The 117,471-nt window shown below is 39.2% G+C and overlaps 2 protein-coding genes across 3 annotated transcripts; one reads left to right on the plus strand and one right to left on the minus strand.

Annotated features, from left to right (window-relative positions):
• The first annotated feature begins 26,703 nt into the window (after positions 1–26,703).
• Positions 26,704–45,569, plus strand: KMO (kynurenine 3-monooxygenase). Its single transcript, XM_053458739.1, has 15 exons — positions 26,704–26,840; positions 27,720–27,789; positions 28,625–28,722; positions 29,414–29,503; positions 31,983–32,031; positions 33,472–33,559; positions 35,391–35,556; positions 36,585–36,656; positions 38,829–38,950; positions 40,743–40,890; positions 41,996–42,053; positions 43,033–43,115; positions 43,196–43,297; positions 43,938–43,997; positions 45,184–45,569. Exons 1-15 carry the CDS (start codon positions 26,793–26,795, stop codon positions 45,379–45,381), a joined length of 1,452 nt encoding a protein of 483 aa, XP_053314714.1. The 5' UTR covers positions 26,704–26,792; the 3' UTR covers positions 45,382–45,569.
• Positions 45,570–47,810: 2,241 nt separating this feature from the next.
• Positions 47,811–81,158, minus strand: FMN2 (formin 2). Of its 2 annotated transcripts, none has more exons than XM_053458738.1 (18): positions 79,434–81,158; positions 74,288–74,451; positions 72,709–72,838; positions 70,175–70,251; positions 67,882–69,209; positions 67,300–67,444; positions 64,239–64,326; positions 59,075–59,136; positions 58,380–58,471; positions 55,168–55,297; positions 54,491–54,637; positions 53,231–53,290; positions 52,497–52,617; positions 51,809–51,901; positions 50,642–50,693; positions 49,694–49,843; positions 49,310–49,391; positions 47,811–48,267 (listed from the first exon to the last, which is right to left on the minus strand). In XM_053458738.1, the coding sequence occupies exons 1-18, from the start codon at positions 81,136–81,138 to the stop codon at positions 48,241–48,243; spliced, it is 4,653 nt and encodes a 1,550-aa protein (XP_053314713.1). In that variant the 5' UTR covers positions 81,139–81,158; the 3' UTR covers positions 47,811–48,240. The 2 variants fall into 2 exon arrangements, with proteins under 2 accessions (XP_053314713.1, XP_053314712.1); XM_053458737.1 differs by lacking the exon at positions 47,811–48,267 and adding an exon at positions 48,670–48,738 and having other exon boundaries at positions 49,249–49,391.
• Between the last annotated feature and the right edge of the window lie 36,313 nt (positions 81,159–117,471).

Below are 117,471 nucleotides of genomic sequence, written 5' to 3' on the forward strand. Positions count from 1 at the left end.
CCAAGCACACAGACACCAGGACAGACTCTGCCACACCGATATCCAAACACACACACACCAGGACAGGCTCTGCGACACTGACACCCACATCCAAAATGCTTTCCACACTGGTTTGTTGTTTGTTTGTTTTTCCCCCTTGTGTATTGATGCCAGCCACCCCCCCCTTTGGTTTTAATGTATTTCCCCCCACACCCTTGTGTATTGCCCCATGTGGATTTGTGCCCACAGCCAGCCCCCTTTGTACATTATGCCCCAACACCCTTGTGCATTGATTTATGTGATGTCCCCAGCCAGCCCCCTCCCTTGTGTATTGATGCCCCCCTTTGCATTGTTAATGACTGACCCATGTAATTTGAACCCAGCCCCCCACCCCCACCTTTGTGTATTGATTTCTGTGGTGCCTCAACCACCCTTTTGTGTACTTATACCCCTAGCCACCCCATTTTGCATTTGATTGTTGTCCCAATGCAGCCCCCCTCCTTTGAATATGGCTCCCCTTCCCATTTTTAATTGGCAGAAATGATATGGTTAGTACCCAAGTTAAGTATCCTTACTTTTTTCATTAGCTGCAGCAGCAAAAGTGTATTTTTGTTTAATTTTTTTAACTTACATATTAACGGCCTGCCTCCTCCATGGTCTGATGATTCTCACGACTGATCGGCTGCCTACATGGAAAATAGCTGGGGTATGGGCAAGGTGTCAAATGTGTACTGGGGCCATTCTGCAGAGTTCCCCCCCCGTACAGCTTCATGGGGTACACTATGTACCATAGAAAAACAAACTACCACGTACAAAGTATCACATCCACTACATTAATCTGTTTAAAATCTAATAATGCCATGTGTTCATAGTATGTGGCAGGTGTGAGCCTGGGCATTGTGTTTGCCATGCAGTTTATAAATCGCTCCCTTTGTGTTTTAAGAGTGATTCATATATAGAATAGAGTAAAAGTGGTTTATTTTTAACAGTAATTTATATCCTTTGTTATTTTTTTAACTTACGTTTTTGCCGCATCCTTCACTGCTGCTGTGCTCCAATGTGCTCTTCTAGCTGTCACGAGGAGCTGTTCCGTGTGACTCCGCCCCCTTGAGCGGCCCATCACATTGAGGATGGGACGTGCCGCTCAAGGGGGTGGAGTCACACAGGACACTGGGCGGCACTGTGCAGGCACGCTGGCCGCTTAATGATTTTAAAGTGGCCAGCGTGTCTTACGGCCGCTTAATGATTAACCATTGCAGCCGATGTGGCTGTGACTCTTAAAGCGGCCGTAAGACACGCTGGCCGCTTTAAGAGTCACAGCCACATCGGCTGCAATGGCATTTCGGTGCTGCGGATGCTGCGGGCGTCAAAGACGGCCCTGGTGTGGCCGAATCAGCCGCTTAAATGGGCGGCCGCGCGGCCGTTTAATGTAGATTCAGGGCGGCCTGGGGGGCAATTGCCCCCCTGCCCAGCCCGCCCCTGCTCCCAGATATCCAGATATGCCACATACCCCCAGATATGCCACATGCCTCCCAGATATGACACTCTGCTCTCCCCAGATATGCCTTATATACCCTATATGCCTTATACCCCCGATATCGGTCCTCCCCAAATATGATTTATATTCCCCCCCAGGTATGCCTTATACCCCCCAGATATGCCATAGTGCCCTCATAGATTCACAGACTCGTTCACAGCACACTGACAAATACCGCATTAATCTTCACCGCCCCCAGGATTTAGACTCCCCTTAGTTTGCCCCCCTTTACCTCTAACTGCACCTTACGTTAACCTAATTAAATTAACTTAATTAACTCTGTCCTCAGCATTAAATTAACTCCAAAGACCCCATTAACCATAACTGTCCCTAAATTAACCCTAAAGACCCCATTAACCATAAATACCCCTAAATTAACCCAAAAGACCCCATCAACCATAACTGCCCCTAAATTAACCCTATAAAACCCATAAACCTTAAATTAACCCTAATGACCCCAATAACCATAACTGCCCCTAAATTAACCCTAAATACCCCATCAACCATAACTGCCCCTAAGATAACCCTAAACACCTCATTAACCATAACTGTACCTACATTAACCCTAAAGACCCCATTAACCATAAATACCCCTAAATTAACCCAAAAGATCCCATCAACCATAACTGTCCCTAAATTAACCCTAAGGACCCCATCAACCATAACTGCCCCTAAATTAACCCTATCAAACCCATAAACCTTAAATTAACCCTAACGACCCCATTAACCATAACTGCCCCTAACTTAACCCTAAATACCTCATTAACCATAACTGTCCTTAAATTAACCCTTAACACCCCATCAACCATAACTGCCCCTAAATTAACCCTAAACATCCCATAAACCATAACTGCCCCTAAATTAACCCTAAACATCCCATTAACCATAACTGCCCCTAAATTAACCAAAAATACCCCATTAACCATAACTGTCCCTAAATTCACCCTAAACACCCCATTAACCATAACTGCCCCTAAATTAACCCTAAAGACCCCATTAACCATAACTGCCCCTAAATTAATCCTAAACACCCCATCAACCATAGCTACCCCTAAATAAACCCTAAACATCCCATAAACCATAACTGCCCCTGAATTAACCCTAAACATCCCATTAACCATAACTGCCCCTAAATTAACCCAAAATACCCCATTAACCATAACTGTCCCTAAATTAACCCTAAACACCCCATTAACCATAACTGCCCCTAAATTAACCCTAAAGACCCCATTAACCATAACTGCCCCTAAATTAATCCTAAACACCCCATCAACCATAGCTGCCCCTAAATAAACCTTTAAGACCCCATCAACCATAACTGCACCTAAATTAACCCTAAAGACCACATTAACCATAGCTGGAGGGTGCGGTCATCCTGCATCAGGCCCTGACCACTCTGCTACTGTGCATTTTTCCTGCTTCTAACACATCAACTTTGAGAACAAAATGTTCACTTCCGCCTAATATACCTCACCCACTGACAGGTGCCACGATAACAAGATTATCAGTGTTATTCACTTCACATGTCAGTGGTCATAATGTTATGGCTGATTAGTTTATATATATATATATATATATATATATATATATATATATATATATATATATATATATAGATTTGACATCTTGGCATCTTGCAAATAAAAATGAAGCTTTATTGAAGACCGTGAGTGCTGGCTTCACTACTTTTAGATTATATATATATTATATATTATATTTATTGTTTTATACAGTGCCATATAGTGCCATCATATTCTTTAGCGCTGTATATATTTATATATATATATATATATATATATATATATATATATATATATATATAATATTATTTTGTGAACCCTTTGTTTAACATAATTAACATATGGCTACAAGGCAGTTACAAAGGAATCAATGACCATAACAATTCCATAAACAATTAGAAACAAATTAGGTAAAGATGATATCCTTATTGGCTAACTGACCTTTACTGCATTGCATTGTTATTAGTAGTATCAGATTAAATATAAATATATATATATATATATATATATATATACTTTTAAAATAATTTTCTGTTGAGATTTTCAGAAAACAAAAGGTATCATCTGACACTGATACTACTCATTTTGGGCTACAAACAGTAGAGAGATTTTATAAATGCAAAATGTTTCATAAAAATGGGCTGCTAAAATAATAAAATGTATTGCCAGTGTAACCTGTTTCATGCCGTTATTTAATTTAATAGCTTCTTATTTTGTCCTACTGGAAGTGCAGATGAAAAAAAACATTGCTATTCATTATGAAAATATTTCTTATAATTGACATAAAACCAAGCCAATTGCCAAGCCAGCTGACTGGCGGTAAGTATTTCACGTTAAGGGAATGGGTTCTGATAAACATATCCTCCACACGCAATATAGATGGGGACAGGCAAAGGGGCAAATCAATATGTGGGCATTCTGCACAATTCCTCCATGCAAAAGGGCCAAAATGAAAAGGGACTTCTCAGCTATCATATGCAGTAAAGGGCACATGATGGCTGGAGTGTCCTTCTAAGGTTTGGGATTTACTTAATATACCTTTTTGAAATGTTACATAAAAGGTTGTGTCCAATGTATCAGATTTTACATATATGAAAGATCAGTGTTATAAGAAGCAAGGAGAAGGTAACGAATGGTTAGCGAACCATTCTGATCGCTTCCTAAGCTGTTTTAGCCATTTTTCTTCCGGGGAGGGCTTTCCTCCCCGGATCCACGGTCAGCCTACATGTACGGGCATTGTCGTTATCACGTTGCACGGCAACCCCCGTAGATGTATGGGCATTGTCGTTAAGGGGTTAAAGCCTGTAGAAATGGGTGTGGTTAACTTGAGTTGTTTACTTTCTTAATTGTGACATCATCAAGTGATTGTTAAGTCATAGCAGTGTGGTCCTTACATAGAACAAGCCTTGACATTCTAACTTCAGTATTGTGTTATACTCGGAGCTGACAATGTCGTTTACCGCGATGTTTGAACTCTTCATAGATTTGCTGCTAACTCCATTCACTTATGTGATTGTGTTGCATGCTGTGCTTTTAATACTGCTATTAAAGGTTTTGGGCTTTGGGTCGAGAACATCAAGATCCACTTCTTGTGTCCATGATCATGCAGAATATGGTGGAGGGCTACCACCTTACAATGTGTAAGTATCACTTTCATTTATTCTTCTAAAACAGTTATTCATTATAAAGAGAATAATAGTACTTTGAAGAACATTACAACATAGTAATGAGCAGTTTAAAATTGTATAGTTAATGCGTTTAAATATATTAGTATTAATAAAGTGGATGACTTATAATGGTTCACCTCATAGACAAGAGGTGAACAGATATGTAGTTGTGGGGTGGTGTGACTCAAGGCAATCTAAAACAAAATCACGCTTGAGAGTATCCTCCATGTTCTTAAACCTATTTACTCCAAAGTTTCAGCTGTCCTTTAGGAGGGGCCATTAAGAGGCTGCTCTGCTTACTAGACTCACCCCAACGGCAGAATTTTAAATGATCCCCACATTAAAACTGCCTTCTTCTTTTTCAGAAATCGTCGGTGCGGGATATCAGGCTGTTTCCTCAATGAACTGTGTTCTCCACGTTCAGTTTATGTGAGGAATTTCCAGGAGAAGAAGGATGAGCTGGTAACCCGGCTGTACGAGCTGTTTAACCGGACCGTTTTTAGCAATAGGGTATGACTCTTTTTAAAAATGTTTAGCGTTATGCATGGCTGGTTATTTGGTTGCTGGTGACAGTTGGTTATTAGTGTGTGATCTGCAGAATATAAGTCTATTTACTGTCTATGAGGTGTATAGAGAAACCTTTATGGATGGGCATGTATACAGACTGCCCAGTGATCTGTATGTCTAATATGTCAAACACTGTCCAATGTCTTTAATCTAAAAACACTTGTTGGAAGCTGCATGGAGTTCTCCGGTCTAATAAAAAAATTTTTGTTTCAGCTCCCTCCAACCATGGATATAAAATGGAATAAACGGTTCCGGAAAACTGCTGGTAGGTGCGAATATGGGGGGAATAGCAATCCTCCGAGCCAGCGGTACGCCACTATTGAGCTGTCTGACAAAGTCTGTGATTCTGCAGGTATGTTGCTATTTCTGCCATGGAAACACAATCCAAACAGTAACAAAATGGAATACGATCAAAATATTACAGAGTTGTAACAATAGGTAGAGATAGTGATATCAAGATATATATATAGATATGAATATAGATCAATGTGTTTGTCCAACTATATGAAATAGTTCTGGGGCTAGCCTGAAATACATAGAGTAACGGTTACTGTTTGTGCTCAGGGGCATTTGAGATGTGGACCCTTGTGTGTTATGACCCCATCTCATTTGTTTCAGAAATAAGAAAATGCAAAGGATGTCATTCTGTTACCCCATATGTATGTACTTAGTGATCACACGACTCTTATTATCTTCCTCAGATCGTGTTAGTACCATTCTTATTCACGAAATGTGCCATGCGGCTGCATGGTTGATACATGGCATTGCTGACAACCATGGGAGATTTTGGAGAGCTTATGGAAGATTAGCCAGGAATATTCACCGAGAAATGCCGCCGGTCACTGTATATCACTCATTTGTGATCAATTATAGGTACGCATACGTGTGCAACCGCTGCGGGAACAGGTGAGTTATATTCAATTTTTTATTCTACTCAGAAAAACCATTCAGAAGCATTCAAAGCTGTTTTTAATTGAGGTTTTGACATTTTTCCGAGAAAATCTATGATATAGTACAAAATATTCACCTTTAGTTTTGTTGATTAAATGAAATGTTTTAAAGTAGGAAATCGTTTCTGTACAATTCAAGAAAACATTAGTGACGACCCATTTGATTTTAAAATATATTTAAAAAAAGACACAAATCATTTGTTGAGAAGGGAAGCCATTGCAGTGACGTTGCCCAGAATTATCTTGAGAAGCACCAAAGTCACTCTTTTATTTACTTAATAAATAACTTATTAACCTTATTCTTTTCAGGCTTGACCGTCATTCAAAGTCTCTAGACACAGTAAGATTCGTCTGTGGCTTATGTGGGGGTGACTTCATATTGGTGGAATCAACTTGAAAAGAAGGCTCTCGGTCCAACAAGGAAGTCGCCAAGTTTGCCAACGAGAATTCTGGACGCGCGAGGAAGTCATGGTCGCAATCCGTCACACCGATGTAATGCGAGAACTCAGCGCAAGCAGGAATTGCTAACGTGATGTTAGGTCTCTCCAAATGTGACCTGGAGCGAATCTTTCACTGTTGAGCTATGACATCAGCTATTAAATAAGGCCGGTTCCCAAAACAAATGTCCTGTTCTTCGAACTTTATTAGTTTCACATAATTTCTCAGTTTCATCATCATTTGTATTATTGTCATAAATGCAAGTTAAAATTTGTACGCTGCCAATTGTATTGTCCCTATGGAACAAATTCAGCAGCAGTCATAGTCAAAAATACTTTTTGGACTCGACAAAAACATAAACTGACCAAGTTCAGTTCTTCTCAAACAAAGAAATGTTACCCTATCAAGGAGCTCTTAATGTAATCTATCTTCCCACATGCCCACAATACGCGGGAAGAACCACGCGCGAACTTAAAGTGAGAATAGGTGAACATATTGGCAACATTAGGAGAGGCTGCATGAAACGCACATATTTTTTTTTAGAAAAACATCAATAAGATCCAAAATATATTTACTTCCTTCAAATTTATGAGGGCCAAAGGAACTGGAGGGGTGGCGACCACATGAAAGAGCTTTGGAAAAAGGAGATGTTGTGGATTTATGAACTTAAAATATTGGCCCCTTTAAGACTGAACAAAGATTTTGAAAGGCATCTCTTCACCTAACTGAATATCATTTAATATAACAATATTTATCGTCGTCTTTCTGCTCACTAATCTCGGATAATTTTTTTCATGTAATTTGTATTATTATTTGTATATTGTACTCTTGTACCTACTACTAAAGGTTTTTCTATGGATATGTTTTTAATGCAATATTTACATTTTTTTGACTGTATCTAAAATGTTTCTAAACCTTTTAATTCTGAAAAAAGGTCATTTTTTAAAGTCCTAGTTTTAAAACTATATTCTGCAATATAATAGTAAGGATTATAAGTATATACATCCTTTATTTATCAAATCAGCTCTATTTCATCATTTCTAAATATGAAAAAAAGAACACATGAAACAATTAGGGCTGCAACTAACGATCATTTCATAATTGATTAGTTGGCCGATTATTTTTCCGATTAATCGGATAAAAAAAATGTGAATTTTTCCTTTATTTAAAATAATTTAATAAACAAACACGATGTTAAAAACAAACAGCAGAATAAAAAAAAACTTTGATAAAAATGCATTTGTTGTTTTTACCACCGAATCAGCCCACTATACATGCCCATCTTTTCCTGATTTTCTAACGCATATTAAAAAACAGCTAATCTTTGTAACAAAATAAAATTTAAATATGGAAAAATTGGACCCTAGGCATTTCCTTGGGCCCCTGCCTGTAATTATCCCCAGAGTCCCTTTGTCCCTCATTCACTAAGCCACACCTCTGTTTTACTTACTCCCGGTAGTTCAGGTATAGATCAAATAAACAACACATGTAAACAGCACGTGCATGTATAGATCAACTGAATAAGAAATACAAACTCTGTCTTTGCAGGTATACATAAATAATGTATGCAAACATAGCATAGCAGAATAACACACAAACCCAGCTTTGCAGGTACAGATCAACTGGAAATCACATAACAACTAAGCATTAAAGGTATAGATAAAAACCCCTAAATTACAGGCATAGATCACAGGATGCACACCCCCAAAGCCAGCCCTAGTGTCCACACTGCCCACATAGAACCCGACCAGCACCAAGATAACATTAACAAATTACAGTCCAGAGTGAGCCAACTTTATCCCCAAACAGCCCAGGGTGAGCCAATTTTGTCCCCAAACAGCCTGCCCTGACACCAGTACAAGCTCTGCAGCACCGACACCCAAACACACACACCAGTACAAGCTCTGCAACACCGACACCCAAACACACACACCAGGACAGGCTCTGCCACACCAACACCCAGACACACACACAACAGGACAGGCTCTGCCACATCGACACCCAGACACACACACCAGGACAGGCTCTGCCACACTGACATCCAAACACACACACACACCATGACAGGCCCTGCCACACAGACAGCCAAACACACAGACACCAGGACAGGCTCTGCCACATCAACATCCAAACACACACCAGGACAGGCTCTGCCACACCGACACCCAAACACACACACACACACACACACACACACACACCAGGACAGGCTCTGCCACACAGACAGCCAAGCACACAGACACCAGGACAGACTCTGCCACACCGATATCCAAACACACACACACCAGGACAGGCTCTGCGACACTGACACCCACATCCAAAATGCTTTCCACACTGGTTTGTTGTTTGTTTGTTTTTCCCCCTTGTGTATTGATGCCCAGCCACCCCCCCCTTTGGTTTTAATGTATTTCCCCCCACACCCTTGTGTATTGCCCCATGTGGATTTGTGCCCACAGCCAGCCCCCTTTGTACATTATGCCCCAACACCCTTGTGCATTGATTTATGTGATGTCCCCAGCCAGCCCCCTCCCTTGTGTATTGATGCCCCCCTTTGCATTGTTAATGACTGACCCATGTAATTTGAACCCAGCCCCCCACCCCCACCTTTGTGTATTGATTTCTGTGGTGCCTCAACCACCCTTTTGTGTACTTATACCCCTAGCCACCCCATTTTGCATTTGATTGTTGTCCCAATGCAGCCCCCCTCCTTTGAATATGGCTCCCCTTCCCATTTTTAATTGGCAGAAATGATATGGTTAGTACCCAAGTTAAGTATCCTTACTTTTTTCATTAGCTGCAGCAGCAAAAGTGTATTTTTGTTTAATTTTTTTAACTTACATATTAACGGCCTGCCTCCTCCATGGTCTGATGATTCTCACGACTGATCGGCTGCCTACATGGAAAATAGCTGGGGTATGGGCAAGGTGTCAAATGTGTACTGGGGCCATTCTGCAGAGTTCCCCCCCGTACAGCTTCATGGGGTACACTATGTACCATAGAAAAACAAACTACCACGTACAAAGTATCACATCCACTACATTAATCTGTTTAAAATCTAATAATGCCATGTGTTCATAGTATGTGGCAGGTGTGAGCCTGGGCATTGTGTTTGCCATGCAGTTTATAAATCGCTCCCTTTGTGTTTTAAGAGTGATTCATATATAGAATAGAGTAAAAGTGGTTTATTTTTAACAGTAATTTATATCCTTTGTTATTTTTTTAACTTACGTTTTTGCCGCATCCTTCACTGCTGCTGTGCTCCAATGTGCTCTTCTAGCTGTCACGAGGAGCTGTTCCGTGTGACTCCGCCCCCTTGAGCGGCCCATCACATTGAGGATGGGACGTGCCGCTCAAGGGGGTGGAGTCACACAGGACACTGGGCGGCACTGTGCAGGCACGCTGGCCGCTTAATGATTTTAAAGTGGCCAGCGTGTCTTACGGCCGCTTAATGATTAACCATTGCAGCCGATGTGGCTGTGACTCTTAAAGCGGCCGTAAGACACGCTGGCCGCTTTAAGAGTCACAGCCACATCGGCTGCAATGGCATTTCGGTGCTGCGGATGCTGCGGGCGTCAAAGACGGCCCTGGTGTGGCCGAATCAGCCGCTTAAATGGGCGGCCGCGCGGCCGTTTAATGTAGATTCAGGGCGGCCTGGGGGGCAATTGCCCCCCTGCCCAGCCCGCCCCTGCTCCCAGATATCCAGATATGCCACATACCCCCAGATATGCCACATGCCTCCCAGATATGACACTCTGCTCTCCCCAGATATGCCTTATATACCCTATATGCCTTATACCCCCGATATCGGTCCTCCCCAAATATGATTTATATTCCCCCCCAGGTATGCCTTATACCCCCCAGATATGCCATAGTGCCCTCATAGATTCACAGACTCGTTCACAGCACACTGACAAATACCGCATTAATCTTCACCGCCCCCAGGATTTAGACTCCCCTTAGTTTGCCCCCCTTTACCTCTAACTGCACCTTACGTTAACCTAATTAAATTAACTTAATTAACTCTGTCCTCAGCATTAAATTAACTCCAAAGACCCCATTAACCATAACTGTCCCTAAATTAACCCTAAAGACCCCATTAACCATAAATACCCCTAAATTAACCCAAAAGACCCCATCAACCATAACTGCCCCTAAATTAACCCTATAAAACCCATAAACCTTAAATTAACCCTAATGACCCCAATAACCATAACTGCCCCTAAATTAACCCTAAATACCCCATCAACCATAACTGCCCCTAAGATAACCCTAAACACCTCATTAACCATAACTGTACCTACATTAACCCTAAAGACCCCATTAACCATAAATACCCCTAAATTAACCCAAAAGATCCCATCAACCATAACTGTCCCTAAATTAACCCTAAGGACCCCATCAACCATAACTGCCCCTAAATTAACCCTATCAAACCCATAAACCTTAAATTAACCCTAACGACCCCATTAACCATAACTGCCCCTAACTTAACCCTAAATACCTCATTAACCATAACTGTCCTTAAATTAACCCTTAACACCCCATCAACCATAACTGCCCCTAAATTAACCCTAAACATCCCATAAACCATAACTGCCCCTAAATTAACCCTAAACATCCCATTAACCATAACTGCCCCTAAATTAACCAAAAATACCCCATTAACCATAACTGTCCCTAAATTCACCCTAAACACCCCATTAACCATAACTGCCCCTAAATTAACCCTAAAGACCCCATTAACCATAACTGCCCCTAAATTAATCCTAAACACCCCATCAACCATAGCTACCCCTAAATAAACCCTAAACATCCCATAAACCATAACTGCCCCTGAATTAACCCTAAACATCCCATTAACCATAACTGCCCCTAAATTAACCCAAAATACCCCATTAACCATAACTGTCCCTAAATTAACCCTAAACACCCCATTAACCATAACTGCCCCTAAATTAACCCTAAAGACCCCATTAACCATAACTGCCCCTAAATTAATCCTAAACACCCCATCAACCATAGCTGCCCCTAAATAAACCTTTAAGACCCCATCAACCATAACTGCACCTAAATTAACCCTAAAGACCACATTAACCATAGCTGGAGGGTGCGGTCATCCTGCATCAGGCCCTGACCACTCTGCTACTGTGCATTTTTCCTGCTTCTAACACATCAACTTTGAGAACAAAATGTTCACTTCCGCCTAATATACCTCACCCACTGACAGGTGCCACGATAACAAGATTATCAGTGTTATTCACTTCACATGTCAGTGGTCATAATGTTATGGCTGATTAGTTTATATATATATATATATATATATATATATATATATATGTATATAGATTTGACATCTTGGCATCTTGCAAATAAAAATGAAGCTTCATTGAAGACCGTGAGTGCTGGCTTCACTACTTTTAGATTATATATATATTATATATTATATTTATTGTTTTATACAGTGCCATATAGTGCCATCATATTCTTTAGCGATGTATATATTTATATATATATATATATATATATATATATATATATATAATATTATTTTGTGAACCCTTTGTTTAACATAATTAACATATGGCTACAAGGCAGTTACAAAGGAATCAATGACCATAACAATTCCATAAACAATTAGAAACAAATTAGGTAAAGATGATATCCTTATTGGCTAACTGACCTTTACTGCATTGCATTGTTATTAGTAGTATCAGATTAAATATAAATATATATATATATATATATATATATATATATATACTTTTAAAATAATTTTCTGTTGAGATTTTCAGAAAACAAAAGGTATCATCTGACACTGATACTACTCATTTTGGGCTACAAACAGTAGAGAGATTTTATAAATGCAAAATGTTTCATAAAAATGGGCTGCTAAAATAATAAAATGTATTGCCAGTGTAACCTGTTTCATGCCGTTATTTAATTTAATAGCTTCTTATTTTGTCCTACTGGAAGTGCAGATGAAAAAAAACATTGCTATTCATTATGAAAATATTTCTTATAATTGACATAAAACCAAGCCAATTGCCAAGCCAGCTGACTGGCGGTAAGTATTTCACGTTAAGGGAATGGGTTCTGATAAACATATCCTCCACACGCAATATAGATGGGGACAGGCAAAGGGGCAAATCAATATGTGGGCATTCTGCACAATTCCTCCATGCAAAAGGGCCAAAATGAAAAGGGACTTCTCAGCTATCATATGCAGTAAAGGGCACATGATGGCTGGAGTGTCCTTCTAAGGTTTGGGATTTACTTAATATACCTTTTTGAAATGTTACATAAAAGGTTGTGTCCAATGTATCAGATTTTACATATATGAAAGATCAGTGTTATAAGAAGCAAGGAGAAGGTAACGAATGGTTAGCGAACCATTCTGATCGCTTCCTAAGCTGTTTTAGCCATTTTTCTTCCGGGGAGGGCTTTCCTCCCCGGATCCACGGTCAGCCTACATGTACGGGCATTGTCGTTATCACGTTGCACGGCAACCCCCGTAGATGTATGGGCATTGTCGTTAAGGGGTTAAAGCCTGTAGAAATGGGTGTGGTTAACTTGAGTTGTTTACTTTCTTAATTGTGACATCATCAAGTGATTGTTAAGTCATAGCAGTGTGGTCCTTACATAGAACAAGCCTTGACATTCTAACTTCAGTATTGTGTTATACTCGGAGCTGACAATGTCGTTTACCGCGATGTTTGAACTCTTCATAGATTTGCTGCTAACTCCATTCACTTATGTGATTGTGTTGCATGCTGTGCTTTTAATACTGCTATTAAAGGTTTTGGGCTTTGGGTCGAGAACATCAAGATCCACTTCTTGTGTCCATGATCATGCAGAATATGGTGGAGGGCTACCACCTTACAATGTGTAAGTATCACTTTCATTTATTCTTCTAAAACAGTTATTCATTATAAAGAGAATAATAGTACTTTGAAGAACATTACAACATAGTAATGAGCAGTTTAAAATTGTATAGTTAATGTGTTTAAATATATTAGTATTAATAAAGTGGATGACTTATAATGGTTCACCTCATAGACAAGAGGTGAACAGATATGTAGTTGTGGGGTGGTGTGACTCAAGGCAATCTAAAACAAAATCACGCTTGAGAGTATCCTCCATGTTCTTAAACCTATTTACTCCAAAGTTTCAGCTGTCCTTTAGGAGGGGCCATTAAGAGGCTGCTCTGCTTACTAGACTCACCCCAACGGCAGAATTTTAAATGATCCCCACATTAAAACTGCCTTCTTCTTTTTCAGAAATCGTCGGTGCGGGATATCAGGCTGTTTCCTCAATGAACTGTGTTCTCCACGTTCAGTTTATGTGAGGAATTTCCAGGAGAAGAAGGATGAGCTGGTAACCCGGCTGTACGAGCTGTTTAACCGGACCGTTTTTAGCAATAGGGTATGACTCTTTTTAAAAATGTTTAGCGTTATGCATGGCTGGTTATTTGGTTGCTGGTGACAGTTGGTTATTAGTGTGTGATCTGCAGAATATAAGTCTATTTACTGTCTATGAGGTGTATAGAGAAACCTTTATGGATGGGCATGTATACAGACTGCCCAGTGATCTGTATGTCTAATATGTCAAACACTGTCCAATGTCTTTAATCTAAAAACACTTGTTGGAAGCTGCATGGAGTTCTCCGGTCTAATAAAAAAATTTTTGTTTCAGCTCCCTCCAACCATGGATATAAAATGGAATAAACGGTTCCGGAAAACTGCTGGTAGGTGCGAATATGGGGGGAATAGCAATCCTCCGAGCCAGCGGTACGCCACTATTGAGCTGTCTGACAAAGTCTGTGATTCTGCAGGTATGTTGCTATTTCTGCCATGGAAACACAATCCAAACAGTAACAAAATGGAATACGATCAAAATATTACAGAGTTGTAACAATAGGTAGAGATAGTGATATCAAGATATATATATAGATATGAATATAGATCAATGTGTTTGTCCAACTATATGAAATAGTTCTGGGGCTAGCCTGAAATACATAGAGTAACGGTTACTGTTTGTGCTCAGGGGCATTTGAGATGTGGACCCTTGTGTGTTATGACCCCATCTCATTTGTTTCAGAAATAAGAAAATGCAAAGGATGTCATTCTGTTACCCCATATGTATGTACTTAGTGATCACACGACTCTTATTATCTTCCTCAGATCGTGTTAGTACCATTCTTATTCACGAAATGTGCCATGCGGCTGCATGGTTGATACATGGCATTGCTGACAACCATGGGAGATTTTGGAGAGCTTATGGAAGATTAGCCAGGAATATTCACCGAGAAATGCCGCCGGTCACTGTATATCACTCATTTGTGATCAATTATAGGTACGCATACGTGTGCAACCGCTGCGGGAACAGGTGAGTTATATTCAATTTTTTATTCTACTCAGAAAAACCATTCAGAAGCATTCAAAGCTGTTTTTAATTGAGGTTTTGACATTTTTCCGAGAAAATCTATGATATAGTACAAAATATTCACCTTTAGTTTTGTTGATTAAATGAAATGTTTTAAAGTAGGAAATCGTTTCTGTACAATTCAAGAAAACATTAGTGACGACCCATTTGATTTTAAAATATATTTAAAAAAAGACACAAATCATTTGTTGAGAAGGGAAGCCATTGCAGTGACGTTGCCCAGAATTATCTTGAGAAGCACCAAAGTCACTCTTTTATTTACTTAATAAATAACTTATTAACCTTATTCTTTTCAGGCTTGACCGTCATTCAAAGTCTCTAGACACAGTAAGATTCGTCTGTGGCTTATGTGGGGGTGACTTCATATTGGTGGAATCAACTTGAAAAGAAGGCTCTCGGTCCAACAAGGAAGTCGCCAAGTTTGCCAACGAGAATTCTGGACGCGCGAGGAAGTCATGGTCGCAATCCGTCACACCGATGTAATGCGAGAACTCAGCGCAAGCAGGAATTGCTAACGTGATGTTAGGTCTCTCCAAATGTGACCTGGAGCGAATCTTTCACTGTTGAGCTATGACATCAGCTATTAAATAAGGCCGGTTCCCAAAACAAATGTCCTGTTCTTCGAACTTTATTAGTTTCACATAATTTCTCAGTTTCATCATCATTTGTATTATTGTCATAAATGCAAGTTAAAATTTGTACGCTGCCAATTGTATTGTCCCTATGGAACAAATTCAGCAGCAGTCATAGTCAAAAATACTTTTTGGACTCGACAAAAACATAAACTGACCAAGTTCAGTTCTTCTCAAACAAAGAAATGTTACCCTATCAAGGAGCTCTTAATGTAATCTATCTTCCCACATGCCCACAATACGCGGGAAGAACCACGCGCGAACTTAAAGTGAGAATAGGTGAACATATTGGCAACATTAGGAGAGGCTGCATGAAACGCACATATTTTTTTTTAGAAAAACATCAATAAGATCCAAAATATATTTACTTCCTTCAAATTTATGAGGGCCAAAGGAACTGGAGGGGTGGCGACCACATGAAAGAGCTTTGGAAAAAGGAGATGTTGTGGATTTATGAACTTAAAATATTGGCCCCTTTAAGACTGAACAAAGATTTTGAAAGGCATCTCTTCACCTAACTGAATATCATTTAATATAACAATATTTATCGTCGTCTTTCTGCTCACTAATCTCGGAGAATTTTTTTCATGTAATTTGTATTATTATTTGTATATTGTACTCTTGTACCTACTACTAAAGGTTTTTCTATGGATATGTTTTTAACGCAATATTTACATTTTTTTGACTGTATCTAAAATGTTTCTAAACCTTTTAATTCTGAAAAAAGGTCATTTTTTAAAGTCCTAGTTTTAAAACTATATTCTGCAATATAATAGTAAGGATTATAAGTATATACATCCTTTATTTATCAAATCAGCTCTATTTCATCATTTCTAAATATGAAAAAAAGAACACATGAAACAATTAGGGCTGCAACTAACGATCATTTCATAATTGATTAGTTGGCCGATTATTTTTCCGATTAATCGGATAAAAATTTTTTTAATTTTTCCTTTATTTAAAATAATTTAATAAACAAACACGATGTTAAAAACAAACAGCAGAATAAAAAAAAACTTTGATAAAAATGCATTTGTTGTTTTTACCACCGAATCAGCCCACTATACATGCCCATCTTTTCCTGATTTTCTAACGCATATTAAAAAACAGCTAATCTTTGTAACAAAATAAAATTTAAATATGGAAAAATTGGACCCTAGGCATTTCCTTGGGCCCCTGCCTGTAATTATCCCCAGAGTCCCTTTGTCCCTCATTCACTAAGCCACACCTCTGTTTTACTTACTCCCGGTAGTTCAGGTATAGATCAAATAAACAACACATGTAAACAGCACGTGCATGTATAGATCAACTGAATAAGAAATACAAACTCTGTCTTTGCAGGTATACATAAATAATGTATGCAAACATAGCATAGCAGAATAACACACAAACCCAGCTTTGCAGGTACAGATCAACTGGAAATCACATAACAACTAAGCATTAAAGGTATAGATAAAAACCCCTAAATTACAGGCATAGATCACAGGATGCACACCCCCAAAGCCAGCCCTAGTGTCCACACTGCCCACATAGAACCCGACCAGCACCAAGATAACATTAACAAATTACAGTCCAGAGTGAGCCAACTTTATCCCCAAACAGCCCAGGGTGAGCCAATTTTGTCCCCAAACAGCCTGCCCTGACACCAGTACAAGCTCTGCAGCACCGACACCCAAACACACACACCAGTACAAGCTCTGCAACACCGACACCCAAACACACACACCAGGACAGGCTCTGCCACACCAACACCCAGACACACACACAACAGGACAGGCTCTGCCACATCGACACCCAGACACACACACCAGGACAGGCTCTGCCACACTGACATCCAAACACACACACACACCATGACAGGCCCTGCCACACAGACAGCCAAACACACAGACACCAGGACAGGCTCTGCCACATCAACATCCAAACACACACCAGGACAGGCTCTGCCACACCGACACCCAAACACACACACACACACACACACACACACACACCAGGACAGGCTCTGCCACACAGACAGCCAAGCACACAGACACCAGGACAGACTCTGCCACACCGATATCCAAACACACACACACCAGGACAGGCTCTGCGACACTGACACCCACATCCAAAATGCTTTCCACACTGGTTTGTTGTTTGTTTGTTTTTCCCCCTTGTGTATTGATGCCCAGCCACCCCCCCCTTTGGTTTTAATGTATTTCCCCCCACACCCTTGTGTATTGCCCCATGTGGATTTGTGCCCACAGCCAGCCCCCTTTGTACATTATGCCCCAACACCCTTGTGCATTGATTTATGTGATGTCCCCAGCCAGCCCCCTCCCTTGTGTATTGATGCCCCCCTTTGCATTGTTAATGACTGACCCATGTAATTTGAACCCAGCCCCCCACCCCCACCTTTGTGTATTGATTTCTGTGGTGCCTCAACCACCCTTTTGTGTACTTATACCCCTAGCCACCCCATTTTGCATTTGATTGTTGTCCCAATGCAGCCCCCCTCCTTTGAATATGGCTCCCCTTCCCATTTTTAATTGGCAGAAATGATATGGTTAGTACCCAAGTTAAGTATCCTTACTTTTTTCATTAGCTGCAGCAGCAAAAGTGTATTTTTGTTTAATTTTTTTAACTTACATATTAACGGCCTGCCTCCTCCATGGTCTGATGATTCTCACGACTGATCGGCTGCCTACATGGAAAATAGCTGGGGTATGGGCAAGGTGTCAAATGTGTACTGGGGCCATTCTGCAGAGTTCCCCCCCGTACAGCTTCATGGGGTACACTATGTACCATAGAAAAACAAACTACCACGTACAAAGTATCACATCCACTACATTAATCTGTTTAAAATCTAATAATGCCATGTGTTCATAGTATGTGGCAGGTGTGAGCCTGGGCATTGTGTTTGCCATGCAGTTTATAAATCGCTCCCTTTGTGTTTTAAGAGTGATTCATATATAGAATAGAGTAAAAGTGGTTTATTTTTAACAGTAATTTATATCCTTTGTTATTTTTTTAACTTACGTTTTTGCCGCATCCTTCACTGCTGCTGTGCTCCAATGTGCTCTTCTAGCTGTCACGAGGAGCTGTTCCGTGTGACTCCGCCCCCTTGAGCGGCCCATCACATTGAGGATGGGACGTGCCGCTCAAGGGGGTGGAGTCACACAGGACACTGGGCGGCACTGTGCAGGCACGCTGGCCGCTTAATGATTTTAAAGTGGCCAGCGTGTCTTACGGCCGCTTAATGATTAACCATTGCAGCCGATGTGGCTGTGACTCTTAAAGCGGCCGTAAGACACGCTGGCCGCTTTAAGAGTCACAGCCACATCGGCTGCAATGGCATTTCGGTGCTGCGGATGCTGCGGGCGTCAAAGACGGCCCTGGTGTGGCCGAATCAGCCGCTTAAATGGGCGGCCGCGCGGCCGTTTAATGTAGATTCAGGGCGGCCTGGGGGGCAATTGCCCCCCTGCCCAGCCCGCCCCTGCTCCCAGATATCCAGATATGCCACATACCCCCAGATATGCCACATGCCTCCCAGATATGACACTCTGCTCTCCCCAGATATGCCTTATATACCCTATATGCCTTATACCCCCGATATCGGTCCTCCCCAAATATGATTTATATTCCCCCCCAGGTATGCCTTATACCCCCCAGATATGCCATAGTGCCCTCATAGATTCACAGACTCGTTCACAGCACACTGACAAATACCGCATTAATCTTCACCGCCCCCAGGATTTAGACTCCCCTTAGTTTGCCCCCCTTTACCTCTAACTGCACCTTACGTTAACCTAATTAAATTAACTTAATTAACTCTGTCCTCAGCATTAAATTAACTCCAAAGACCCCATTAACCATAACTGTCCCTAAATTAACCCTAAAGACCCCATTAACCATAAATACCCCTAAATTAACCCAAAAGACCCCATCAACCATAACTGCCCCTAAATTAACCCTATAAAACCCATAAACCTTAAATTAACCCTAATGACCCCAATAACCATAACTGCCCCTAAATTAACCCTAAATACCCCATCAACCATAACTGCCCCTAAGATAACCCTAAACACCTCATTAACCATAACTGTACCTACATTAACCCTAAAGACCCCATTAACCATAAATACCCCTAAATTAACCCAAAAGATCCCATCAACCATAACTGTCCCTAAATTAACCCTAAGGACCCCATCAACCATAACTGCCCCTAAATTAACCCTATCAAACCCATAAACCTTAAATTAACCCTAACGACCCCATTAACCATAACTGCCCCTAAATTAACCCTAAATACCTCATTAACCATAACTGTCCTTAAATTAACCCTTAATACCCCATCAAGCATAACTGCCCCTAAATAACCCTAAACACCTCATTAACCATAACTGCCCTTAAATTAACCCTTAACACCCCATCAACCATAACTGCCCCTAAATTAACCCTAAACATCCCATAAACCATAACTGCCCCTAAATTAACCCTAAACATCCCATTAACCATAACTGCCCCTAAATGAACCAAAAATACCCCATTAACCATAACTGTCCCTAAATTCACCCTAAACACCCCATTAACCATAACTGCCCCTAAATTAACCCTAAAGACCCCATTAACCATAACTGCCCCTAAATTAATCCTAAACACCCCATCAACCATAGCTACCCCTAAATAAACCCTAAACATCCCATAAACCATAACTGCCCCTGAATTAACCCTAAACATCCCATTAACCATAACTGCCCCTAAATTAACCCAAAATACCCCATTAACCATAACTGTCCCTAAATTAACCCTAAACACCCCATTAACCATAACTGCCCCTAAATTAACCCTAAAGACCCCATTAACCATAACTGCCCCTAAATTAATCCTAAACACCCCATCAACCATAGCTGCCCCTAAATAAACCTTTAAGACCCCATCAACCATAACTGCACCTAAATTAACCCTAAAGACCACATTAACCATAGCTGGAGGGTGCGGTCATCCTGCATCAGGCCCTGACCACTCTGCTACTGTGCATTTTTCCTGCTTCTAACACATCAACTTTGAGAACAAAATGTTCACTTCCGCCTAATATACCTCACCCACTGACAGGTGCCACGATAACAAGATTATCAGTGTTATTCACTTCACATGTCAGTGGTCATAATGTTATGGCTGATTAGTTTATATATATATATATATATATATATATATATATATATATGTATATAGATTTGACATCTTGGCATCTTGCAAATAAAAATGAAGCTTTATTGAAGACCGTGAGTGCTGGCTTCACTACTTTTAGATTATATATATATTATATATTATATTTATTGTTTTATACAGTGCCATATAGTGCCATCATATTCTTTAGCGCTGTATATATTTATATATATATATATATATATATATATATATATAATATTATTTTGTGAACCCTTTGTTTAACATAATTAACATATGGCTACAAGGCAGTTACAAAGGAATCAATGACCATAACAATTCCATAAACAATTAGAAACAAATTAGGTAAAGATGATATCCTTATTGGCTAACTGACCTTTACTGCATTGCATTGTTATTAGTAGTATCAGATTAAATATAAATATATATATATATATATATATATATACTTTTAAAATAATTTTCTGTTGAGATTTTCAGAAAACAAAAGGTATCATCTGACACTGATACTACTCATTTTGGGCTACAAACAGTAGAGAGATTTTATAAATGCAAAATGTTTCATAAAAATGGGCTGCTAAAATAATAAAATGTATTGCCAGTGTAACCTGTTTCATGCCGTTATTTAATTTAATAGCTTCTTATTTTGTCCTACTGGAAGTGCAGATGAAAAAAAACATTGCTATTCATTATGAAAATATTTCTTATAATTGACATAAAACCAAGCCAATTGCCAAGCCAGCTGACTGGCGGTAAGTATTTCACGTTAAGGGAATGGGTTCTGATAAACATATCCTCCACACGCAATATAGATGGGGACAGGCAAAGGGGCAAATCAATATGTGGGCATTCTGCACAATTCCTCCATGCAAAAGGGCCAAAATGAAAAGGGACTTCTCAGCTATCATATGCAGTAAAGGGCACATGATGGCTGGAGTGTCCTTCTAAGGTTTGGGATTTACTTAATATACCTTTTTGAAATGTTACATAAAAGGTTGTGTCCAATGTATCAGATTTTACATATATGAAAGATCAGTGTTATAAGAAGCAAGGAGAAGGTAACGAATGGTTAGCGAACCATTCTGATCGCTTCCTAAGCTGTTTTAGCCATTTTTCTTCCGGGGAGGGCTTTCCTCCCCGGATCCACGGTCAGCCTACATGTACGGGCATTGTCGTTATCACGTTGCACGGCAACCCCCGTAGATGTATGGGCATTGTCGTTAAGGGGTTAAAGCCTGTAGAAATGGGTGTGGTTAACTTGAGTTGTTTACTTTCTTAATTGTGACATCATCAAGTGATTGTTAAGTCATAGCAGTGTGGTCCTTACATAGAACAAGCCTTGACATTCTAACTTCAGTATTGTGTTATACTCGGAGCTGACAATGTCGTTTACCGCGATGTTTGAACTCTTCATAGATTTGCTGCTAACTCCATTCACTTATGTGATTGTGTTGCATGCTGTGCTTTTAATACTGCTATTAAAGGTTTTGGGCTTTGGGTCGAGAACATCAAGATCCACTTCTTGTGTCCATGATCATGCAGAATATGGTGGAGGGCTACCACCTTACAATGTGTAAGTATCACTTTCATTTATTCTTCTAAAACAGTTATTCATTATAAAGAGAATAATAGTACTTTGAAGAACATTACAACATAGTAATGAGCAGTTTAAAATTGTATAGTTAATGTGTTTAAATATATTAGTATTAATAAAGTGGATGACTTATAATGGTTCACCTCATAGACAAGAGGTGAACAGATATGTAGTTGTGGGGTGGTGTGACTCAAGGCAATCTAAAACAAAATCACGCTTGAGAGTATCCTCCATGTTCTTAAACCTATTTACTCCAAAGTTTCAGCTGTCCTTTAGGAGGGGCCATTAAGAGGCTGCTCTGCTTACTAGACTCACCCCAACGGCAGAATTTTAAATGATCCCCACATTAAAACTGCCTTCTTCTTTTTCAGAAATCGTCGGTGCGGGATATCAGGCTGTTTCCTCAATGAACTGTGTTCTCCACGTTCAGTTTATGTGAGGAATTTCCAGGAGAAGAAGGATGAGCTGGTAACCCGGCTGTACGAGCTGTTTAACCGGACCGTTTTTAGCAATAGGGTATGACTCTTTTTAAAAATGTTTAGCGTTATGCATGGCTGGTTATTTGGTTGCTGGTGACAGTTGGTTATTAGTGTGTGATCTGCAGAATATAAGTCTATTTACTGTCTATGAGGTGTATAGAGAAACCTTTATGGATGGGCATGTATACAGACTGCCCAGTGATCTGTATGTCTAATATGTCAAACACTGTCCAATGTCTTTAATCTAAAAACACTTGTTGGAAGCTGCATGGAGTTCTCCGGTCTAATAAAAAAATTTTTGTTTCAGCTCCCTCCAACCATGGATATAAAATGGAATAAACGGTTCCGGAAAACTGCTGGTAGGTGCGAATATGGGGGGAATAGCAATCCTCCGAGCCAGCGGTACGCCACTATTGAGCTGTCTGACAAAGTCTGTGATTCTGCAGGTATGTTGCTATTTCTGCCATGGAAACACAATCCAAACAGTAACAAAATGGAATACGATCAAAATATTACAGAGTTGTAACAATAGGTAGAGATAGTGATATCAAGATATATATATAGATATGAATATAGATCAATGTGTTTGTCCAACTATATGAAATAGTTCTGGGGCTAGCCTGAAATACATAGAGTAACGGTTACTGTTTGTGCTCAGGGGCATTTGAGATGTGGACCCTTGTGTGTTATGACCCCATCTCATTTGTTTCAGAAATAAGAAAATGCAAAGGATGTCATTCTGTTACCCCATATGTATGTACTTAGTGATCACACGACTCTTATTATCTTCCTCAGATCGTGTTAGTACCATTCTTATTCACGAAATGTGCCATGCGGCTGCATGGTTGATACATGGCATTGCTGACAACCATGGGAGATTTTGGAGAGCTTATGGAAGATTAGCCAGGAATATTCACCGAGAAATGCCGCCGGTCACTGTATATCACTCATTTGTGATCAATTATAGGTACGCATACGTGTGCAACCGCTGCGGGAACAGGTGAGTTATATTCAATTTTTTATTCTACTCAGAAAAACCATTCAGAAGCATTCAAAGCTGTTTTTAATTGAGGTTTTGACATTTTTCCGAGAAAATCTATGATATAGTACAAAATATTCACCTTTAGTTTTGTTGATTAAATGAAATGTTTTAAAGTAGGAAATCGTTTCTGTACAATTCAAGAAAACATTAGTGACGACCCATTTTATTTTAAAATATATTTAAAAAAAGACACAAATCATTTGTTGAGAAGGGAAGCCATTGCAGTGACGTTGCCCAGAATTATCTTGAGAAGCACCAAAGTCACTCTTTTATTTACTTAATAAATAACTTATTAACCTTATTCTTTTCAGGCTTGACCGTCATTCAAAGTCTCTAGACACAGTAAGATTCGTCTGTGGCTTATGTGGGGGTGACTTCATATTGGTGGAATCAACTTGAAAAGAAGGCTCTCGGTCCAACAAGGAAGTCGCCAAGTTTGCCAACGAGAATTCTGGACGCGCGAGGAAGTCATGGTCGCAACCCGTCACACCGATGTAATGCGAGAACTTAGTGCAGATTCCTCAGCGCAAGCAAGAATTGCTAACGTGATGTTAGGTCTCTCCAAATGTGACCTGGAGCGAATCTTTCACTGTTGAGCTATGACATCAGCTATTAAATAAGGCCGGTTCCCAAAACAAATGTCCTGTTCTTCGAACTTTATTAGTTTCACATAATTTCTCAGTTTCATCATCATTTGTATTATTGTCATAAATGCAAGTTAAAATTTGTACGCTGCCAATTGTATTGTCCCTATGGAACAAATTCAGCAGCAATCATAGTCAAAAATACTTTTTGGACTCGACAAAAACATAAACTGACCAAGTTCAGTTCTTCTCAAACAAAGAAATGCTACCCTATCAAGGAGCTCTTAATGTAATCTATCTTCCCACATGCCCACAATACGCGGGAAGAACCACGCGCGAACTTAAAGTGAGAATAGGTGAACATATTGGCAACATTAGGAGAGGCTGCATGAAACGCACATATTTTTTTTTAGAAAAACATCAATAAGATCCAAAATATATTTACTTCCTTCAAATTTATGAGGGCCAAAGGAACTGGAGGGGTGGCGACCACATGAAAGAGCTTTGGAAAAAGGAGATGTTGTGGATTTATGAACTTAAAATATTGGCCCCTTTAAGACTGAACAAAGATTTTGAAAGGCATCTCTTCACCTAACTGAATATCATTTAATATAACAATATTTATCGTCGTCTTTCTGCTCACTAATCTCGGAGAATTTTTTTCATGTAATTTGTATTATTTGTATATTGTACTCTTGTACCTACTACTAAAGGTTTTTCTATGGATATGTTTTTAACGCAATATTTACATTTTTTTGACTGTATCTAAAATGTTTCTAAACCTTTTAATTCTGAAAAAAGGTCATTTTTTAAAGTCCTAGTTTTAAAACTATATTCTGCAATATAATAGTAAGGATTATAAGTATATACATCCTTTATTTATCAAATCAGCTCTATTTCATCATTTCTAAATATGAAAAAAAGAACACATGAAACAATTAGGGCTGCAACTAACGATCATTTCATAATTGATTAGTTGGCCGATTATTTTTCCGATTAATCGGATAAAAAAAATGTGAATTTTTCCTTTATTTAAAATAATTTAATAAACAAACACGATGTTAAAAACAAACAGCAGAATAAAAAAAAACTTTGATAAAAATGCATTTGTTGTTTTTATTACCCAACCTGCCCCCCCCAGGTATGCACATTTGAGCCCAGGCTTGCCACACTGCCTCCCACAGGGCGCCCGATGAGCAGGGCTGGCTGGGGACAGCACAATCGTGCAGCTACCTCTACACTCCCCTGAAGACCGCCACAGGGGAGGTGGTCTCTCTGATCGCCCCTCCCTATATAGACGCTGCAATCTTTTAGGGGCTTCATGGTGAATCACATTGCTGGCAGCAATGTAATTCACCACGGGGCCCCTAGAACGCTGGGCCCCTGGGTAACTGCCCAGAGTGGCCATGCGTTTACATGGTTTCCTAAATGTTGGGCTGGTTAGGGAGATCCGTGATCTCCCCCAACCAGTCCTGGAGGCTGCAGCTGCTGATCGGGTGGCTGTGCGCCCCCTCGCAGCTGCCTCACCCTAGCTACGGCCCCGCCTAAAAACCCCAAACCGCTGAGGCTATTGTTGACTAGTGGATGGCTGGGCTCTATGGTGAACACTTTCAAGACTGTGGTGAGCTGGACAGGACAATGTTGATACTTTAAGCATAATTAATTCCATAAAGGATCAGATTATTTGACTAGAAAGTATTTCTAGAAAGATAAGAAAGTACCACGCTGTTACCTACTGAGCTATAATAACTTATGCTGTACAATGTGTACGTGTATACCTGACTCTTCACCTTGCGGGCATTGATTTTTCTTTAAAAAGGTGACTGTCCTTGGGAATCTTATCACCATCTCATCTTTCAAATCAGCAACCTGTCATCAGAGATAAGAAAATAATCCAAAAGAAAGTGATCTAAAGTCGAGTAAATGTTTTAACGCACAATACTATCTTCCCAATGCTTTATTTTGTGTGTGAGTAGAATACAATGTGGAGTTGTACACAAGTCCACCAAACACACAATTCACCACTAGAAATCAGATGCTTTTACGCTCCTCCCTGTTTGTGTTCAAAAGCACACATAGACTTTACTCCATGCTGTGTCAGTAAGTTTGTGATTCTTATAACCCTTTAGGCACAGCTCTTGATTTGTTAGTTTGTTAGTTTGGTGAGAGAAGTTTGTATTCTTCAAAGCATGGATAAAGCGGGCAAGCAAAATCTAACCATTGTTGGAGGGGGTTTGGTAAGTGAACTATAGACTACAAATATGAAATATTTGAAAGATTTAATACTACACTTTTGCTTTTGTTTCTCAAAAATAAGCATTTGTATATAAGGGCTGCTGTTAGTGTAGTTTCTCTTATTCATCACAATCCCGAATTAAATTGTAATATAAAAGGTAGAGAAAACACATTGTATACAGTAGTGTTTTAATGATCTAGTACCTCTCTGCAGTTGTATATGAAAAGGGATTGTACTTTTAGGTACAATGCATTTTATTTGGTGCAGATCAGTGCATCTTCTTTTATGAGAGAATAGTAGAATTCCATTTCCACTGAAAGCAGGCCACATACAAAATGCTTCATGGATAAGTCTTTGGATAAGCCACGTTATGGACACTGCATACCTCTGCATGGCTGGGCATTTAACCCCTTAATGACAAAGCCCGTTCATGTACGGGCTCAAAATGCATTGTTTTCAATGGGTTTAGGGACCGCCCATTGTCCTTAAGGGGTTAACTTTCTGATTGTTGTAATGATTCTGAGGGTTTAGCTCTGAAACTCAGGATTTTCACTTTATTCTCAGGGTCTCAAAATTAACGGATACATTCTGAGAGTCACATAGTTTGATGATAAATCCTTCATATTCTACTGTGAAGTGTTAATATTGGAAAGAGTCTCAGGGTCAGTTATTTAGAATGCTCTCAGGTATGTTTATGTCACCGTGGTTTGCTTGAATATTGTTTCCACATGGAGTCGCACAATATGATTTCATCTCCTACATACAAACAAGCATTTACATGTTTGACCTATGATTTATGGTTTTATGTTGATTTCATGATTAATCAATGAATGCTATACATGAAAAAAAAAAATATTAATATTGTGGTTTTTGTTTTCAGGTTGGTAGTTTAAATGCATGTTTATTTGCTAAGAAAGGCTTTCATGTTGACCTCTATGAAGCAAGAGAAGGTAAAGACCTACCACTTTGTGACATTTTAGTGTTGCATCATGGGCCAATTAAATGCAATGGATATTTTATCATGTACACAACCTCTACAACGACTATTTCAAAGATGGCATTATATCAATCATTTTGATTTCTTCATTTTTTCTTTACTGGTGTTCATAATATTATCTACTTGGCATTTAATTGTATTTGTAGCTTTGCTATATATGGACCTCTAACACCACTGAGCTAATATACAAGTACAAATCCATGCTCATTTTTTCATGTTAGGAGCCCCATTGCTTTGTAATTGATTTACAAGTTTTAGCTATGTGCGATACTGTTTTTTAGAATAAGCATAATTACAGGGATTTGTAACAAACCACTCTTAGTTGAGGGTGCTGTTCTTGAAGTAATATTAACTAAATGTTAAATCCTGGCATTCAGACAACAACCCAAAATGTATTATTATTACTATAATACGCCTTAATTTTTTAAGTTTGGTGAAAGTGGAATAATCCCTAGCCTCACACAAAAAGAATTTTGGTAAAAGTGGCATAGTCCCTAGCCTCACACAAAAAAACCATTTTCTTACATTTCTTAATTTTTTTTTACTATATTAAATAATGAATACATAAATAATTTATAGACTGGTTAATTGACAACATTACTTTACAATAACAAGGAAGTACATTTTTGAATTTATATGACCACATAGTAGTTTGGCCTTTGCTTTTTTTCTTTAAATTTGCTGCTTATTTAAAAAAAAAACCTGTATTGTCAATGTTTTAAAATAGGCATGCTTTGATTGCTAGCTTTACAGTTGTGATATTTTTTGTGTTTTATTTTTCAAATTAGATATTCGAACTGCTAAAATTGTTAGTGGGCGAAGCATCAATTTAGCACTGTCTTACCGAGGACTACAAGCTCTTAAGGCCGTGGATCTTGAAGACAGGGTACATTGAAATTTTCTGTTTATTATAATTTTTTAACCATGTTTCAAATGTGGGATTTAGAGTGGTTGTGGCCTTAGTGGGGCCCTATCATACAGATGTGCATGCGTTATAATAACTTCCGAGCTCCACCTCTCCATCGAAGAGATGACACCAGCCACTTGTGTCTTAGGCAATCCATAAAACAAAAGGTATGTCCAGAGGGTGTTTAGGCAGATAAATGGACAGACAGCCTTTGAAATCCATAGCTCAACAAATAGTCAGTACGAGTATCTGTGTGCATTACATAATAATTATTCTGGGGCTCCTTCTTGTCCCATAATAATGTCATCAAGGATATGGGACAGTTGGCATGTTAACCTCATTAGAATTGAGGTTTCTCCTGTGTGCATTCATGGTACTGAAGTATGACATCATATTTTGTCAATGGTGTGTCTAGGATATGCAGGACGAGGTGAAAAAAGTAGGCTGTATAATATGTGGTTATACACTGATCCTCTATAACTTAACTACCCTTTCAGGCACAAAGCCTCCCTCTTCAATCCTCCCCTTTGACCTTTTTTATTGACTTAGAGACGGGTGAAGGAAATTATCTCAAAGCAAATATAGATCTATTCTTGATATACTACCAGTCCGTAGTGATATTATTGTATACATTGACAAAGACTGCTGTATATTTATATATTGTTTCCAGGTTAAAGCTAAGGGCATTCCTATGGTTGCACGGATGATCCATTCATTATCTGGAAAAAAATCTTCAATTCCATATGGAAAGCACAATCAGGTATTTCCCTTTTTTAACCTTGATAATGGAGAATAGCCTAACAGTCTTGGATTCGGTGATTTTGCATCACACTTTGCACACATTGAATTGCAATATTATGATGCCAAAATGATGTGCCCAAGTAGATGTTATTGTATAAACAGACTGTCAGGACATCTGCCCGTTGTTGGGACTGTCCCAATTAAGCCAGGACGGGTAGCAACTGTATAGATGCTTTAAGGTAATTTTATAAGTAGGTCATTATAGAAACACATTCTTTATGTAGATCTATGAATTTATTTCACATAAATCTGAAATGATACATTGATTGATTGTTGGTATCACTACCATTTAAAAATGTAAACATTTATTTGTTTTGCTGCTGGGATCTTCTTTTGCTGCTCTTTAGCAACTTGATTGCTTCCAATGGGTCGCTTTGGAAGTAGTTTATGGTATTTTTTAATACTTTGCTTATGATAGTTGTCTTATGTTTGTTCATCGAGAATGATGAATCCATCAATATGTCTTAGTATTATAAGTATTAGTATCGAAGTTGAAGAAAATTAAGCAAGGAAATATGTTGATAGCAGGAGATTTTAACTGTGTTGTGGATATTACCAATGATAAAAAAAAAACCTTCAAATAGGCGACCCTTGAAAAAAGGACCAAGTACCAGGCCAACCAATTGGTTAGATTGGTGAATAAGGCAGGTTTAATAGATATATGGTATGCTTTCCACTCACTAGACAAAGATTATACATATTTCTCTAATTATTTGAGAATATATCTACATTTAGGAAATGGGTTAATCATAAGTAAAATTAGAAAAGTGTTAATGTGGAGAAAGCCTGTCACAGGGTAACATGGGACTTTATGGGTAATACTTTGGAGGCATTTTCTGAATAAGTTTATAATGCTATCATGGCCCTTTATTCAGTTCCAACCACCAGAACGATAGAACTGGGGATCCAATCAGACTGGTTTAAAGTCTCTAATGGAACAAGACAAGGCCACCCCTTATTGACCCTTTTATATCTATTTTCTATTGAATCTTTAGTTAATGAGATCAGGGGCAGCCGTTGAAATCCTGCTGGTGAGACAAAAGTAATATAAGCCTCTATATAGTTGACATAATCATTACATTGGTTGACCCCCTTACTAAGTCCTTACTAATTGAATTCCTGCGAGTAATTGAGAAATATAGTATGTTAAAAAATCAGAAATCTCCTGGCTAGGAAGAATAAACATGATAAAATCCTATATTTTTTTAGATAGGGTTACCTATTCAAGACGATACCCTTGAAAGTCCCAAATAGCTGGTTAACAATGTAAAAATATTCATAGGATAATATTAAGATTCATTCAAAGTTCTGATTCCTCTTCTATGGTCAGTTAGCAATAGGTTTAACAAACAGAGGAATGAACGATCACTTATAATGGAGAGTCTCATGGGGTTTTTGGTACAATTTAAAGAAAGGAAATAATATTCTAGGTAAGATCTTTGATTTCCTTTTCTGTAGATATATAAGACTATATCATTGATGACCTATGCCTTAAAGCATGGGACTACAATGGGATTATTCCTCTGGGGTGCATTCGGTTTCAATACTTCGGTCAACTCCAACAGGAATTCTTATCTTTTAATAAACAGTACTATAGCTACGTAAGGGTAAAACCCCTTCTCGATAAACACTTAGTGTTTATCCAGACCAAGGAAATGCATTTATTTTCAGTTATTTAAATTATTTAAATTTTCAGTCATAAATGCGAATTGTCTACAATTCATTAGTAGCTACGAGAACATCCTTAACTTCACTGCTTCTAGGGGATGGGAAATGGATAACTTTCCAATATCTAATTTAGATTGGATTAGGCCCATTCAACGAGTTAATAAGTTCACACACCGTCTAAACCCAGTACAAAGTTGCAAATATATGGTACCTAGTCTCAACAAGAATGGCAAAGATGTACAATGCTGTGGACTAGTAGATAAGGAGTATTTACATATATGGTGGTCCTGTCACAAAACTGGCATAAGGCTAATTAAATCACCTAGCTTGGTTATAAAGACACCATCACCTTTTATTGACTCACTAAAATAACCATTGCCAAGTATTGGAAATCCTCAGAAATTACATTTCTGCTGGTCATAAATAATCAAGTTTTATACCAAAGAAAAATTTAGAGTGGGATACTGCTGCAGGAAAACTATTGTAATAGGGACAGCAAACTGGATTTAAAAAACTGGACCAAAAAATGGAAGGTCTAAGCCTTAAAACTGAATATAAGACTATCTAAAGTTCCAACCAGAGGGGTTTAATGCCTGCATAAGATGATGACGGATGACTTCTTCTTGAACTAGAACAGCAATGCATTCGAACAATTTGTGAACAATATTACCTGTATGTTTTAAATAAAAACATTAAAAAAAAAAAATTTAGTTAAGATCATATAAATGATCACCCAATGAAACATATCATATGTTTATTTTCCATTTTAGTACATTCTATCAGTCGACAGAGCTAATTTAAACAAGGAACTACTAAATGGTAAGTTTTATCTATGTTGTACCTATGTTTTCTTTATTTTTTTTCCTGATATCCTTTAATACTTTTTTCACTGTTGAATTATTTCTTTTAATAAAGAATACGTTTAAAAAAAATGCATGGTCGCAGCAGCTGTTGTCTGTTCGGTAAGTGGGAATATGGGGAGCAGTACTGTGATATTAGCAAAGAAGGCACTTCCTCCTCACAACACATTCAGCCCTCACAAGAGAAAAAGGTGAGAGGCATTTACAAAAATTGTTACCCCAGAAGGCAGGGGGGTGGCAGCCCATGCACAGGTAGCATCACAGCCTTCTGGAGGGCTAAGAAGGCCAAGTAGCTGAGGCACAGAAACTAGAGGCTGTGGAGCTGTGACTCAGGAGAGTGTGACTTGTATGGAAACCTTAGCCCCACAGAGATACCCCAGCGATTACACAATCCTTTGGATACCTGCCCCAGGATTTTTGACAGGCTGGGCCTACAGACATTCTGAAACTACGGCCAGGACTGCTACCCATTCAAGAAGAGCCTGGTAGTCATGTAGACTGCTTGGCAAACCAGCCCCAGATGAAGGCAGACTCCGGCTGATCCCTGTGCACAGACACTATGGCCTTAGCTTCGTGTCCCTGTCTTGCTGGACCGATTCCTTTCTTGCATGCCCATGTTACCAGTTAGTCTGCATCACCACCCTGTTTATTGCGTGAAAAGAGTGTGGGGTGGTGCCGTCTCCCTTGAACATCTGTTCACTACCGCCTTGAAGCCCCCATCTCAACTTCTTTTTGCAGCACTTCACACTTCAACAGACCTTACCAATCGATTGAAAACTCTGACTGTAGTTAAAGGCATTGCTGTACTGAGCCTAGCTGTTTATACTTAATTCTTATTCTCCCTCCTGATTGCCATTTGCTGCTTGGCTTTTGCAGATCGCCTATTATGCCATGATATGTAAGGAGACACTTACCACTTACCACTAAAAGTGTGCATGGACAAGATTGACTTACTTGTTACTTTAAACCTAAATTCCATACACCAAAAAATAAATAAGTGGTAAATTTTAACATAACTGTGAAGTCATTTACGAATACTGCATATAAAAAAATAACTCAGACACATTAGAAATTAGTATGCGATTTGTGATAACGTGATAGGTACATGACATTTTTACATAGTAAATATTTGTATTCCAATATTAATATTACCTTATGTTAAAGTCTGTGTATTGTAACTTTAGGTACACAGACAACCTATTTTTAGTACACCAATGTATTTATAGCATGCAAATGCATAAGTAACGTTCTAATGGTCTTACATGTTTTTCTTGTCACATTCTGGTCAATTGTGCTGAGCTTTTGCAAGCGTTTACCAGATTCCCACTATATAATTTTGTTCGTAACTTTTATCTGCATTTCAGATCTATAAATATAATTTTACAATATTTATTCCTAGCTGCAGAAAAATATTCTAATGTCACGTTGCACTTTGAACAGAAGTTAACCAACTGCAATGTTGATTCTGGAACAATGACGTTTGTTGGGTAAGCAAACTTTTTTTACTTACTTAGGAATTTATTTCCTAATTTATGTTCAATTTAATGACTAACATTTTCAAATATTGAAAGAGCAATGCTATCTGTGCCCTGGTTTATCATTTACAATTGCACTAACTTGAGAGGAGATAACTTGAGATCATAGTGACCAGATACACCAGTCCTCAAAAATATTTTTTTATTTTTAAAAAACTCCACATAAGTGATTATTTATTACAAAAAAAAATATTTGTACAGTCATCCTATAAGCACACCATCCAATGTAGTGTAAGCAGATGCCCACTAATTGACATTTCTGTTTGTATTTGTCGCTGCAAATAACCATGAAAGCCTATTAGGTCTAAAGGTCAATTATCTTTCAAAAGCAAGTTTTTTTGTGCTTTAGATAAAATAAGAAAGGCATTTATTAGGACATTAAATAAATGCAATGGCATTTATTCCCCCTTGGCCCAGCCTGCCCCTGGATAGAAGCCCCGGTGGAAGTGCCAAAATCGGTTCCAGGGATGGCCGGGATAAATGTCTGTAGTGGAGGAACATCAGGGGGGGGGGGGGGGTCGGTTGGTGACTGACTTATACAGCACATTAATGCACCTGGGGGGGGTCTGATATTAAACTGAAACAATGGTGGTCACTCCCTGGTGGCAGATCCTGGCTGTCTCCCGGAGATAATCCCCTCAGCAAGTGATGAGATGATACTGCTGGGGGTAGCCACAGAATTCTTTACAGAGTCAGGGCCCATAGTCAATAGGGGGGAGGGTGGCTGTCAGGCCTTTCCAGTGGCCCCAGTGATGGAGGTTTCCGTCACAGTATGCTATCAATATTCCTCCACAAAATAGATGCCATTGCTGAAAAGAAGATGCATAGTTCGTTTTTATATTTTGGAAGGGAATAAAGAGCCAAACATACCCTCACCCACTACACAATAAACTCACCCACTACACAATAACATTTCCTTAATACTTTGCATTGGTGGACAGCAATTTTCTAAAATTTTACTTTTTATTCTTTTAACTATTTAAAATATATTGTATCTGCCCCATTCCCATTTGCCAGCCTTTCCCTAACCATGCATTGCTTATTGGGTTTATCCACATGAAAGAAACAAAGGGGTTGGAGACCATTACATGGTCCAGCTCCTCCATAACTGTGCTTTTTCCTCTCCCGGCCTAATATCTAGTAGCCAAATATCTGTGTCTATCTTGTTCAAATGAATGCCATCTTTCCAGAAATATCTCACATTATCACACTCCAGGTCTGTATGCGCCACCACAGTCCTACCAAAACTTGCGCTAGTGTTCCACGTGAAACAGCCTCCCATCTAAGACCCCTGAAACCTAAATCTAGTGCACTCCCAACGGCTGATCTTCTTTATTATGGAGCCCTCCATCCACCATCTGGCTGCTTTTGTAGCAGCCCCTATGCGGAAGGACTGTGAAGCAAACCGCTTACCCTGCTGATCTGCCACCCGATGACGTGTCTCGCCTTCTTCCTTTTGCAGGAGAGTGACATCCTCAGTGCAGCTCAATCATGCCGCCCCTCCACTTATTGTTTCTTAAGAGTGATATAGGTTTATGTAAAAAAGGCAAATATTTTATATGGGGGTCTGGGCATTTAGAAATGCTAAATAAGCTACATATTTTAAATTCTTGTTTTTACAAAAAGCTAAACATGTCTGTAAAGAAATAAAGAAATAACGTAATGTGTTGTGGGCCATATTTATAGGAATTTGACTTGATAGCATAATAAAACTGTATTGTTTTATAAACACAAGGCCTTTCATTGCATTCACACTTAAATTTGTGTACATATTTTTCTTCAGGAAAACAGGAGAAGAGATCCATATAAAATCAAAATTAATTGTGGGGTGCGATGGAGCCTTTTCTGTTGTCCGAAAGCAATTCATGAGGCGGCCACGGTTCAATTATAGCCATGTGTATATTCCTCATGGTTATAAGGAATTGACAATTCCACCAAAGAATGGTGAGGTAAGATGCAAATAAAAATTTCCCTCAATTTTTTTTAGACTTTAAAATATAAGAATATTATGGAAATTATTGTAGAATTGCAAAAGTATTAATTCAAAATGCCACAGATAGGAAAAAGTAAAGATGTAGAGGGGAAGTTTATCTATTACTCGACTTTTGAAATTTACATTGGCGTGTACACTGCTGTAATTTCTTCTTCATAAGTGGAAGCATTCAGCACTTATATATATATGATCATTGTTGACCTTATTTGCCAGAAATCCTTGTGGTTGTGGCAGCACCATGGGATTTCTGGGCGTGGCCTACTACATATATATATATATATATATATATATATATATATACCGTATTGGCTCGAATATAGGCCGCACTTTTTCCCCCCACTTTAAGTCTTTAAAGTGGGGGTGCGGCCTATATTCGGGGTCTAGCGCCCGACTGCATGTCCCAGGCGCCGGGCAGGCAGCGGGGTTAGGATACAGATCCCCCGCAGCGGTGCAGCGGTGCAGGGGACCTGTATCCTACTCTCCGATACGCTCAGACAGCCTCCCCTGCCAGCACTTTCCACGGGGGGGGGGGTGCCGGCACGGGAGGTTGTCTAAGCGCATCGTCCGGACGGTCACCGGACGGTGACTGTCCGCACGATGCGTTTTACCTCTGCCCCCAAGACTTACCGGAGCAGACTCCCGAGTGTCTTGCGGGGCCGGCGGGGGACATCTACGCAATACGCGTATACAACTTCTGGGGGGGGGGAGGAGGAGGACAGTGGCAGCATATCTCGGGGGGGGACAGTGGCAGCATATTTCGGGGGGGGGGGAGACAGAGTGGCAGCATGTGTTTTTTTTTTTTGGGTGCTTTTTTAAAGAACAAAAACTTTTTCTTTAAAAAAGCACCAAACTTTTAGGGTGCGGCCTAAATACGGAGGCGGCCTATATCCGAGCCAATACGGTATATATATATATATACACACATATATTACATAACATTACATATTTATATATATAAGTCATATTCTTCTTATTTTCTTTAAGTTTGCAATGGAAAAAAACTATCTGCATATCTGGCCAAGGAACACATTTATGATGATCGCCCTTCCCAATTTGGTATGCAAATTTATTCTTGATTTAAGTTTCTGAAAATATAATTGTTGCTGTGAAAATGTCTATATGTTGTGCAATGCTGGCCAACTTTTTTTTATTAGTCATTATCTTTGTGAAATTATTATCACATGCTTATGCTTCTGTTAATCCAAAAGAATATGTTCAATCCATTTGTGGAACAATAAAGAAAAGGTACTCATTTAATGCTAAACCCGTTGTAGTCAACAGGTTCCTTTGTTAAGAACACAAGAACCAAACAAATGAAACAGAGCGAGAGCAATTGACCTAGTTTGTAGCTAGTGGGCTGTTGTCAGACTTTATGGGGGTCTTTGAAATCCCACATACAGCCACTAGATTGATGCATATTTAAGCAGGATTTACATCCTAACTGACATACCTGGGTAGTTGGATATAGAGCACAAAGTGGGCTAAGTGATACCAGCCTTCCCCTGGAAATAAACCCTATTGTATATACAGTCTAGACAACAGTTGGACAGGGTGGCTATAGGATTTTGGGACCCTAATTGATCTTCGATGCAGCTAATGGTATATCTTAAGTGAAATATGTGTCACACTTGTTCGGATATCTACCCCTTATGGTGTAAGAGGCCTCTTAGAGGCCATAGGTATCTGCTTGATCTGCCTGCTAATTCCCTTTGCTGTTTGGGATGTTCTACTTCATAAATACTTCATAATACTTTAGCCATTCTTTGTTTTTTTCCCCTTTGGCTTATCTTGCTATAACATATACATTAACGAAGTTCCTGTTAAGGGGCTGTCCACCCCGTTTTTTTTCTTTTTATATATAATCATAATAACTTTTTCTGTTTCACCAACATGTTTATAAAAATAAAATGTTTTGTTGCAGCTATACAATGTTTTTTTGTATGTGTTGAGGTGTGTTGCCTTGGCTCAATCATCTAGACAAACACACACACAGCACTGCCCTGTAGTTAGCAATAGAATATCCCAGTCTTAATAACCCAGAAGGACCATTTAACTAATTAAAGTCTGTGGAGAAAGGAACTTCATTAGCACAAGCAGGACTTTGTTAGCATTCCCAGAAAGAATCAACTTATGGTGTTTTAACAAAACATCACATTATTGCAACCGTGAACCCAAAATGTGCATCATCAAAATGCATTGAAAACAAACCCAGTTCTAATTAATCTATAGTACTGTCTGCAACATTTTATTTTAAAAACAAATATTTTCCTAAGACTTTCCTTTTAATCATTTGAAACATACATAATATATGCACCGTGTAAATAGTTCTCATAATTTTCATGTATTTAGGATTCATTGCTTTATGTATTATGGTTGTTTATTTTGATGCATTTTGTCGTGTTGTCTTGCCGTCTATTGTGATATGAGTGATATGAAAATTACCAACTTCACACAAAATCGACGTCAAACGATACCGTTTAATGTATAAATGAGGCTGGTGTAATCATTTGAAAGCAAAAACTCAGTTTATTTAGGTCTTTAGTCCTTCATTAAAACATCAACAAATAAATAATCAGCAGTGATAGAAGGATGGTACACAAATATAAATACAATAGCCAAATGCTTAACGCATTTCGCACACAAAAGCCTCCCAGAAAATGGTGACCAAACACAAATGCATTATATGCAGAAACACCCAATTATAAAAACCTAAAAAAACAAAACAAAATAAAACAATGAAAAAAATAATGTAGAACTTTTTTATTCCCACTAGTGTGTGGATGTCCTCATCAGCAGCCCTAATCATATAGTAATATGCAGTTGTGAAGCATAATGTGTTAAATGGTTATACAATATATGTAAATAATGTATAGGGAATATACATGATGCAAACAGAGATAAAAACAAAGGAATAAAAGTACACTATTTTGTTACGGTATTTATGGTTATAACTTTGGTTGCATAATAAAGGTCATGGTTTCAATTATATTGTCTTTCAAGAGATGCGATTTAAACACCATATACAGTAACTAGGCCAAATACTGAATATAATCAGATTACTGTGTATGAATTCTTGGATGTAAATTTCATTAAACAAAGTATTTTTGTTTTGTTTTCTTTTTATATTTACCTCATATTTAACATGAAATGTTGCATTTTGTCTTTAGTCATGAAAAACCTATTTTACAAATCTCTGTTTGACTACTTCAATTATGATTATTCCAATAGGATAAATCATTCACATGCACACTCTTCATGCCATTTGAAGAGTTTGAAAAGATAACCACGGCAGAACAAGTATTGGATTTCTTCAAGACCTACTTTCCAGATTCAATTGAATTAATTGGAGCGTATGTATATTATCGAACATATTACATTACATTTTATTTATAGAGTCGCAGCAGATTCTGAGGCGCTATTAAAATAGGGATAGAGTGGAAATTGTCAATAATGCTAACACTTGTTAAGACATACTGGTACACAGGGAGAAGAGGGCCCTGATCTTGTGAGATTACACACTATTATCAAATTATGGAGGAATGTGTTAGAAGATTAGGTTTGGGTGATTTTATAGTAGCAAGGGTGATGTGGAGAAGTCATAACGTAGATATCTCAAAGATGTGGAGATCATATGGTTTTCTTTTAGGATGCAGAATGTGGGTATTGAGAGGATAGATTTCATGTATCTTTGAATAGATGAGTCCTTAGTGAGTAAGGCCATTAAAGGGTCCTGTTCCTCCTACTGCTTAATTTATCACTGTTTTCCAACAGGGCAACATTAGAAAATTATTAAGCCTAGTCAAATATTGTTTCTCGCATTTTCTGCTGGCACACTTAATTTTCACATGACACAAAAACAGGTACTATAGGTTGTTGCCATGGAAACTGAAGACACTTCTTAAAAGTCTCTGACACTTCTTAAAAGTCTCTGAGTCTTCTCCTATAATGCCTGAGGAGGTTGGAGAATGCATGTCAAGGAATCAGAGACCATTCCTCCATACAGAATCTCTCCAGATCCTTCAAATATTGAGGTCTGTGCTGGTGGACTCTCCTCTTTAGTTCACGTGACAGGCTTTCTATGGGGTTCAAGTGAGAGGACTGGTAGAACCTTGATTTTATAGTCAGTAAACCATTTTTGTGTTAATTTTGATGGATGTTTTGGATCATTGTCCTGTTGGAAGATCCAACCATGACCCATTTTAAACTTTATGGCAGAGGCAGTCAGGTGTTCACTTAATATATGTTAACATTTGATAGAGTCCATGATCCCATGTATTCTAACAAAATGTCCATGCTCCTAAGACATCAGTTAGTAAGGGAGGAATGTAAGCCAGAATGAAGTGACTTGTGTCTTTGTATTTGGGGCTGTCATTATATACACATTACTCTGAACAGTTCTGGTTTTGGCATGGCCTGATTTTTGCAGCAACTGTCCAGCATTTTTTTTGTGGGCAGCAGGGTGCACTGAACTGCCCAGGGAGGTGAAAAATCAATGAGGTTTGCGCAGCAACAGGTCACAGTTTGCCTCCTTGCAATGCTAGCACCCACTTCTAGGGTTGCCATACTTGCCTCTAGCCACCAAAGGTAAGGGTGGGCCCAGGGTAGAGGACTGCATTGGGGGCGGGTCCCGCCAAAAAACTTGCGGGCGCGGATGGTCTTGCTGGGGTTGCGGGCAGGAGCAGGCAGTCAGGCACTGTACCTGCGGGTCCCGGTAGTCCCGCACAGTCCCGTAAGGCTGCCTTCTTGCTGTTCCCTTACAGTGTCTGCTCTCTTGCTCCGCCCACGAACAAAACAGAGTCACGTGATGTGAAGTCACTTCCCGTGACTCCGCCTTGTTCCTGGGCGGAGCAAGAGAAGAGACGCTGTGAGGGAGCAACTCGAGGGCAGCCTTGTGGGACTGCACAGGAAATCTGCAGTTAAGGTAAGGAGGTGGGCTTGATTGGCCACAAATGTGGCGGGAGCGGGTGGGAGTGGAACACCCACATTGTGGGAGCGGGCGGGATTGGGCAAAAAATCAGCGGGAGCGGGATTAAAAAAGCAGGGCCACTGTCTTTTTACCCAATGTTAAGGACAGTCCAGTTATCATCTGTGAAATAAATGTAATTACAATGCATGCTGTATTTTTGCTATGTTTTTTTAAAGGGATAAATTAAAGGAAGACTTCTTTTTGCTGCCACCACAAGCCTTGATTTCAGTAAAGTGCTCTTCATTTTGTGTAGAAAACAAGTGTGTTCTAATGGGAGATGCAGCCCATGCAGTTGTGCCCTTCTACGGACAAGGAATGAATGCTGTGAGTTGACCTCTTGATATATTTCAATAGAATGTACTGTAGCATCAAACTAATATACATACTATCATGTGTATAGATGTGAACAGATATTTACAAAATACATCAATGTGTATATTTATTTTGTCATAATTCAGAGCTATGTCAAATTATGAGAAACTTGCAGCTCATGAACAACCTCTGGGACTAAAAATAGACCCAGTTAGGCCTATGCTTGACATGTGTCCCATATGGCAAATTTTGACCTGGGCCAAAGAATGTTTGTCCACAAAATTTTTTTCCAGGGTTAGGGCAGAAGACCTCCATGGGTGAGGCATAGCCAGGTTGAGGTGGAGCCTGGGTGAGACTAATATTGGTGGTAGCACCAAAATAATATGGAGCGTTGGCACTTTAATTACTAGACTGTTTAATGATTCTGAATATTTCTTAGAGTGAGGCAAGGGCCTTCTCTTGCCCCCCTGCAGACACCAATGGCACAAAGTCGCATTTGCAGCACAATGTATAGGTAATTGTTTTAAGTGTAATGCAACAATACTTACAATACTTAGATTTCCAGTAAACTGCATTGTGTTTAACCCATGAGGATCAGCGTTGTATCATGACTGTTACAAATGCTTCATCTCCTGACATATGAACAGTTTCCAGCAGAAGTACCATATCTGTACTGGTTCAGAAGCAACATTTTTTTGAAATATATTATTATATATAGGATACATTATTTGTATTCCCAAACAAGATATTAATGAAGTTGGAACTGTAAGCTATATGGTGCATGACTTGACATGTGCATGACTTCACTACCAAACATCAGTTCACCACTGTATATAATAAATAGTAACAAAAACCCCTATATAATTTGTAGAGCTATATTAACTATGAAAAGGCAGGTAATATAAGTAGTAAATAGAAATAAATGGAAATAGAAAATTATTTACTATTATTGTATATTTTAACTATATATAGACCAAAAATAACTAATAACAAGTCTTTGGGAAATATTACCAGTAATGTAGTACACATTCTTTTCAATTAAATTTCATTTTTTTCTCATTGGCTTCATATAACTTCAGGCTAGTTTAAGACCCTGAATTGCATCTGTATTTTGCAGGGATTTGAAGACTGTCTCCTGTTTTCTGAATTAATGGAGCAATACAACAACAACTTTGGTAAGTATTTTTAATATGTTATTTGTGAAAAACATAATTTTTACCCATTATATGATGTATAGTTAATATTACTACATTGACTTTTATTTACATCTGTAAATTTGTGCTTCTTGGTTTACCTTGGATAAGTAAGAAAGTCAGACTTTCTATTTCTATATTGTTTGGGGATATAGATATACTCTATATAAAGCATAGTATGCATACAAATGGTGCAGCTAACATTCAGTATACAATACATCCTTTCTACAATAAGAGCCCATCTTATAACCTTAATCACAACCAATCATAACAAACAAAAAAAAGGTTCCTACGCACATATTGTAAAAGGTGCATTACAAGTCATAAGAGGGTTTATATATTATTTTATGTTTTTGTAAGGTTTTGTAATGTAACCGCCTCCCTCTTTTTGGTTAACATGTTAAAATCAATAGCGGTATCAAGTCCTGTTTCTACGAAAAAGACATAAGGGAGTAAGTGGGCAGAATTAGCAAATGACAAAAACATAAAAAAACAAGCCCAAAAGTACTTGTCACACTTCCCACCTTCTGACCTTAGTGTGACTTCACGTGCACTCGGCAGGGCAGGAGCAAAATACTCTGCCGATCTCATAGTAAATGAATGGTGCGGGTCTGGTGAGTGACCCGAAATGGACATGTGAGTCATGATCAGGCCCCCATAGTGCATCAAGTGTACTAAAATGTTTTTAATGTGGGAACCCCATGATATAGGTTTATTAACTTTTAAGAACTTTAGCATGTGGGTTTTGGGAAAGTTACAGTACAGCTTAAAGCCAGTGTCCCTATGACTTGTCTGTTCAATAATACCATTTCATAGTTCATAGAACTATGTACGGTTGTAAGAAGTTGCCTTTTGCATCTGTCATTTAATAACCTTTAAGTGGTGCCGTAGGGGAGATGGGTGTAGAATCTAGGAAAACATATATGAAGTAAATTTAATATATAAAATATTTTTTTTGTAGATATTTGCCTTCCTGAGTTTTCTAGACTAAGAGTGCCGGATGCTCATGCCATTTCAGACTTGGCCATGTACAATTACAAGGAGGTAGGCAAGGGAATGTGTTTTAGTCAGTGTTGTTTTAATTAATTACTTTGAGTATATTAACACGTTGCATATCTAAACAGATGCGAGCCCATGTTAATTCGAAGTGGTTCATATTCCGAAAATATGTTGATAATATTCTCAACACCATAATGCCTTCAACTTTTATTCCGTTGTACTCAATGGTAAGTAGATTAAAATGTGTATACTTCTTTTTTGTAAAGGCTGTCACAGGGGAAGGTGGCTAAGTATAAAGTTGCTTATTCTTGTCCGGTTACAAGGGAGATCTCTGCTTTCCCTAACTGGACATTTACACAGCCTCTATAGCGTGCAGTACCTAGCGCATACTACTGAGAGCTACGCTGGGATATGATGTCATAGCCAACGCTATGTTGGATGTACAGCAGCTGAGGGAAGCCGTCCTAGGTCAGGCATAGGGCAGCATTAAAAAAAAATCTCAGAGTGGGGACTATCTATATCGATGAGGACACAGTTTCTCAGAAATAATATCCTCAACAACCTGCATGACTGTTGGACAGCTACCATGCCTCTCAGAAAGCACTGGTTTCAGAGTAACATAGTACAAAGTAAGTACAACAGTATACTATCTTCTTAGTTGTATGCCTTAGATAGCGCCTTATGGACTGAGCTAGCTCCCTAATAAGATAACAAGTCTTATTTTGTTGCTTATGTAAGGTTATTTTAATGCAGAAATTCAAGAGCCTCTGTTTTTTGGCTGCTATCATTAGTAGACTGTAACCTAATCACTGTGCACTTAAAACTAGATGCTTGTTAGATGCACTTTTTTTCTTATTATTTTAATAGGTAACATTCAGTAGAATAAGATATCATGAAGTTATAAAGCGTTGGAAGTGGCAAAGTAAGGTAAGAAGTAATGAAACATTATAGGAATATGAAAAAAAAAATAAAAAAATGGAGATGACAATTCATAGTTTGTTCTGCTGCTTTCTGTTTTCATTTGAATACTATAGATGTCCAATTCTTTGAGACCGCTGCACAGGGGCATAACTAGAAATTAAAGTTCCCCAGTGCAAAAATTGCCCCAGGGCCCACCAAACATCATCAAGCCACATGTCCCACAGTGCCACCTTTTCCCACAAACAGCTTGTGAGTGCCACCTTTGCCCCAAGCAGCTTACGAGTGCCATCCTAACCCTCACTCTGTCTGTGCTTTCTTTGCCCCTTGCAACATACACTGTGGCACACATACGTAGACACACTTACACAAATGTACACATCAAATGCTTACACATACACTGAATCATACTCACTAACACACAGTGCACACTCATTCTAACACACATGCTGCCTCTCACACTATATATACACATTTATGCTCACACACAAAACACATACACATCCATGCTAACACAAACACTTACACACCCATGTTAACACTTACATACTCATGCTGACACATACTCCATCTCACATCATTTGCACATACATGCTCATACACAAACTTACACATTCATGCTCTTCATAGAGATTCATGTTAACACACACTTATACATAGACATTCATGCTCATATACACTTTTACATAAACATTCATGCTCACATGCACATTAATGCTCATATACAAACATAAATACTCCCTCGCTCCCACACCCCCTTACTTCCCCTGCAGCTTTCGGTGTTAGCATGGGGTCACGTGAAGTTGGAAGAGCCATTTCTGAACAACAGCGGTCACCCCCTAGAGAGATGGGCTCCATTGCCACTGCAACTGAATAGTAATCTCTATTAAATACAAAAACCCTTCTGCATTTATAAGTGTGAATATGCATTTGCTTACGTACTGTTAGAAATAAGAATATAAACTCTCTTTCAAATGTATGCAATAGCTTTAAAAAGGACGTGGTAAATTCATAGGGAGCCTGATTTCTGTATGATTCAGTGCCTGTGCTGGGCAAATCCCTGTGAGCCATTTTTTCCCCTGCCATTTTATATTTACTGCTGATATGTCCTTTCTCAGTTCCTGATATAAACCGATGAATTTTGTGCTGTTTTAAAATGCGTTCTATGTTCATGCTTTTTATTTTCCCTATTCAGGTCATAAACATAGGACTCATCATTGTTGGCACAACCATATCAGTAAGCAGTGCATACATGGTTATAAAGTACCTACCTGCAAGAATAAACAAAGAAACCTTAAGTCAACTGACAGGTCATCTCAAAGGAATCAATTTGCCATCATTGCTCAAACTGAATTTCATGGCCCCTACAGCCACCGTTACAAGTGCCTCCTGAACCATGGACAATTAAGTAGCCTATTTCAGGACTTTTCATGTAACAAAAACTCAGTGGATCATATAAATATCACGTCTTGTATAAACTTCAAATTATACTCTTTTTAGTCAATTTTTGTGAAAGATGTCACAAACCACTGTTTATGCTTCTTGTGTAACGCCACAAATAAATCTCTGCAATGACTGAAATGACATGTTTAAGTATGTATTTATTTGTAATGCACATCAAGCAAAGTAATATAATCTGAAAAAAATAGCAGAGTTTAGACACTCTAGCCATCATATGAACGTTAATACAAACAATAGCTGAATGGTTCCTTTAATGATTAATTCCCTCTTGCAAATGCATACAGGGATTTTTCCAACCCGAGCTAAACACATCTGCTGGTTACCTTTTGAGGCCACCCTAGGCCCGACCTAAGGCAGCACCCCCAGTTCCCGCTTCCACCATGGTCCATGTCCAAGATACAACAAAAGTTAGAGAGAGATGATGTCTTATCCCAGGGTGCTTCATCTTGTACCACAGACCATACATGCAAGATGTTTAACAATGGTTTTAATGACAAATCCCACATTTTCTCCCGGGTAAGCCACCAAACACGAGTAGAGAAACAGCTACCACGCTATCCTATATTATAGGAGCAGTCTGGTTGAATGTTGTGCAGTTTTACTAATTCCAGGGACTGCTGAAACTGTGGAGATCTTGAAGCTTAGCTCTTCCAGTATGTGTTTTGCATCCTACATTGCAAATCGTGACAGGGTCAGTGGCTATTAAGCTGACCCTACAGTTTAAAAGCATACTGTAAAAGCTTACATTAGCATCATAACTAATAATGAAATACAACATCAAATACAAAAAACCCACAAAGCTTAGACGAGGGATTCCTGAAGGAAAGAAAAATGAATGTGCCAGATTCCCATGTTTTTGGAGCCAAGTACCACCTTCAGTTTTGACTATTCTGTTAAATATCCCCTAGAATTTTTCAATTTAAATGGATTAAAAAAACAAAACAAAAACTACCAACAATTTTTGGAAAAAATGGTTTTACTACAATAACGTTTGTTTTGTAAACCAGTCATAAGTATAGCCGTTCCTTGTTGAGTCAGGTCACATTTTACATCAGATATATTTAGGTCTAACCGACTAGTGAAGAAATCAGACACATGATCAAGTGTTTTCAATTTTATTTTAAGAAACATTTTTGTACTGAAAGTATGTAAAATCATTACATTATTTTAGTTGCCTAACTATATACAAGGAGCAGTTAAAGCAGCCGTAAAAACATAAATTAAAATGCTTAAAATCCTACAGGAAGTAGCATCAGCTCTCTGAAAACCCACCTTTCCCAAGAAGCGTACAATCTTTTTTCCCAATACTCAGCCAGCATCTTAATCAAGCCATCATCAAACAACCTCTACAGATCATCCTGACTCGATCAACTCTTTCCTATCCAAGCAGTCCTCTCCTTTTGTTTCACTTCCCCCTCAACCACTGACTAGATTGTAAGCTTGAAGAAACAAATGGAGAGGCTACCATTCCATATAATTTCAAATAATAAATGTAAGCGAAGCTGGGTGCTGCAGCACCAAAAGGACCTGGTCCAGGTTCCAAATTGTGACGTGAAAACAAATAGTTGCACCAGCAAATCACACAATGATATCCATGAACGTATTAAGTTAATTTATTACACGTCCGTGGACAATAAAATCAAGGAGGGCAACAGAACAAAAACACGAACAAAAAGGCTAACCCCCTTGATGCATTTTGCACAAACTGTGCTTAGTCAAACAGCCAGTAGATTGTAAGCTTACATGATCACTGCTCACTTTTTTAAAGACTCTAATTGTAACAGTGATATGGAATCTCCCGGCTCTTAATGACTAAATGTAATGTAAAATGTCAATTAAGCAAGATCCGTAAAATGTAAACAGTGCATAAAGTGTGCTTGGATGTCCAATGGTCAAAGTTATCAAGTCAGTTGCAAGTATGCACCCATACCATCACACTTAATGCCATCATATCATGTGAATCAGCAGGGTTGCAATACCACCTTCCCGCCACAAAATATTAAGAGGTGTTTCTACAATTAAATGGGGTGATGTAATTTTTGTTATTTTAAAAAGTCCGATAATTTTACATATTGCTAATAAGCAAGTTTTTTTTAATCATTATCGGTGTTATGACACGGCATATCACAACTAGTATATAAGTAAATTTTGTTAATAAGGGAAAAAACTGGACTGAAAAAAAATCATACGCAGGCTAAATTCAGTTTTTTTTTTATTAATCTGTAAATTAACATTCTAGAAAAAAATAGAAAAACCAAAGTATTGCATATTAGCCTTTATGTTTTAGTTATCTATTTGATAACAGTTTATGCAGAAGGTTGGCACACAAACAAAAAAAAAAAAAAAAAAACACATGAAAGGTTTGGTAAACAAAAAAAATCATATTTTACTACATATACAAATCCTTTAAAAAAATGTTACATTTATATTTCACAATAGTTTATTAAATACAAACATTTCCATTAATTAGTCCTGCTAAAATTATATTATGTGCATTAATAAGCCTGAAGCATGTGGCCCATTATTTGCTTCAACATAGGGACAACTGTTGCATTTGCTTTTTTTTTCTTTTTAATTTACCCATTTACAATTAAAAAAATTATATTCCTCTCTGTACAAGCATTAAATTTGTGTAATTAAAGTTAGACTATTCTAAACTTCTACCAGTAAACACAAGTCAGTTGACCTGCCACAATACATTTACACAATCTGTACCTGAAAATGGTACAAAAATATATATATTTTTTTTTTATTACATCCTGGAACAGAATACATCTCATCAGTTCATTTTTCAGCTTCTTAAGCTCAACTTTGCTTTCTGGAAAAAAAAACAAAACAATTTAAATACATTAATACTAAATAAGGATTTTTTCTTTATGTAAATAGGGGATTAGCTATATAATGGATGTGTCACCATTAAAAATCTTGTCAATGTTGGGCATTACACTATAATTTTTCCTTAACTTTATGTCCTGCTCAGTGAGAGCGAGGGAGAGTTAGAGTTTTTTTTTTTTAATTTATTTTATTATTGGGGAGGGGAACTGTAAGGGCTCTTTTTCCAAAATGCATGGTAGCTGATCTCAGAATACATCAGCTAGCTGCATGCTCACACCGAATATTAGGCATTATGGTGTTCCCCTAGATATAGACCTCTTTCCGTCCCAAATTGTGAATTTCTAGTGGGAAAAAAGATGCATTCTTGTATGGCTGGTCCAAAAACAAGGCACTATATACCTTTCTTCCATTCATGATGATTCCTCCGGTTCTTAAATTTTAGTCTCAAAGGCGACTTTGCTTATTGTACGCTTTTTACGCGTTTACGCTCTTTACGCTTCTAGAGTTAGGAAGAATTTATCCTTCCTTTCTATTGCTACTGGCAGATATAAGAATGAATCAACATGTTTTGGTCAAGTCTGGGAAATTTGACTTTAATAGTGGGGTTTATTAAAATCTCTGTTCTAGGAACTTTTGTAATCAGCTCAATTAAATCTTAATCAGTTTACAGAGTGGTGCTGACTGATATGGCTTCAAATATGCACTTTAATACATTTTATGTTCTAGCCCCCTTGCAAGAGCAATATTGTTTTAGATTGAAGTTACACATTATAGCCAGGCAAAAATCTTTTTTTTTTTTTTTTTCTTTAAAAAATAAATAAATCAGTACAAAAGGGAGTAGTAAGAGAAAAAACATTCTCTTCAGAATTTGATGGCTGATAAGAACCATTTGGCCCATCTAGTCTGCCCATTTTTCCTGATGTAATCACTCCTTGATCTCCGCTTAGGTTCAGGAATCCCATACGCCTATCATGCATGTTGAAGTTCCCTCACTGTATAAAATATATATGAACACGAATACTTACAATTCCAGACTCATGTTTTGGTTTAACAATAATGGATTGCTTTTCCTTCTTTTGTTTGTATACTTCTTCAACTTCTTTTAACCTGTAAAATAAAATTTGCATATTAGGGTATTTATAAGATCTTTGCCTGCATTGGATGTTTTAAGTCTAATTCAAAAGGCAGAGCTTTGTGGAGCAATAAAACAGCTAAGACATAACTTTTACATAAGGAAAGTATACTCGGGCATTACATATCCAAGTCTTTATCTATAAATCTGTACCTATAGATATTTTAATATCTTGATAAAATGGGTCTAGTAGATCCATAATTTTTGCACCCCCCCGTCAGCAGAAGTCAATGTGAAATATATAAAAAAAAAAAAAAAAGGTACACAAGCTGCCTACCTTTCTTGCAAAATTGCCTTATTTTCTTTCTTCCAGCAATCTTTAAAATCAGTGCTAAACTCATGCCAAATACTAAAGAAAGAGTGTGGAGACACTTCTTTTTCTCCCAGTTTTGGCTTCACACAGAAGTAGGCTGCAGTCTCAATAAACCTGCAAATCAACCACAAAGATTTCAGTGTCTTATTAAATGACATGCGCAAACAAGAATACGTTGAGAAGGACACAACTGGTCTGAATCACAAAAACAAAGGTTTTAAATTTCCCACTGACATGTTAATGTAAATTGTATAATACAAGTGTTGACATACTGCATTTGCTTGATTATAAGGCGACTCCCCAAAATTTAAATAATTTAGGAAAAAAGAAAAAGCCTGAATATAAGACTACCTATAGGAAAAAAGTTTTACTAGTAAATATGAATTCACATGTAAACCATTTTGTCATATTTAATACAAACTGATTAAGAAAAATGCATTTCTTGTTTTATTTCCTTTTATTTCCCAACCTGCCCCCCACTTATGCACATCTGCCTCGGGCTTGCTACTCTTCCCACAGATATGCCTTATACCCCCCTATAGTCCACTCTGTCCCCCAGACTTGTCCCCTGTCCTTTAGCGTAGACAATGAACGTAGACAACCTCCTGAAAGGTCATGTCACTCCAGCGCTCCGTCACAGAAGCCCGGGCACAGAAGTGTCCGTCACAGAAGTGTCGGGCAGCAGCAGATGTTGTCTGTGTGCACTGCACAGACATTCATTGGCTGCCAGAGAGGAGGATCCGGCATAGAAGTCCCAGCGGGACTTCATGCCTTCATTTTACATATATTCGGTCATATATCCCTTCTAAGGAGATGCTTTATATAAGGAGGACTCACAATGATTTGGACAGGACGACAAAACATCAGGCATGGATCCTTATACGGCTACAACGGTATTGCCTTTTTACATACCTAGAACGGACCTCTTCCAAAAATTTAGCTGTATCTTCATGTTCAACTTTGGCTGTTTACATATAAAAAAAGAAAATATTATTTTGCAAATATAAAACGGCAATATTTACATGTGCCTACGTGTATATACTCATTTCAGAAAGTGGGCCTGTTTTAATGATGAACGATTCAAAGTCAGAACATTGGAAAGAATTCTGCGTAATAAGTACACATAAATTGTGATCAACTGTGTATATATGTTTTGCACACATATGATGATTGCTAGTACATATTAAAATCTAAGCCTTTATTCTCTATGCCTTCACTTGAAGGAAAAAGGAGACTTGTTTTGTGAGGTGTAGTTAAGTTCATTCAAATTTGAAAATTTAGTTCAAATCAACTCCCCAATCAGAGAAACACCATACCAACCCACATTTTAAACTTGACTTCAACTTGATAGCAGCTCAGATGTTATTGAGTATTAAACACCAAGAGTTCATTATTTAACTCCACACAACTTTACTAAGAATGCTGAGGTTTGCTTAGACCATGTCAACTGTAATCTGGGGTCAGCGTTATTGACCAACTCAAGCAAGTTTCCAAATCATTGTCAATAACATTTAAAAAAAACGGCCAGAAGTTGAATGTATTTAATAAATAAGTTGTAGACAAATATTAAATATTTCATCATTGCTGCTTGAGTTTGGTCATGTAACCTGGGCAGAGCATGATGTAATATCTTCCTGTCCGCAATGCACGAGGCCATCACCACCATATCCTTTCAGAATGGCCCAGAAAAAAATTTACACACACTTGAGTGGAGTTGAAAAAGGAGAATGGGTTGTCTAAAATGATACAGAAGAGAAAGGACAGGCGGGTGAACCAGCCAGTAACAGCACATGGGGAAAATCAAGCTTTGATCCTTCTCTGCATTACTCAACACCAGTTTGTCCACCTCTAGATGGGGCATATAAAATAGACCAAGGTGTTGGTGCCTGCGCATCCCTGTGCACATAACAGTTCTTCTTAAGACTGAGTTTAATGTTAAACATAAAAATGTGCTTCCTCTTAGGCCACAGAGTTTATGATGAAGCACTAGATGGACCTGTGGTCCCATGGACCCCGACAGGGACCACAACTGGTTAAAAGGAAACTAGGTTTAACAGGAACAGACCCTTAATATAGTACCTCTGCTTAAAAACTCTTCCATGTTATTTTTGAACGGCTGCAAATGTTCTTCTAAGGATTTCTGGTAAACCTTCGCTGCTTCTGTCTCACTTGCTAAAATAAGCAAAGAAAAAATATACATAAAAATTAAAGAATGAGAAAAAGAGAAACATATACAATTACATTTGCAACCAAATACTGGACATTTCAAAATTGTCATACTGCACTCATGTGTGTATGAAAAACAATAAACAAGGAAATATAGGATTATCAACCAGTGGTATTTTGCACTTAGGCAGGTATAAAAATTAAAGCAGGGACAGCAGGAAAACATCTTAAAAGGGAAAACATTTTTATTTTGCTAGTATCAAATAAAAAAAGACTGCCTACAATAGTAGCCTACAGGTCAGCAGATAAAAGGAAGGCAATTGGAACAAAAAAACACTCTAATGGAAAATACAAACATTTCCCAATAATTCCCAAAACCAGTCAACAAGTAAAACCAAAATGAAAAACACAAAACATAAAATCAGCCCCGGAATTTGTAGGCAGTGCATTGAATGGCCATTAAGTCCAACAGAAATATGTGGAATATAAATATGTCAATATTCCAATTATACACAATAAGCTTTAGTCCTCATGTCATTTAGACATATATATTGTAGCATTTTATTCACAACATGATAAAGATAAAAAGAAAAAAACATACCAAGAAGATCTTTTTTTATTTTGCGTACATCTTTGACAAAATCATCAAACTTCATCTGTGAGGCTTGGAAGAGATCTTGGGGTTCAGGCAGTGTATATACACAGTCTTCTTTTCCAGCATTCTAAAATGCAAGGCACAATATAGACATATTTTACGGAACAAAAGATAAGGTATGGATTGGATCACAAAAAGTTTGTAAATATATGCAGTAGTTTATTTGTAATATTTTTTTCAGATAATAACATGTTATATATAATTACGTTAAAGCACATGGCTAACTGGCACTTATTTATACCAACTGCAGAGAACAGCGTTAGACACAAATAACAATGTTAGGTAGCTTTGTCAAATTGTGAGAGTTACCAACTACATGTAATATAGAGAGGAGAAAAAAATGGGGGAAAAAGTAAATGGTTTCAGATCCCAGCCTGGCTAGAAGAGTCTGCTTATAACTCAAGCCCAAAATACCCTCTCGCATGATGTGGATCTGAGCATTCAGCGATGATCCACTGACAGGAGGTGAGTAAATGATAAAGCCTGCAGGCTCTGGCTTTAACCCCTACCCCTGCCAAGAAGAGCCAGGCACTCTCAAGTAACCCATTACAATGACTCAGACAAGTCTAAGATGAATGCAGCTCTACGCAGTTTTAAAAGTACAATAAAAAATGCCACACAGTTAAAAAGCATGCATGGCAAAATGGGAAATAAACTTCTATTCTAGACTGTACGTTTACCTCATCAAAATGTCGCAAATAGTATGAGACGATGTAAGAAAGTAGATTCCTTTTGTTGTCCTACAAGAAAAAGAAATTCTATATTAGATCACATACTGGCTTTCATATAAAGTCTTATTGCTGGTCTTGTATTTTAATTATGTGGAACGCACTAGCAGAATTATCTAATGTAAACACAATGTTAAAAGCTGGAATTTTATTATTGAGACAACCTGCTTGAACATCCAAAGTATACAAGGACTTTCAGACCAAATATTTATAATGTGTTTTTTTTTAATTTTAAGGTCCATCTAGAAGCGCTGGAGTTTCGGGTCAGTATACTTTCTACTGCTGTGTAATGGATGCAGGCCCAGAGTCGAAGAAAGAAAAACCTGTATAAATCATGTAGTAAGAAAATAAATATACCATTTTGAACGCCTAACACATTCACAAATTTCTTTCAAACATGTGCCCTGAAATGTCCTTAATGTTGTGATTATTCCAAAAGATATGTTACCATACTTTTTAGGACTAACAAATTGATAGCTGTTGCATATGAAAAACACACACTATAGTAAGAAATCTAAAACTAACAAGTGTTAAAGTACAAAGGGAAAACATGGGTACCGAGGAATAAAGAGGTCTCCCAAATCAGAAATTGACTTTGAAAAGCCAGGCTTTGCTAAAATTCTTTGCTGAGCTGGTTAGGTCAAGTTTTATGGGTAGGACATCCGATTCAATACACAAAATAAAAAGTTACCTCAAAGCCTTCCATCTGACATGGAACACAAAGCCAATACAGAAGAGGTAAAAGCAAACAACCCCAACTGACAATCTCTAAGAGTGTTGGTTGAATCTAGTTGTAAGCTTTTAACAATTGACTAGAAAATATTGTAAACCGAAACCAATATGGTTTCTACACGAAATGCAGTGAAAAATAGAAAGCTATAGATTTTATTCAGAGGACAGTGGCGTCCTTTCAGAGATATAAAGAACATATGAAAATCTCAGCTAAAGGGGAGAATGCGACACATTCTCAAATATATAAATGACAAAGAAATACAGAAAACATTGGACCCCTGAAAACAGATTTTATTTGTAACCAAATTAACTGCCTGATTGCTTTGGAGGTAATTTATATCATGTTGGGAAAATAACGGATAAAAGATGAATGTTTTGCCTTCTGCTACTGTATGACAGATTTGGGCAATTGGGAAGGATTGACCCCAAGGAACCCAAAATGGATACTTTGAACCCAAGGAACGCTAAATGGATACTTACATTGCTCTTAACATCTTTCAGCTTTGGCAGAATATCAAGTGCAAATCCATCTGCTTGTCCTCTGGTTCTGTTTCCTCCATTCATGTAATTTCCAAAAGCAAGTACTAGACCCAAGACACGCAGAACTGCAGGGTCCTCTCTTAATGTCTAAACATAGAGATAGATTGAGAGTTACACACAGGTCATCTGGTACAGTAAGTCAGTCTCAGGGAAAAAATCCAGAGTTGCTAAATGTATTTTATGCAAGTATATATATATAAAAAAAATCAGAAAAGAAAACAAACATAAAAATCCCTCTGGTCCTTTAGTGTAAAATAGCCTGGTTCGTAAGGTGCTAAACAAAATATCAGTCCAACCACCTACTTAGGAAATGTTTAATTAGTACTCCAAGCTAAACGGTTTTGCTTTGTGTTAATTTACAACCTCTGTCAAGATGCCAGGCCCCAAAGTCTGAAAAGGGGCCATCTGGGCCCAAACAAGAGAAGTAGGCTGTATAGGACAATGAGGGTGTCTTTGGCACATCACGGAGACCTGACCCTATACATACGTATCTGTTGTACAGTATACCCATGATGATAGCACTGTACACGCATACACTTTATACACTATAATCAGTGCAAACAATACAATGCTATTGTAATTGTACCCTGATTAAACATAAAGAAACAATAACTAACCCGACACACTTTCTGTAGTAATTCAAGCTTGCGGTGAATGGAGCCAATGCTTTCCGAAATAGTTGAATGTAGCAAGATGCAAAAAACTCGCTCTGAAAAATTTGGTATTGTTGTCAGTTCATAAAGGAACCTGGACAAAGAAAAAAACAAAAAACCAAGATATTTATAATAAAATAAGCAAGACACTTTCATGAGTCAACGTTACAAAAGCAATTATGCAAAATGTACTTTTACAAGACTATAAATGGATGAAGTGGTGACCATGGAGGATAAGATTCTATAAGACCCCGTTCTTGGGTAGAGATCATTGATCATAAACAAAAAAAAAGGTAACACGTATATAAAAAAACAAGGCAATTGATCTTTAGCTTGTCCTAGATCGGCAGTTCCCAATTACTTATTCCTGTCCTTTTAGGAAACCCTGCCCTAAACATAACTAGGACAATATTTTCAGAATGTTAAATGTTGATTTGGGAGAGTATAATCTAACATGTAACAACAGGCATATTAAAACTATTCCATAATGAAAAACTTATTTTGTCTAAATTTAGTTTGGCGGACTTCTTTATAATCATATGAAGTGGAGCTCGCGCTGCAAAATGGATAATTAACACAGTGACAGAACCTTTTACAAGTAGATAGCATTCAAGGGTAACTCAACTCTTCCTAATAGAGAAACTACCACATGGTTAATATTTTATGGTAAATGCATAGCTAGTTGAAGAGATGAAGCAAGGAAACATCTCAAATCTGCAATTTGTTTACAATTACTATCACATATACAATGTCTGGCGATTAAAGGGGTTGTAATTATCCCCACATTAGTCTTTGGATAAGCAAAACTAGCCATAATTTGTTCTTTTGGAGGCTTGGCACCTAAATCAAGTTGGAGATGGTAAGTCTCTCGAACCGCGACAAACATTTGCCCACAAAGCAGGTAAGTGAATGCGTGGGGCTCATGCCCCACTATTCATTGATAGGGTCTCCTTTGAGTCACCTGATGTGCTCCCCTGAGTCGTGACTTGTGCACCACTCAAACAGTCAATGGCAAATGTCCTCAGCCCATGTTAAATGAAAATCCAAGAATGCTTTGCATTTATATTCCTCTGAAGACATTGGGAAAAAGAAGTCAGAGGCAGATGGCCAGAGTTAACCTGTTTGGCATTAGGCCACAGAAAGGCTCCACTTGGCGAGATGGCTGCTGGACCCTATTTTGGAGGTTTAGAACTTTCTTTTTGACCCAGAAGGTTACCCTACGGATGACTTAGTACTGAGGTCCATGAGTGTCCATATGGACTGGAGGCACTTTCTAGTCCAAAGATAGACAAAGGGTGTATATTGGTCAATCATGACCTCTGATATTTCGGACCACTCAGTCTGCAATATGCATTCCAAACAAGCATTTTCAGTGGGCCCATACGCCTTTATGTTAGACAAGGCAGAGAAAAAAAAATCAGTTTAATAGTTTACCACAAACCTCTTTAATCAAACCATCTTAATAAATTGTTCATTTTGGTTCGTCCAGTGCCAAAATGCGAAGTCAACTTTTTCCTTCATCCAAAATTATTTCAGGTGGAGGGCCTACAGGATCTCCCAAATATTCAATCAGAGGGCTCTTGGATGGCCAAGACTGACCTCAGGGACATTTTCCACTCTGTTTCAATGTATCCTCCTTACTGGAGGTTAGTAATGGTTTTCTGGAAAGGCTGCGCCTTCCAGCAGAAGGTAATTGTATTTGGTCTTTCCAAAGAGTTCATCCAAAAAAACGGTCCTCGATCCAATTGGAGATCTCAAGAGCTCAACAAATCCATCCATGGGACCAGCTGGTTTTCCTGGATCATTGGGCTGTCAAGGATCTCAAAGTCTGGTCCCATAGGACTGTTCCTCATCCTTGGCTAATTCTGAAGCCCCTCATGTCTATTATGACAGATGTATCCCTTTAAGGGAAGCAAGGCGGTAAAAGATATCTGTTCAAAGATGGTGTGTCCTTGAGTGTGATAGACATGAACTTCCTCTCCATTGGTCGCTTTCAGGATCATCAAAAGGACTCCAGTTTTTTGTCCATATTGTATTGGGAAACAAGGTCCAAGCTACTTTGTCAAGTGCGGTTTAGCATTGAGGCCTCTGTTGGAATATAATTCGCTCAGAGTATATTCCAGGAGAACAAAACTAACAGACGGGCTTTCTCAGACAGACAATCTCACTCTCCATGATATCTCTCAAACAGGACAAGTTTATGTTAGTTACTTCCTGCATAAGTTTGAGAGCAGTGGACCTCTTCGCTTCACCAACAAAGCTTCCTCTTCACCTCTACAGAACTTTGGTTCTGGGGAGCTTGGAAGATGGACCACTTCTCCTTCCCATGCACCCATATCCAACACTTTCAGGCATTTCCTTCCGGTCTCCACTTCCTAAGATAATTCAGAAAGTACAGGATGACAGGTCACAGGATACCCTAGAGATACCCTAGACTCCTGTGTTTCATCATATGAGCATCTCCACTTTTACTAGGCTGATAAAACAGTATTAAGGGGTTGGATAATATTTACAACGTATTCAGCCGGTATCGATACTTCTTTCTTTAAAAGGACATTCTTCCTCGGCGCACTTAAAGGCCTTTGTTCTAGGGAAATAGGATTGCCAGCTAAGCGCCCACAGCACCCACCACTCACCCTGGGGATGCTTATAGGCTGTTGCCTGCTGCTTGGGACCTATAGGATTGTGGTTTTCTTCACTAAACTCTGTCTTTCCCGGGACGGATGCCTAGGAAAAAGGCTCAGTGTTTTCAGAAATCCAACACTGCTTGAGGTTCTTTAATTCTGGGTCAATATTTCCCTATATCGCCTTCTTGGTTCAGATTGCCAATTCTCTCTCTCTATTAACAGATGTTTTCCCCTTGTTAATTGGAGTTTGGCAGCTTATTTCTCTTCTAGAACAGTCCAGCATTCTCCTTATTTCCTTTTATCGAGTTGGCCAAATGATGCACACATCCACTGCACGCTGTTTGGACAAATGTTTTTCTGCTGTTGTCTTTTGGAGGTTTGCCATCTCCCACTAGCTGTTGCTAGGTGGCCATCCTTATCCATAGAACAAATGAGGTTTGTAAATCATGGATTCATGCAAACTCTGTGTGAAATATATTTTACAAATGCACATGTAAGACTACATTAATTAATCCGGACATGCAGTTAATTGTTTAAGAAATTCCTTACTGCTCAGGTTTATCCAGTGGTTTGGAATTATCCTTATTTTTTGAAGACTTTACATGTTTTTCAATCTTCTCTTGTTCTTCTGACACAGCTCTCTAAACAAAACAGTTAAAAAAGAAAACCCAAAAACATTTAAAATATTGTAATTGTTTCACATATACAACCATTACATGATATAAACAAGTGTGCGTATCTGGGAAGAGGCACATAAAATACTTTTAGAAATGTTGAAAAAAAAATGTATGATGTGATTTGTCACAGTACACAAATGGCATACATTTAATCTTGGGTTATTCAGTAGTAAGTTTAATAGACAAATTTGGTTATTGGCTGAGACAGGTTCAGCTCACTATGCATGATGAAAGGCCAACCTTGGCCAGCTTCTTCCTCTGGAAACACTGAGCTGACCCAACATAAAAGACAGTTTAACTGGCGAGACGTCTTTTACGAGTTATACTGATTTTCATGATGCATTCTGCAGGGCCAGGTCGTCCGTTCTTACCGAAGTTCACAAGGATTAGGCCTTCATACAGAAGGTGCAATGGATGGAAATTGTTTAATATATGGCCATGGCAATAATCACATTACATAGTCTTGTTGTTACGTTATGAAAACAGGGTTAGGGAATGTATCCATATTGTTAAATGTGTTAAATTTAAAAAAGAAAAAAAAAAAATTATATATATTTTGTTACTTACATTCTCATACAAAGCCTGAAGAGTTTCTAGGTCAACTACAGAATAGTCCATCTTCAGCACAGCTGTGAGAAAGAAATGTTGAAAAGCTGTAATTTTTAACCTAAACAAACAAATTTACTTATAGGAAACCAGAAAGTTTTTTTTTTTTTTTTTTACCCAAAAGCCAGTATGCTTTAAGACAAGATTAAGCCATCTTAAAAAGGATAGTAACAATATCTAGAGGGGAAAAAAAGCCCTTAATCTGCAATAGTGAATCAAATAAACCCCTTACGCTACACAACAGCCAACGACAATCTCCAAGTAAAATCCATAATAAGCAACTGGGTAAGCCCAATACATCTCTGGCATCTCTGACATAAACATCATTGGGTTCATATTACATGTTCACCCCAGCAACTACACCACATGGCCTTGCAGGAATTATATATCGATTTTTTTTCAGGACAAGCAAGCCTTTCTTTTGAAAACATACATGCAAATGTAAGCCATTTATTCCTGAAAAACACAGGGAGAAAAGGAAAATGCCACTATTCATCCTTTAACCTATAAATATTTACACACACACATAATGCAAATGAAAAGAAAACAGACTAAAATATATTAAGGAATATGCCCTGAGTTTGGAAACCCCTTGTATTTCCATTGAGTTTGGTAGCTACAAGGCAGCACTATTTTTTAAATGGCATATACTGGGTGTTGGGCACCAATACCAGCTAACAAAAAAAAAAAAAAAAAAAAAGCTGCTAAACAAAAGTATATACCGTATAGGCTCAAATATAGGCCGCACCCGAATATAGGCAGCACCCTTAAAGTTTGGTGCTATTTTAAAGAAATTATTAAAGAAAAAAGTACACATTAGTGGAATGGTAACACAGCATTTCCTTAATGAATAGGAATACATGTATTTTTATACAAACAGAAAACCAATAGCCATTTTAACCCCCCCCCCTTAATTCATAATGCACCTTACTTATGGATATGCTTTATGCCCCCTAGAAAGGCCCACCTGCCCCCCCAGATATGCTTTATGTGCCCTAGAACCACCACTCTGCCCCCTGATATGCAGTGGCGTCGCCAGGGGGGGGGCCAGAGGGGGCCATGGCCCCCCTACATTATGCTGTGCCCCCCAGTGTGCCCCCCCAATTAAAACGCTATACCATTGACCCGGTATGCACACCAAGCTCCAATTGCAGCCGATGCGGCTGGCAGCTTCAAAGCAGCTGTAAAACTGCCTCCGCTGGCCGCTTAATGGATTGCCGGCATGCCAATCACTGACTGAGGCTCTTCGTCCCGCCCCTTTGAAGGGGGCGGGCTCTTACGGAGCAGTTGCTTGTCACTGCCTGACAGGGAGAAGAGCACAAGGGAGAAGAGCAGCTGTGTTACAGTGGAAGAATGAAGGCCAGCAAAACAAAAGTATTTTATTTTAAATAAATAGTGGATGTGACAGAAGGAGGGACATTAACAAGGGGGGGGGCTGCATTGGGAAAATTAAATACACAAAGGTTGGCTGGGGACATAATTACACATCAGGGTGGTTAGAAGGATGTCACATATATCAATACACAAACGGGGGGGGTTAATACACATGGGTATGGGGGCCATTAAATTAACCAGTACAAGGGGTTTGTGCATCAATACACAAGGGAGGGGGGCTGGCTGGGGGCATCAAATAAATCAATACACAAAGGAGGGGGGCTGGCTGGGGGCATCAAATAAATCAATACACAAGGGAGGGGGGCTGGCTGGGGGCATCAAATAAATCAATACACAAGGGTGTATTGCAAAAATGCACAAAGGGGGGTGGCTGGGGAGGCACAAATACACAAGGGTCAATACACACAAACAGCAAAGCAATGTGGAAGGCATTTTATATGGCTATCCCATCCTGATGTGGGGGTCCATGTGGCAGCAGAGCCTGTCCTGGGGTATGTGTTTGGGTGTCAGTGTTGCAGAGCCTGTCCTGATATGTGTTTGGTCATCTGTTTCCTGGCACTTTACTTGCTCTAGAGGGTTAAATAGAACTTTGTAATTTTTATTTATCCAGATTTTGTGGTCACTTTAGAGGACAAAACTTTCTAGGCCTAGAAATAAGTGAGAGGAAAAGTAAAGGTTTTGTGTTATTTACTCTTATTTCAATCTGAATATATTATTAAAAGTTAGATGTTGGTTCAGAGTTTGTGAAACTCAATTATTGATTTCATTATACAGGACGCTATTCCCCTTTGGTTTCACAGGCCTTCACAGACCAAGTGGTACTCAGCTTAGTTATATGCAGATGTATGCATTGTGTTATCTGTGATGAGGTGTTCATTTGGTGATGCAGCGCTAAGATGGTTGTGATGCATTAATGGCTAAAAGTTTTGTTGAAGTTTCCCTTATGTCTAATCCCCTTAATTTATTTGGGCCTTTTAACTTTTTTGATTTCTGGGATTTTAATAATGTGATAAAAAAGAATGATTTATAGTTGTTTGGATGTCAAATAGTGTGTCAAACTCTGTTGATCTGTAACTGCTATGTTTCCATACATTATTTATGTATACCTGCAAATACAGTTTTTTTTTTTGTCTTATTCAGTTGCACGTGCTGTTTCCATGTGTTGTTTATTTGATCTATACCTAAACTACAGGGAGTAAGTAAAAGAGCGGTATGGTTTAGTGAATGAGAGGACAAAGGGACTCTGGGGATGATTACAGGGGAGAGGACCTCTCAATGTCATGGTGCAGTCAGAAGGAGGGAAGGCTGCACCGACTCTCAGTCTTCCCCTGATCTGCAGTCAGTGTGGCAAATATATTGGCAGCAGGGTCTAATATTAATATATATCGGAAGCCGAGACTGATAATATATACCGGCTGCAGGGTCTAATATTAATATATATCAGCAGCAGGAGCTAATATTAACATATAATGACAGCAGGGTCTAATATTTATATATATCGGCAGCAGGGGCTAATATTAATATATATTGGCTGCATGGCCTCTTATCAATAAATATTGGCTGCAGGGGCTAATATTTATAATATATTGGCTGCAGGGACTAATAATATATATATCGGCAGTAGGGGCTAATATTAATATATGTTGGCAGCAGGGTATAATTTTTATGTATATCGGCAGCAGGGTATAATATAAGTATATATCCGCAGCAGGGGCTAATATCAATATATATCCGCAGCAGAGGTTAATATTAATATATATCGGAATCAGGGTGTAATATTTCTGTATATTGTCAGCAGGGGCTAATATTAAAGAATGAAAAATAACTGTCACTTTAGCTGTTATTTTGAAATCATATTTTAATCACGGTCTTTACTTCAAAGAGATAAGTGCATATTATGTAGTTAAAAATGCACGTCTAACGTGTGTATGTATGTGTGTATATTTATATATATATATATAGTGTATATGTACCGTTTTATAATTGGCCCCCCTACTTTGGTCTCTGGCCCCCCATGTGCCCCCCCTAAATATGAAAGCTGGAGACGCCACTGCTGATATGCCACTCTGCTTCCCAGAAGTTCAACTATTTAATCTATGCCAAACATTGCAGTACAGTTTTTAACAAAAAAATCTTTCCCACGGCATGTGCAAGTACAGAAACCACTTGATTTGTATTCAGCAATACCCCCTAGGTATAGCAATATCCCATATGCATGGGTAAGTCATGTTGTGTGGATGTTGGAAGTAGAGTAGAGGTACCATATTTAAATCTAACCCCATAAGACTAAATTATATATAGAATAACCTAATATGACCTAAAATAATAAGCATTTTTGTACTTTAATATTAAGTCCTGCGAGTGCTCCTATTTTCTTCATGGATGTCTAACTGCGGTCGAGGATCAGCACCGGGGCAAGTAAATGTATGGATTAGAAAGTGCCTTTCATTCTTGGGACAAATATATATCGTATATATTTATTATACGGACCAAACACTAATTTAACAGAAATGCAAGGGTTTTTTTTTCTTCTTCAGCCGTTTCACATTTTGGAGTCTTTCCTTTTTTTTCTTGCATACATGGCATGGTTTTTGCTCAGGCTCATTCCCTGGGTGTGGGGACATTTTAAATTTTCTGTGACTCAGTTTAGTGATTATATCCAGCGGTAAGGTCAGGTGATAACATAAAGGGTAATTATCTGTGAGTCTCTTCCAGATATTGCTAGCCCTGTCCGCAGGAGGTTCAGAATTCAAAACCCTGAGCAAGAAATCCAAAGCAGCGTTACAATATGTAATTATTTTTTTTCCACCGCCGAAAATCCTGGGTATACGAGGTGTTTCCAAACTCATGTATACAAATATATTTTGAGGTTTTGATTCTCATTTGCACTAGATGTGTACAACTTATAACAGGGTTTAGGGGTTCAAAACAACATTCACTTCTTAAAAGATTTGAAAATGCCATCATCTTCTAGTGTTAAAATGTGTCTTCCTTAAGGGGTTAATACTATCTATGACTTTTGTACAATTTGACACAAGGGTTAATATTTTGGCCTAAAGCTACCATCAGTGCCAGCTCTACCTCATAACCATATTAGGCAGCTGCTTGGGGTCCCTCTAAGAAATGGAGAATGATATATGGTTGCCAATGCACTTATATTACTATATTCCTAAGTAGATCATGCTCTTAAACAGATCAGAAGCATCCCAGAAAATGTTGGGTTTGAATCAGTCTCCAGGTGAACCTGTGCTTCCTTGGCAGGGGAGTGGTTTTTGGCATGTTCACTCTCCTACCACTTTCCACCTACTCTCCATTCACTTCCCTCCCACTTAAAGGCCACCTGGGGACAGCTCCATGCCTTCATGAATCCACCCACTCAGAAGAGGTAGAGCTCTCGGTAGCATTAACTGTAGAACTGTATGCTACACATGATCCAAGTATTACTATATTTTTCAGCACTTGTACTGGATGTGAGCGCCTGTTAATATTTTGGCTTAGATCCTTCTAAAAACCCAGAGCTGCCCCAACTAATGTGGACAAGGTTCTGGCAACTTTGATGCAACACCATGAATTTTATGAGCCATTTAGCCGTGTAGTGCATTAAAATATAGCATAACTAAAAGACTCAATGTAAGGGTAGTATTTTTTTCTTATTTTAATAAAACATACATTGCTATCATAAGACAGAACGCATACTGATATCTAGATATATAATAAATAATGTTCTTACCATGCTGAATGTCTTTCATGTCTAAATGGAGACTAGACATTAATATTCCAACTGCTTGAGATCTCTTATTGCTCAACAACTTGACAACCTGTTAACAGAAGAAAAAAAAAAGCTTAACATACAGTTAACAACTTTAAAGGAAAATTATGATCAACCACCACAAAATCTTTACCATGGTAGAGTCCTTAAACAGTGCCACTGAATCTGCTGCTGCTCTATAATAATATAATGTAACAACCAATCGCAAAGGTACAGCTTTGCAGCTAGTAGTCTAAATTCCAATACCCGAATACAACAGTAGCTAATATTTAGTTTCATTTATACAGCTGCTTAGAATTTAGAAAAGTCCACCCACCCTGCAGAAGCGGTCTATGTACTAGTAGTCCTCTCCTATTTCCTTTATCTAGTACTCTAGTGTGTCTAAAGCCAGAAGCATGATGCCTGGTGATTATGTACTACCATACATACCCAGACACCAGTGGCGACTCTAGAAACAATATATAGGGGGGGGCACACAAGATATCACAGTCAAACTGGGGGGGGCATTCATAATTTCCAAAAGTAATGTGCTATGGAATTATACTTTTGTTATTGGGCTAAAATAATACTTGATCATTCAACATGGGAAGCCTGAAGCCACAATCGAGTGCGACTAATCCTTGAAATAAATATTATAACACAATAAATAACTTTTCCACTAAATGATTTCAGGGCCTTGAACGTTTTGTCCCCTGAAGTCAATACAACTTCAGGAGGGCATTTTATCTCTGGATAAATATAAATTAAATAATTCCTACTGTAAGTTAAGTGCCAGGAACAGATGACCAAACACACACACCAACACAGGCTCTGTCACACCAACACAGGCTCTGTCACACCAACACAGGCTCTGCGACACCGACAACCAAACATACACACACACACACCAGGACCGGCTCTGCCACACAGACACACACACCAACACAGGCTCTGTCACACCAACACTCAGACACACACACCAGGACAGGCTCTGCGACACCGACAACCAAACATACACACACACCAGGACAGGCTCTGCCACACAGACACCCACACACATCAGGACAGGCTCTGCCACACCCACATCCACACACACACCAGGACAGGCTCTGACACACAGACACCCACACACACACCAGGACAGGCTCTGACACACAGACACACATCAGGACAGGCTTTGCCACATCCAAACAAACACACACACACCAGGACAGGCTCTGCCACACAGACACCCACACACACCAGGACAGGCTCTTCCACACCCACATCCAAACACAAACACAAACACACACACACGGACAGGCTCTGACACACTGACACCCAAACACACACCCTAGGACAGGCTCTGCCACACTGACAGCTGAACACACACACCAGGACAGGCTCTGCCACACCAACACACACCAGGACAGGCTCTGCCACACCAAAACCTATACACACACACCCGAGGACAGGCTCTGCTACACTGATAACCAAAAACACACAAACAGCAGGACACAATCCACATCACAGACGTCTGCATCAGGATGGATTTTTCACACTGCATTGTCGTTTATACCCCCCTTAGTGTTTTTGCCCCTGCTGCCCATAAATATTAATATTAGCCCCAGTTGCCGATAGCAGGTATAGATCAACACATTAACACACAAACCAAGCTTTGCATGGATAGATCAACTAAAATTCACTTGTGATCTCAGCACTGAAGGTATATATCAAATAAACAGAATCAGACATACAAATCCTGTATTTACAATAGTATATGAAACGTAGCATTGCAGGATCAAATAAATACATGGAAACAGCATTGCAGGTATTAATCAACTGAATAAGACATACAAACACTGTATTTGCAGGTATACATAAATAATGTATGGAAATATATAGATATGGATCTACAGAATAACACAAAAACCCAGCTTTGCAGGTAAAGATCAATTGGAATTCACATAAAAACACGCCATTAAAAGGTATATTAAAAACCCCCTAAATTACAGGCATAGATCACAGGTTGCACACCCCAAAGCCAGCCCTGCCGTCCACACTGCCCACACAGCAATCACGCTCCTATCATACCCAGGCAACCAGTAAATGCTAGTACCTAGGCATGATGGGACTGTGCTTGCTGTGATTGCTGTTAGCAATCACACTCCTATCATGCCAGGTCAGCCAGTACATGCTGGTACAGGATGGCTGTAAGTGATGTGCAGACCCCATACTGCTGGCAGCATCAATACACAAGGGGGGCAGCTAGCTAGGTTTCAGCATGTACTGGCTGACTTGGCATGATAGGAGTTTGATTGCTAACAGCAATCAAAGTCCCAACATGCCTAGGTTCCAGCACTTACACATCCAAGCTATCACACACACACTCATTCATTCACAGATTTATTCCCTCAATCACACATTCTCATTCAAACTCCCTCCCCACCCCTTACCTGCACTGCAGCTCCTCGACGCCGCTCACAGACTTCAGCAGAGGGCGCGGCCTCCCTCTGCATTCTCTGGTAAAGCACAGAGGAAGCAGGACTGGAGCAGAGTCATGTGATATCACGTGAACTCTGCTAGGTTCCGCTTCCTCTATGCAGTACAGAAGACCCTCCCACAGGTAAGTAGCAGGGCTTGAGGTGCCGCCCGCGTAAGATCGGTTGCCTTGGCTGCCGATCTTACTCGGGCCGCACCCTCTCTCTCCTCCGCGTTAAAAAAATAAATAAAAAAAAGAAAGAAAGAAAGACGGGATCCAAATTTGGCAGGGGTGCAACAGGGGGATTGCCCCCCCTTGCCCCCCTGTAGAGATGCCACTGCCAGGCACCCACACAAACATACCCAGATACTTAAACTAACACAAGCAACACACACACTAACACACCCAGGCAAACAGACACCAACGTGCATGCAGCTCACCTACCCCCTGAAGCCTCACCTGTGTCTCCAGGAAGTTAGAGAGATAGAGGAAAGTCCAAGTGCCGGGACATACCTCAGTCTAGCTAGGGGTGGGGTAGAGTATGGGGCAATGGTGGTTATCGTCAAAAAACAAAACACATACTTGTTTAGCCTTTGTCTTGGTTATTGTGTCAGAAATGGGTTTTTTCCTTTCTTTCACCGCAGTTTTAGAGAAGAGGTTTTCCAGTTCATAGAAATCTACATTCGGTTCAGTAACTGCTTCCCAGACAAGTGGGACACTGGAATCTCTAAAGATAATCAGAACCCAAATCAATACACATCAAAGAGAACCCAATTCAAATTATATATGTGTCACGCTACAGCTATTTATAATATTTTTTATTAAAATGATGAAACCAATAAATAACCATAAAGCCAAGATGAAGTATAGCGCCTTAATGATATCTCATGCTTAATATATTTTTATATGCACACACGATAAAGGTGGCATACTAAATGCACACATTTAGTTGTATCTATGCAAATTACACATTAGTCGCTAGTTTTCATTACCAATAGCTAATGGCCAATAGATGGCACTACAGTACAAAGTTACACATCACATGGACCAACCTGTGGTACAAGGCCTTACATTAATCCGACAAGAACATAATATAGTACACAGTCATATAAACAGTGACATTTCTAATTAGAAGATGCTAAAAGTGCAGGAAAAGAAAGTTACCTTCTACCATGAATTTCTATTCTTGTCCAGTAGAGAGGTTTCATGGGTCTAGTTGGTTCTATAGCTGCTTTTCTAGTTCCTCTATCTTGACTGATCGAAAAGAATCCAGTAGACAGAGGTGGAGTTAGGAAACCAGACACATGTGCTGAAACAAATGCAGACCCCTGAATGTTGGGAGGTGTTGGAGGAACAGAGCCAGGGATTGGTGGTGGTGGTGGCGGAGGAGGAACCAGACCAGACCCTGCGAAGGCAGCTGGAAGCGGAGGGGGTGGTGGCGGCTGAGAGTTTCCCAAGCTTGGCAAGGATGAACCAGCCCTCATTCCCAAAGGAAGAGGTGGAGGGGGTGGTGGCACTGCAACAGATGGTAGTGGTTTTCCCATTCCAGGTGGAAGGGGTGGTGGCACTGCAACAGATGGTAGTGGTTTTCCTATTCCAGGTGGAAGGGGTGGAGGAGGTGGTGGAAGATTCACTGCTGTTTGAGAAATACTCATGCCTGGAGGAAGAGGTGGTGGCGGCGGAGGTGGTGGCGCTATACCCATGCTGCAAGGTAAAGGAGGAGGAGGTGGGATACCTGAACTCAGTGTAGCATGGTTGAAATGAGGCAGGGGAGGCGGGGGAGGAGGAACAGAAGGGTATCCCATATTTACAGAAGGGAGAGGTGGAGGTGTGGGAGGCAGAGGTGCCAAATTATGTTGTGTTGTAATGGACAGATTAGATGGAAGTGGTGGAGGAGGCGGAATGCCTATGGAAGGAATTTTTTCCACCTCCTGACCAGGAAAGAGTATGTCACATGGAGGTTTGGATGCCAACACAGGTGTTGAGGTAGATACATGGCCAACACCCTCCTGCTTCTCAGGTGAATGATCTTTTGTTTCTGCTTCTGTGAAACAGTTTGAATCAAACTGTAGTAATTGTGGCTTTGGAGATAAAACCACAGATAGTTCAGAGCAATAAGTCAGGTGTGAATTAAGTTCCAATGTGGATGGAAGTGGTTTTATTGTTTTAGCTCCGTCAACTCCTTCAAGTTGCGATAATGTAGAAAGAGAAGGCACACCGTGTGTTAAATATTCCTCTACTGGTGATGTCTGTATTGATTTCCCTTCAACATTCTTCTTTAATTCCCCACCCTGGTCGACATGGTTTCCACTATACACCTGAGAACAAAACTGATTCTGGTACTGATTTGAGTCTAATGAAGCATTTGACTGTACGAATTGTTTTTCACGCTCTGCTAGCTTAGTCCTTAAATCTTCAATAGTTTGTTCAAGCTGCTGTATAATAATTACATGATCTTCATGAAGCAAATTGCTCTTTGACTCAGATTCCTCCTAAAGAAATATCAAAAATATGAGACTTTAAGAAACCAAAAAATTAAAACAGCATTACAGCGCCAAGGGAAATATTATACACACACACTATCTATCTCTCTCATATATACACAACACACACTATAATATATATATATATATATATATATATATATATCTCATGTGGAAATGTCACAAATAATTTTATATAGAATAATAATGCAAAATTATGTTAAATATTTTCAAAGAAGTGGTATTACAATTTCTATTATAGTGTTCTAGCTAAAAGTGAAATCTAAAACAAGTACATGCACAGCATGAACTGGCAACGCCTGATGATGAGAGTCCTGAAAATGCTAGTATTTGCCACTAAAATAATGTCTAATGCCTTAAACCGACATCATTCAACAATGTACCCACAGCTAGAAGTGTGAATCTGTAAATAAAAGCATATAAGCACAACGAAAGTCTTACATTCATGCAGCTGACCAAACTCTTGTAGCTCTGGAAAATCCAGAAGGGTATGTATAGGCAGGAAATTTTTCTTAATAATACAGATATTTTTAAGGAACTTTTCAGATTTTTTGAAAATACATTTTTCCTACTCAATATGTTTGCGTTTCTACCAGCAGAAGCTGCAGAAAAAGAAGTCTTCTGAAAAGAGGCAGAGCTACCCTGTATGTTCTACCCCCCCCCCCCAGACATTTAGGACAGTAGGTAAAGCACCAACAACAGTTCAAATTTCTCCTATAGAATTTCTTTCCGTCACTATATTGTGTTGTGATTTCAGTTATGGTGACTAATAAAGCACAGACCTAGGGCTGAAGAGATTTCTGTACATGACATTTAAACATTTATATAAAATACATAAAACAAACAAAAGAACAAACATTTTAGATGACAGATGAGGAGAGAGGTGGTTATTTTTAATTGTAAAGTATGTATGTTTCATGTAGAGAGAAAAAAAACCTAAAGATATATATTACCTTATGGCCATTTAACGTTATTTCCTCCGTTTCTTCGTGAAGTTTAGGTTCTCGTTCAAGCACAGGCTCCGGTTTAGCTTGGAGAAAATGTTTAAATGTTATTTTTAAATAATTTATTAGCATGTATTCTGGAAAGTTTGCTCTTAAGAACATATGTTGGGTAAACACTATGAATTGCTAGTTATTTTTGACACTGGATCCCAAGGACTGCCTCCCTACAGTGTTGCATTTGCAATCATTATATAATATGTAGACATCATAAAAATTAAATTAAAAAAAAAAGTTTTTAAAAAGGGACCAACAATGAATACATAAAGTTCTTTGTAAAAGCTTTGATATACTCTTACCCAATCTTTAGCGGGAAAGCACTACCATTAAGATCAACAAGAGCGCTTTCAGCACTACCGCACAACCCCAATAGACCATGGATTTTTAGTGCATGCCACAGCTGGCTAGCGGCCAGTTTCCCCACCTATGCGATTAAGACTAGTGGAGACCAGTGAGGTTTGTCCCTCCTAAAAAGGACACTGGTCCATGTATGTGTACACATTAAGAGGACCAGGATATCATTTCTTAGGGCACTCAAACAAAGGTGTTATGCAGAGTGACAACAATAATGTGAGTTTTTCAAAATGGTATGGGTGCAGCCAAAAGTTTTTATCGGCAGTTCACACATATGTGATCATAATGATAATTAGTGCCTATATTACCTCATTAGCTCCATTATGTAGGGGCATAAAATAAATACATTGATGTCCGCTCCTACTCCAAAGCTTCTGGAGCCATTCCCACACAGGGGGGGACGGGGGACACAGAATAATAAAGTATTTAGGATGGTTGTTTCCACAGGTAATGTTTAGATTTTGTTGAAAAGGAAAAAAAACATTTGCTTGTACAAATGATGTGTATATAGATGCTTCTATAAATGCAAATACTGCAAACAAGTTAAATATATTTAATAAAAAGTATTCTGAACTGTAAAACAGACTTGACAGAATCAAAGTTTTAAAACAAATTTCCCTTTTCTGTTTCAAGGACATGTGTTGACGGCATCAGTTAAGATGCACCAAACATGTATCTGGCATTTAATTAATATTATCAGTCACTTTTAATGAAGGTCAAAACTGCACTGCTCAGTGCTGGAGCAAAGAGTTTCATTCACTGGTTTTTTTTTGCTAAAAACACCCATAAAAACGCCAATAGCGCCACCTGGCGTTTTTTTTGTGGAAAAACGCAGCAGCCAGATGTTAGCTGTTCTTTGATAGGAAATCGCAAAATGCCATTTCCACTTGGCGTTTTTCTGTCTGGCGTTTTCTCAGTCCTCTTTGGCGTTTTTCTGCTTTTTTGGGCTCTGTGGCAGTTTTTCAAAATCGCAGCATGTTCACACTCTGGCGTTTTTTGCAAGGAAATCATGGTGTTTTTCTCCAATAGAAGTCTATGGGAGAGAAAAAACGCCATGAAAAAGCCATGTGGGTTTATTGTCTTGGCGTTTTTTATGGCGTTTTTTCCACAGTTACAATGCAGAGGATGGACCCAGTATCTGTGTGTCCTACGAGAAATAGGCTGAAAACAAACAGTTTCATACAAAACAAAGTCCTGGACTGGTTCATATTGAATTTTACACCATTTGGAACAAACATGCCATTACAAACAAACATACCCGACGCATCAACTGGATCCTGCGTGCCAAAAGCAACAGCAAACAATTTGCACCATCATTTGGGGCCAATCTTCCCAGAGGAGGAGACATTCGAAATAAAGCATGCCTTACAAACCACAGAAAAGAGACAAAAGGGTCCGCCGGGGCGTTTAAGTAGAACTCTACCAAGTAAATGACATCAGGAGAGGGCAGATACTTGCCATTTATCCTAATCCCTTTTAGCTGGGTGAAACTTCTAACTTGTAAAGGCTGGAAAAACTGCCTAAGGTCAAAAAAAGCAATTTCCACAGAAAGGCTAAAACGCCAGAAAAAACTCCAGAAAAAACGCCAAAACGCAGGTAAATGCAGTGGCAGTTTTCTTGGCGTTTTTCATTCTTTTCTTGGCGTGGAAACCTAGCCTAAGAAAGCCAAATGTACAGAAGTCATTCCAAGAGAGAAACTGGTTTCTGTCTCAAAATTACAAGAGCGTTGTAAATATAACATTAAGTTAAAGATTCAGTGGGAGTTTATTAATTTATGCCGTAGGTGAAATTGGAGATTTTGCCGAGTTCTCTCAAGTACTGTAGTTAGAATTTGTCAAAGGCTGAATCTTCATCCTTCCACCAGCCCATGGAAACGGTACCATAGTAGCAGATTTCAATCTTTGCCAAATGCGATGACTGCTACAATTAAATAAAGGAACATGGAATCTGTAAGGAGGGAAAGTTTTAATACTTATTTTGATCCTCTACCTACCGCTAGGATTATTATGGAGGCCCACTGCAATTCTGAAATTATATGCAAAGCTTTGTTTTAAACCAAATCCCTGAAAACAAAAAAACAAAACACCGATACTTTATTCATCTCCAAAATTCAAACGGGAAGCAAAATATACCTGTGTCTGCATCGGTTTCCTTGGAGACCGGAGGCCATGTTGTCGGAATTCTCTGTGGAAAATGACCTTCTAAGTAATCCAGAGAATGAGTTGGTTGATTAACAGCAGCCCACGTGTAAAGCTGGTCTTGCTATTGAACAGGGGTTATAAAAATAAATAAAATAATTAAAAAAAAAATGGGGAGGGCGGTAAAATGAGCATTTGAGACACAGAAACATCTGAAAATGAGTTAGCTACCAATTAATAGGCCTAAGGGCAGTATTATTATAACATTGTGCAGCTTTATTGTTCCATTTTTTTCATTGGCGTAATGAACTAACCTCCTCAAATCTGTAGACCTGTCTCTGTGTCAAAAATGGGTCACATCTAAGCAATGTTACACCACAGGAAATTATTTCCTTATTATAAATGCCTTTAAAATGGGAACTCCCACCATTTTTATTACTATTAATAATTGTCCATGGGATGCTTAATTGTGATAAAAGTTAATGCTTTCCTGGACACCTTTTAGATTTTGGCCACATTCACTCTTGAAGGCTCTTTTTGTACCAGACCCATACAGGCCGAATTCAGCATGGCTGTACAGAACATAAATCCTAATGTGGGGACCACACAGGTTTTTTTTCCCCCAAAGCCATTTTTTTTTTTGGAATATCTTCTTTTACAATGAAAAATAGTATTGTTATGACATGGCATTCAAACTATATAACATGAAGACCTTTATGAAAGATGCAATGTGGCACAAATAATACCAGTTACTTAACTTTTCCATTTGCAGTCGGTGCTAAGGTACAAAATCTGATTTGGTGATTGCTCTCCCAGAGAGAATTAGAGATTAGTTTTTTGTGTTGATGGTTTCTTCATTTATTTTGTTGCATGTTGTTGGTTTTAAATAACAAATTTAGTCTTTTACTGAATAAGCTGTACTTTTATTTCAAGCATATTTTTATATAAACTGCATTTCATGTTCCCAGTGTAACAAAATGGATTTAAACATTTGTAAAACTACTTTTTCTTTAGATTACATCTAAGCCTCCGATCTGCTTAGTTCAGAGACTCCTCCTGAACTCCCAATATTATATTTGCCTTATTTGTGGCAGAAGACTTGAGCCCTGGTGTCGAATAGTTGGGGCTTAGCAGCAGTTTCTTAGTGCGTCTCTTTTACTAACTGGGGGGGGCAGGCTTCCAAGACTGTTCCTTTAAAACCACGCAGGATTATTTCCACCCTCTCTCTCTGAAAAGACAAAGGGGTTACACATAATCCTGTTCTGTCTATTTTCATGGAGTGAGAGTTTCCACAACTGCAATTCTTGGACCAGCTTGGAGAATTCAAAAGTTTTACTGTAAAGCATAAAACCCCCCCAACTTTTCTTCAACTCAATTCACACCCAAGAATGCATGCATAGGCCTCTTAGCCACTAGTAAAAGGAACACATCATTCTTGAGAATAACAATCCATTCTTCACATGCCCGAACTGCAGGTTTTTCTGAATTAAGGTTTGTGTACAACTGGCTGCATAAATACTAAACAGCAAGGGAAAAAAGAAAGGTAAAGAATACATAAAAACTGCAAACTTACATTGAACGTAGTTGGAATCTGGGGTGCACTCTTACTGCACTGTTCACGGAAACAGTCACTGAATGGCAGCAGTAGGCCCAGAGCAATAATCTGAGAACATAGTTTTTCTGCTTCTTCTGGTGCATTTGACTGTTGACTAAATAATTTTTCCAGCAAAGTGCGACCTGCGTTGAAATAAAATATTTTAATGTAAGCTTTGGATAACCCTTGCATAGATACTTTAAGATATATAAGCGTGTGAGGTTATTATATGTAAAAATATACACTACATAGACAACAAGCATTGGTGTAATGGTCACATTTAGGACGACATCACATTCTAACTACATAGACATGAATACGTAGTTGGCGCCCCCTTTGCAGCTATAAAATTGCTTCCACTCTTCTGGGAAGGCTTTCCACAAGATTTTGGAGGAGTTTCTGTGGGATTTTTTGCCCATTTATCCAGTAGAAAATTTGTGAGGTCAGGCACAGATGTTGGAAGAGAAGGCCAGGCTTGCATCCTTTGGAAGCTGTTATAGCTGCAGGGGGGGGGGGGACCAACTACATATTAATGTCTATGTATTAAGAATGCAATGTCATCAAGGTCCTTGATGGTGTAATGGTCAAGTGTCCCAATACTTTTGTCCATATAGTGTAGATATACAAAATATATGACATACCACACTTAAAAGAAAAAAATATTTCCTATACTGTATTATACTATTCAGCACATACAAACATTTGTAAGACAGTAGAAGGGAGATGTATGGGACCTCACAACTACGGATTATACATATTCTGTAGTAAGGGTACGAATGGCTTCAGATTTTTTAACACTATAAAACTATACAGACAACCTCTGTCACACCTGTATTCTGAACAAAGCAAAAACAAGCCAGGGCATCGTGTTTGTAAGATCAGAAAGATAGATGCCACCTTCAAGTAATTAGGTGGAAGATCTGGCAAATTATCAAACTCCAACTGAAATTTCATAATTTTTCCCTACAACAAAATAGCCCACTCACATCTTTCCATTGTTAGTATCACATTCCTCAGACATCATTCACTGCCAACATTCCATCTAGCTAAACAACTATCCAGCAACACAACTGACGGAAGAGAAAAAGGAGACAATCGAGTAGTGTTAAAAATTCTTGGCTTTTTATTAAAAGTATGATGACTTTCTACAAGCTGCACAGATTTAATGCTAAGAAAGCTGAGAGAAGTTCTCACCGACTGAACTATATATTATATAGGGCTAACTCAGATGGACCTTCATAATGCATTAACTGCAAACTGTCCTGCAACCCTATGCTTTCGTGATTAAACCCCAAATTCCTGCCTGTATGGGTCATATCCGTATGCATACATTTTATCTAAGCAGGTGTAAAAAAAAAAAAAAAAAAAAAAAAAAAAAAAATTTGTTTAGTTATATTGATGACAACTTTTAAAAATCAGCTTCATATATGTATCGTAATAAATATTAGAAGAAGTCTGCTGTCCAGGACAGTGATCACCAAGCATCTCTTAGAAGTACATTTGGTCTCTTCACATATATTATATATATTATATATACACAGTATCTCACAAAAGTGAGTACACCCCTAAGTGGAAATGTCCAAATTTGGCCCAAACTGTCAATATTTTGTGTAGCCACCATTATTTTCCATCACTGCCTTAACCATCTTGGGGATGGAGTTCACCAGAGTTTCAAAGGTTGCCACAGAAGTCCTCTTCTGTTTAAGGATGCCCCACAGATGCTCAATAGGGTTTAGGTCTGGAGACATGCTTGGCCAAACCTTTACCCTCAGCTTCTTTAGCAAGGCAGTGGTCCTCTTGCAGGTGCTTTTTGGGGTCGTTATAATGTTGGAATACTGCCCTGTGGTTCAGTCCCCGAAGGGAGGGGGATCATGCTATGCTTCAGTACACATTGGCATCCATGGTTCCCTAAATGATCTGTAGCTCCCCATTGCTGGCAGGCCCAGACCCCGACACTCCCACAATGCTTTACTGTAGGCAAGACACACTTGTTTGTACTCCTCACCTGGTTTCCATCACACACGCTTGACACTATCTGAACCAAGTAAGTTTTATCTTTGTCTCATTGGACCACAGGACATGGTTCCAGTAATCCATGTCCTTAATCTGCTTGTGTTCAGCAAACTGTTTGCAGGCTTTCTTGAGCATCATCTTTAGAAGAGGCTTCCTTTTGGGACGACAGCCATGCAGCCCAATATGAAGCAGTGTGCGGCATTTGGTCTGAGCACTGACAGGCTGACCCCCCACCACCACTTCAACCTCTGCAGCAATGCTGGCAGCACACGTCTATTTCCCAAAGACAACCGCTGGATACGACATTGCTATGTTGAACTTCCAGTGACCAGTACGAGAGAATGTGAGAGCGATAACACCAAATTTAACACACCTGCTCCCAGTCACACCTGAGACCTTGTAACACTAATGAGTCACATAACACCGAGGAGGGAAAATGGCTAATTGGGTCCAATTGGACATTTCCACTTAGGGGTGTACTAACTTTTGTTGCCATGGTTTAGACATTAATGGTTGAGTTATTTTGAGGGGACAGCAAATGTACACAGTTATACAGGCTGTACATGCACTACTTTACATTGTAGCAGAGTGTCATTTCTTCAGTGTTGTCACATGAAAAGATATAATAATTGATAATATTTACAAAAATGCAAGGGGTGTACTCACTTTTGTGAGATATATAATGGAGAGTAAGATTTATTTTAATTGGAATTGCCGGTTTACCTGGCTGCATAAGTACAAATTATTTTATGCCCAGAACAGGCTCCCCAGTAGCCATCACAAATTCAATAATGCTGGTATTATAACTGCTACTTAGTTAGTAAGTAAAAGGCATTTAAAGCATTTTCTTGAATTGAAACACCTACACAAAATATAAAAATACATTAAATGCTTGCAAGAAACATAGATGCAAAACATTAACAAGTGCATTAGGTCGGTGAGTTTTAGTGAACAAATAAATGCGACAACTTCATGTACACAAAAAATAATTGTAACTATAGCAACAACATATCAGCGACTGTTCTTGTGTCACATAACAATTAAGTGTTCCTGTCAAACTTTATGGATAATAGAATTATCTAGAGCAGACCTGGGCAAAGCACGGCCCGCGGGCCACATCCGGCCCGCTGAATAGCTCGGACCGGCCCGCAAAGAGTGTCCTGGTGACTCACCAATGAGTCCGGTGTCCCCCCCCGCCCCGGTCACTTACCTTAAACTCCTGTGTTGGAAGCGTTTGTCTCGGGTGCCGGCGCTTTACGCTGGGAGCCGGCATATGACGTCAGACGCCGGCGATCAGCAGTGAAGCGCCGGCACCCGAGACAAACGCCTCACGCTTCCAACACAGGAGTTTAAGGTAAGTGACCGGGGCGGGGGGGGGGAGATCCTGAGAAGGGGGGGTTAGGGAGTTAGAGGGGAGATACTGAGAAGGGGGGGTTAGGGAGTTAGAGGGGAGATACTGAGAAGGGGGGTTAGGGAGGGAGGTCTTACTGTGTGTGTGTGTCTTACTGTGTTTGTGTGTGTGTGTCTTACTGTGTGTGTGTGTGTATCTTACTGTGTCTGTGTGTGTCTCACTGTGTCTGTGTGTGTCTTACTGTGTCTGTGTGTGTCTTACTGTGTCTGTGTGTGTCTTACTGTGTCTGTGTGTGTCTTACTGTGTCTGTGTGTGTCTCACTGTGTCTGTGTGTGTCTCACTGTGTCTGTGTGTGTCTCACTGTGTCTGTGTGTGTCTCACTGTGTCTGTGTGTGTCTCACTGTGTCTGTGTGTATCTTACTGTGTCTGTGTGTGTCTCACTGTGTCTGTGTGTGTCTTACTGTATCTGTGTGTGTCTTACTGTGTCTGTGTGTGTCTTACTGTGTCTGTGTGTGTCTTACTGTGTCTGTCTTACTGTGTTCATAGCTTATTCAGTTATTGTAATAAATATTTTAGCCCGTTTTTTAGCTCAAAATATTTTTTCCTTTTTTTTCTCCTCTAAAATCTAGGTGCGTCTTATCAGCAGGTGCGTCTTATAGAGCGAAAAATACGGTATGCACTCCGAAGCCTTGTTCATTTTGTTCACTTCTGTGCTGTGCTAATAGTTATTCAGGCCTTACTTATTCAAGCACCTCTACCAATGACGTAGGCTTGAATAACTTTATTAAACAGCACATAAGTTAACAAAATGGACAAGGCTTCGGAGTTTGTAGTTTGTAGAGGTCTGGCCCTCTAAAACCATTCCAATTTCTCATGTGGCCCCATGGGAAAATTAATTGCCCACCCCTGATCTAGAGTAAGGGTAACTTTGAACAGTACTTATGGATAATGTTGCATTTTAATGACAAAAGTGTACGCTAACAAGAACTATACGCAATTTACACACAAACAGTAAAGCGTGGCACACTGCAATAAATTAACACATCACACTCACGGGTCCTACAAAAATTGAGGATCAAGGATAGGTTCGAGTGATTTCAAGAATGGGGAGCTTATCCAAAACAGAGGAAACCGGATGGTGTAAAATATTTCCTACTGTTTTGTCAATATTTCGGAGATAGAAAGAAAAGCACTGGGGCCCAAAAGAAAATTTTTTTTTTAATGCATTAGGCAGGCAAACGTGTGTGTTTCATAACACTTTACAGAGGCATAATTAGTCAGTATCTACTCTTGTTAGGCAAGCACATGACAGAACAGAGAACTGGGACTGAAGGGGCACAGCCCTCACAGCACTAAGCCTGCAGTTTACATGTAGAAATCGGATAGGAATTTTAGATACCATGTCATACTTACCCATAGTGGGAATTTAGATTTTACAGTGACATCACATCTGCCCCCCCCATTCAATGCTGCAGGCTGAACATTTTATGCAAATGTACACTACATTTCCCTTGGTCCCCAGGGATGATCAACACAAGCAGGACTCTGTACTTTGCAAGTATTAAGACATAAGCCTCTGGGACTAAAATTTTGCTTTCTCCAAAGTAACAAGGTATTGGAGGTCACAACAGCAACTTACAGCTGCCACATACAGCAGTTTTCCACATCAAATCACAGTATGTAAACTCTGCACAACAAAAAGACCAGCACATTCGCAATCATACATGAATACCAACAATCTAGAAAGCAAACGTTTCTTACCTGTGAAGACATTTGGAAGGGTTGGAGCGGGGACAAAGCCACTTGATGACTTCCTCGAAACACTTGGCAGGCTTTCTGTACACTTTCTCTTGCCATTTGGTCCATAAACTAGGAAATCAGTTGAACTCCCTTTCCTTAAATCTTTATTTTGGTCCCCGATCAATTCCTCCGTCCAGTCGGCAGATCTGCTAATATTTCCTGCCAAGCTACAAGACCTCTTCTTACTGCTCATCAAACTATCACGCTTAAGGAACTGGCCCTGTTTGCGATTTAACTGGGGGCTGTGGGAGGGCGATCCAAAAGGAGAATGATTAGGGGAGCTTAATTGCCTGGTGGTGGTTTTGATGTAACACGGCTTAATTGTGGGGTACGGTTTAACTCCATTACTGTTTGAGAAAGCTCGATGCCGGCTGTGAGTCGCGAACGCAGCGCTCTCAGGCACATCTGCTGACAACTTGTGATTTTCGCTTGCAGAGAATAAGCCATCTGTCTCATCGGATACCGAGGCCTGATGGACCGGATCACTCTCACCAGCATCGTCAGTGGATACGGCATCTCCATTGGTACTCGGCACTCCCGTATCCTCCACAAACACAGGGCAGGCCTCTGGACCAGCTGTAGGAGGACATGCCTCCTCGCTCTCTGCCTCCCTATTGGCTGACGCAGAGGGGACATCTACCTCACTTGCGGGTACCTGTATCTCCCCTGCAGGACTTTGAGATGCCTCTTTTCGAATGGCTTCTGGTGTAGGTTCACACGTGACCCGGTCATCCCTTTCAAGTCCGGCAGTCTCCCCATCCCGGTGCTTTTCCCGTGCCTCCGCTGCGCCCTGATCCGCCGGGAGCTGTTCAGCAGCATCCAAAAACAATGTTCGCGAAGTGGCAAGAGGCCCTCCCATGATTTTAGACAGGAGCTGATCTGCGTCATTTTCCCAAGCCCCTGGCTGCGAGTGCTGAAGCTTGATGGCCTGCTGGATGTCAGAAAGCAAATCGTCTTGCTCTGTGGCGGAATGGAAGCTATAAATATCAGTGTCAGAGCCCGAGCTGGCCCTTTGTCCTTCCTGTGCTTCGCCAGTCACAGCAGCAGCAACCTGGATGTCACGGGGGATGTCAAAATGATCCCCATCGGTATCAGACAGCCCCCCTTCATCTGCCGATATGCTGATGTCGGGGGTTTTTGTCGCTACTGAATAGGCACTGTCCAGCTCTCCTGTGTGCAGAGCCTGACTCCCCAGCACATCCTCCTTGGAACCACATGTGCCATCTTTGGCCCTGGACAGCGTTTTCCGAATCCTCAAATTGGAGAAGACAGATGCTCTAGAATCAGACTTGCTCTTTTTCTTACCGGGCTGCTCACCGCGTTTCCCCAGTGTCCTCTTGCCTCCTTTCTTTGTATTTTCTCCATCTTTGGGCCCAGCCTCTGATCCTTCCTGGACATCACCTGAGGCTTTTTTAAGCTTTCCATCCTGATTTCCCATCTTCCTCAGTAATCTGCAGTTCCTAGAGCACAAGTCATTACAATGCCGGAGTGCTGCAGAACAGAGGCTGGGTAGAAAGCTGTATTTCTTTTTGTGTGCAGAGCGAGGTGCGAACGTTTGCTGCGCTTCTCTTCCATCTGCTGCCTGTGTGCATAATGAGCTGCTTTCAGGGTCCTCTAAAGAGACATGCTCAGTACGGCTCTGCACTTTGCAGACAGCTCCTTCCATAGGCTGCTTCTGGCTCAGCTGCAGCCTCATACTGCACAGGCAGCCTCCTGCTGGAAAGCTAAAGCTGGGGCCGGGTGCAGTGAAACTGATTTCTGTAATTGCAGGGGTCAGGATTTCAAATGTATGAATAGATTGCATTGTGCATCAGAGAGAATCCCACAGCTTGATCTCCTATAAAATCAAATATAAACATTTTAAAACACAGACATAGATGCATAATACCCTTACCCCATGGTTAATAAAACATTCATTGGGAACTAGTATGTAAAAAGTAGTTTTTCTAATATACATAAAAGCTATGTATAGTAAATTAAAAATGACATCTTTAATGTGAAGTTACTTTATCTTGTAAGTGGTCATCACGTATTCTTACATAAAACACAATAGAACAATTTTAGCAGTAACCCTGGTAGACCATAAGAGGATTGCACATAAGCAGAAGCGAAATCCAACAGAAGGGCGAGAAGATCTTTAATAGTTTAACTACATGGATGAACTTTTTTTTTTTGTGTGCCTAGCGAAAAAAAAGTAGCCTACTGCATTGCCAGTGTTTCGTCGTCAAAGTTTAATTTTAGAAAGACTGAATGATGCCGATTTTAGACCAGTAATATTTAAAGAACTGAATAGAGATTAACATGAACAATAAGCATATCTACGGGAGGACTCCACCTGCAAAGAGCTTCACTATTTGCCTCCAAAAATGGCCTCCCATCAGTAGGTTAAAATAGTGCAGTTTTTAGCATATGTATGATTCCCCCTTCCCTTATTCAATAGAACTATACCACTTTTTTCATTTTTAGGACAAGCTTGGACATTTTCAAAACATGTTTCATGCTAAAGACAAACTGGGATACTTTCAGGTGCATGCATTTTTTTTTTTTACTTAGACTGGTGCACCAAACACTGTCTCCCTGTCATGCTTCCTCTGTAGACTGATATAAAATCATGGGGTGCATCAAAAGGGGCATGGATGCCCACGACAAGGAAATAATTCTACCATTGTACAAGTCACTAGTCAGACCACACATGGAATACTGTGTACAGTACTGGGCACCAGTGTACAAGAAAGATATAGTGGAGCTGGAGAGGGTTCAAAGACGGGCAACCAGAGTAATAAAGGGAATGTAAGGACTACAGTACTCAGAAAGATTATCAGAATTAGGGTTATTTAGTTTGGAAAAAAGACGGCTTAGGGGGGACTTAATAACTATGTATAAATACATAAGGGGGCAGTACAGAGATCACTCCCAGGACCTATTTATACCCAGGACTGTATCTATAACAAGGGGACATCCTCTACGGCTGGAGGAAAGAAGGTTTCTACACCAGCACAGACGGGGGTTCTTTACAGTAAGAGCGGTGAGACTATGGAACTCTCTGCCAGAGGAAGTGGTAATGGTAAACTCAATAAAAGAGTTTAAAAGGAGCCTGGACGTGTTTCTTGAAAGCAATAATATTACAAGTTATGGATAGTAGATTAATAGGGACAGAACGTTGATCCAGGGATTTATTCTGATTGCCATATTTGGAGTCGGGAAGGAATTTTCCCCCTGGTATGGGGCAATTGGCATCTGCTTCATAAGGGTTTTTTGCCTTCCTCTGGATCAACACGGTAGGGACACAATATGTATATAGGTTGAACTTGATGGACTTTGGTCTTTTTTCAACCTTATGAACTATGAACTATAGTTTCCACCACCATCACTGAGCTACCAGAGCCATTATAAATATATCATGACATTCAGTCTCTGCTATGTTTAAAAATTACTTAAGGGTTTATTCCTACTAGTTTGTCGTATATCTTGATGGTCCACTCTCCTGACCTCATAAGCCATCGAGAACAGTTCAGAAAATGGCTTCTATGACGAGTACAATCTTAATGCCAAATCAGAAACAAGCTTGATGATTTCAGAAATCTTTGATGATTCCAAAATAGCATTCTTACATTAATCCCACTGGGTTCGAGATAACCCCTCCAAACTAGGGGACCCCTCCAAACAGGGAGCTCAACCACAGGGTCTGAAAAATCTGCAGAGATTGCCATGTTTCAATACTGCAATATCCAGGACTTCTCCAAAGTGATTGCTTCAAAGACTGCACTAAAAAGGGTGCCAATTGCCACAGCTGGGCTCCTGCTGTTGTATAGGCTGTTCCCAAATTAAAATGGGTCTTCTTTGTAGCTACTGTTCTCATCCATCCAGATCCAACCCAGTCATTTATTTTGGAGGTTTGATACCTCCAAGAAGGAGGAACATATAATGGCACTTATCCCTGTGGGTTCTTGAAGAAAGTCAACACCTGAGAGGAACTATGACACTGTGTATCATGAACTATTGGCAGTTGTCCTCACACCAGGGGAGTGGAGACATTAACTCAAATACTTACACATGCTAGCATTCTGACTAATCATAAGAATCACCAATATTTAAGCAGTACCAAGTGACTAAACCTGCTACAGGCTAGATAGACTCTCTTTTTGCTATGTTTGCATCATCTCAACCATTCTGGCATCAAAAGTTTAAAAGCAGATTCCCTCCTTTCACAAGATTTCAATCACAGAGACAAAAGAGTACATATTAAACAGTCCCCACAGAATGCATTGTGGAATCAGTCACTAGTGCTCATCATGGACAGCATATGACTGGCACAGGCTACCATCCCCAGTTATATTCCATCTGGCTGACAGAAACATCCTTTAAAAGCAAGGATCATCTCTAAGGCCACCGGTCATCTAGGTTGTGACTGGAATAATCCGTACTCTGACTGGGTACACCCGCCAGAAGCTGCTTTCTTCTCTCCATAGCCACCAGGAATACAAGACTTAAATCTCCATGAGAAGCTAGCATCGAAGACAGCAGGAAATACCACTCGTCAGGAACCTCAGTGGCACTGTAGCATAGCAATATAGTGTTTTACTGTCCTGACAAGGACAGCACCAATACTAACACCAAAAACAAGACAGAACTCTTATTGAGGTTAAACAAGAGCTGACTTTATTGGGAACAGCATAGATATTCACACACAACATAATGGGATCAGGAGTATAATCCCATCAATTAAATGACAGCCCGTCACCTCCATACAGTTCTACGGCCAGCAATACCAATGGAGAGCTCAGGGTCCGAGGATGCTATGTTCCAAAAAGTGACTTGATTCAACATCAGGACCCTGAACAACGGAGTCAGAAACGTCCCCGGGAATAGTATGTGCGGTAACTGGGCCAGAGTTCCATAGCTGCGGCTGGGTAAACCCCAGTCCAAAAGATGGACAATAAAACCAGGGTTCCCAAATGAGCTCCCTCTCCATAACCACCTCCAAGTGTCGCCTACCACCAGTATAGTGTAAACCCAAAAGAGCGACATGGTGGGATAACGGGTGTCAATAGCAACACAGCTCCAATTGTCGGCAGTCATCACGTGGTTCCTAGCCTCTGTATAGTTCCATTAATTTGCGGCTAGGTCCTGGTCAGGTACATTGACCGTTTCTGGGCACATGGAGTCCCCTTAGCTGGGGGAGTCTGGTTAGGGAAGACCAGACGGGGTTTTTGGGTCACCCTGTGCCCCCTCAATGAGCACAGGGTGACTTAGACGTAAGAGAGGACTGGGCAGGCGGGAGTCTCTGCAGGAATCCATCAGTGCCCTCTCCCAAACATATCTACCCCCATGTGTCCTCAGCTTCGGGGGGTTAATGTGGCATTGGTGTTGCTTTGAATGTAGCTTTAATTCCCAAGACCTTCTGATTTTACCAATTATGTGGCTGCTTGTCAAGTATGTACAGCAATAAAAACATCCCCAGTCTCGACCTGTGGCTTACTTCTGCTACACAACAGTCCTGAGTCACATTTAACTATGGACTTACTTAAGGTTGGAAACTTACCACCTTCCAACCTTAAAACAACCCTTGGAAAATACCTGTGAACATGTATCATTTAATTCTACCACTTGGCCTTTCCCCCAAAACTATGCCAGTAGGTACAATAAACCACCCGGTTTACAAATATGCCCAAACAATGCTTTATAAAACTGGAGAGCTGCCTTGTCCAGTCTGTAACTCCTGAAGCAGGTTTAGTAACTGAGTGTGCCACAACAGCTACAGAAATGGTAGCCTGTTGACTACCTAGGATGAATAAACCCCTTTAAAACATCATATACCACTGGCTGCTAATCGGAGAGAGGAGGGACAGCAGGCATGTCTCTAATTTTCATGGACTCGGAGGGTGCCCTTATTTACGCATTGCCAATATAATGGTTAATAAGCCCAACAGTGTACATTATTCATAACAATCCTTGGCAACTTTTGGTCACTCAGCTATACATGTGTGTATAAATATGTCACCGAATGTAGGAATGCCAATTGCATTTTAAAACTACTTGTCAGAATAAAGTAACGGTTTCCCTGACGTCGTAAGCAAAGAAAAACTAAATATCCATCGCCTTCCATCTGTACGATTTATTTAAGCTTGTGTTGTACATCTCATTGTACCAATTAAACATTTGAGGTGCCAACACCAGACAGCCAATATAGTCCTGGATAATGGTGAATAAGTGCAGTGAGGCATCTTAAAGCATTGATCCAGGTAGTGCATAATCTCCCAATATATTAACTATGCATCCAACATGGCCAACTCAGCTGTATCTCTCTTATTTGTTTGTTTTTTTAAATCACCCCTCACCTAGAACTTACCGATTAGTGCTAAGCATTATTTGCATTGGTTTTAACCCCCTCCCAAACACACACATACTCACAGTGCAGGAATTAATCCCATTGATTCTAAATGGAGGACTTTCCTGACACTGATTGGGACCACTTCTCCGAAAGGCGAGCGCTACAAAATACTTTGAATATGCATTATTCATTGGTGGAATTGTATCAGACACTTCGCTATCCCTTTAAAGCTGCACTTAATACATAAAAACTCAGTATAAATTAAAAATATATAAATAAAATATATTTGCGCACAAGTTTGACATGCAGGTATATCAATGTCTTGGGGTGTCTGCCCCTTTTAATATGCCATAATACTCTATGGCAGCATAGAAACAAACTACAAGTTTAGCTTTAAACTATTCAGTATATCTTTCTGGCGCTCAGAGGGCTACAGCAATCAGTGAAACACAATACTAATAATATCCTGACTGCATTTAGCAGACAAAATACTATTAATGCAGATGACTTACCGAATTCACTCAATTTAAATACCTGGTTCTTTTGGGTGTGCTGAAATCATTTTAAACCATGTTAACAAAAGAGATATTTGTGCTGTACTTCTATGGGACTGTGCAAAACACCCTTTCCAAACTAGACATACCTGAAACCACTCACAGCTGTTTAGATTACTCTTTTGTCTGACTTAAATTACTAGGGAGGTGTTGATTTTGAGAGGGTGTGGCAACACTCAAACAGAGGAGTTTTTACCAAATGAATTTGACTATTTTACTACAGATGGCTAGCACCAAGCCACATGCTTCCAGTTTCTACCTGGATACACATGATGAGTCCAGAAAAGTATGGCCGAAGGGCATCTTAAGTAATGCCCTGTAGTACGCGGTATGTACAAACTCACAGGAGGGAATCTATTATTCGGTTGTACGCTTCCATAATCAAGGGTAGCCTTTTCCAACTGCTGTCTTGTAGCATGAGAAATGTGTACTTTTCTTCTGTTCATTATTACGTACATTGTGAAATATGAAAGGTTGGACGATGGACTAGGGAAACTGGCTACCAAATATGGATGTATAGAGGACACTGCTGAAATATGATGATTCTTAATGAATACTGGTAAAAAAATGGTTGAATGGCTTTAGTATGTAATGTCACTAGTCAATAAGGATCGTGTAAGAGTTTAGAGGTCAGCAACACGTATCCAAGGTTGGTGGCTCCATGGTTGATTTCCATTCCTAGTCTGGTATTGGTATATTTTCAGTGTTTTGCAAATCTCTTCCTCTGATTCCCCACAGGTGACCCTGCTACGGGTGTTATTTTAAATTGTGTGGATAATGTATCCAAGGCCCCTGTAGAAGCAACTGTGTCATACTGCTAAGGGGTTAATTCACTAAGCCTTTATCTCCTTTACTGCACTATTCATTCTAAATGGCCAGTACTAGCAACTAGCTTATATATATGTATATGCGCCACTGTTTAAACCTTTACCACTTCTGCTGGAAGGTTTTGTCACTTTTTTATTACCACCTTACTTGAAGTGATTCTTCTTCATGTTACATTCTAAAATTTTAGACTGTGATCTCTTAGTCTAATCTTTCTGTGAGGCAGGCCTTCTCGTCATTGTTTCCTGACAAAACTCCTGGATACTCCAAAATCTGGTGGAAAGCCTTCCCAGATCAGTAGAGGCTGTTATAGGTGCAAAGGAAGAGGGAACTCTATACTAATGTATACAGAGTGAATATAGGTATGAGAGGTGGCACGCAAAATAAGTCAATATTGAAATAATACATATATGAGGTGCAAAACATCTCCTAACCGGCGCCCAACAGGTAGCAGAATACACAATGTAATTGTAGGAGGTGCGCACAAAAAATTAGAAAATGCTACCACAAAATATTGGTTTGCCATACAGAAAAAATGCTTTATTAAATAATGTATAGAAATAAGAAAAGTGAAATAGGCATTATGGTAATGATAAAAAAGCATAAATAAGATTGGTTGTGTAACATTTATGTATATAGATTTTTATTGGTAACATGGTAACAGACAACACAAAGAGTATGTCTGTGACCAATCACAGGGATGACATAGCCGCAGATGATGACAATAAGAAAAAGTGAAGTCGCATTCAAGTCTTCGAGCCCTCTATATAGATAGATATATATATATATATATATATATATATATATATATATCTATCTATCAATAGCGAGAGGGAGGATGATACACTGGGTGTCTCTAATACTGAGCTGTTTAACCCCTTAAGGACAATGGGCGGTCCCTAAACCCATTGAAAACAATGCATTTTGAGCCCGTACATGTATGGGCTTTGTCATTAAGGGGTTAACATCTTTGTAGACTTTTGTGCACCTCTTACAGCAGAAAACCCAGAGGTCATAACATTTCTGCACTGAAGGACAACAACTAAAAATAAGTGCAAGATCTCTAAAGAACATCACACAGGTTTGCCAACCTGTGAAGAAGAAGAGAGAGTCGCACAGTTTGATGGACAAAGGGCGAACGCATGATGGAGTCTGAAGAAAAAGCACAAGGCACACCATTTATTCTGACATCTGTATATATGTCTGTGCTAAGTATAAATAAAGTTGGTGCCTTACACTGCCACCTATCGGTGAACTTTGGCCGTGTTTCTGTCAACTTCCTGTTCCAGGTTATTTCACTGTAAGCAAGTCTGAGGAGAAGAAAGTTAGAATAGTTATGAGCTCTCCCTTTTTCTTACACACAGGCCTTGGAAATATAAGTCTGTAAGTAATTGTTTTAAATGATAGTATATACTTTCACTTATTTAAGTACTGTTTCATGTTGGTATATATTATTTTCATGTCAGTAAGGTGAGCTTGGCTAGCTAGGCCTTTGTTTTCTGACAGTTGACATTCAGATAGCCATGTATGCCTGTCACTTGTATGTATTGTAGTTTGAAAATGTGTACAAACAATGTTCTAATATATGTTCCTAATTCTGTATATTTTGCAGTTTTACAAAAATAAAATCAAATAAAAAGTCAGTAAGAATCCAAACAGTACCCTTGCTTCCTGGGTTTTTATTGAGAAGTTGTTCGCTGTCTGCCAAACCTTGTACTAGCAACACATCATGAGGGCAGAACACCATTGTTTATCCTGTACAAGAGAAAAATTTGACTTAGTAAAGAATTGAATAAACAAGAATTTGGCATTTATGCAAATCTATACCACCTCATACCAATATCCCTTCTTTATGTCGGATTTGAGAATACATTTTTGAGTCATTAAACAAAAAATAAATGTATGTTGTGCATTTTATCTTTGTTGACATACAGTATACTTTTGATGCATATTAGAGAGCAGTTTCTTAATTCAGCACATTACTCAAAAACTCTTCATGGGTCAGTGGAATCCCTCTTTTGGGATTAATTTTGCTACGTCCTTACCCAACGCTTCCAGAGGAAGTTCCCAAGCTTGTTGGAGGCATGAATAATAAAGACCAAATGGTGAACTTTTGGAGTTATTTTTGCAATGTCCGGACCCAACATACCTTCTAAATTTAGTATTAAAAATGACTTTGAGAGGTAAAGATCCAAGCTCAGTGGAGGCCTTGCATGGCAAATGGCCCATGATCATACACACTATCAGATGGAAGGGCAGTGTAAAACACAGGCAAATAATAAAAATAATAAGAAAAATGATCAATAATACAAAGTATTTTTTTATCTGGAGAAACTGCAGCACAAGTGTCCACCAAGGTCCAGTTTTCAGACCACTTTTGGCTGCGTAAAGCACCCTATAAGTGGCAAGTGCTTCCATAAAATCAATAAGTGCACCTTCTATAAATGCAGGGAGTTCTACAGCTTGAAGTTGGTGACTATAGTGTACAGGCACAGTGGAAAGTAGGAGGTTCAAGTCAATGGATAGACTCTTGTTCATTGTATACTCCAATTAACAAACAGTAAATTCAGTTGTTTCAGTTATAGACACCCCAGATATCTTCATGTGTGTATTAGGGAGCTACTTTTAGAGTGTTCTATTTGGAAAGGTAAGGTCATTTCCTTTGTAAGGGTAGTGTGAGGAGAAGAAAACAAATTCAGGACAGAACTTTAACCCCTTAAGGACCGGGCTCATTTTTCGTTTTCTACCCTGTGGGACCGAGGCTGTTTTGACACTTTTGTGGTGCTTGTGTTCAGGTGTAATTTTCTCCTCACCCATTTAGTGTACCCACATAAGTTATATATTGCTTTTTCAGGACAAGATGGGCTTTCTTCAGATACCATTATTTTGATCGTATCATCTTATTTACTATAAAAAAAATAAAAAAAACATGGTGAAAAATTGAAAAAAACACATTTTATGACTTTTATTTGAAAAATCTTTTACTCACCTAAATAAGCAAGTAAAAAAACTAGCTAAATAGATTCTACTACTTGTCCTGAGTTTAGAGATACCCAATGTTTTTATGTTTTTTTGCTGTTTTTTGTACGTTATAGGGCAATAAGTACAAGCTGCGTTTTATGATTTCCAAATCTTTTTTAACAAATCTGGTCAGTCTGCCTACATCTCCTCTTTGGAACATCTTTGAAGCCGGTTAACTCAATTTAACCCATTCAAACCATATATTTTTGAAAACTAGACACCCCAGGGTATTCCAAATGCTGTTATTTTAACCCTTTCCATGCACCAATTATAGAACTACACTTTGTCAAACTTTGTAATTTTTATTTTTTTTCCACACAAATTGTACTTTAGTTATAGATATACAGGTTCTGGTATATGCCACTGTCAAACAACACCCCAATGTGTGTTCAGGAACATCTCCTGAGTGCAGTGATACCCGACATGCATGGGTTTGTCGGGTTGTTTGAGATTTAAAATGCCACATTTGGGAAGTGCGCTTTTTTTCTCCATTTTGGTCAGTCTGTACCTATGCCCTATCTTTGAGCTTGGCCACTCCAATTTACCCCATCAGCCATTTTTTTAATATATTAGACACCCCTTGGGTATTTGAAGTGCTTTTATTTTAACTCTTTGTTGAGATTTTTGAGAAATTTTAGCACTTGCTCAAAATAATAAACTTTATTTTTTTATTTTATTTTTTTAATACTTTTTTAATATTTTTTTTACACATTTTGCAATGTACTGGATGGTTCATCTAGTGACATCACTGCATAATTATTTTTAAATGTTAGCACATTTTTTTTTTTTATTTTTTTTTCCATTTTTTATTTTTTTATTTTTTTTTGAATATTTTACTAATCACATAGTGATTAGAAAGCTGGGTTCCATTGACTTGCATGGTTGAATGCAGTACCTGTATTCAACCTGCAAGTGGAGCCAGAGTTCTCTAGAGGGTCTGGAGACCGTCTAGCTAACTCTATCATCTTTATTGTTTATTTTCCCGGGCCGCCGCCATCTTGCTTGATGGCGAAGATCACCGGCAGCTGCGGCTGTGACCGCTCTCCGGAGCGGTCACAGCCCATCCAAAGGTAAGTGGTGTCGCTGGATGCCTCCTGATCGAGGCATTCCAGCAACACCATTTAAGTTTAGGAGGCGATCGTCGATCGCCTCCTAAACGCTTTTAAAACGGGCGTCCGCCGCCATACAATGTATGGCGGCTGTTGATGCCCCGGGGAGGGGCCAGACATGGCCCCCGATGCCGATCTCGGCGTTACTGAATGCCTCGACATCGAGGCATTACAGTAACGCCGTTTAAGCGAAGAAAGTGATCGTTGATCACTTTCTAAGCTTATTTAATTTTATGACGGTTCAGGACCGTCAAAGGTCATTTAGCGACCTTCATGTCATGACGGTCCTGAACCGGCAAAGGTCGCGAAGGGGTTAAAGAAAATACCTTCTAAGCAATAACATTGGTTGAAAATAAAGTCCCTATTCTTCTTACTTTAGGCTTAGTGAGGGAGTATCCCCAACCATACACTAAGATACTAATAACGAAGGTAACTAAAAAAGTTAAAACTTAATGTTTAATGTTGTATTTTAAAAGAATAGTATTCGTTAATTCTATTTACAGTTCATTACATTCTTATTAGGAAGGGTCACTAGGAATTACTAAGCTAAGAAGGATGGCTAGAATGAGTGAGAGGTAATTAGTTTTAGTGTGTCTTTTTATAGTCCTATTAATGAACAGGTCATCAGAGAGTTGTTTTAGTTTCAATAACTGAATTCCGTTAAGAGACACTCCAGATGTATTATGTATGTAATTTTAGAGTATGCAATTTGGAAAGGTAAATTAAGTTTGTCTAGATCTGTATGGTTATTCATCCATTCAGTTAACTGCTGACTGTGGTTGATTGGGTCAGGCATTTTTGTAGAGATGAGAAGAAAGAGAACTTCAGGTGAGAACTTTGATTACTGAATATTACTTTGATGAGAGCTTTGATGCTATGGATGCTGTGCCGGCTCAGCACAGCCTTCATAGACTCCATTAAAAGGTACTTGTCACTGCGTCAGTACTGGCTGTGGATCCGCACTGCAGAAATTGGAAAAGGCGCCTCCTAGCGGAGATGGAGAGATCGGCAACCAGCGCAACGGAGACGTGAGCAAAGAACAACAGAATCAGCAACGTAGTTGGTTTTAAATAATTCAAGAACAAAAATAATAAATTCCAGGTGCCAGGCAAAAGCGTAGTAGTTGGGGTCACAAGCATAGGTCAGGGCAGGCAGCAAACTACGAAGGTCAGGAACAAGCCGGAATCAATGACCAAATAGATAAAGCAGGTCAAACGCTAGTGTAGGCTATTAGGCACTATCACAGGCAAAGGTGTAGTGCAAAATGAGGGTTTAAATATCCCTCCACCAAACTGGATCCTCCTACCCACCTATTTTTTTTAGAAAAAAGATACATTTCGCTTTAAGAAGTGGCATGAACATTCATGTGTTAGCCGTTCGCGCGCGACGTCGAGACGCGCACTCAGTCAAGATCCCTTGATCACTGTGGGGATGTGCGTCTAGAAGCAGGACGGACCCGGCGGCAGCTCCCGTCGACGGAATGAGCAGGGGGCTGAACGTGCGGGCTGCATCTCGCCACCCCTGCTCGCTGAGGAGACAGAACCACGGAGGAGGTAACAGTACTACATGCCTTTAAGATACAGCATGCGGCGATATGACATCATATTCCAGCACTCCGGGTTTTTTTAAAGGTGAGCAGCACCTTTTATTGTGCTGGAGAAGCCTACCATGGAGATGGAGGGAACTAGGGGCCATACCTTGCTCTCAGGGTTTGAAAATTAGTCTCAGGGTTTTCATTGCAATCTTGGGGTAGAGGGGCAGATTATCAGGGCATTACTTACTCATGCATGTGAGGTATTGCTGTACTCAGGGGTTGTTTCAGAACACAAATCAATATGTTTTTTGTTCTATCACATATCCACTCAGAAAAAAACAAGGTGCAGCTGCAAAGTGGATGTGAAAAATATTTTCCTTTTTTTGTTACACCAAAGGTGCTGGTGTGGAATCAGTTGCATGTGACAGGTCAATATGTCTCTATTCAGATTCCCTACTAGTTTTCTAAAAAATATAGTTTTTGAAAAAATATAGTTTTATGGGGTTAAATTGAACTATAGGACCTCTGCTGTGTCACAAATTAGACATTAGACCTAGAAAACTGATTTGTCAAATTTCAAAACTGTAATGTGATGTTCCAATTTTCAACCCGCAGTGCCAAAGAGACATACCCATACCTGGAAACTCTCCGAGTTTGACCGGGTGAATCCTCTGGGTCGTGGGATCGGGGTCTTGACACGCTCCGCTCCCCACCCATTTTTACTTTAAATGGGGGTGTTTCCTGCTGCCGTCAGCGGGAACTCCCCCGACCTCAGCGGGACCGCCCACCGACCTCAGCGGGACCGCCCAACGTGCACCGTGCAGTCCTGGCCGCGTCCCAGAAGTACCCATGTATATGGGGTATTCCTGTACTTGGGGGGGGGGGGTGTTTCTGAATACAAATCACAAGTTAATTAATTTCACATACATGTACGAAAATGGTGTGTTTAGATAGAATGGGTTTGTTAAAAATGGAAAAATATAATTTTGCTGCAATGTTTAGGACAGATTGGCACTAAAAATGTTATGTAAAAAGTTTTAAAATGCCCTTAGTGAAATACTTCAGGATGTCAGCTTTCAAAAAATATCATTTTGTTTAGCAGTTTTTCTTTTTCTGGCTGCTATTGGTTGGGGCCCAACTCCTAGCATACCACATTTTTAACAAATCTTGTTTAGAAACAGCGATGCCTGTCATTCATATTTAACCCTGTAACTGCCAAAATAAATGAAAACACCAGGTGTATGAGGTGTTTCCAAAAACAGGACAAATACCTAAATAAATTTTTTGGGTTTTTTCCCCCCATTTGCACTGGTTATATATTGTTTTTATAGGTGAAACTGTGCCTTTCCCCCCCTAATTTTCCCCCACATTTTTATTATTTTTTGTACTAGATGATGATTTATATATATATATATATATATATATATATATATATATATATATATATATATATATATATATAATCATCATCTAGTACAAAAAATAATAAAAATGTGGGGGAAAATAATGATAATAATTTCAAAAGAAACCCTACTTGTCCTGAAAAAACACTATATAACTTGTAGGAATGCACTAAATGAGTTGGGCAATCACAGTTGAATAAAGACATAGCAAAAACTGCTCTGGATATTATTATATCTGGTATTTAGTGCAAACATGGTAAACAAAACCCCTGGTCCTGAAGGGGATAATATTGATTTCTTTGACTTAAGATGCGATAGGTATTGAGGAAGATTGTTATTGATAATTATTGATTTATATATATTTAAATGAAAAGAGATGTGACTGATGATGACATTTATAGTAAGGCATAATCTTGTTGAAATAATATATATAGTAAGTGATTACTTACCGATTGGTGAAGATTGATTGCTGTCATCGTGGTCGAGAACTTGCTGGCTGAAATGCGTCTGTTCATTCAAGCAACGTACAGCGACGTCCGCCATCACGTTTGAGTCCAGAGTCAGATGTAGTCCCTCACACACAGCCTGCAGTTTGTGGTTCCCTCTATGGCGGCAGCCTATAGGAAGATGAGGTCCAAATGGAAGGTATTGCTGAGTGAGGTTGAGCAGAGTTACAGGAGGACACACATACAGGTGTCTTTGCAGATGTCCAATTACTTTTGGTCTGTTAAACCGTTTGTATGCCAAGTTGATTGAAGAGTGTAGGTCTTCATTTGAGATTGTTTTGTTTCAACTTAGTTTTGCAATTCTTTGGGGCTTTACGCTTTGGCGTGTTAGTGGGGCCAACATGCATTTTTCCGAGGGTTTACAATTGGGTCATATGAGTCTTGAGGGCGAGTCAGTTGTCCTTTTGGTCTGGAAATTCAAAGGCAGACAAAGTGGGTAAGGGTTTAAGGGCCCATCCTTTTCCATTACCAGGCCATTGCTTGTGTTTGAATTAGTTTTTACAGATTCACCCTCAGGTTTGGGGCCCATTGTTGTTACATGAGGATGGCACTACGCTATCATAGCGGTTCATCACTGTTTTTCGTAAATGCTTACTGGCAATAGGTTTGTCACCAAAGAAGTATGGGTCGCACTCATTCCATATTGGAGCTGCTACACAGGCCTCCAGATCGGATTTGGGGGATGATGTCATTATGAAGATTGGCAGATGGGAATCACTGTATTTTTGAAGTTTTGTGCACCGTCACATGTCTTGTTCCCTGTGAGGGAGGGAGTGGGCTGTTGTTGTTACTTAACAGTTGGTTAAAATTTATACCGTATTTGTCTGATTATAAGACAGGGTTTTTCAGAATGTCAAGCAATAAATAATGCAGTACTGAAATGTGGTACTGGTGCTGAGGTTAAATCAGGCCAATGTGTTTAAGTGAATGACTGGTGATTTTACAATGAGTTAACGGTCTGCGTCCTGAACCTATTCTGGTGGTAGGCTTGAGGACCCTGAAACTGCAGGGAAAACTGCTGTTAATATAATGTTGATGTTTAAACAAGTAAAGGGTGTTTTACATTTGTGAATATATTTAATAAAGCCACGGCCAAATTAAAATCCAATTTGGTTCATTGTATCTTTGTAGCTTTCTCATTTTATGGATCATGATGTTTTGGGGGGGGGTACATTGACTCAATGTGGGCAGTGCAGGGGTCAAGTGCATGGTGTTGGTTTGTCAAGGATAAGCATAGGGTGTTCGTTTTCATGTTCACCCGAAGACGAATGCACAAGTCTAATTGAAACCTAGCTTGAGAAATATTGTGTTTGGGTTCTTGTGGCTTTTATTATTATGTCAGTAAAATAAGAATGTGATTAGAGAAATGCCATTGTGATAAAGAGATGAAAGTGTTGTGTGCACAGAATGCAATGACACATGTTAATGTAAATTTTAAGTTTTTTTTATTCTGCAGTTTATTTTAACACCCAGTTTGTTCATTAAATTATTTTAAATAAACCCAAAATTTGCATATTGTTTTAATCAATTAATCGATTAATCAAAAAACAAATCATTATGAAAATAGTTGTTAGTTGCAGCTCTAATGTACACACATATATCAACAGTTGAGCATCTTCTTGTGTTAAAGTCTGGTATGGCTAGCTAACCTTTTTGGTGTCACAAAACTATGTTTTGAATTTAAGATGTAGGCCAATACCCACACATCTCTCCTGAGAATTATATTCCCTTGTAACATTCATCTATCTGAACACAATACCACATGATTCTCGTTGTAGAAGTAAAACTGTTATATAAGTCTATATCTATTATCTGTGACTTCCCTATCTTACTGAATTGTTTTTTTTCCTAGCATACTCTTCATTAAAATTTAAACTAGGACAGCATATGTGATAAGACAGAATCTCAATACTTTGAGATGAAGTTTAATATTTAAATCAATCTTTCAATAAATTTACGTGAAAAGAATATTTATATTCATTAACAGTTAATCTACTTCTTAATTAAATGCATCTAATTTATAAAATAAAAGTTAATTAATTAAATAAACGGAATAAAACCACAGAGACATATCTGTGTTTTGTGGAACTTTGGATTGGCACTTCTTTGGTTCTCTTAGCAGTTTGGTTACCAGAATCCTTTGGAATGTGTCAGTTCACTGATGTCACTGAATTATAAGTCTTTCTAGAAGAAGATGAAAAACAATGACTCTGCTTAGGATACACACAAACTAATTACATTTTGGACACCTTGTTATAAAGTTTGATTTTAATTAGGGATTTTATGAGATTAATTTGCCTGTGCATAATACACCAGACAAGTGTGTCCAACACACTTTAGTTTGCTTTGGCACATGCTCTTTCTCCCCTTTGGCTACTTTGTATAGTGGCCAAAAAATTAAACTTTACTGCTGCCAATAAGTTTAAAAAGCTGCTCTGAAACAACTTTGCCTTGCTCTTTTTCCCATGCCTTTCTATATTGTTCATGCCCATAAGGTAAAAAAACAAAAGAACCAATAAGTCCTTTTACCCTTTTTGACCTATATCCTCCCTACTTTTTTAGCCGGCAAATAGTGGTTATGCAATATACATATTGTGTTATAGGGTTTAAAAATATACACTGGTCTTTCTGTCCTCCTTCGTATGCAGCTGCTGCAATTAATATTTAATATCACAACCCTGTTACTGCTAGTCAGGTGGCACAGTTTGAACCTTCCAATACTCCATGGCCCCCCTACATCATGGTGTGCCCCCCAATTGAAACTCTGTGCTTTTTTTTTTTTTTTTAGTGCAGCCGAGGGAGCACTGATTGACGCGGACGCTCTCATCTGCGAGGCCTCTAGCTCAGTTGCGGTGCCGGCATTTCATGCTGAGTGCCGGAATATTATGTCATATACTGGCGCTCAGCAGTTAAGCAGCGTACAGAGCAGCAAGACAGCAGGACTTCTGCAAGGTAAGTGAACTATAAAGGGCGGCGAGAGTAGATAGTGAGAAGGTAGGGAGATGGTAGATAGTTAGAAAATGTAAGGAGAGGTAGCTAGTGAGAAAATGGGTAGTAAGTTGAAATAAAGAGTCAAAAAATAATTAAATAATGTGTGGCTGCATGGTGTGGATGTGTGAGCGAATGAAATAATTAATGTGTGGATGAATTATGTGAATGAGTGAGAGAATGAATTAATATGTGGATAAATTACCTGAATGAGTGAGAGAATTAATGGATTTGTGAGAATGCATTAATGAATATGCGTGAATGAGTGAGAATAAATGATCGTGTGAATGAAAGTGGTCTTTGGGGTGTGCGACCTGTGCAGCTACACAGGGCGCCATGGCAGCAGGGGCGTCAGGCGTCACTGAGGCCAGGGCCACGACGAGGCAGGTGCACAATGTGCATGGCACCCAAGCAGCAGGAAGTAGAGGAGAGAGAGAGGCACCAAGTGGTCGCTCATGGATACGTTTTCAACACCTGCTCGGCGCCCCTCAGTTGCCTCTGCGAGGCCTCTGTGTCTGTGCCAGTGCTTCATGGTAAGCACCAGAATATGCCATCATATGCTGCGACAGAGCAGCGACACAGAGGCTTTGCGCACCCACCACAGAACTTCAGCAGGGTAAACAAACTATAAAGGGGGGGATGAGAATGCATTAATGAATATGTGTAAATGATTTGTCTGAATGAGTGAGAGAATAAATGATTGTGTGAATGAAAGTGTGAATTAGTGAGTGACTGTAAAAGTGTTTGTGTATCATAGATGTATAATTGATTACGGATGTATACGCGCATTACGTAGATGCCCCCCGCCGGCCCCGCAAGACACCCGGGAGTCTGCTCCGGTAAGTCGGGGTGGGCAGAGTGGCAGCATATCTTGGGGGGGAGGAGGAGGACAGTGGCAGCATATCTCGGGGGGGTGACAGTGGCAGCATATCTCGGGGGGGGAGGACAGTGGTAGCACATCTCGGGGGAGAAGACAGTGGCAGCATATCTCGGGGGGAGAGGACAGTGGGAGCATATCTCGGGGGGAGAGGACAGAGGCAGCATATCTCGGGGGGGAGAGAGAGTGGCAGCATGTTTTTTTTTTTTGGTGCATTTTTAAAGAAAAAAACTTTTTCTTTAAAAAAGCACCAAACTTTTAGGGTGCGGCCTATATATGGGGGCGGCCTATATCCGAGCCAATACGGTATATATGGCAGCAGGCGCTAATATTAATATATTTTGGCAGCAGTGTCTAATATTGATATATATTGGCAGCAGGGTCTAATATCAAAGAATGAAAACTAACTGCTAGTTCAGTTGTTGTTTTGAAATCATATTTCTATCACGGTCTTTATTTCAAAGAGTACATATTATGTGGTTAAAATGCATATATGCATATATATATATATATATTTACTCACAAGGTCCATTGCACACAATTCCAAATATTCCAAGCCTGGTGCTAGTAACCAGCAGTTTCCATACAAAGCACTCTCAAAGGATGGCCAGCACTCCAGGTCTTTAAGTTAGCAACTTCTCTTTATTCAAACAAAGTCGACGTTTCAGTTATTGCTGACTTTCATCAGGACATGCTTTAATGTAGTGAAGGAAGAAGAGGTCAGAGGGTAGGAGGGTGCATAGTCAGAGGGGGTGAGGGCAGGGTGTGCAGATATGTCATCTCTGATAGTTAGAATTTTATTGTTGAAGAATGTGGCAAAGTCAGATACATTTAGGTTAGTGGAAGGAGTAGTATGGATCATTTGAAGCAGGGAATTTAAAGTATTAAAGAGTTGTTTAGGGTTGAGACAGGGAGGAGATGAGGGAGGTGAAGTAGGTTTTTTTTTAGCAAGGTTGAGAGCAAAGTAGTAGGAATGTAGCATTAATTTATAGTGCAGAAAGTCAAACATGGAATGAGACTTCCGCCAACTATGTTCAGCAATGCGGGAACAATGTCATAGGTGTCAAGTTACAGTCATGAGCCAGGGTTGGAAACGCCCACGTCATGGAGAGCAAGTAGTAGCTGGGGATACATCCTCAAGTGCAGTTGTGAGGGTGGAGTTATGGAAAGAGGTAGCGTAGAGGGAGAGTAGAGGGAGTAAATCAGTTGAGAATTTCTGAAGGTGAGGTCTCTGGTTAGGCGAGGTTGGGGTGCAAGGCAGCGAGAAGGACACAAGGATAGAGAGCGGTAGTAGAGTTAAGGGGAGTTAATATGTTGTGTAAGACCATAAGAGGAGGTCATAGAAATACATTTTCGAAGCCATGAGAGTCAAAGTGGTGTCCACTGGGATGTTGAAGTCCCCAAGGATCACAGAAGGAACCCATGAAAAGAAGTGGTCAAGAAAGATGTTAGCCGTTCAGTGAAGCAGAACACACTGCGGCACAGCAGAGAGACAGAGGCCTTGTGCTCCCACCATAAGACTTCTGCAAAGTAAGTGAACTACAAAGTGGGGAGAGGGTAGATAGTGAGAAGAAGGGGGAGAGAGGGTAGATAGTGAAAAAAATGGAAGAGAAGTAGCTAGGGAGAAAGGGGGTAGTAAGAATGAGTGAGACAATGAATTAATATGTGGATGCATTGTGAGAATGAGTGAGTATGAATTTGTGTGTGGAAGAATTGTGTGAATGAGTAAGAGAATGAATGAATTAATGTGTGGATGAATTAGCTGAATAAATGAAAGTACGAATTAATGTGTAGATGAATTGTATGAATGAGTTAAAAAATCCCAAAAGCGATCTGCCCGCATCGCACAGACATCCGCCGGCAGCCAGATAGGACGATCCAGGTTCCCTGTCAAATATTATTTTGTTTGCCATTTGCACAACATCTCTTGGGAAAACATGGTTGATGTGTTAACGCCCTTCCTTTTCCGGTTCTGATTCTGCATCTCCCATCATCCTTGAAGGGGAATACAAACACAATACACTTTTAATGATCTATAAGAAAAGCAGAAAAGCAATGACTTGGCTTTACCTGCCTCTCAGGCCAGATGGTGCCAGTTCTTCCCTGCTACTGACTATTATACTTGTGCATTTGGATTCGTACAAACTTTTTTTTACTGTTTTATACATTTGTACGAATCTTCGTAAACAAGAGTGATCCCGAACGAATATGAAAACCACTGAAATCTTGTTAAACTGGCTAATTCCTTTGTCTGCTATAGATGAGTTATCTTAAACAAGCTATGATTAGCTTTTTTTGGCAGCATTCCCAGAAAGCGTGGTTTGGTTCAAAGTAGGTACATGTGTTAAGCATTCAGAGTACAAAAGGTTACCTACAGCAAAAGAAAAGCATTGCAATGCCAAAGACATCTATACTGAAAAAGTCTTATCTCAGATCACTTGAAAATTAAATTTTTAATCTTTAAAAATCTCAACCAAGGCACCAATTTATATTAGCGAGATGCAAAGATCTCAGGGGTTCAAATTACTTCTACTGGGAGGCTGTTCCACATATCCACTACCCTCACAGTAAAGTAAATGTTGCATACATTAAGTAAGACTTTATCACATTAAATAAAGATACAAATCCCAGGGGCCCTGTGGACCTCAAGGTCCTTCTGCTAGGAGGCTGTTCTATAAATGGATCCAATGAGGACAGTTAAATCTGTAAACTTCTACTGGAAGTGGTTAATAGAGCAGGATATTTAATTTATCAACATCCACAACATCTCATGATTGCTTTGATTATTGGAATGCAGCACCCAAAGAGCCCTGTAGTAAACATAGCAAATTCACATACACTGCAGGAAAGCTACTCCACCAAAAAAATAAAAGAATGAAGTAGCGTCCAATTTCTGGTCAGCTAAACTATTATCCACACCCAGAATATAAGAAGCCTTAAAACACATATTGAGTTGCAGACAACGTAAAACCAACCTCCGTAACAGCCGCAACACTGGAACCGAGGAAGTAAGATTATTAACCGCCTGTACCACCGCCAGGTTATCGCACAAAAAGCGAACCAAAATGGCAAATAACTCCAAGAAAGTAAAATTTTTAGTCAAACCAACCCGAGTCCAGTCATCCGGCCAACTCCCAACACACCAACTACCCTGAAAATATGTACCGAAACCCACCGCATTGTTCATCGTAGCGCAGCCAAGCCTGACCACCGTACACCCGATATGCTTCGCCAATGGAATCAAGGTAACAAAACAAACCAGAGAAATGCTCCTATGCCTTCTGCCCAATCACACTGGCCAAGATAGCAAAAGCTTGCAGCCAATTTGAAAAAGTACACAGAATCAACCGGTACTGCCTCCCAGGCCGTGTCAGCCAACCGAACAGACTCCACCTCCACACGTGAACCCCCTGCAGTTGGCTCAGCAACCACCCCACTAGAGCTAGCAGTAGCAGGCACTGGCGCCTCCTGTCCCCCCGGACCCCAACGGAACACATGCAGGTCCAGATGAGATGCCAGAGTGGCCCATAGCACCCAGATCGCTAGCACCAGGCACACCACACGACCCCCAAACTTGGGCCGGTGAAGCACCCTGACCCCCCAAACCACACGTAGCCACCAAGTCCCCAAGAGCCACAGAGAGCAATTGAAGCGCCATCGCCGAACTATCCCCAGAACCCATCGAAGTGTTAATCAGCAAACTCCCACTACTCCCAGCCAACCCACCAACAGGTGTAGAGTATGATGCAAGGTGAGAAAACAAAGGAACAGAATGATCACCCTGAGATGTTTGGCCCCTAGCGGTGGATGTAGAACACAGCAGGCGTGCTGTGCAGATCCTCTTCGCCTCAGTGCTATTAATCCGGTATGGTGGTGTAAACATACAGAATCCAGATTCCTGCGTTCCAGGCTATACTGACTAAAGTATCCATTAACTGTTTTAGTGTGTAGCGTCTGGGTGCAGCAGCAATGACTTCTTAAGCAAGAATACATGGTGCTGTTACCTGAAGGGCATAATGCTCCCATGCCTTCAAGTTAATTTACACATCTGTCACTGGCGTAACTACAGGGGTCACAGCAATCACAGCTGTGACCTGCCCCGTGCCTCTAGGCGGCCTGGTGCGATCCCTGCGACCCCTTCTTCCTTTCTCCTAGTACTGGTTCAAAATAGTTTAGAATAGGCCCTTCTAACATGGTTGCTCAAGGTTGGAAGGGCACCGCTCAAGGTTGGAAGGGCCCTTTCTTAACTATTTTGAACCGGCACAGGGAGACAGGAACTCGTGGGGAACCGAGGCCGCTTGCACACTGTGCACGAACAGCCAGGAGTGGTGAGAGGTAAGCGGGGGTGGGAGGTTGGATATATGTATATAAGCATGCGTGTGTGTGTGTGAGAGCATGCATGCGTGGGTGTGAGCATGCATGTGTGTGTGTGAGCATGCATGTGTGTGTGAGCATGCATGTGTACTTGTGTAAGTGTGGCACAGACCAGTTTTGTGGGGACAATGATGGCACAGACATCTGTGAATATCAACAATAAATGTAAAGACTGGAGAAACAGGCAAATAGTGGTACCAGGTGACAAGCGTAAAGGCATAGTTATACAGGTGATTGAAAGGAGGAAAGGATCACTGGGGCAAAGATGGGTAAATTAGCTTCTCATTGCAGTTTCAAATCCATCTATATTTGTGCTTGTTCAAATAAAGTGTGCTGCTCTATAATAAGGTGGATATGAGTAGATTCACAAATATGTGTAAAATGTTTTATTTTAGTTTCTATCGTTCCTTAGAAATTGTAGAAATATTTTAGCATCATACTAATATTAAACGGAATAGCATTTTCCTGAAATATCACTAGATGGCAACATTATACCATGAACTATCTCTCCATCTGACTCACAAAAAAACACCAGATCCATACAAACTTAATTTTTTATGAATTCTGCCTCATTTGTGCATTCATACCAATCTCCAAAACGAAAGAAGGTCCCCCAACAAAATAAATGAAAGACAATGAAAATATTTGTTATTTATTCATTTTTTTTACTCACCTCATATTTCCTCTTCCTAACTTAATCATTTTTAATATGTTGGCCAAATAAAAGGTTTTAACCATTTATTGGGCCTTTCAACCAAGGACACAATTTTCTCTTGTGTTAATATGACTATATCAATTTTGTTATCAAGTAGTTCAAAGATATCTTATCTGTGCATCTTGTGAAAGCTTTTGCTCTATATTATAATATCAGACAATAGACAACCACATGTAAGATCCCCAATCCTGGCAAGACAATGTCTGTATGCCACAACTAGAAAACAGTTTCTTTACCTAATATTAAAATATATACAAAAATTCTGACAAGCTGGTTGAGCCCAATGCATCTTAATCAACATAGCTAAGGTTGCCTTAGTAAGATATCAACAGCCTTCAGATAATACTCTGCACAATTTAAATATTCTAAATACCGGATTCAGGATTATGCCTCATTATTTTAATGTTTTATTTATACTACATGTTGGGCTATACATATAGTACCAGAAGAAAGCTCTATCTGTCCCTGAAAAAATAGTATATCTGAGTAGCCCCACTGTAGAGATATTCCTTGCCGCTGAAAGCTCAGTTGCTCAAGGGATTAACCCAGCGCCACAGCCGACAAAGATTCACTATTTCAGGGTGATCTCGAGGGAGCTGCATCAATCCTTGGGTTCCAATGGTGAGTTCACGTCGGGACCTTGAGCGACAGCATCGGAAACTTCCTCGAGATTAGTCTGCGCGGTTGCCGGGCCAGAGTTCCAGAGCCGTGGCTTGGTAAACCCCGGTCCTAAAGACTGGTAATAAAACCAGGATTTACAAATTAGCTCCCTCTCCGTAACCACCACTGAGTGTTGCCCACCACAAGCTTAATGCAGCCTCAATAAAGTGATGTGGTGGGACAAAGGGTGTTCGTAGCAATGTTGTTCCAATTGTTGGCGGGCATTGCTGAGGTTCCTAGCTGCCGTACAGTTCAATGAATTTGCAGCTAGGTCCAGGTCAGGCACATCGAGCGTTTCCTGACTTGTAGAGCCCCCATAGCCGGCTAGTTCATGGGAGTCTGGTTACCGCAGACCTGATGGGGTTTCCTGTTCACCCTTTGCACAGGGTGACTTAGACATAAGAGGTAACTGGGCAGTCTCTCAAGGAATCCACCAGTGCCCCCTCCCAAACTTCAACATACCCTCATGTGTCCTCAGCCTCAGGGGTTTACCGTGACATTTCTCCCTCTTCGCAAGGAGACTAACACAGGAGAAGACCCGGAGCGGGCTGGGCCAGGGGCAGGGGGGCAATTCCCCCGGGCTGCCCTAAATCTAACATAAACGGCCGTGAGGGTTTTAAAGCAGCCATAAGACTGTCTCTGCTGCCCAGTGCCTCAGTGAGGCTCTCCGTCCCACCCCTTTGAAGACATGATGTGCCGCTCAAGGGGGCGGCTCACACGGAACAGTTCCTTGTGACGGGGAGAGCATAATCACGTCGGAGCAGAGCAGTCTGCAGGGAAGGAAGCCAGGGAGAAAAGTAAGTATTTAACTTTGATTTGGGACAACAATTAAATAATACAAGAAGGGGGTGGCTGGGGGGTATAAGTACACAATAGAGTGGTTGGGGCATCACATAAATCAGTACACAAAGGGGGTGGGTGGCTGAGGGCAATACACATGTTTACATTAACCAGTACTAAAGAGGGCATCAATACACAAGGGAGGGGGGCTGGGGGACATCACATAAATCAATACACAAAGGTGTGGGGGCATAAACGCACAAAGGTAGGACTGGCTGGGGGCAAAAATACACATGGGGCAATATACAAGGGTGTGGGGGGAATGTATTAAAACTAGAGAAGGGGTGGCTGGGCCATTAATACACAAGGGGGAAAACACAAACAATAACCATTGTCGAAAGCATCTTTTTTATGCTTTGTGTAGCTTAACCCGTACTGATGTGGGTATTGGGGTGGCAGAGCCTGTCCTGGTGTGTGTGTGTTTGGGTGTTGCCATGGCATTGCCTGTCCTGGTGTGTGTGTTTGGGTATCAATGTGGCAGAGCCTGTCCTGGTGTGTGTGTTTGGGTGTCAGTGTGCCAGAGCCTGTCCTGGTGTGTGTGTCGGTGTGGCAGAGCCTGTCCTGGTGTGTGTGTTTGGGTGTCAGTGTGGCAGAGCCTGTCCTGGTGTGTGTGTGTTTCATCATCTGTTTCCTGGTACTTTACTTACTGCAGGAATAAATTGAACTATTTAATTTTTACTTATCCAGAGCTAAAACGCCCTCTTGAATTTGTAGTCACTTCAGAGGACAAAACTTTCTAGGCCCAGAAATCAGTGAGAGGAAAATTAAAGGTTTTGTGTTATTTACTCTATTTCAATCTGCATATCTTATTAAAAAGGATAAGTGGCTCTAAATTTACTGATTTACTTCCAGTCCCATCACATTACATCAATATGCGTTAGAGAATCACAAAAAATGGGAATGGAAGGTGGGCTGATTTGGTGGCACAATGGGCCACTTGACTAGACTTGCCTCCCAGGCCTTAGGCTCCCAGCCCTCCCCTGAGGAGACCCCAGACGGGTTGACACTGGAGCACTGGAAAGCCATTCATTTTTATTTGACTCCTTACAGAAACTCAGCTAATGGTTTGGCTCTTATTTGCAGTAGTGAAATAACTAAACAGTTCAATGGCAGTGTTAAGCAAGATGCGCTTCAATAACTGTCCCGATTACTTCTTTTTTCCAATTTCCAAAGCGTTAAACAAGTGCTTAAAGTGATTCATACCACGAAAAGGAATGACAAGAAAATCGACCTTGGCAGCTACACTAGTAACCAGTTATCAAATATCCCCCAATGAGCACAAGGTGACTTAGAGGGGACTGGGCAGGCAGGTAAGAAGTCTCCCCAGGAATCCACAAGTGCCCCTCCCAAACTCAAATACACCCCCATGTGTCCTCAGCCTCAGGGGGCTACCGTGACAGTGCACAAAAATGAAAAGGGAGAATCATGGTTAAAAAAACATAATATGAAAAAAAGAGCTCTAGGTTTTCTTTTCAAAATATCTTCAGTAAAGAAGGGGTTAACAAAAAAATCTGATATTTCCATGAATTAATATAGATAGTCTTTTTGGTGATGATTTCCCTTTCATGTCTTTAATGTTCCTTATCTAATCTTTGATAATCATGAAAATGAATAGTCTGATGGCCTATCTTCAGCTTTATCCATTTTATCCATAAAGTGCTGATCTCTTTAAGATTATTGCAGTGATATTCACAGCTTTGAACCAAGATTTATAACTATACAGAAAAATAAGATGATAAAAAATAATTACTATTAGGAGAGCAAAATTGTGTTAAATGCATGGAAATCCTGAGATGGTACGTGGAAATATTAGCAGCATCTTTAACGGATAAATCGATTCAAGGTGTTGGTTATAAGATAAAGTGAAACACACACAAATGTTAGAAAAGATGTATGGGATTCAGTAAAAACACCAAGTGTATAATATATTATGTTCAGTATTTGGATGTTAAACAGTTCTGTAGTGAGGTCCTGTCTGAGACAGACTTAATTTGTTGACACAACAAGCTGGGGACAAGCATGAAAAAGGAGCTAGAGTTCAGGTTTATGCCCATTATATATATATATATATATATATATATATATATATATATATATATATATATATATATATATATATATATATATATATATACATACTTCCATCTGGGGACGTGCCTGAGTTGAACTTCGGAATTTACACCTGTAAAAAGATTCTGCCTAAGTGCAGCATCACCTTCCATCGTCTTCATTCTTTGACACTTTGCATGCCTCCATGGGAAGCTGTTAAAGTGTGTCAGCCACAACTAACTGTTTCTGGGGCACATAGAATGCTCTAACATAAACCTCAGGAGAGCTCTATCCAAATCATAGGTATTGATTAGTGGTAAAGGCGGTGTCACTCCGAGCTGAAACTTTCTAGATTGAGTAAGCGATGCTGGAACCATTCACATTCCACCCATACATTCCTTTTCTTTTTGAGTATACAATTTTTCCATTTCTGTCAAGTGCTGTAGATAAAAACTGTGTCCAGTTCACCATACCACTCTTGCAGTAATGCTGCTCCCAGCCCATTACTACTTGCATCACCACTTACAGCAGTCTTTTTCATGGAGGCATAGAACCCTAGGGCCAGAGGTGACACCAACATTTTCTTATTTTGGACAAAAACTATTTCCTGAGCCCTTCCCCAGGCCCAGGATAAATGGTTTTGTCATTAAGTCTGTGACTAGGTGTAAAATTGATTTGCCCAGGTGGTTGATTAGGACCAAAACGCGTTAGCCCACATTGGAGGGGCTGTTCATCTCTGAGACAGCTTGAATTATACTAATATCAGGCAAAATTCCTTCACCCCCCTTTTTTGGGGCAGAGCAGCAATGGACCCTCATTGAAATGCCAGAATTTCTTAAAATCTAGGCGCACTCAATGTTAATGAGCATCACTAAAAAGTCCTTCTTTTAGTGCATTTTAGTTACAGCAGCCCATGCCCCACAAGAGAGCAAACCCAGGCTGACAGGCTGTAAAAAATCCACCCCTGATAATTCATCTCCCTGCCAGGTTTGCAGAGGCTTGTACACCTGGAAGCAATATCCATGTGGATGAATCCTTGATAAAGTACAAGGGAATTGGGATTCAAGCAGTATATTCCTTCAAAGTGATTCAGGTATAGAGTGAAGGTGTATAAGCACTGTGAGGGTAAGTCTAGGTATATGAGGGAAAGGATAGCCACCTTGACTCTCCAGGTTGCCCAGAACATCTTGGTAAATGGAATTTACCTTCTTGAAAGATGTCCCAAACAGGAGATTGGCACAAGATTAACAGATGTCAAAATTCTAAATGGAAAACCTTAAATGTGCATGGCCATGTATGGGTGGGTGTTATCAGAGTATTCAAGGGATGTTGCTGAAGACATATTGTAATGTTGTTTGGCAGTAACATATACCAGGAGTTGTAAGTTCATACCTGAAGTACAAAGTGTGTGGAACCCCCCCCACACAAAAAATATATTACCACAAACTTTGACAAAGGCTTTTGATAGAATTAATGCATAGAAATAGTTAAAATACTACCATTTAAAACTATGTTTTTCAAAAATATATGGTTTGATGGGGTAGATTGTATTGGTTGGCTTCTAAGATGTCCCTAATAAGACATGGCCAGATTAGAAAAAAAATGTTTTTGAAATAGCAATACGCTACTCGTATTTATTTTCCTATAACTTGCAAAAAGAAACTCATAAAAACATTAGGTATTTCTAAACTCAGGACAAATATTAGAATATGGTTTGCAGGTTTTTAATTAGTTTTTGTAGATGAGTAGAAGATTTTTTAATTAAAAATCAAAATTTTCACCATATTTTATATATTTTATGAAAGTAAATTAGATGATATGATGATAATAATGGTAAGGTTCCGTGACATACAACAAAACACAAATACTGCAGAAATATTAAAACAGCCTTCATTCACAAAAATTAAAGGGGTTAAAGCTGAAGCAAAAGTCTAATTTTTCCAATAGGACAACAATGAGCACTTTAAGGCCAGGGTCCACCTGATGATGTAACTGTGGCCCCTGGCTGAATAAGTAGCATGCAGCAAGACATGTCCAGCTGATAGCTTGAGTATGGGGCACTGCCAGCCAGTGGCCCACCAGGAATTAGCTTGGTGTGCCAAATGATATATTATCATTTACGTCACTGAAACAATCACATAAACTAATTGATTAATGCTCCTTTAAAGTAAATATAAGATATGTTTAAACATATCTACTATGTAAATAACTGTTGGTCCAGTAAGTTACAGAGTTTTTTCTCACGTTTCTAGGACAAATTACCATGCAAAGAATCAAAAATAATTTAATTTTGACCTCATTTCAATCTTTGTCAAAGCATATGTTTAATAGCAAAATAGTCTATCATCTGCTCTTTATATAAAACATATTGCACTCTGTTTTTAAACCTTTCTTGTCATAAATCTTGTTGGTATCCAAGTAAATTAAAATACATAATACAACTTTGGTTATTGTGTCCCTTTTATACCCTGTGAAGAAATTTGTAACTGTAAACTTAAGCAAATGTTCACCCATCTGCTCTGACTTTGTGTATACTACATTATCACTTTTTCCTCTCATTTCCACTGTAATTGGGAACCATCATATGCTTTAGGTACATATACACCCAAGTAGACTAATGAAACTATTACTCTTGATAACTGTCCAAAAACATACAATTACCTGCAAGGTGGTAAAGATACTGATACGTCTAAATTGTTTAATGTTTAAACTGAATTACTTGGGGTCAGATGTTGGAGCTATTGTTTTATGTGATGTGAAGATTTTATGTGAAGATTTGTATTTAAGTTTGAATAGAAGTTCATAAGTCAACAGATGTTATTTTTTGTTCATATTCTCTAGCAATGTACTATGGTCAGACATAAAGGGCCCAATTTGATGACTTGATTAAACTTCAACCCTAAGTATGCAGGGCATATCAGGAAAACATGTAACCGGCCACCGTTCCAAGATGATGATACAGGAAACATTGTCACTTTGCACTCAAATGTTCCTGATATGTACATTATAAGCAACATGCATTCATATTTTCTCTTTTTGAATGCTAAATTTATTTCTGCATTCCTAATTTTGGAAAGGGATTTGTTTTTAATAATAGGAAACTCAGAATCCTAAAATACAATGTCTAGAATGAAGAATGGAGTCCTTTAGCACCTTTGCGATATAATTATGTGAACCCGTAACATCGTTCAAATCACTGTATTTTTATTGTGTCCATTAATAAAACTAAGCCTTCTGCTTGTGAAAAGCTTTCAGTGCTAATGTTTACCAGGATTATTCTTTCCCCTCTATAAATCTACTATTCAGGACCTTGACCTTGATTTTGAAAATCTTCTTCTTCTAATCCTTTTGTATCGTTCATAAGAAATATCTAGGTCTGGGCAAAAGACTGAAAGGACCATCTTTAATCGATCAAGTATTTTTACTTTCAGTTATCAATTCTAAGAATGTTTCTTTATCTTTCTAAGACGTAAACAAGTAAATTATATTCATTGATATAATGACAATTCCGATCGCTACTACATCATAGTAAAGGTAATTGTACTGTACATTGGCAATTTGTTTGGAAAGTTCTGTTACTTCATACTGGCCCAGCAAAAAGAAAAAAATCAGATAAAATGAACACTAGAGACAAGAAGAAATTGGTTAATTCAGCTGATGGTTATCGCAGGGTTTACATCATGCATCCCTAATTACCAAAGCCATGGAGGTGTTCTACACTGCATTAAAACCAATAATATTACTGATTTCAGTGGCATGAGATTGAAGAGAACATAGATGCGAACAACATTGTACATTGATGAGCAGGGCAAAATTCATTTAAAGTATTTCCACGCATGGTGCCCTTGTAAATTTCTTTAGTGGTCAACCACTAATATTATAGTTGTAGACAGTATTTTTGAAGTAAGATTGAGGAGATGCAAATGTCTTGTACTGCCTTTGCTAACTAATGTTTTTCTTAACACTTCCCTTCTTTATTTCGACTGTTAATAAACACAATAATTCTGTTTGTTTTAAAGCTTTCATGTTCATCAGAATTATTTATTTCCCTCTACAAATATATTATTTAGCAGCTGTTTGATTCAGAATTAACTCATTCTCTGCTGGAAATTGTCAACTAGTGGATTAATGTAATCCCTCTGGGAGTTATATTTATGTATGTAGACTGGAGGTGGCATTTTTATTTACATATTAAGCTTGTTCAGAACTTTGTATTTGCATATGAGAAGCAAGATAAGGGCACTAGAAGTACATTAATATAGGCATGGAATGCAAAAAATATTTCCCTATAATGCATATGCTTTGCACTTCTTAGCATGTTTTTTTATTGTTAACATGTTTTATATTTCATGTACCCACCATAAGGAAAAGTGTAAACACATTTTTGCAATTTTTCATTACGTAGGTGCTACCGATGAAAAAGCCTAGTTAATGTTCAGCAACATAGTAGAACAATACCTTGCATGCATATGTTTTTGCAAAATGCTCCCTTACATACTACACTTTTTTTTTGTTATTTTTGAACTTTTAAATGTTTTACTGTATATTATAATTTTCTTTGGGGCCATAAAGACCTCAGTGTTTTTGATCCGCCTACAGGGGGCTCATCTCCATAAACCTTCTGGGAACTTTTTTACTTAGATCAAATGTATGTTTAACCGGCACTTGTGCTGGGCACTAATATGCCAGATCTGTCAGCACAACAGGGGATACCCTAGGCTGTAATTATAAAAATGACGCCTGCAGGGCAAAAAGCATAGATGTATGGCTCCTTTTCTATAGAATAAAAACCTGCTTTAATTTGCGGTCAGTAGGATTGTTAAAAAATTTTGTACTTTCTATTAATGAGGTAGATAACTTACTTTAATAACACACCTTTGAAATTCTCCTGAATCTGGGGCCTCTTGTTCTCTTATACGCAACTTGGCTCTTGAATCCTGCAATGTTGACAATCTGATACTTCCTTCTAGATTGTAACCTTGTTTTGAGCAGGATCTTTGTAACCTATTGTTTTTTGTGAGTCCAAATTGCTACGTAATAGACTATGTGTTTGCCCACTATACAGTTCTGCAGAATATTATGGCGCCATGTAATAAATAGCAATTTGAGCTATGCTGCATCCCTAACATTTCAAGTGTCCATACTATGACACCTTCAGAGATGACTTAGAGGCCTTGGAGATGATATCTGTTTACTGGGACTCAATGTCACAGTTTAATCTCTGGCTATGCTAAGGGCCACAGGCAATAACCACTCCCCCTTTCCTTTCCCTTTCCCTATAACTGGCTAGCTCAACCCATATGCATGGCTAACCCAACTCTAAATGTCGACAGCCTAATTTCCTGTCCTAATAGGAGCAGGGGAGGGAGAGCTCCAGAGTGCTGGCCCTTGAAAGTTCTTGTGCACACACTGGCTTACAAGTACAACCGGCATTGTAAAATGACTACATTTCCTAAAATGTGGTTGATTTTTACAATACAAATTTATCCACACTTTATTAATGTTGAATTTATTCTCTGAAGGAACAACCTCAGCAGTGCAGTTTTCTTTCTCCTCATATAAGCACAAAGTATGGCTCTTAAACTAGGGCAAATAATAATGGACACACACTGACTGGTTCATCTCTTTGGAAATTCTGGAAACATTCTAATGTGTCCTTCTGTTGTGAGATGTTTTCTCTGTATGCAGTGTGCATGTTAACTCAGATGCACCTTCTGCATTCAGTGGTGTGCATGTTTATATTGGCTTTTAGAGCCTAATGCTTTGAGGTTCATCTATGCTGAATCTCCATGGTTCCTGTTACCTAGTTACAGTGTTCCATAAATTATGTGCCTGATACTATCAGGCCAGCATAATGGCTTTGATGCTACCATGTGTCAAAGGTCAAAGAAGGTTATTCCTTTTTACTTAGCATGTTATAACAATGATTGTTGTTGACATATCATTAAAGAAGCCTTGCCATAAAGAATTTTGATTAAACACATTAATGGGTTCTTCCACATTCCAAAAATGCTTAATATACTTTTTGCTCCCGCTATATTTTTGCATTTTATACTATAAACATTTTCCTAATTTGTACGTACGTACTTTATTTTCAGTTATTTTTAAATAGTACAGGTTTTGTTTTTTGTTAATGTAAATTAATGTGCAAGCTAAAAAAATACTTTGTCAGTGTTTATAATTTATTGGTTTTTAGAGAAAAGTTGACAATAGGATTTCACAATACATCCTGCTTTAACCAATTAGATAGCAAATCCTACATAAATTACCAGGGCACCTAACCTGTGGCAGGCCATGAAGATTGTTTAGAAATACAATGTTTTTAAAATAGTTGTCATCTCTTATTAAACTTAGTGTTACGTTTTTTTGTTTTTTTTTTTTAAATAAATACATAATCACAAACATCATTCCAAGTACTTTTCAATGACCAGATATCCCAGAAAAAAATGACAGATCCACTGAGGTTTATTTCCCTAATATACTAGAGAGTATAATTAATGTTTTGTTTTTGTTTAGGAGCACCTTGCAGTGATAACCCAGCTCATAGCTCCTAAATGTTTACCCTGGTAAAAGCTTTCCAAAAGAATCCTAACAACTAAATAAATCCACATTATATGGAAATAAGAGGAAGTGACATGACATAGAAAGCTTTCCTAAACTGCACTGTTGTTATAGATATTAAATCATAAAGCAGAATTGAGATGAGTTATATATATAAGGCTATATACTCACTTTCAATGCTTGGCAACAGGGCCAAGCCTAGGGTTACTGCCGCCTGGGTGCAAACATTTTTGCACCCAGGCATCAGTGACCCTAGGATCGGCCCTGAGCTTTGCCCTGTGTAGGCGTAGGACAGCACCTGAAGTAAATACCTCTCTTTTCCCTGTGTTGCTCCATCATTTACACTGTTAGTTTGGCTCTCTTTCTTGAGAGTCTGTAAATCAGGGGTCTACAATAGGTAGCTTGGAAAGATTTAAAAATAATAAGACTTCAATCTTCTCTAGTGAGCTTAAATTGGGTACATTCCTACATCCCATTTTATTTAATAACTGAAGAAAAAGGTTTACAGAAATGTGTATCACAGCATACATTAATCAAAAGATAAAGTACTGCAACTCAGTGCAGAGTACAGGTTCACTAACAAACCTTGGATACTCCTACGTGAGCTTGGCTCCCAGAAAACTTGAATGGGTCAATATAGCAGAAAGACCAAAATGTACTGTCCTTCACAAGGTGCTCTTTGTAATTGTTAGAAAACAAACATTGGTTGAAAAGAATCCTTTCTAGTTCAGTAAAAGCACAGACACTACAAGCATGATTCACTATGATGTTTACAATACCCACAACACGTGTAAAAAAAACCATGTCATACTGTATACACTAACCAACTGTTCAGTATCTTAAATTATATAAATTGGCCAAAAGCCTATATTTTTTCTGTTAAGGCCAGCAGTCGTAGTATACAACTGAGTAAATGCTAGTTTTTACTCACAGGCCATAATTTTGTAGGGTTCACTCCCAAGCCTCTGTATACTTAGTGTTGCTGACTGCAATGAAATAGTCATATGATTCATTAAAAACCTCACTTTTGTTATAGTTTGACAAAGCATACACTGGTAACGAGGAAAAGAGGAAGAAGTAGGACATGTAGTAGAACATCTAGGTGTAGAAGGTATGGATGATGATTTCTGCAAATAATAAAGTTAGTATAGTATACCTTGTAATGTAGACCACATGGAGCACCAAGAAGGTTGAAGAGCACAAATAAATGAATAAAACTATTACACGGGTTTAAAATATGCTTATGCTTTTATATTAAAAACATTGTTTTTCTTCCCAACAATTATATACAAGCAATAAAAGCAGCACATACCACTGCAACATATTATTAACACAACATAATTTCCTTCAAAAGCACGATACATAAATAACATTTCTGACTTGTCTATAAATCACAAATTAAATGAGTTGCATACACAACTACAATTCATTAGAATTTCCAATTGTACAACATAATATGCATTCTCCACTTGAAATTAAATAATAGAAGTTGCTACCTGCTCATCAAATGAATCACACGTCTTATAAAAAATAACAAATATTGCAAGAAAATGATTTGATTCTGAATCATTTGATTGCTAAGTATTGTTAAAAGATCCATACAAAATACTATTTCACAATATTTTGGTCAATACTTTAAAAGTACAGTACAGGACAAAGTACGTTATTTATACAATGTTCCATAAAAATACAGTACAATCCTGAAATTTATCATCATGTAATGATATGGTTATATCGTGTTATATTGGACAACATAGGATTACAGCATATTAAGAAACAATCCCAAATGGCGTTAGCAAAACAATTAACTTGTAAACTTATGTTGAGTAACAACATACTGTGAAATAAACACGAGAATAAGATAATATTATATTACTGTTACTAATGACGTTCAACCCTTTAACAATGGAAGATATAATAATATGTGTGTGTAGAGCTTTCATTTCACTCCACGGGATGTCCTGGTGTATTATGTCCTCTAGTATGCCTATGAATAATTGTACACAGCGTGAAACGCATTAGGCACTGTTTTTGTTCCCTTGTTTCCCTGCGCACTGCAAATCCCATCTTTGACAAATTACTTTGTCAAACATGTTGACATAAATAGAGAATGGATAAAGCTTCTTGAATCCAATATCCCCCCTGTATAGTGAGTTCAAGCTGTCTTTTGACAGCCCGGTCTTCCCCCTTTTAGCAAGAGCCACCACCTCTAATTCTTCAGATTCAGTGTAACACCAATGTCTTATTGTTGACGTTATTGCAACCACATTTTACAAGATCATTATTACTGCTACTATCTAAAAAATAAGTATTTTACCATTTTAACAAATCAGGAAGAGTCTAGCAAGTCTACTGCTTTTGCCCACAGTGTATTTTTTCGATGTGAAAAATATTATTCCTATTATTTCTACAATTCCACATTTGTCCACAGCCAGATCAATAGACTGAATAAGTCACCTAACCAGATTCCTGTTGGATCAAAAGTGTTCATGCGTTTCAATAAAGACTATTCAGTAATTGTTGATTGGCTGAAGTATTTTTGTGCCAAATATGGTTTTGGGACACTATTGTACTGGACCTTTAGCTAAGCCTGTGCCTTATGGTTATCTCCAGTCTGTCCCTTCTATATGTAACATGATAAAATGCTCAGGACAGTCATTTCTAATTACATCACTATTTTTCAGTAGGTTCAGTAGGAAGCATTTTTCTTTTTCGCGTGCCCCTTACATCATTGTCAAGAGACTGGTGTCATAACTGTTTAGAAGAGGAATATTCCCTTCCCTAATTTGAATGCATATTTTCACCGCATACCTGCCAGCTGCTTAAGAGAAGTTGCCGGAGGCAGCAGGGCTTTACCAAGACTTTTCACGATAAAAAAGAAAAAGTGACATTTGTTTATTTGGCAAAATACTATATTTGTTTGTTACAACCTAAACCATTATCATTGTTAACCTGAAGAATGTATGTGTGCAAACAGGAAGCTAATGTTTACTTACGAAAATTGAACTTGTAGATGGTATGTATTTCCACAATTTACTTTGTCAAACATTTTGACATAAACATAGCATGCTTATTTAAAACATGGATATTGGTTGATATCATTCAGCATTTCCATTGTATTATTTAGCAAATAAATCAATAAATAAATAGGCCAAGGCTGCACTTGCAAACACTGGAATATATACAGAAAAACAGAATTCCGTTACAATACACAAATCATGCAACTAAACATATCATTTTGAATTAATTGTACTGTTCCTGTAATGCTGGATCGCTCCAGTAGTGCTGCCAGTTCACTCAAGTAGGGCTGCATGGGTTTAGTTTAATATTCTGTCCATGTGAAGTGTTCAACGCTAGGTGTGTTCCTTTCTTTGAACCTTTTTACATAATCAAGAGAAAGTAGCATTATAAAAATCAACACTGGGCTAAATAAGTCTAACAATTATACTTTTGACCACCCAATATATTGGTTGTATAACACAACAATGTACAGGGGAGAACTGGCAATTTGCCTGGGAGACAAATATAGTGATATAGTGATCAAAATGTACATATGGAAAATGGCACACAGTTCACATTAACCAACCCTGCCTAACATACCTTAGCCAAAGGAAACTAAAAATACACAGAGTTTGAGAGGTGCCTACATTTA

The sequence above is a fragment of the Spea bombifrons genome, chromosome 3, assembly GCF_027358695.1.
Source record: "Spea bombifrons isolate aSpeBom1 chromosome 3, aSpeBom1.2.pri, whole genome shotgun sequence".
In the NCBI taxonomy this organism is placed as follows: domain Eukaryota; kingdom Metazoa; phylum Chordata; class Amphibia; order Anura; family Pelobatidae; genus Spea; species Spea bombifrons.

What these genes read in the sequence shown, in the direction of transcription:
- KMO (XM_053458739.1), top strand. Translation starts at nt 26,793, where the DNA reads ATGGATAAAGCGGGCAAGCAAAATCTAACCATTGTTGGAGGGGGTTTG. An exon ending in TTCCACCAAAGAATGGTGAG is followed by an intron (nt 35,557 to 36,584) that starts GTAAGATGCAAA and finishes ATTTTCTTTAAG; the next exon opens with TTTGCAATGGAAAAAAACTA. An exon ending in ACGGACAAGGAATGAATGCT is followed by an intron (nt 40,891 to 41,995) that starts GTGAGTTGACCT and finishes TGTATTTTGCAG; the next exon opens with GGATTTGAAGACTGTCTCCT.
- FMN2 (XM_053458737.1), bottom strand. Translation starts at nt 81,138, where the DNA reads ATGGAAGGAGCTGTCTGCAAAGTGCAGAGCCGTACTGAGCATGTCTCT. An exon ending in CCTTCCAAATGTCTTCACAG is followed by an intron (nt 74,452 to 79,433) that starts GTAAGAAACGTT and finishes ATTTCAACGCAG; the next exon opens with GTCGCACTTTGCTGGAAAAA. An exon ending in CCAAGACAAAGGCTAAACAA is followed by an intron (nt 64,327 to 67,299) that starts GTATGTGTTTTG and finishes TTCTGTTAACAG; the next exon opens with GTTGTCAAGTTGTTGAGCAA.